Source organism: Haemaphysalis longicornis, unplaced genomic scaffold, assembly GCF_048455015.1.
Source record: "Haemaphysalis longicornis isolate Haplotype H1 unplaced genomic scaffold, Haemaphysalis longicornis Haplotype H1 scaffold_7, whole genome shotgun sequence".
NCBI classification, from domain to species: domain Eukaryota; kingdom Metazoa; phylum Arthropoda; class Arachnida; order Ixodida; family Ixodidae; genus Haemaphysalis; species Haemaphysalis longicornis.
In genome coordinates this window covers 47,062,107-47,206,285 of record NW_027526422.1, presented here as the reverse complement: position 1 = coordinate 47,206,285, position 144,179 = coordinate 47,062,107, and the positions used below count along the sequence as shown (strand labels likewise).

General features: G+C 47.5%; 4 protein-coding genes and 2 non-coding genes across 6 annotated transcripts; 4 read left to right on the top strand and 2 right to left on the bottom strand.

Annotated features, from left to right (window-relative positions):
* The first annotated feature begins 19,084 nt into the window (after positions 1-19,084).
* LOC144145506 (E3 ubiquitin-protein ligase LRSAM1-like) lies at positions 19,085-21,992 on the top strand. Its single transcript, XM_077677158.1, has one exon. The coding sequence runs from the start codon at positions 19,242-19,244 to the stop codon at positions 21,378-21,380; it is 2,139 nt and encodes a 712-aa protein (XP_077533284.1). The 5' UTR covers positions 19,085-19,241; the 3' UTR covers positions 21,381-21,992.
* A 3,316-nt stretch (positions 21,993-25,308) lies between these two features.
* Hsepi (D-glucuronyl C5-epimerase) lies at positions 25,309-104,526 on the bottom strand. Its single transcript, XM_077677157.1, has 5 exons — positions 104,293-104,526; positions 46,587-46,763; positions 44,033-44,357; positions 39,992-40,231; positions 25,309-36,687 (listed from the first exon to the last, which is right to left on the bottom strand). Exons 2-5 carry the CDS (start codon positions 46,746-46,748, stop codon positions 35,633-35,635), a joined length of 1,782 nt encoding a protein of 593 aa, XP_077533283.1. The 5' UTR covers positions 46,749-46,763; positions 104,293-104,526; the 3' UTR covers positions 25,309-35,632.
* Positions 104,527-104,655: 129 nt separating this feature from the next.
* Trnae-uuc (transfer RNA glutamic acid (anticodon UUC)) lies at positions 104,656-104,727 on the top strand. The gene has a single exon. It is a non-coding gene; the product is annotated as a tRNA-Glu (tRNA).
* A 4-nt stretch (positions 104,728-104,731) lies between these two features.
* On the top strand, positions 104,732-104,803 carry Trnaq-cug (transfer RNA glutamine (anticodon CUG)). The gene has a single exon. It is a non-coding gene; the product is annotated as a tRNA-Gln (tRNA).
* Positions 104,804-114,007: 9,204 nt separating this feature from the next.
* On the top strand, positions 114,008-132,151 carry LOC144145503 (UPF0488 protein CG14286). The gene is made up of 6 exons (XM_077677155.1): positions 114,008-114,242; positions 114,313-114,381; positions 114,446-114,536; positions 114,603-114,737; positions 118,943-119,107; positions 131,747-132,151. Exons 1-6 carry the CDS (start codon positions 114,213-114,215, stop codon positions 131,785-131,787), a joined length of 531 nt encoding a protein of 176 aa, XP_077533281.1. The 5' UTR covers positions 114,008-114,212; the 3' UTR covers positions 131,788-132,151.
* LOC144145502 (uncharacterized) lies at positions 122,603-133,970 on the bottom strand. The gene is made up of 3 exons (XM_077677154.1): positions 133,679-133,970; positions 128,834-129,050; positions 122,603-124,039 (listed from the first exon to the last, which is right to left on the bottom strand). The coding sequence occupies exons 1-3, from the start codon at positions 133,829-133,831 to the stop codon at positions 123,801-123,803; spliced, it is 609 nt and encodes a 202-aa protein (XP_077533280.1). The 5' UTR covers positions 133,832-133,970; the 3' UTR covers positions 122,603-123,800.
* Positions 133,971-144,179: the final 10,209 nt, after the last annotated feature.

Below are 144,179 nucleotides of genomic sequence, written 5' to 3'. Positions count from 1 at the left end.
AGTTTCAGGCCGGGGGCGCGCGAGCACCGCTAAGGCGGGAAATTTGAATTGCATGGGGTGGTAGCAGTAAGCAGATAACGGCAGTACAGCCCATTATGGCGAATCACTGTTCTGCACTTCCGACAGCTTTCACATTGAGTGGAACGGCTTTAATTTTGTTCAATATCGCCCTTTTAGATCTGCTTAAGCAGATTTCTGGAATCACTAACCTTCATTATGCTCTCTACGAGGATGATCTTACCTTCTGGATCCCCAAAGATCATCCGGCGCCCAACAATCCGCTTTACAACAAGGAGTGGACGCCGTCCTCAACTACATCGCACCACGCGGTCTCACCTGTCACCACTCAAAATCAGCCCTTCTCGTCCTTCATGCACGTACCTGTGGAAGATACCTAGACCCGGCACAGGACTCTCGGGTCATGATTCACCATCCCTCAAGTGAAGACACCACGAATCCTGGGAGTAAGCTTCCAAGCAGATGGATCTGGAACAGCACTCCTATCCCAACTACACTTCACTATATCACAACTCGCCCACCTCATCTGTCGTATATGCATACACAAACATGGTTTAAAGAACAAGGCACGTGTCAACTTGTGCAAGCATTACTGCTCAGCAGGCTTACGTATGGCACTCCCTATATCCAACTCGGCCCCAAGAACACTCCGAATTGGATGCGCTGTCATCCGTCGAGCCTACAAGATAGCCCTGGGACTACCGGCTTTCACTTCTACCAACAAGCTCCTTCAACTTGGTCTACATTATTCGCTCTCCGAACTCATAGACGCTCAAAGAACCAGCCAACTCTCTCGCCTTACGCTCACCCCTGCAGGCAGCACAAACCTCCAAAATTTAGGCCGTCCTATACCAGAACCCCATAAAGCACTACAGCTGATATCCCTCTTATACGGGCCACAATCAAAGTCACCCCAATCCCACGACATATGCATCCCGAGTACAACAAAGGACGTCGCAACGCTTGTGTTCGCTACCTTCATAAGAAGTACTCATCGGACAACGACACACGACACGGCGACATCGCTCACTCGCCTTCCCATACAACCCTAGCGGTCCCCGACACCAATGGCACCATCTACACTGCGGCCAGTTACCGCCACCTATCCCCATCTGCAGCGGAAGCTATGGCAGTAGCCCTAACAGTGCATACAGCAACGTCCGACTACCTCACGATTATCACCGACTTGCAGCAAGCCTGTCGAAGATACCTCCTTGGAAGAATTCCTGTACCTGCCCCCAAGCTTCTACAAGCTATAGTATCACCTCCTAACGTAACCATCGTCTGGACACCAGGTCGCACCTCCCTCCCCGGGAACAAAGCAACCCACGCTGCGGCCCGCGAACTCCACTACCGGCACTCCCGATGAGGCCGGGTGACTTGGACACCATGACAGACACGCTACACCCACTACCAGCAACCCACTGCGATATCTTAGCGCACTATCGCCCCCCCCCCCAAAACCCAAAAATACCATCCTGCACAGCCTACACTCACCAACGAAGAATCCACATTTGTCAAAAAACAAATAAATTCTTCAACGTCACCATCCTGTCTCATTTCTCCCCCAGCCGTTTGACCTACAACTGCCCTGACTGATGATGATGGTGATGATGGTTCGAGTTTAATGTCGCAAGACCAACAAGGGCAAAGAATGCCACAGACAAAGTTATTTCATGAAGAGAGATGTGCAATTAAATACTAAATGGTCTGAGTAAAAACAAAAGTGAAGCGAATGCATGAAGATGGCTGGTGTATAGGTCCAGCGTGATTATGCATGATATGAAAGAAGCTGTAAAAACTTGACATCTGATAAAAACTGAAAAACACGCTTGTTAGAAAACATTGGGTTGTCGGCCAAGAAGTGTGATGGGTGTAGCGGGATGTGTTGTCTTTACAGTTCAGGAAAATGTTTGCGTCGTGTGGTGTCGAGTGCCTTGCATTGAATGGAACTACGGATAGGGCCTCTCCGCACGTGCTGCACTGTGGTCTAGAAGATCCCTTGAGCAGATACGAGTGCGTTGCATGCGTGTGTCCTATCCGTAGCCTAGCCAAGGCGACTTCCGTGTGTCTGTTGTGCGAGTCAGCTGTGTACCGTCCCAAGTGTGGCATTATTGCATGTAGTTGTCTGTTTTTTCACTCCAGCGTGTTTGCCATTTTCTACGCAAGTATTGTATTATGTGTGGCTTGAGGTCTGTGTAGGGTACCGTTGTAATGCCTACAATGTTCCTGAGTGCAGCAGCAGCGGCCCTCTCGTCTGCCAACTCGTTCCGAGCGATCCCAGCGTGTCCTGGGACCCAGCAGATGAGCATCTCATGCTTTTGCGCATAGACAGACATAATGGTGTTGAACACAAGATTAACTATGTGGTTTCTGGGGGGGCTTGTGCGATGATAGTGCACGAACAACACTCAAGGAATCTCTATAGGTGATGGAATTGGGAATTTGATTTTCAAGAATGTGTTGTACAATGAGTAAAATTCCATATGCTTCTGCTGAAAAAACTTTTATGTGTAAGCTCATGGTTCTGGCTGCATTGAAATTCGGACCATGAGCAGCGCAGGACACCATAGTGGAGGTTTTAGAAGCGTCACTGTAAAATTCTGCACATGGTATTTAAACTGCAGAGACAAAGTACTGTAGTATTTCAGCTCGTGGTGCCCGATTTTTGTCAAGTTTCATAAAAGAAAGGTCACAGGATACAGGGCGAACTTTCCAAGGCGGTAAAATGTCTGAAAAGGTTGATCTGTACACATATAGAAACGAAGCGCTGAGATCCGAGGCTCGCTCTCTCACTCTAAGTGAAAAGGGCAGAGAAACGGCTGGGCGATTTACAAACAGCATAGATGCGGATGTATCGTTAAAGACAAGATAAAAAGGATGGTTATTCAGCCATGAAATTTTAAAAGCATAAAGCAAGTCCATGTACGTCCGTTGGTTTTCGAGGCACCACTTGTTACACTCGACATGCAGACTTTGGTCCGGGCTAGTGCGAAAAGCACCCGATGCAAGACGAAGCCCCAAGTGTAGCACTGGGTCAAGCATTCGCAATGCTGTTTTAGTCGCCGACCCATACACCACACTGACATAGTCCAAATGAGACCCAACCAAAGCAGTATATAATCGCAGCAGGAGTTCTTTGTCAGCCCCATAGAATTGGTGGGAGAGAACCTTAAGGATATTCATTGTTTTCAGACATTTATGCTTAAGTTTTTTTTATGAGGGGAATGAATGTGAGTTTGTGGTTAAACACAACACCTAAAAACTTGTGCTCCTTGTTCACAGGAATGGACACACCATTAAGACTAGTGTCTGGGTCCGACTGGACCTCCCGCTTCCTGGAGGACACAACGCAAGAGCTTTTTCGAGGGTTAAGTCTAAAACCATTCTTGTCTGTCCATCCGGCAAGTTTCTTGACGCCCAGCTAGACTTTAAGTTCACAGACAAACATACTATATGATTTAAAAGATATCTGCACGTCGTCTACATACATGCAATAAGAAATTGTAGGTGGCAATGCCTTCCCAAGAGAGTTCATCTTGACTATGAAAAGAGTGCAGCTCAACACGCCACCTTGCGGCACGCCATTTTCTTGCACGTGAACCTTTGAGAGTGCGGAAACAACTCTCACCCGAAACGTTCTCTCTGACAAGCAACTAACAAGGGTGTTTAACATGTTACCCGAAACACCGAATGACTTGAGGTCACTAAGGATCCCGTAACGCCAAGCGGTGTCGTAGGCCTTCTCGAGGTCGAAAAACACAGTTACACAATACTGTTTATGCACGAAGGCATCCTTGATGTACGAGTCAAGTGCGACGAGTTGATCTTTCGTTGATCGCCCCACCCTGAAGCCTGCCTGGCAGCTCTCGAGAAGACCGTTGTACTCAAGGAAGTACACGAGCCTGCGATTTATTATCTTCTCGAGAAGCTTGCACAGGCAGCTCGTCAGGGCTATAGGACGGTATCTTGAGGGGGACGACGGGTCTTTTCCCTCCTTCAAGAAAGCCACTACTATGGCCTCCCTCCGAGAGTGTGGAATGTGCCCCGAACGCCACATTTTATTATATAGATGTAGAAGTGTTTCAAGTGTGTCTGCGTGTAGGTGTTGTATCATTGTATATGTGATGTTATCTGGGCCTGGAGCTGAGGGTTTACACGTGCTTAGAGCAGCCCTCAGCTCATGCAGTGAAAACTCTGAGTTATAAGATGTTGACCTATTGTAATCTAGTAACGGCTTCTTTTGGGCCGATCATTTGTGTCTCATGAAAGTGTTTGTGTAGTGCCCTGAACTGGACACGTGTTGGAAGCGTTGTGCAAGTGTGTTGGCCTGGTCCTCGAGTGTGTCCCCTGTTGGGCTAACCAGGGGCAGGCTGTGTGTTTGTTGTCCTTTGAGCTTACGTATGTGTGTCCAGACTTTGTGTGTGTCTGTGTACGAGTTTATGGATGTCAAGAAGGAGTACCAACTCTCTCGTTTTGCCCCACGGCGCACACGTTTTCCAAACGCCTTGGCCCGTTTGAACAAGAGGAGGTTACTCGACGTGGGGTACCGACGAAGGATACCCCACGCCTTGTTCTGGGCCTCTCTCGCCAGCCTACAGTCCTCATTCCACCACGGCCTCCTCTGGTTGCGCAGGGCACCAGGGGCGTGGGGAATGGGCTTTTCGGCGGTGTCGAGGATGTGCGCCGCTGGGTAGCTTCTTTGACGTGTAGGTTTCCTATGGATGTGCGGTGTAGTTTGGATGTCTCTGTAAATGTGTTCCAGTTAGCTCTTCCTTCGTTGAACCTGTTTTGGGAAGATGGACTGCGTGGGCCTTTACCTATATATGTTAGTGAGGTGGGGAAGTGGTCACTATCATATGGGTCCGTGCCCACACCCCACTCAAGACATGGAAAGAGAAATGTCAAGATTTTAGTATGTATTGTGTCCTAGGTTATGGTATGTAGGCTGTTTCTTGTTGAAAAGGCATGCTCCCGAGGATGCTAAAAACTTCTCTATCAGGCGACCTCGGGCATCTGCACGAGAAGAGCCCCAAAGAGGATTGTGTGCATTAAGGTCGCCATTGAGGATGTATCGTTCGGGCAGCTGGTCAACCAGCGCCTCGAAATCGCAGCTCGAAAGTGCGAAATCAGGAGGAATGTATATGGAGCAGAGCGTTATCAACCTATTAAATGTTATTGTGCGGATTGCTACAGCCCCAATGAAAGTGTTCAAAGTGACAGGGTGGCATGCTAAGGATTTCCTGGCGATTATTGCCACACCGCCTGAAGAGTGTGTGCAGCCATCCCTGTCCTCTCTGAATACCATGTAACTATTCAAGAAATTTGTGTGCTTGGAATTCAAATGTGTTTCCTGAACACACATTACATTTGACTGATTAGCATGCAGTAGTTCGTATACATCAAGATTTTAAAGAAGGCCCATGCAGTTTCATTGGATTATGTTTTCTCTTCCCATGTTCGGAGCTACTGGAGTGTGGTGTTTATGTATCGCCTTTCGGGGCTTGAACTCTTGGAGGGGGCTTTTTCGGCCTCTCTACAGGTTTGGATGCGGGGACCCGTTCCTTCCGCTGCGACAAAAAGAGGAACGGTCCCACGTACATTTCATCCTCGGATGTCCTAGGGGGGCCCGATGGACCAGGCCCCTTGGACTTGGCATCCATTCGGGTGCCTTTCGTTTTCTGAGCCGCTACCGCCGAAGGTGTCGGGAGCACCACAGGTGGCACGGGCGGTGCGGCAGAGGTGGGAGCCAATGCGGGACCCCCGGTGTCCATCTCCTCCGCATGCTCCAGTAAAAGCAGGGAGGGTGAGGAAGCAGGGGCCGGAGGGGCATCGGTCTCGACGGTGGCTGTTGCCACCACAGCCGCTGCTGGCTCAGCGAGCTGTGCGGACGCGGGTTGGGCTGCCTGAGGCAACCCAGGGGGTAGCGGGGGCGGGACCAAGTCCGACTCTCGGTACTGGGTCCCCGCCGAAACCAGACGCCGCTCCGCCCCCCGGCGAGCTGCGTCGGCGTACCTCCCCAGGGGGAAAGAGGATTACCTCTGGGTAGGTGATGTTCTCGGTGATCTTAACATTGATTATCTGCTTCTCTTGCTTAAAATTTTCAGATTTTCGCGAGTACGCTGCATGGGGTCCCTGGCAGTTGGCACAGGTGAAGGTTTCGGATTCACAGTTTTCTGAAGGATGGTCATGCTGGCCGCACTTAGCACAGGTAAGTCAGCCACGGCAAGAGTTTGTGCCATGCCCGAACCGTTGGCACTTGAAGCAGCGCTGTGAGTTCGGGATGTACGGGCGGACAGAACAATGGACACAACCAGCATTTATGGATTCTGGAAGGGTGGATTGATCGAAGGTCAGGATAATGTGTTTAGTTGATATCTGGTTGTCATCGCGGCGTATGGATATGTGCTTTAAAGCCGTGACGTCCTGATCCCTTAAGCCTTCAAAAAGGTTGGCATCGGTTTCGGAAATCACACCTGCCTCAGAGATCACACCCTGAAAGCTGTTGAGGCTGCGGTGGTGTGTGACCCTGATCTCCAGATCTGTCATGCGGGTTTGTTTCAGGAGGATTGTGGATTGCTGCTGAGTTTTTACTTCAACTAGCACTTCACCAGTCCTGGGCTTTTTGGCGTCGTATTCAGTTCGTCGTTCGTTAGGTTTCCGTTTTCGTCGTTTCCGTTAGGTTGAGGTACGTAGCTACCGTTATATTTACAGTTTGGTTTCCATGGTAAGTACCACACTTTTCACTTACCGGAACTACGAAATGGGAAACTGCGTTGAGCCCAAGGCTGTTTCGCATACTACTCAGGGTTCCCCTACGGGAAGATGGTGTAATTTTATTAGATGCGACGGGGCTATGTCCCTCCCTTGTCGTTGTTGCGCCGTCAACACCCCCACTGCGCATGCTCGGCTTGCTGAACGCCCGGTGGTGTCTTACCCTTTAATGGCTCCTGGAGCGACTGTGTTACCGGTGTCTTCCTGAGCCGGCCCGAGGTGAGCCGAGCATGCGCAGTGGGGGTGTGGACGGCGCCACAACAAGGGAGGGACATAGCCCCGACCATGAGATGCTGGAGCGACAGTGTTGCCGGTGTCTTCCTGGGCCGGCACGAGACGAGCACGCTTCCCCTTAAAGGGCTCCTGGAGCGACAGTGTTGCCGGTGTCTTCCTGGGCCGGGGGATGGACGGACGACGGGCGACGGAGCCGAGAGCAAGAGATGCTTTGCATCTAAAACGAGGGTAGTTATCTGGTTTTGGGAGCGAGATCGAAGGCAAAAGAGGAAAAGAAGCTTCGGTATGGCCGATCACGTTTGGGGGGGGGGGGTAGAAAAGACCATATGGCATAGTATAAAAGCAGGGGACGGGGGTACTTTCTTCGCTCGGGTTACCCTGATACCGAGAGAGGTCCCGGAGCTCTCTGCCTGGTAAACAGACAGGAGGTCCTAACGGCCACCGCTCGTGGTTTCTCACCCTCCACCTATAAACAAATCGCCACGGTTGAATACAGCTTATGTTTGGGTGCTCGGGGTTCGCGTATCGCCAATACCGTCACCAAGATTACTCAAGGTGCCCCGTGCGGGGGACTGCCCTGACTGCCACACCCCAGCCACAACCCCCCCCCCCCCCCCCACCTCGTATACTTCTGCCCACACCACCCTTCCCCACTCTCCTCACCTACTCCCCAGCAGTGGGAATGCGCGCTGACCAGCTCGGACCTACAGGACCAGCAAAACCTGATCCAGCGGGTCACCCGAGCAGCGACGGCACGCGGCTACCTGAACTAAGGCGGCCGCCCATACGCTGTAAATCTGTAAAAAAAATGCACCGTCTTCCCGTAGGGGAACCCTGAGTAGTATGCGAAGCAGCCATGGGGTCGACTCAAGTTCCCATTAGTTTTCAGTTCGATCGCGGCGTTGCGGGAGGAGAATGAGGGGAGTGGAGCGCGCCCGCGCGTCATTTATACCGCGGAGCTACAGTGGCGCCCCCAGCGGAATATGCAGCAGCTACCGTCGCGTCTCTAACCCTAAGCTACTTCGCATTATCGCGCGCGGAGCCGCAGGTGTTGCCATTCATTGCGCAATCCTGGAGAGGAGAGGAGCTTCGGAGAGGAGAGGAGGAATACCGGAGAGGAGAGGAGTATCGGAGAGGAGAGGAGGAATGCCTCGCATACTACTCAGGGTTCTCCTAAGGGGAGATGACGACGGTGGTTGAAAGCGAAGCTATCTTGTGATGTCTTTCTCTCTCTCTCTCTTTCTCTCTCTCTCTCTCGTGATGGATTCTTTGGTTGGCCAATCTTTAGGGGCATCCTGCCACAATCATCACCAGCGGTGCCTGGCCAGGCATGCGCAGTGGGTGTGCGGACGACGGAAAACAACGACAAGGGAGGGACACAGCCCCGAGCATGAGATGCTTCGCATCTAATGCAATCCCTAGGGGCATCCTGCCACAATCATCAGCGGTGCCTGGCCAGGCATGCGCAGTGGGGGTGTGGTACTCAGGGTTCCCCTACGGGAATATGACGACGGTGATTGAACGCGAAGCTATCTCGTGATGGATTATTTGGTTGGCCAATCCCTAGGGGCGTCCTGCCACAATAATCATCAGCGGTGCCTGGCCAGGCATGCGCAGCGGGTTTTCGGACGGCGGAAAACAACAACGGAGGGAGGGGACACAGCCCCGAGCATGAGATGCTTCGCATCTAATAAACGTTTGTTCCTCTTTCTCCTCATGTTCTCCATCTTCTCTATTATTGCCGCCGTGCAAATGTTCGCATCTCCTCACAAGGCAGCTGTTACCAGTAAAACCGGCGCTTTACCAGGGCGATCCAATTCTTATTTGTGGATTTCGACACCGCTTAAAGAATGTTTGCGACAGTCCCTGTTATTTGTTATCAGCAATTTGCAGGAACTTATACCGATACTTATAGCAGCCGACTAAAGCAGCGGTCGAAAATGGGCTAAAGCGGTGAAAATTAGAGTTTTATATTAATGTATTAGCATTTAGCAGAGTCCTTCAATGCTTTTCTGGTCATGAAACTCCCGGCCAAGTTTCGTATGGGGAAAAATGCTACCGCGAGTGGCGCCACCGCAGATCGGAGGGCATCGGGCGGCCGCCGCCGCTGCTCTGTAGCCAGCTGTAGCCAGACCGACAGACAGGAACGCAATGGCAGCATGCCCGCTCGCACCAAATTTTTTCGCTACTCACATAATCATAAGTCCATTTGAGCTGCCGACGACAAGCAAAGCGAAAGCGCACTGCTGATTAGGCGGCGAGCGTCTGTTTTATCTTACTCCATGGTCCGTTCCCTGCCAAACGCGCTCTGACCACGCCCCCGGCTGCCCTCCGATCAACACCAGCGCCGCGGCGAGGCAGCGTACGAAGCTCTCCCATAGCGTGATGGCGAGGTTTTATGACCATAAAGGCATTGAAGGGCTCTGGTATTAGTATCAAATTATATGCCGTGCGCATAGAGGCCCTGCACATAATGGTACCCAGATGGTAAAGTTGCCAGATGAATTTAGGCCAGCATGTTTACAACTTGTGTTGAAATTATTGAGTAAAAACAATTTACAGCGTTCCATATACGCAAATGATTGCGTTATTTAACGTTATTGGGAATTAAAAAGCGCTCGCTTTAGTATAAACGAGTTATGTGTGAAGAAACAACAACAATAAATTAGCCCACCTTCACTGACTTAACGTCGCAAATGCTCATTACAAAAGAAAAGGTGCCCTCCCTAATCGCAAGAATAAACTTCATAAAACTCCTTAAAGTCAGCAGACCGATTTCCGTTTGCGCCAATTCATTTCCCCTGTTTCACTCATCGCATCTACTGAAACATTCGTTACTTTTTGAATTCGGAACACTGCCACGAGGCGGCGCCACGAGCACTTTTTGGTTTTCCCGGCGTATTTTTTTATGCTATCGCAGAAATCAAGCAGCCAGGTATTTTTATTTAATAAATCAATGCAAAAAAAACATCACTCATGTATTGATGTCTTGCCCCAAATGTGCTTAAGGTTTTCTTCATTTTGCTCAAAAATGTTGACAAGTATAAAACTTGTCACCAGACTGAGTTGTTCAGAAAAGCTTTGCCTGTACGGTAAAACCTCGTTGATACGTCTCTTTAAAAAAAAGAAAACGCGAGGGACTGTCCTGGAAAACGTACTATCCGGGAAGAAACGGACTATGGAGCATTTTTAGTGTTTACAATTGATAGCGTAGTAACCGGGAAATCGCATGGACCGTCGTATGAACCGTATGAACCGTTATGTATGAACCGTCATGCAACATTACGTATTATCCTAAAATAGTTTTATGCACTTTCGTTGATGATATGTATAACGAATCTTTTTTGCCTATGTTGATCTCTTCTTGCCGAGTGTCGCACTGCCGGCACTGCTGCCATTGTATACGGGGCTGGAGCTTTTGTCAAGCTGCATCCAGTTTTCAGCTTTAGCCCCCTCCTCCTAAAGGAAAATAAAGAATTGAATTGAGAGAGAGAGAGAGAGAGAGAGAGAGAGAGAGAGAGAGAGAGAGAGAGAGAGAGAGAGAGAGAGAGAGACAGGCAGGCAGGCAGGCAGGCAGACAGACAGACAGACAGACAGACAGACAGACAGACAGACAGACAGACAGATAGATAGATAGATAGATAGATAGATAGATAGATAGATAGATAGATAGATAGATAGATAGATAGATAGATAGATAGACAGACAGACAGACAGACAGACAGACAGACAGACAGACAGGGCAAAATTTTAGGGTTTAAGTAGCCCAAAAAGACCACCGTATCTGAAGGCCCTCGTGCAGGGGCGCTCGCGTTCGAGAAGCAGTGCTAAGCAAGGAGCAGCCGCTCCAAGCGAAGGCACCCAAAGCGACAGGCTGTCCAAACATCAGTGGCGAAGCGTCTGCGCGCCGCTCACGAAGCACTGGCGCAATGACGTTGCACTCAAGGCCCAACTTCACTGTGTCACGGCGTCACCGGCGTTATCGCTGGCAGTTCCCGAGGTGTATATGTCTCGGCGAAAGTTTGTTAGAGCCATTTTCGACCACAGTTTAAAAAAATACAGAGGGCTCTACTGCGATTCCAAAAACCTATGTATTGCTGACGTTGCTCTTTTCTGACATAAGATAGGGTAATTTACAAACGCTCTCAGGCCACACGAAGCACAACAGGGTGCATAAAGGGCAGACAGAAAAGTCTTGCTATTTTGCCAACCCGCCTGCCGCAGCTACTGCGGTTATTGTCATCTGACTACATAGTTAGCTTACCGGCAATCTTGGTTCCATGCTGATCCATCCTTCGAGCCAGCCGGCGGCACACAACTTCTGCAGGAAACTTCTTGTATCGCTATCATCATCAGCAGTCAACGCACAAGTCCCAGGAACACGTCCTCTAAGTTGCTCCTCACCTGCAGTCTCTTCCATCACTACTGTGGCTAACACAAAAGCAGATCTTACCCGCACTGCAGCACCCGACGCAGAAAATTTTTCATGTGCCCTACTTGCCTACTGACACCTGGTTTGGAAATGGTGAAGCGCAGGAAGGTTCATTTCACCGCAGCTCAGAGGGAAATTAGTACCAACGGAAACTTCCCAGCGCGCTCCAACGGATATCAGTCGTCGTTTGGTCCGCAGGGAACGTCCTGAACTACGTCTCTGTCACTGCTACACATATCCGCACAACTGGCACACCCACCGCGGAAGGTATGCCCAAATTTTACACGACGTTTTCGCCAAAGCAACTACGTAAAACGGCCCGAAATCCAGTCATGGGAACGAGGGTATTTGGAGCGTACCAGAGGTGCGGCAGCTAAAGCATCGTCTGCGAGCCGGCGCTCGCAGACGGTGCTTCACTCGTCTGTCCGGACAGACGTGACGCAGCGTTTCTTGCGCGGCCGGCGATGCAGTAGCACCGGCATCGGGCAGACGACGACGTGGTGACGTCATGGTATCGCCGGCTTTGTCGCAGGGAGCTCGCGAGCGCTTGCGTCTTAAAAAAAGCTAGCAAGTCACTACAATTCCCGATCACGGCAACGACCTTCTCGTAGGAAACGAAGAACAAATGAACGGCTCTTGGTCCGCGTTTGGGAGAACCCCGAATACAGTGATAATGGACGACGAAGCAAAACAGAAAGAACAGCATCGCGGTATGTCGATGAAAACCGTCGTACACGATGGTTACCGATATGGGCCCCGTGAGCCGGTATGGTACCGCCACTGATGTGGTGTGTTCAGCGACATCTTGCCACAACGAAGACATAAACTCTGCTCCGCCAGCTGCCGGCGTCCCGTAGCATCGCATCCGGCGCAGTACGAATATCAGCACGACAAAGAACGAGTGGTCGCTATTTTGCTGCAATGCGGTAAAAACAGCCAAACAGTACTTAATTGAAATGAAAAGGTTTCGCAAGGGCGACAGGAAAGCAATTCGTCACAACACCAGTTGTATACAAACACGGAAGAAAAAAACAGGGACACAGTAGACGAGGACAGTAGACCAGGACGAGGACTCCGATAAGCGCTTGTCCTCGTCTACTGTGTCCCTGTTTTTTTCTGCGCTTAAGATGAACGTTATGGAATATCAACTAGCCCGTACGCAAGGCCTCCTGGAAGCTATGATGCGTGTGTGAGAGAAGGCTCGATCGCTCCACTAATAAAAAAAAAAATCGTGTACTGTGGGTCCCCGGGGCCCCACAGTACACAGTACACGAAGGCCAGACCCACAGGCCTGGCCTTCGCGAGAGCATGAAATGACAGCGCAACGTCCCAACGTCGCCGGAAACGCTTTGAGCTTTTTGAGTTGGTCAGCTTGAAATCTCAGTCAAGGCACAACTGGCAAGTTAGTAAAGAGAAGACCGGCGACGCGACTTTCACGGTGCTTGTGGAAGCGAAATTCTCCCGTGGAAATTCCACTGTGTCTTGTTGGCGCCAGAAAGTGATCTGATGCGGCGAAACGGTCGTGTGTGTACATTGCGACACCCACGATATACGGCTTCAAGAGCCCCAACATTTAGGTTTGTAGACGCAGGTTTTTGAAAATGCAACTGCGCAGAAAAGCTCTACCTGAAACTGCTGAAACTCCGATGAGTGCTCGTTGGATGGGCTCAAAAAAAAAAAAAAAAAAACTGTCGCTTGATAATTTGTTTTAATGCGTTCAAGCTTTTGGACATAGATGCGCGCGAGAAAGCTTTAACGACAGTCTACACATTTATTTAACTCGTTGTTTGCCCTTGCATCGCTCTACATGTGTGGCCACGGGCACGGTCATGGTAGAGCGCACAACGGGAGCTATAGTTTTCTACAAATAGTTGATTGATTGATTGATTGATTGATTTAATGATTGATTGATTGATTGATTGATTGATTGATTGATTGATTGATTGATTGATTGATTGATTGATTGATTGATTGATTGATTGATTGATTGTAGGGTTTAATGCGCCGACGCAACGCAGGCGATGAGGCACGCCATAGCGGAAGGCTCCGTATTAATTTTGACCACCTGGGGATCTTTAACGTGCGGCGAAATCTCGTACGCACGGGCGTTTTTGCTTTTCGCCTCCATCAGAAAAGCGGCCTCCGCGGCCGCCACAAATAGTTCCCCTCGCATTTGTAGTGCTGATGAAAAAAGACCATTTGGTATCACGGAGATCTTTTCAAAGCTGGTAGAGTTGTACATGATGTTCGCAACTACATGCCAACGTAGTATCCTAGTTGTGCTCGTGCAGTTACCTGTGTCAGTAAAAACATTTTGCGCAACAAGCTCAACAAACTCCACTTGAACTCGTTTCCTTGGACCTCGTAAAAACGCAAACTAATACAAGTTGTGCAGAACCATATGTTTGAAATACTCGACAGTCACTTCAATAAAACTGTAGATGCGAGTCTACGAATTGTGGATGGTGTGTGTGCATCTGTTTATTGCTGGGTCGCTTAGTATACCGTAGACATTTATGTTTATTGTGTTTTCGTTTTAAAGCTTCCTTTATATTTTGTTGGCATGGCTATACGTATACGATTTATGCATGTGGGATGCTGCATGCATTTTCTGATGCATATACACAGACACCAGAAGGCTATTTGGGGAGCCACAAAAATAAACACTCGTTCCGTTTTGTTGGATACACGACATTTCTTCGCAGCGGTCGCACGTCAAGTAGCGTGCAGATGCGCAAATGCACCTATGGTTCTGTTATTTTTATTTCTTCTCGGGTACTATGTGCTTTGTGCACGCCAACGTATAGCAAGCAGCTAATCCGTGTACTGTCGTCGGCTTTTATTAAAGAAGTAGCGCTTTGTAGTAAAGTATTTTAGCATGTATTCCCGCAAACTCGTAAGCGGAAAAATCTTGCACCCTTCCGTCTGACGACGACGATGGTTGAACGCGAAGCTTTCGCGGGGTGGATTCTTTGGTTGGCCGATCCCACAATGCGAGCATGTGCTACTCTTGAGGTACGCACCACTTTTCTAGAATACCCACAGCAACTCTCGGCTGTGCCCTCCGTAGGCCTAACGTTTGGGCTTGGCTTGGGGTGTACGGCGCGAATCGGTCGGTACCTGCTGCTTGGCGTTCGCTTCGACCTTGTCGAAATGGAGCAATCGGATAGACGCCGGCTTCGTAAAGCGAGGCACCAGGTTCGATTGCGGCCACAGGAAGCGTTCTTTTAAGTGCGAATGCACTTCTTAAGCGAGCCTGAATCGTCCGCCGCCGTTGTCCGCATAGCAACAGCTGCGGGTGCGCGCGCTCCTCGTCTTCCTCCTCGTCTTCCCTAGCAACGGGGGGAGATGGGCGCGCGCTACTCTCCTCCTCCTCTCTCCGCTCAGTGACTGCGGGTGTTGGGTGCCTCCTCTCCACTTCGGGCGGGAGAGCTCTCGCTCGCGTAGCGGGCGCTCCGCATTCCGACGCGTGAGGGCGCTCGTGTAGCCCTCGCCGTAACGGCGGGCGCTACTCTCCTCCTCCTCTCTCCGCTCAGTGACTGCGGGTGTTGGGCGCCTCCTCTCCACTCCAAGATCACGATATCCACCGTAATCGCGCAATCAACAACCGTGCATTCGCACTTACACACTCTCCCCCTCGGGGAAGTGCGAGGGAATTTTTTTCTTTCACTTCACCCACAATCATTTATCATCATCGTCAGAGAAGGTTGGCTTTCCTGCAGGGCGTATTGGCGTACAGCGGCATCAGTGACGACACTAAAGCTTCGCTTTACTAAATCTGGGGCGGAATTCTGAGTTGTGTCGGTTTCAAAAAATGTCCATTTGACGTCCTTTTCAACCATGACGTGGTTGCACCTGCAAGGCCCCTGACCAATGCCATGCACAGAAAGAAACCAACCACAGAAAAAGCCTTCCATGTGCTGCGTCACACTCGGTTGTCTGCTTTCAGTCAATCGGGGCTCGCTAAAAATGGACTTTCAAACGTACGTGAAAAGGACAACTGAGAATCCGCCTCTGTACGCGTCTCCGAGGCCTCAAAAGCGTCGGAAGCCAGTGTTGCCAGGTGGCATGTAGGAATCGACATAGCCCGCGTAGCCCAAATAAAAATAGATTGTAGTCCAAAAGTAGCTGCTCCTGAAACCATGCTTACATAGCCCGAATGTAGCCCAAATGTAGCCATCATTCACATGTACTATCGTGATAAATTGAAATACGAACAACGGAGCGCGTGGCTTTTAGTACATGCCGCGCTTCCTGGCGACGGGCAGCGCATGCGCAGTGCGAACAAGCGTTCGCTCCGTGTTCGTGATTAATCTTGATGTGGAAAGACCATCGTATTTCCATTGTACGTAGGGCGCTCAGCACGAAATAAAAAATAAAGGTATATATATAGCTGCGTGCGCCGTTTTCACTGATCGCAGCAACAAAATTAGATAACGCTTGCGTGAGCGGGCGCCGAACGCGGTGGGAAGACAAACCAGTACAGTCGGGATCAAATAAGGTTATCGCGGGAGCACCGACCGACCGCGACGACAGCGCCGTAGCGTGATCTTTTCTGCATCACCCACAACTAGATTATGCTAGGTTTGCTTCTCCCATGGCTGTTCCAGGCAGCGCGCGCACTGCCGCCAAAAGCGGTAAAAGTCACGCTCGTTTCTTTTTTTCTTTATCCTTTTCTCTTGCCATCGACACACTTCACACTGATACGCAATCTTCTCAGGGTAACTATGGCGGCATGCCGGGGCATTGTTGTGTAAAAAAATTGCAATTTGCTTCCGCAATGCTGCAATGCCGAGGTATCTTCGGTGTTATCAGGTTGCCGAGAAACAATACGCGGATACGTCCCCCAAAAAGGAATGAAGAAAAAAACTGCGGCAGTCGGCCTTTGCAGAAGGGGGTGAGCGAATTCTATGCAACAGCCAAGGGGTGAGGGAAGGCAGCATAATCTCATCTTCGCGAATGAAAAAAAGTGACACGGAACGACGCTCTGGTCTTGCTTGCTCGGTGCTCCCGCGATAACCTTCAAATTGAGCCTGACTGTACGCTCACACGCCGAACGACGGTGTTTCCCAAGGAGGTTGTATAAAACTTACAACCTCCTTGGTGTTTCCATATCAACGTTGGACACAAACTCTCGCTACTTGTTCCCACTCCGCATACGCGGCACGGTCGCCAGGATGCGCAGCATGTACTGAAATGGAGTCGACAAACAAGCCACACGAACATTTCCATTATTTGGAAATAAAACACCGAAACGAAACCGTATGTGCCACCCGTTATCTTTGCTCGACCAGGTGGCAACACAAAATGTCTAAGTTGCGCAACGAAAGTAAATATTTCAGTTCTGTGAACATGTCAAATTGCGGAGGCACCAGTCAGAGAAATCGCGTTAGAAAATCATCGGCTAACCTAGAAGAGCAACGAACATTGAACGCCCAAGTCCTTTGTGCTGGTATATGTCTGTACCTTGGGCGGCGATTAGAGAACACAGGACCGCTCAGCTGATGTCTAACAAGTAGCATCTCAAGTAAAACCAAGAACCTTTCAAACCAACGATGTTCATTTTGTGCACCCTGGCTTTAGTCCAGCATCAACATCTTATTCAAGGGATGTACTTCCGTACATTCTTGCATATTCTGCCCATTTTCGCACGGCGCAGGGTGACGGCATATAAATTTCTGTCAGGCCGGCGTTGGCTAAAACCACCATCCGCAGTATCTGTGGCTAACAAAAGCCGATGTATTCTCAACGCAGACCATACTTAGATGCAGCAGCAGCAGCTGATTCTTAAACCACGTTTCTTTCCAGAAAAAAAAAATGATAAACCCGTAGCCCAAAAATAGCCTCAAGGCCAAATCAAGTACAGCTCAGCCAAAAAATATTAGGAGTCATTCCACCCTGTGAAAATAGATGGCCAGCGAAGCTTTCTAGCACAGGACGTGGAGGTGACGCAGCATTTAAGCGAAGGGTACGGGGAAATTGTACTCCTCCCGAGCGTTGACGGCGGTCATTCCAAAGAAAGATTTTTGCGTCTCGTACACGACACATGCATGCAACCGTAGTCATAAATTTTGCTGTGGCTGAACGCGGTTTCCCGAAAATACGCACAGAACCACACGACCTCAGATGAAGCAACTTACTCTAGCCTCGGCCCAGTATACCGTTAGCTTACGCAGACGTACCTGAAGTGCTACAGAGGAACTAGGAAATGGTATCCAGAACCGCACAAACAACTCGACAAAGAGCAGGGGAATTCAAACATGAAAACAAATCCACTTTATACCTCCTCAGCAAAATGCGCTCAAGTGGGAATGCACCATACCACCACTAACACCACACGTACAACACCTCGGCGTAACGCGGTGGAAGCAGATGCATGACCAGCGAGGACGAGCAGAAACAACGCGCTCTAGACGGAACAGCCGGCGGCAAAAGACAACGGCGCCCTGATACCCGTGCTACACGAGCGTTTGGAAGGACATTTCAGTCGAAGGACCTTCGAAATTTCAAATGCCATTCGAACTGGAAGGAGTTTCGCCGATCTACACGGCGATTCTCAAAGGCAGTTGAAAGTTTCCGCATTCGCCCGCCATGTTTTGGTGTCGCCACTGCTGCCATGTTTCGTTCTTTGCGAAAATGTAATTTTAGAGTTAAAATGGGCAAAAAAGCAATTATTAGAAACCAAATTGATAACTATCTACAAGCGTGAACAAAAAATGCACAAGGCAGCCAGCTCCTTTTTGTCTTTTTCCGCACCGCCGGTGTTGAGAGTACCAAGTCACCTCGTAATCGTAGAGCGAGTGGCAAAGAACGAAAACGAGTGGCAAAGAACGAAAACAAGCGAACAAGTGAAAAATTGTTAAGATCTTGCACTCCAAACACAAAGTTTTTCTCGTAAATAATTGGTTTTGTTATTACGGCTTGCAGAAACTGAGCCCGAGGGTACGACCGTTCGCGTTTCAAAGGCCTTTGATAAGGTGGCTAGAATGGGCCACCTTACCTTTGAGTCTCTCAAAGGTCAGTTGTCGTGCTCCTTTGACTCAAATGGCATTTGAACCAAAGGCCTTTGAAAAACGTCGTGTAGCAGCTCAAAGGTGTCATTTGAGTCAAAGGACATTCGACTCAAAGGCCTTCGAAACGCTCGTGTAGCACGGGTATAAGGGCTCCTCCACCAGCGACAGGACCACACAAGCTCGCAGCGAGGAACCAACGCACATGAAGACAATTCCATTCAGCAAAAAAAGATACTACGTGAGTTAGGCTGAGAAGGCCGCCATGAGGATACCGCCATTCTAGCCGCCCTGAGGCGTCGCTTTTTGATAGAATGCAAAACACCACCAAAAGAGATCCGAAAGGAGCATGGAGGAAAACTTTTCTCTCCTCCATGGAAAGGAGGATCTTGCGCTGAGTTTGATGCCCACGCTAGACACAACAAGCAAGATTCATAATCGCTCCAGGTTGAATCGCGCAGAGCACGCCGGAAAACTCTACTCGAAAAAGCCGCCTAAAAACGGCGTTTCGGAAATGGGTAGAGGCGGCTTCAAAAAAGACAGCACTGTGGCGCCATCCGGGAGCCGGGAAAAGAACATTCAGGACGGACATTGATTGAACGCAAGTTCAGATGGTGCTGCGCCCACGCGGTTGGGACAACAACGTCACGTTCAGTCGGCGGTGGGTATTTACCAGTATTGACGTCGTTGCGTAGATGAACTAGTTCGTGCCTGCGATGTTTGCGAAACTGAAATCCTTTGAGGGCCTTCCTCCTTAGTGTCACGTTTTTCGCATGTCTAACTTAGAGGAACCAGTAGATGTAGGAATGCCCCTGTTCAAGAAGTGTAAAGATGCCGATGAACATCGAACGAAGTTGCAACGAAAGTTGTACATCGCCCAGGAAAGTCCCGACAGCACTTTCGATTTGTCCGAGTGCGCACTGCGTGACGTGCCGTCCGGCGTTTTCTCCAAGTGCCGTGTGTTTCGCAAGACGACGTTGGTTTTGCGAGACAACAAACTGACCTCGCTACAGGGGGGAGGTCGACTGAAGGACCTCAGCGACATCACGGTGCTGGATTTGGAAAGTAACGAACTGGGGAAACTTCCCGACGAGTTCGGTTTCCTCCACAGCCTAGTCACCCTCAACCTGAAAGGCAACGCCCTGAAAAAATTACCCGGCAGCTTCGCGAACTTGGCGAGTCTGCAATCGTTAAACTTGAACGACAACAAGTTCAAGGACTTTCCAACGCCTGTCCTCAGGCTTCACAAGTTGCGTCACCTGGACATAGCGCGAAATGGAATCACTAGGCTACCCAACAACTTTTTTGAACTTCGCTCGCTTCGATCCTTTGCCGTTGACAGTTGGAGGTTGGTCTTTCCAGAGCCCGCGATGTGTGAACAGCCTGTTGAGGCTCTTATGCTCCACATGTGCAACCTTGCGGGGGTCGAATACGTTCCTCCCCAGGATGAACCTGACTCGCCTGACCGTCGAAAGAGCGTTTCTGGAAGCGCAGCTTCTATTGGCATTGACTTGGAAGATCAATACAAGCAGTTTGAAGAGCGAAAAGAACAGCGGCGGAAAGAGCTACTTCAAATGGAGGAGAAGTTGATGAACAGTGCTCTGAATGACTCAGCAGTGTCGGAGGCCCTAAACAAGCGGAAACAAGAACTGCTCCTTGAAATAGCGCGGGAACAAGACGTCTTGGAAGATGCCATCTCGCAAGTACAAAGCAAGAGGGACTTGGAGAAGCAAAAACTGGTATCGGTATTGCTGCATTTGGAACAGCACTCGGCTGAGCTTATTCATCAGATCTCAAATGACATTAGGTTGAAAAACTCGGAACTGCTGGCGCATACCTTAGAGCAAGAGCAGCTCGAAATGGAAGAGCTCTTCAACATGCAGCAGCAAGAAATGGACTCTGCCCGGCGTAAGGAAATCCTAAGTTCAATGGCCGAGATGCTTCAGCAAGAGGAAATGCAACGGTACTACACACAAGCAAAGGCCGATATGTTTAAAGATATCCAGCAAGGTGAAGCAGCGAGTGACGAATTTCTCAGGGGCGCTTTGTTCTCTAAGCACAAACAGCAGGATGAAATAATCAGCCGCATCATTGACGAAGAGCAGTTCCAAATGGAGGCCTTCAGAGCTCTGCAGATGCAGCACGATTACATGCACTGCCGCCTAATGCAGCAGATCCGGCTGATAGAAAAAGAGCTGAAGAAACTGACCGACGTTGAGCTGAAGAAGCGAGACTTCAAAGTGATGTCCGACTTCGAAGTCCTCTCGAATCATCGCACTGAACTGGCGTTCCTTCTAGCACAACTTCTGGATGACAAAGCTGCTCGAGAGAAGCAGTTGCAAGACCAATTGAAGCTCATGGAAGCTTGCAGGAGACAGGAAGTGAACGATTTCTGGCTTGTGCAGTACCAGAAACTCCTCGACAGGAAGCCGCAAGATATCTGCGGTATGGACGAACAGCTAGACCCCCGCATTCGCAGTGTCCTCCAGTCTGCGAATGCACTGCATTACGCGACTCTCATTGCGAGCAAAGCAATCGACTGGGAACAGTTTTCCCAGTTGGACTGGAAAGACTTCAAAACCTTGGGAGTCCATTCTGAGACGGTCATTCAAGCACTCTTGTCTGCGAGGCAGCAGTTGTTGGATGAGAAGCCCGCCGTACCGAAGCCTAGTGCACCTTCGCCGGTTCAGTCGTCGCCTGAAGACGAGACCGTTCACCACGACTCATCGGTGCCCGCAGTACCCAACTTACATTTGTGGTGCAGCTCTGAGTGCGTAATTTGCTTTGAGGTGACGACATTGCTCGTTTTCGTGCCCTGTGGTCACGTGTGTTGTTGTCAGCAGTGCAGCTTGGACGTTACCCTGTGCCCGCTGTGCAGATCGGACATTCAGAACAAGTTGTCGATCGTGTGAGAAACTTTACGCTGAGTCATTTCGAAGTGCTTGTATTTGAGCATGTGCCTCTTGCTTGACGACGCAAACTGCATGGTGATAACTTCAATGCTGCTTGCTATTACTCTGCTTAGACCAGCTGTAATCGCATTTTCTTATGATCTATCCGATGACTTGCATGGAAAATATAAATGCTATTTCCTGCGAGCTACTGTGTGTTTGCATAGCTAGCAAGACCGAATTGCTCACTGCTTAAGCATGCGCATTTATACTTTTGGCAGCGTCCTCGACAGTCTAGTCACCTTCCAGCTTCTCGCTGGTACAAGTGTGTTCTCAGTGAGGAACGCTTGTATAGTGCCCCTCAAATGAACAAATGGCCAATTTCACCTCCATATAGCTGCGCTAGGTGCCCTAGGCCCTTTGATGCTGTCATTTGCCCACTATGTCAGAAAAGCCATGGGAGCTTGCAGGTCCAAGTTGTCAGATACCATTCGGCGTATGAGTGAAAGCCGACGAGCAATATTTTGCAGTTACTGCTGCTTGTTACACTATTATAACGTAACGCAAACATGTGCACCGCAAGGCACAAATGACGTAGACAAGTTAGGAAAGGTTTGGAAACAACTTATGCTACACTATGGTCATGCCCATGTAGGATGTAAATGTGGAAAAACTTTTTTAATCTCATTGTTGCTGGCTGTGAATATCTTGTATGCAATGCTTCGCTAAGTCGTCCTTGTGCAGTTATGTTCATGCCGATTCGAGTTGTACACCTTGGGGTCCAGTTTCTTCTGAAAAAGTTTCAGATTAATCGCCTGATTGGGCAGAAAACCTCCCTCCCGCCGCAAAGGTGCTTGCAGCCGTTGTGCTGTTATAACATACTCAACTGAGCTACCTGAACAAGATTACGACGCGCGCTTCATTTTTTTATGGTTGAATGCGTGAAGCAGCAAGCGCGGAGTGGCAATAAGCATTTTTTTAAGCTACGCATGATCTTATACGACGATGCCCATTTGCTTCCTATTTTTATGCGACGGCCGTTTTCGAACAGAGTGTTTGTGCACGACTTTGCATACCCGTGAACAAGTTGTGATTTTTCTCTTTGCCAGCTGTTTACAGGCAACTGTACACTTGAGAAAATTGTGATGCTCCTGCTTGCAAGCTAATAAAATTTTTAACTACACTGCCATTAAAGTGTGAGAAATGCATGCGTTACTGTGTTTCACTGCGGCAAACAATATGGTGGATTTTCTGTTGTAACAGAGCATAAGCTCGCTCGTGTGCGATAAGCACACGACGGTAAGCATGGGTGGTGATAGCAGCAGCCCACGTTTTGACTATTTATTTTTATTGACTGACCTGCAGCAAAAGGCAGGCATTATTGTAAGGGGTTAAACTGCAATGTATAAGCAACAAGGAAACATGCAAAAGCAAGCTATACAATGGTAATACAGGTTGCATGCTAGTATTTGCAGGCAGGAAAAGAATAACGACATTGTCCGACCTACAGCAACAGTAAGGCATTAACATTTAAATATCACCGTTAAGAGCAATGAAAAGATAGGACAAAAGCATAATTTTGTTAGGGAGTAAGCTCTTCATTACAAGTTTTGAGAAAAATGAAGCATTAATATGACACTGATATGGTCAAAAGTTTTCTAAATTGTCTCTTCTGGCTGACATGTATTGAGGCTGTTTCAGACGAGTATTTTTATCAATTTCATTTAATTCAAACCAAGTTCGAAATAACCAGATTTCAGAAAACTTGATATTCCCGAGTTCAGCGAAAAGCACAGCTACGTTTTAAAGCCCTTCTTTTTTTGATACGCTTGATAAATAAAAGTGTCAGTTGCAGTAGAACTTTACCCGCAATTTTCTCAGTTTTGGTATGGCTTTTTATAGAAACAACTTCAATGCAGCCTAAGGTTTTCTTTCAGCAAACTTGATATTGTAGTAATTATGCAAAATGTTGGCTAACACTACCAGTTTTCTTTTCTTCTAAACTCTGGCATTTAATATGGCCAATCATATATCTTGACAAGAATTGTTCTAGCTATAGCTTGTTTGGCGACGTTTCAAAACAATGACACATTTCTAAAAAAAATGTATTTTTATAATCAGAAATTGTTGTGAAGCACATTAAGAAATGCCTAATCGCAGTGTTAAGAATTTTTTTCGTATCTTGCCATATTCTACTGTGCACAGAGGAACCATGCAAAATGTCACACCTGAGCTGCTACCCATGGCCTGGTTAGAAATGACATTCATTCTAGCTGTTGTAATTGGGCCTAAATAAGTAGGGTTTGTAGCAATTGTTTGTGCCTGATCCACGTCGCATTGCATTTGTCTTTCCTTTTCCTTCCACATAAATTTAAATCTCCTGCCATAGGCCCTGTTGCACCAAAATAATGAAAAAAAATATTGCATTGTACCTAGAATGAGAGAGAAGGCCCTTTATTAGGAGCGAAAGCCGAGATGCTTACCGGAATTTCGACACTGACATGCTACTCGGTGGGATACTGGGAAAAGGGGGGAAAGAAAAGGCCTGACAGATTACAGAGCGGAAACTGCGGAGCATTTGCTGCTGGAATGCTCTGCATATATGCACGCAATGTACAGTCTCATGCTGCAACTAGAGCGCCTCAGCCCAGGACCAGTGACCTTGAAAGTACTTCTTGGTCCATGGCCCTCTCCATCAGCTCAACACAAAGTACTGGCAGCATTGTTCGACTATCTGGACGAGATTGGCGTAATTGCAGTAACTCAGAGTTCAAAAAACAGACTTTTTAATCACAGTGCCGACACAAACTGAACGTCATTATTATTTTTCGGTCTTCTATTATTTCTTCTCTTCTTAGAATGAAGGTAAATCGGGCTCAATGATAACAAAGTAAAGTATTCCTTGTTGCTTCGTTATACCAACGTTTTCATTATAGTGAAGTTCGCTATGTCTGGGTTTAACCCGTTCTTATTTCGAGAACGTGCCCTCGGGCATAAAAACAAAGGCGAGTTTAACCATTCAGAGGCATAACTGTGCTCTGCACTCTTTTTACAAACCACAATTCAAGAGGCATTTTTGGAGAATAATGCGTCAAAGGGGTTTGTTCGGGCTGCATCCGTAAGGGTTGGAGCGGTGCAAATAGGACAGTTGTTGGCAAATGGAGTATGGTAGGGCAGTGGTAATTGTGGCCTGGTCCCAGCAGCGGAGGGGGCTACTCCAATCCGAAATCTAGACAAGTGGGTCTACACATGGCACGACAAAGATTGTCGTTTTCTCGAACAAGTTCCTCACCAGGGGAAATTGGATGCTGCAGGAGTGGACAATTTGTCTGATTGCAAGTGCCACCAGCCTCAATGTGAGCCTACGGTGTGCTCAGATGGATGCATAATGGTTGGGCAGGGCAGAGGTACGAGCCCGGTGGGAATGTTTTGTCTGAGGAGGGGGCAGGTCGCGAATGGTGCGAGTGACCCAGTGTAAATCTCGCAGCACTGTTGTAGAGTCAAATTTTTTGCGACTAAGTGCAACTACAAGACATTGATAGAGGGCTCACGCCTGTAGACTGTTTCAAATTACTCTAGGCTCTGCCGGTATGGGTAGCAGAGTGCAGAACTTGCACTGCAGTTTGCGCATCTGCCATTTCACTGCCATGGTGACAACACTATCATGGGCCCTGGTGTCTGCAAAGGCCTGCTGCGCAAGATGAGGCAAGTAAAGGAAGTTATTGACGATACCGCCGGGGAGGTCTGATTACAGGGCAAGCAAGTGAGGCGGTTGATTAACGATCCCTGCAATGACATGTTGAGTCTTCGCTTCTGCTTTCTCTTACCAGCATGTATGACAAAACTAGTATTCACAAGTTTCACAAACATAAATACTCACACTGCAAGCATGCAGCTTTGCAGATGTCGATACGTAGTAAAAAAAAAAAAGCAGGCCAAGGGAAGCACATCATTCCACAACCATTTATTTTCCCAAAGTATCAGTAGAACAAGTTTGTCCCAGGTAGGTGTAACAAGCATACCTCGATCCTCTAGAAACAACTTTCCAAGGAGTTGGACCAGTGTCAGCGGCAGGCGACGTTTTATAAATACGTGGCTGGTGTCAAAAGCAAGCACAACTGGGGAGCTAACAGCAGCTCGCTTCGCACTGCAGTAAACAAACGCGCACACTTTCAGCCGCAGATATATCCAGAAAACCAGTCCATCACAAAAGCACACCACAGCAATCGGAAGAAAAAAAATATAGAAAAAAAAAAAAAACACTCTCCAGCATGGGTGCATACAGGTGCGATTGTAGAGTGCTCTTAAGCCCCCCTGGTATAATTTCTTAGCTGCTTAAACTACTAAAGATAACTGCCTATTCCACTCACTTAGAAAGGTGCTGTAACCACATCACTATCTTCTTCATAATTTATTTATCAGAGTTCTTAATACAGACAGTCGATTACATTCCCCATTTATCTGAATATGCCACATGTGATCTGCACCTCTGGACCTATCTCAGGGAAAAAAGAAACAAAGGGGGGAGAGGGGGGGGGAGAAAAGCAACTGCGTGCGCTTTCTAAGCACATTGGACTTCACTCCTTTCTTATTATTTACACCTGGTATTCAAAGCAAGCAGCAACAGCTCTTTTGAGCCTGACCACGAAATATAGAACAAACAAAACAAAGTCCCCCAAAACAAAAATAAAAACAATCACATGTGCATTGCATTGAATATGTTGGGATACCTTACATAGCCTAACCCTGCAAAGATTCAGTGCCGGAAATGTGATCAAAACAGACAAACAGGACAAATAATAAGAGCATGAATAAGCAACGCATAGTGCCAACTTACACAGGTGGCCGCCTTTCCGAGATACACAACACTCAGAAGCAAAACCTATGGGGCCTGCACAGTCAGATTCAACCAGCATCAAGTTGGAAAAAGAAAAATATAGTTTCAGCTTAGCTTGACATGCTGTCCAGCACATACATATTGACCTTGGATGAAAAGAAAATACCTACCGGCTTAGCTAGACGCACAGTTTGGCTAGAAGATGTGTTGTAAGGATTTGGACACATGCTGGCACATGCTACGGAAAGCGCTGGTCTGGAAACTAGTCACACAAATTTTGTAGTGACATGCAGTTTTGAACCTTCTCTTCCTGTGTTTTTTTTTTCAAGAACAGGGGTACTACTGCTCCCAAACAACCCCCTCAATGCGTTTTTACACATCTGTGCCTGCTCATTTTACTAGACACTTGGTGTTAACTAAGCCACGAGCCATGCATGCTTGAATGAGGGAGTTGCACCAGTGAGCTCCCAACCAATACTGGACTCACCAATATTTGCAGTACTATTTCCACCAAAAAGCTGTTGCATCTGGTATCTTTTTCGTAGATGCAAAACCTCTCAGCCAAATAGCCAGAGGTGCACACCCAGTTGGGTGGGGGCGGAATTCTTTAGTGGTTCGGTTCAACTGCCGAAAATCAAATACCTCCAACAATGTTGCCGATGTTGTCAAAACTATACAATTCAATGCCACCAGGATTGGTGCCCAAGAATTCCGATATTTGCCACTACACTTATAGTTTTCGGGAGCACCGACAAGTGGGCAAGTTGGTATGGAGACGTAGTGACTAAAAGCACAAGAAAATGCAGGACAAAGAGAGGAACTACACGGGAGGAACTACACAAGGAGGAAGTTATAATTCATTCCAGAAGCTGCATGCAGCACTGTGGAGGCTACAATGTTGTCAACAGTCCGCCCACTGAGGATGCCTAACTCACCGTGAAGGGGGCCTTGAAAGGACATATCCGTCTTTCCTCTCGGCAGGTGGAACTGCAAGGTTCCGGCGCCTTTCGTCCCTTCCTTCACAGTGAGTTAGGCGCCCTCAGTGGGCGGACTGTTGACAACAATGTAGCCTCCGCAGTGCTGCATGCAGCTTCTGGAATGAACTACAGTTTACAACGTTTGATGCACTGCTGCATCTAACAGAGTAACAAAATTACAGCGCCTACACTGGAAATGAAAACAGCATCAAACCTCGATAACTGTAGGGCAGTTCACAAAATTTCAATCTGTTTAATGAAAACACCATTTCTGTGTGCTGCAGCTGGTTAGTCCCGTGTGTAACACATTTAAAACTCACGGGTTACCAGCAGCTGCCCTAAGTAGGGTATCTAAAATTACCCGCACCCAATACATTTGGTCTAGGCTGAACCTCCACGTTTTGCATTTCGCGGCAGTTCTACACTACTAGTGCCAGTTTGAATGTGTTCTCTGACTGAAAATCAACCACAGCGGAAATTTCCACCATGCCAGGTGAACTGGCTTCAAGTACACTTTACATTTTCGCGTAAGCGCTATCTACGATTGAATACGTTTCGTTTGCTCTAAAAGTGGCTCAAAAAACACCCGCAATACTGCCCGCATCTCTACGGTTAAAACTCGTACGGCCAGACCGACTGTGCACAAACATGTACTTTGAAATGGGTTGGTCTGCTGTGACGTGAGCCACAGTGATGAACGCTACACTTCAAAGGGAAAAGGAAAAGTACTTTTGCATTTGTAAAAACCGTGTTCTCGCACAAAATAAATATACTGCTATGTACACAAAACAAGGGTAAAACAGGTTACGCTGACAGCTTTGAGCCACAACCATGAAGTGAAAACAAGGCGACGAGATAGCAAATAGTATGTTACTCCACACGGCTTGAAAAGCTGATTGAAGACATATAAACACTGCACATGCATGGCAGCAAGAAAAAGTACATTCGCAATGCAAAAAGTGTTGGACACAGCCAAGGTTTTCAACCAAGAACCCACTCTAAATGTGACAGCATGGAGAAAAGTAATAATAGTTTCGCATTCCGACGGCAATCTTGCCGTATCAGTTCAAAGCAAGAACAATTGGGCTTGGCGTAGAACAAACACTGGTCAAAGACTTCATTCTAAAAATCATTTACAAGTATTGGACAACGTTTTCCAAAGTAAAACAGATAAGGCGATACAACCCTGAGTGCTCAGTTTATGAAATGTGCACTGCACAGTTAGTCACCCGAAGAAAGTCAACAGAGTTTGTGCGACACTAAAAGGGTAAAGAACTTTGACAACACAAGTGAAAATACTAACAGAAATTATTAAAAAACTGAGGGACTGAAACAAAAGGTCAGTGACAAAAAAAAAAACACACAATATGCAATGTTCTAATGTCACAGAAATAAAAATAAAAAGGTTGTTCAAGGGGTAAAGAAAAAGCAGTGAAACTGAGTACAAAGAGCGCGAAGTAACCGTGGCATTATGAGGGTAAAAAACCAAGGCAATCAAATTTGTGGAGATACCGGCCTCCCAAAGATTGTTAGGTCACTGTCCTTACATTTGCTCTTTCTATGGCACATGAAAACTGCGAATGTAAATTTATGATATATCTAGAAACAGCCGGACACACAACTCAAACACATTGGTTGCAGGAACACCGGAGAGCTTACTCTGCTTGTTTGGCGAATATACCTGAACAATACATGAAATGCTGAATTTTTACACTTAGGCCGTAGAGTTTTCAACAAATACAGAACATACTTGCTCTTAAATTATAATTAATGACAAAGAACGCCATAAAATGAAAAAGGTGTCAGTCCCACCAACTGAAAGACAAAAAAGAGAAAAAAAAAACTGGCTCTCTTGGCTCTACAGTGACATCCTGTCACTATGTAATGCGAAACAGAAGCGTTCTTGAAGTTACACTTTAACAAAAACAGAAGCATTTCTTGCCCAGTTTTTCTTTTTCGTTCACAGGAAATAAAGTTTATACGTAAAAGTCACGTGACAAAGATGTGTTGCTATGAAGCTCCCACAACTGCACAAGACAACATAATCACACCTAGAGATTGGGAACAGGTTGATGAAAGAATGGGCACAGTATTAAACAGGCCCGCACACTTTCGCACACACAAAAAATGTGACAATTACAAAACAACTCGATTATCTCCCAACCCTGCAAAGTCAAAAGAAAAGCCACGGACTGCTTAACAAAACAAAAATGGAACCAAAATCAGCAACAAAACAACAACAAAAAAGAACCTTGCTCAATAATGTCATAAATACAGGCAAAGGCAACAAGAACAGCACACTAAAGGTTAAAACAATACTGATGTGAAGTTAACGCTGGCATGATTGAGGATGACAAAAGCTAGGCTTTGCAAATGTTCATGTGTTTGTGTGCGTTAGCAACACAGCCTTAACACAAAAAAACACAAAGCAATTCATGACGAAACTTTTTTAAACACACACACAAAAAAAATTGGGCATAGCCGCACAAGTTAATTGTCAGGCTGCTGTCAAAATACAGCAAAACATAACTCAAATCAACGTGAATTCGAAGAGAATTTTTCTCTGGGCCTATTACGGACGAATTTTCAGTTGAATGGATACTACGATGCATGTTTTAGCCTTCAAAAACACTTCTTTAGACACAATCACTGCACTGGAGTATTATTTGTGCAGAACACCTGCACTGTCTTGTTTGTAGTAAATTTGTATCCTCCATATGTGAATGCATAAGGCGAATACCTCATTGATGTCGGGGCAGAGAAAACACGAGGAACTAAAAACAGAAAACCCTGCAAGCATACACTAGGAAGGCGATGGGATTCCCAAAGCTTACTATTTCCAATAAAATAAGAATTGTTCAAATCTATATCCATCGTGGATGCTTAACTTACATGTCCTTTAAAACATCAAAAGTTTCATTAAGGATTACTCCAGGCTATTACTGTGTTAATGGAGCAGACTTAAACCTGCAACATGCTGCTTCATTTTTTCTATGCACACACATAAGCAGCCCAAACGTTATCAGACTGGTCAGCTTTAATACATTATTCAGATAAAAAAAATAAAGTTGTGCGAGCTGTTAAAACAATTTCAGAAGTGCCAACATGCAAAACAAAAATGATGTTTTTTTTTTCTTTTCTTTTTTTCAAAATGACTATGCACGGAAACCGCAGTGCGACACATCTTGCGATGCAAATGTAAACAACAACTGGTGACACCAAAGCCAGCTTGTCTCCTCCATTCCTTGCATTACGCACATGTATACAATGCTTTCATTGCTAAAAAAAAGAAAGAAATAAGCCAGTCTGCAGATCTTTGCTTCTATCTGCAGATCTCGCTTCTAGCTTTACGTTCACGCAAGGGCTAGGGTTAAAACTTTCACGCCAAGGAGGCTAGCTGGAATGCAAAATGGCTGAGCTGACGAAGCGCCCTTCCTTCGACACGACCGCCTTGTTTACACCCGTGCCACAAAAAGTGGTGAAAAATGAGATGGACCACTACTGCTGCGCTACTTGCTTGCATTTCCTCGTTCTCTCAAACCCCACTCTCTCCAACGCCTCTTAGACAAGCGGAAAGCCTCAGCACTCTTGTCATTACGGTTGCATGAACAATGGACTTTTTTGATCCTTTTAAGACAGTGATCATGTTTCTAAAAAGTGCGGCTTCAGCGAGACGAAACCAGCGGACCAGTCACGTGATGAGGAAGCTGGTGTGCAAAATATAGGCTTTCCTTTCTTATCTCATTGGCGTTAAACAAGCTACGCTTCCAATCCCTGCGAGGTTGTCAAATGTCATGAAGACGCCATGACACGTGTCGTAAGCACTTTGATACAGCACGCAGCACACCGACACTACTGCAAGCACGGAGGTGTACAAAAGATGGCGACGACTTTGAGATACACACGCACGCACACATGCACACGTCAAAGTGGCTAGGGTGCGGCAGCGCGCACGCGCTAGGTTCTGCGACGATTACATCTCGTTGTGTGTGTGTGTGCATGCACACATATAACCCACCCACAGCTGTGTGGAAGACAGTGCTCTCTCCTTTTTTCTCGCCTCTCACTACAAAGTATAACATCCGTGAACCAAAGCCCCCAAGATAAGAAGTGTACAAACCTAAAAACGCAAGGTATGCTGCTATCTTTCACTGACAAGGGCACACTCGTTTTCAAGCACAGCACAATGCCTGCAATTTTCAATGGCTTAATAGTATGCAAACAGGTCTCAGCCAATGTATACCTTCAAGTTACTACCAAAGGAGCTCACTCCTTTTTAATGGAAATTCTTTTAAATACCAGACGCTTCAATTCACTTCTTTGTACTCCTTTACACGAGTACGCATCATTTCTTGCCTACAGAAATTTGTTACATTTGCACTAAAACGCTTTTACATTATCCAGGAATTTGTGGAAGAGTCCTACACGCTCGTGTTCAGTGTAGGTGAAATGAACGGTACTGTTCACGACTGCTGAACCAAAGCGCTCTGTCTGAATTGCAGGCTCCTTCCTGCACGAACGCAATGAATGCAGCGCAAGTTGTAAGCAATGATGAATAAATTAAACGCGGCAGTAGAACCAGCTCTGGCGAGGGATTCGTGCAAGACACCAAGGCCAAGTTACTGCCAGGAAGAATGAAGACAGGCACCAAGGATCATCAGCTTTGGCAACCTGGGTTTTTACAGCTAACTGCAACAGACTGACCTGCAAAAGATGCATGGGTCTGCATGTTATCACGCACTATCGAAGGAAGGGGGTCTTTAAACCATGGCACGCAGTCTTTGGTGCAAGTCTATGCGCCAAGTGCTGGTGGGATGGCAAGAGCTACCACTGCTGTTCGATTTTGCAACTTGTGCAATTTTAGAAACTTCCCACAAGCCAAGCCTGAGCGAACTTACAATTCAGAACGAAAACTTCCCCTAATGCTGTCAAAAAGTGTGCTTTTGATGACACTAAATTTTAGAAGCTATATCTAGCCTCTCAGTTACAAACCTCTATTTGAAATTAGTTCATGCTACAAAGGTGACTGAAAAAACAAAAATAGGGGGAAAAATACTATGGCTGCAACTTTAAGGAAAGGAGCATAATGTTCTAGGGACAAGTGTTCACCAGCCTTTAGCACACCTCAACAAGTGTAACAGATAGAGTGAGTGAAGCTACTGAAGACACCAGTTTTTTTTTTTTTTTTTAGCAACACAAGTACCAGGTTTGGCTTTTAAACTGAATTATCACTGACAAATGTATATATTTTTGCCGAGAAACTACTTTCCCAAAAAGCCAGCCTTGTCTGGAAACAACCACGCCTCATGCACTAGCCTTTGTCGCCAACTTTGAGCTCTGTGCCTTCAGAATCCAAACCCGATTTCCTACATACAAAAGTTTAGGCAGCCAATGTCCCATATATTTGGTGCCCATCACATAACCAACAATTCTTGCTGCTCCTGGCTTCACCCTATCCTGACAGTAAGCTTGGCCACTGAGTAATCCTACATCAAACTGTTGCAACAACAGCCAGTACTGTATTGAAAGACAATGGCATTTCATTGTGCCCACCACAAGTTCATCAAACTTCCCTCCGAGTGCCCAGTGGGGAAACATGTACATATATACAATAAAATCTGCGGGGTTGCCTAACCCAGTAGGAGACCACCCCACCATAAGCCTCAACAAGGGCATTCTAAAAGGGAACGGTCGACGTGCGCTCAAGGGTAACTGGTGCTAAGGCGATCCAACAAAGTAGCGTATAAAAATGCATGAGCATGAATTTATAGCTCAGCGTTCGGTTTGCAAAAGAAACCGGAGGTGGAAGCCTGAGAACTCAGCTATGTTTTCATGCTAGGAGCGCAGTGTTACCACCATTCTCCATCTTTTGGCTGAAACTCTAGACGCTGATGTGGCTGATGAACTAGGCCAGCTAACTTTCCCGGGCCTGCACGCACGCACGATGATGCTTTGCCACGCCTCTTCTGTAGATGGGGCATTAAAGTGGGCTAGGCGATAGTTGTTAAAAAGCTGGCAAATTAATTTTGCCAAGCTTCTTGTCAGTAGGCGTGTGTGTGTGTGTGTGTGTGCCTTTTTTTTCCTGAGCTGAGGTGTACTTCATTTCACACGATGTGACTAAACTGTTATAAGTGCATCCGAGAACAAAGAGTGGGCCCAACCATTAAAGACGCTGGATTCATAACAGCCACCCCAGTACTAGCACGCAAGCAAAAAAAGAACCCTACTCAACGAATAGTTCCTCAAACATGTACAGCCACGAGCGAAAGTTTATGGGCCACATAAGTGCCAATTCCAGGGCATCTCTCTTCACCGCTGCAGCCTGATACTTTCTTATGTGACTGTGCGTGTGGTCGTTTAAATCCTGAACTGTACTAAAAACAAGTACAATAGCTTCCAGGCTGCCACGTGTGCAGAGCCGGAACAAACTTTTCAAACTGATGCTTGTGTGCTCCATAAACTTTCCCTCACGACTGTACTTCTCGGCCTTGCTTGCACAGTTTGATAGTGTACTGGCTAAATTTGCTAATCAGGTCAAGCTCTTGCATATGCTGTCTACCAAATGAGCCTTTGGCCCCGTCGGTACATGAAAGGTGATCACAGCTGTGTGGTGCCATAGCTTTCTTGTAAGAAACCATCATCATTTTAATGTGTGCATGAGTGATGAGAAAGGTGCGCCAATATGCTTTCGATTTCTCATGTGGGAGCATGCTAGCATGATTAATGGGAGACAGAAAATGACCAAACTGCAACTTTAGCTCTTTCGTGACCACGTAATAGGCCATCATTCACGGGTGAATGATGATTTTCCAACCTCCCGCAAAAACTAAAAACGGCACTATTCGGATAACTGCCGCCATATTGCGTGTTTATTGGGAACCCCGTTTTCGGTTTCGTTGCCATTTGTTTACATTTCGCATGGGTAGATGGCATCACGAAAAAAATTTCAACCCAAGGTAGCAGCGAGTTGGGTGCAAATGGCGTCCTGTTTCACTGCGCGCTCTGCAAAGGCGGACAGACGTTTCAGAGACTTCGGCCACTGCTGCTTCTGATTTTTTTTTACCTCAGCAGCAGTGATGCTTCCAGCAATGATGTGGATTCTTCAGATTTTAGTTCTGACGAAAACTCTCCCACTCAACAGCCTCAGACTTTGACAGGTGCTGCCAGGAAAGGTTCGTTTTTACTTCGCACTGTATTTAAAAAAAAAAAAACGTGCCTAATATCTGACGACTGCGGTATTGCTTTCATGTGTAGGGTCTGGACAATGTGCGGCAGGGATATTTTGTCACCGTATCGCATTATCACCTTTAAGATAGCTTGGCACTCGTGTAAAATTAGTGCTGTGGAGCTACGCACGCTGCTTATCAAGAGCACTAAATATTTTTTTTCTTGGTTTTTACCACTGCAGTGATAAAGATATTGTGTGAGAACACACACAAGCAGGCTTGGATGCATATTTTAGAGAGACCGATTGACTTTCGAATGGCTTTGTGGAGTCAAACAGCCGTCAGGGCCGCTACGTTGGCAAGCCCGCAAAAATCCAAAACTTGGTGTACAGCATTGACATATATATTGAATAAGGAATATAGGAACATTTTGTATATCTTAGAATTCCTAAAGTAATTTTTAGGCAGAGTAAAATTGTCCATTTGTGTTTTGTGTATACTCATTTTGTGCACTTTTTTCTGTGCACTCAATAATTACCTTTCACAAAACTGCTCTTATGTCATTGAAAGAGAAATCTATAAGCGACAATTTCATGCATAGCAATGCTAAATGTGTCCAGTAGCTCAAGAGAAAAAAAAAAAGTTTTCTGGAAGCACTCAAAATCGGTCATTTTTCCGTGGTCACGAAAGAGTTAAGCACATGCTAGCATGTAGCTAGGCAGATCATGTATAAATATGCAGAAGACACAGTTAGTTTGTGGACGAAAATTGTAAAAATTTCCATGGCTCAATGTTTGTTACGATGCATGCGCATGCAATCTTGTGTTGGTGTGCTGTAAAATTCAATGCATAATGTGTTAACTGACATTTCCTGAAATCTACCATGTAAGCTAAAAAAAATTCAAGTCATGTTAGTCTGAATTTACAAGCGATTCAAATTTCCATTCATATTTACTAAAAATTCGCATGTATATGAATGTACCGAGTTTTATCCAATTTACACCAAAAAGTGCTCAGATGCCTCCAAGATGAATTTCCTGAAACTGTCGCAAACTTAAGCTCAGAGCAGCCTTTCTTTCTGCGAGTCCTTCCAGTCACTGGAGTACAATCCTTGCTACAATCGACTCTACTGGACAAGTAGCAATGCAGTACTCTTGTTTGCTATCATGTCTACCCTTGCACGCCCTTAGACTCTGGCTCGTCTAGCTTTTCATCTGGCAAACTGTGTGACAGGAAGTTGCTGTCCCATCTATTTCAACAGAGAGGGAACTTTGTGACCAACCATCCCACCATTCAGTTATGTGGTGCCCTGAAGCCCTTCATGTACTGTATCCACCGGTCGGCTGTAGTCTTAAAAATGGGGTCGTCCTCTATGGTGGCCAGGTAGAGCAACTGGTTGATGTGCGTCGTGTGATAGTCCCACCGGGCCAGGTTCGGCGCGATGCCCAGCGAGAAGTGTCGCAGGTCGTATGCCGTGCCCGACCCCATGTCGAACAGGGGCAGCATCCGCTTGAGCGACACCATCCCATCAAAGAACAACTTTGCGGCGTCCCTGCACAGCGCTGTCGCGGCCGTCCCTTCCCCGCACGTCGACTTGACGTCGTACAGTCCGAAGAGCGAGTAGATGAAGCCGTTCAGCACAAACGAGCTGGGCACCGTCGGGTACTCCTCGTACCACACAAACTTGCCCAGAAAGGTTGTCATGACGCCGCGGCTCTCTGCGCGGATCTTGAACGGCGCCGTGGCTCGCAGCGCTGCATCGAGGTACTTCTCCTGGCCGGTGGCCAGGTAGGCACGGGTGAGCACGGACATGGCCTGACCCTGAGCCATGGCCGAATACCAGCCGGGCTCGAGCTCCAGCATGCCGTTGGAGAGGCGGCGTGTCACTTGGATGGGCCAGCCGCCCGTGTCCTCGTCTTGGTGGCGCAGCAGCCACTCGGCCGCGTCGAAGAAGTGCGCCTCGTGCGCGCTCGTCGACAGTGTCAGGTTGTCCACGAGGCCGTAGCCGCGCAGAACGATGCTGTGGACGCGGAGGTTGCGGGGACGCGCGGCCGCCTTGCGCTGGCCGAAGCTGAGCCCCTTGACCAGGTCGACGGCCAGGTCACGCGTCAGGTGCATCCAGGACGAGCGGCGCGTGCCGATGCCGTAGTAGACGTCGTGGTCCTCGACGGCCAGGTGTGTGTCAGTCATGATGTAGTGGACGCCGTACAGGGACGGCTTGTCCGTGCTGCCGGCCGTGAGCACGACACTGAGGCTGCCGTTGAGGATGACTCGGAGGTCGACAGAGAGGGTGAGGTTGTAGCACTCGCGCTTGAGGGCAAAGGCCACTCCCTGATCTTGGGCCGTACCTGCGAAGGTTGAAGCAGGACACACGAGAGCTCTTTCACGCAGCAACAACTGTATGAACTATCATTCATCATCATCATCATCATCCACAGCAACACAACAGCCTACTAGGTCCAGTACAGAAAGGACGCCTCCCCCAATGACCTCCAACTGCTCTTGTACTGCGCTGCTCGAGTCCATTCTTTGCCCCTGAACGTCCTTATTTTCTCCCTCCATTGAGTTATTGGCCTTCATATGTCATCACTCGCAGCAGAATGCACTGGTCTTCAGCGATAGAGGTAGCTTACTTTTCATTATTTGGGAGTGATTGTCGAGTGCACCCCAGCCTATGCCTATTCTGAGCCGGATTTCTTTCGCCCGGTTGGGATCAGCACAGACAACCCAACCGAGGCAGTTATAATCCTCTACTTGTTCTAGCATTTCGTTATGCATGCTAAACAGGGCGCTCAACTATCACTGCTTCATGCAAAATAAGGGGGGTGGGGGGAAACTATGCTACAGGAACTACATTTCTCTGGCTGAAATATAAAACGCCTGTCCCGGTAAAAGCAAGTTTCAATTTACACCCTTGTTCGGTAGCTTGTGTTCATTGTTACTTAATTATAGAGTCTTACCATGGCTCTGTCTGCTCCCAAGCTCCAAGCTCAATCGTCAAACTTAAACCAAGAAATGGGCCAAAGTGCCGCTGGACAAATAGCACATGTGGCATAATGGTAACTTGCAGTTTCTTTGTGATGTCACACTACCAGCTACTCTAATCCAATGCCATTCAATAAATTCAATAAAAATTGACCACTCATCCTCCAACATGCAGAGAGTTTGACTGCTTGGACTACTCCACAACAGCAGACATGTACACCTCCATCGATGCCATGGATAATTAACAGTTGCAGCATTAATGCAAAGAATAGGAAGCCTGAAAATATCATATCGAACTCACCTTGGCGGCTATTTCGTAATGGAATGACACGCCTCATTCAAAAAGCAGCTTAAATTTTTTCTGTTAAACTATTGGCTGCCTGTTTTGGGGTTTTTGGTTTATGGTTACATAATTTAGATAATTGTATTTTGATTGACAATGTCTGCCATTAACTAGAAAATGTGATTTTTTTCTTTTGTCTCTATTTTTTTCTTTTGTCTCTTTTTTTTTCTTCTTTCTTTATTTACCTTGCTTTTCATTGCCTGTTGTGTCGTTTAGCTTATAATTGTTACTCGCCTTAATATATTGCATAATTGATTGCCATTCATTCGTTTTATGTTTTGCTTGTTTATTGATCTAATTTATTGTTTGTTATTCATTGAGGGCCCCATTACAGTTTTTAGCTTTGGGACCCCTGTTTGTATAATACTATCAAGGTGCTACTTTTCTGGAATCACTAATAAACTGAAACTGAAACTAGGTTCAGCAAAGCTCTTGTGAAATCGCTTTTACAGCGCCATACTTGTCTGGTAAAGTAAAACTACCGTAAAATCCCGAGCAAGCGCCCCTACCCGGACAAGCGCCCCCCCTCCATTCTTGAGTGATTTGAAATTTGCGCCAAATCCCGAGCAAGCGCCCCCTACCTTTTTTTAACCTTGTCCGGCGCTTCACCTATTTTCACAAAACCTCTTACCTAGTTGTTTAGTATTTTCTTTTCTTTTTTTGCCAAATATTTGCATGTTAATTTATAGAATGATGCAATTTTTTGGAAAAATAAACTGTTTGGGCTTACGTATGTCACGTGCAGTATCCCTTCCCCATGCGTAGCCAGCATACGGCCGAAGCCGAAGTTGGCCGAAACGTGAGCCAGCCGGATAGGTATTGGGGGAGGGGGGGGGCACGCTAGCTCGGGATAATACCCCGCCATTTTGAATTTCGGTTGACGACCGAGCAAGGGCCCCCCTCAAAAATTCCTCAAATTATCTGTTAACACAGGGGGGGCGCTTGCTCGGGATTTTACGGTATATATATTGTAAGCGCTGGTTAGTACCCCGCACCTCACCACTTGTAAGGCGCGCACCAGTAGTCTTGGGGAACGTCTTTATTAGGCGAGCCTTGTCCTACGTGACAGGGAGCGAGCCCCAGAGAACAACCAAGACGGCGTTGATGATGATAGACAACTGATGACGATGATGAAGCATGCTTGCATGTGGAAGACAGGCCTCCGGTGTACGAGTCCACTGGCGCATACCCTTCTGCTAGTACTTCGCACATACCGTTTGTGTACAACTACGGGGGGATTGTCCGGACGCACATTCCTCTGGTGTCGGGGCACTAACCAGCGCTTACAATATAAATTTCTACCAAAGTTCGAGTAATTTACTCAAAAATGTGCTACATCATGTTTAGTTTGCCGCATTTCTTTGGACAGCGGCCATGTCAACATGCTCCTAGAAGATTTAAAATAATCCAATCCAATCGAATTCCAACCACCAGAGGATAAGCTATGGCATGCATCCAGGGATTTGATATTGCTACTTACGAAACCAATTCTGGCATATTATGGCATATTATGGCATATTCATTTTAGGGGCATTCCTTTTTTGACGACGTCTTATCCCAAAAAGACACTGGATTCCTAGGTGGGATATCTTCCACCTTGTCCTGCAGTTTTTGAAAAACACAAACTTGCATGACTCTTGGTGATTTGTTGCAAACAGTTTAAATAAAAACTTGCAGCTCGGGAGGAAAAATTGTCGGCGCACCATGCAAGGCCAGGTTCACCAGTTCACAAACTACTCCCTCACTCGCCAGCAGCTTTTTCCCCCTCCTACTTGCCCCTTCTCCTTCATTCGAACCAGCTGCTCATATCAATTCAAAGCTCCAAATACTATACCCATTCTATGTAAACCACCCTGTGCAAATAATAATAAACCCAGTTAGTCGTCGGATGTCTACTACGCATATAGGTTGTATTCCCTGGTGAGGCACGCATGCAGGCAATTATGTGAGTGCGCCGTCACTGGTTACGTCGGGCTCTGCGGGATGGCGGTACTTTCCCGCGCTAAGCACATGATGTGTGTTGGACGTTCCAAACTCTGCCCCCCCCCCAAACGCATAGTACTGCCTCGACTCCAATGTGAGGGCGATTAATAACGTCTCTGTAGACACGACCATTGAGAATCGAGTTGAAATGGAGCAGACGCTGCACGCCGCTGCTTTTTCTTTCTGCGGCAAGCGGGCGCACTGGCACAAGCCGTGCCATGTCCATGGCGCTTCGGCCATGTCTGTGGCCATTTCCAGTGTTGCCAAGCAAAGAATTTAACAGCTAAACTTTTCAGTGAATACCAACTATAAAACCCCCCACAGAAAAACGCCAGCCATACCGCTTGTTCGAAACTCGAAGACGTGGCCCTCGGTCTCGTCGTCCCGGAGCCTCGAGTAGGACGCCTTGAGCCGAGACGAGGCCACCCAGGAGCCGTACTGGGCACGCACTCCGTTCTCAAGAACCGCTACAGACGGCGCTGGCTCGGACAGGTTTTTGCTGAAGTGGCTCAGCCCAAACTGGGCAATCTGCACGGGGTAGAAGTGGCCCTTGGGGTCCCACTGCGTTGAGATGGGCACACCTGCACAAGGGTTCAAGGGGTCAGTGCCGGGTGCCTAAGACCGAGCGAATAAAAAGGTATTTCCCGTACTAGCGATACACTTCGGAAGCAGATCGCACAACATGTGTTACAATAAACACTGGCCTAAATTGTTACTGCACAGTGTCCTTGCACTATTTCAAAATTACAGATGTTCCTCCTTAAGTAAGCATAATACATGAGTGATTCGAACCAGCAGGAAGGTATGTATGAGACACTCAAGCTGCACTGTCCCAAGCAATACAGGCTATCTGTTCTCCTAAAGGTTATCAACAATTTTTTCCTCTAATCCCAAATGTTTTAAAACTTATTTTATCCTATGTTCACCGCATCTATCAGCACCCTGGCCATCCTTCCTGTCCCATAGAGTTTCTCACTAGCTTACCTAGAGCGGAATCTGCTGTGTCTACGCGATTCTGCAAAAGCGCTCCATGTCTCTATGGGTGCCGCCATACCCGGTAGTTCGGCCGGACGTTCGGCATGGCATGGCCAGCAACAACTTTGTGGCTACACGAATGAAGCTTTTGTTGAAAGAATGCTGCCAAAAGTGCCGTGACTGATAAATTTCACTTTGTCTAAAACTGCTGTGTTAAGAGTGCTTAGTTTGAGAAATAATTCTGGGGGTTAGGAAGAAAAAAAAAAGCAGGAGTCCCGCATTTTGCTAACACTGCCAGATACAGTGGGCCGTCTGGTGTTTATTTATAAATTATTACCTACTCCAAACTACATGCTGTATTCTTCATTTTTTTTGTGATACTTAGCTTAAAATTATTTACATTGTCTTAAACTGTGTTTATGCTTCTTCTCAATACTGTATTATTATGATCTGCTTCGCTCTTGGCAGGCAAAGCAGATGCAACATAGAGATGTAAGAATGATGTAATCGTGTTGTATTTATTTGTTTTGTCCCAGCAGATACAAATAAACCTAGACGCGAAGCCTATAACCGCAAATAAGTCTTCAAGCATGCGCGCAAAACATTATGAAATTGCATTAATGCTTCAAATGGCAAATAAATACTGGCTTGCCTAGTCGCCATGTATACTGCCTCACTGCGGCTGTCAGTGCAGGTTTCAAGGGGTAACTACACACCACGAAGGCGACAAACGACGCAAAAATCGGAGCTCAATAAGTGCAGCAAATGGATAGTGTGGGCAATAGCGGAAAGCTGCATACACAGACCGCCAGTACCCTCACTCACTTTTTCCCGGCCAGAGGCAGCCCACAAGCGGGCGGCAGCGACGACACAGTGAACTGCAGCGACGAGCGACAATGACAGAGGACATTGGCAGCAGTATGTTAATTCTTTTCACTTGTCGCTGTTGCATACACTATCTGTTTGTTGTACCTATTGAGTTATGTTTTCCGTGTCGCTTGCGGCTTGGACTGCATCCATGGGCTGGGGGAAACACAGAGAATCTGGGGAACTGCGACGGTATAAAAAGGCGGACCTGTCTTTTGCATTTAGTTCTCCCACCCTCTCATCGTGAAAATAAATGTTTGTCTCGTTATTAGCCCTGTCTTCTCCATCAGTTCCACATTGGGCCTCATCTGCTCTCGCAAATTGACAATGCACTCCCTGCGGTTGAAAAGTAAAGTACGTAAAAGTGAAATAAAAATGCAAATGTCTCATCTTAGAATGCAGGGAATAAACAGTGATACCAAAGTAAAAATTCCGTTGATGCATGTGCTTTCGACATAGCTTCAGAAGAATTGACACTGAGCTCCTAATGTTCTGGTTATAAGAGAGTTTGAACAATTGCACCAACTTTTTTTGCTTCCTCACTAGGAATGCTTGAACAAATTTCTACTGTGCAATCATGGGTGCACTCCTGCTAGATGAACTCTGTCCAGTTCATCTGAGGCTCACTTTAGTTACACTAATTATTTCAAGACCTCACCTGATGCTACCTTCTGTTTGCTTATTAGTAATCCATTGCAAACTCAAAGATAGCCATTTCTTTTCTTTTTGTCATACTAACAAATTGATGCAGGTTGACTGCAATCTATTAGGTACTGTCAGGATTCTGAAAGAAGAGGGAGGAGAAGAGTGACTCGCAAGTCACCAAACTTGCAGCTTAAAGACGTGAAGACAACATACAACTTGGCATTCTTCAAAAAATTGGGTAGGTACATAGTTCCTAACTCACTAAAACTTCAGTTTGAGCAAAATGATTTTTAAATTACAGCGGATTTAGTATTTAGAAGGACATACTACAAACTACCCTCCTTCTAAATACTTTTGTCTTGCGAAACATTAAAAGGTTTCATGATGAACTTGGCAGAGCAGATAAAAACTGGGCAGACAGAACTAATATCCCCTCTTTATCAAACACCTAATGCTTCAGGAAAAGAACACTGACCAAGAATGGCCACGTATCTGCTCCTTTCGTTGCAAAGTCCGACGAAAGACGATAGTCGACTGGCAAGCCTGATATGTAAACGCCTCCCTTCTCTTTCCCGCTCACCTCTCATGCCATTCCTTTCCCTTTTCATTCCTCCCACGATAACACGGTAGAGATTTGCTCAAGTAAATTTAAATTTACCACGTTTTACTGCTCCAGGCCGGTGCCTCGATGCCAACGCTGCCGTACAGCGGAGATGCGCGCGATTCGAGGCACCCTACTACAACGTTTATAGAACCACGTTGTCTGGCTCCACACGCATTCCACGTTGTCTGGCTCCAACGTGGAACCTATCTAGTGGAACCTCTCGTTACTGTTGCCATTTGATTTCTTAAATTCTGCCAGGAGCTATAGTGGCACAGGCAACAGCAGGTGACGATTTTCTGCAGTTGATGTAGTATTTCATTTGATATTGCAAAAAAAAAAAAAAGAACAAGCATCCATGAATACTTTAATAAAGAAACACTGCAAATATCACTTATGAATTGATTTTCTGCCTTACATTTGCGTAATGCTTTGTTCTTGTTCAACAATGTTGCCAAGTATGAAGATTGCCACCGGACTTAGGCGTTTAGGTTTGGCTGTGGGTATAAAAGACTATTGCGTAGATACAGTTTCACTTTGGCCGGCTGGCTGAATCGATCACAGATGGACAGACAGACAGACAAACAGAGACACTGACAGACCAAAATTTCTGCGTTTAAGTAGCCCAAGAAAGACTATCGTCTTTAAAAGTAAACTGCCACAACGTCTCGTAATTTAAACTATATTAAACTATCCATTTCGGCATCTTTTGCAGCCAAATAAAAACCTCTACTTTTTCTCAGCATAACAATGTATATTTATCTATGCGGAGATCTAACCATTACCAAGATAAATCAGATTTTTCCCGTGTTTTGAGAAACACTGGAAGTAAGAGAACAGCCACAAGGCCAGTTACATAACCTTTGGTAACTAGTACTCATTGCTGACACACCTGAGTGTAGCAAAGGATGGATCAAATGGCAACACTGCATGTGAAGCTGATGACAAATGTATGTACAGCACACAGTCTTTCACAGACCTGACAGTTTGCTTGCATAGCCATTACAGAATTTGAGCAGTCCATGCGTCAGGTCCAAAATGTCACTCGGCAACTGCATGCAATTGAGGTATCTGTGTAGTTTGTAGCCCGCCAGCGGAGAGAGGGCGCGCCACCGGAAACGAGCGCGTGTGCCTTACGAGTGAACTTTGGATCTCAACTGCACCGCATGCAGACATCTCTTTCCTGCGCCTGACGGGCCAGCTGGCCAGCCACCAGTGTATACTATACCCGAAGAACATAACAGAATCTGGTGGCGGGCAGCATCAGCAGAAGCGCCGTCGGCTGAGCACCCACCTTCCATGCCGCTGATGCATTTCACCCTGTCCCGGACGGCCACGTTGTAGTTCTCGAACCAGAGGAAAGGGCCTGCGGTGTCGTAGGGCCCCGTGGGCGCCATCACCTTGGAGTAGCTGTGCTGCCAGTCGAGCACCTCCCGGCCGTCCCGGTAGCCAATCTTGCCGTACACCTCAAAGTACTTGTGCAGGAAGCTGAAGGGCACAAACACCTCGGGCCCTTCCCTCCGGCAGGGAACGGCGTAGTCGTCGTTGATCACACACTTGATCTCCTGCGCCAGGTGTGCCCTGCCCCGGGCAGCGAGGCCCAGGCCGCTGGCGTCGGACTGGAGGGGAGAGAGGGACCACAAGGTGTTCGCAGCGCATAAATTCTCTCCTACCAGGGGGCACCAAGTTGCAGAACCAAAATGCGGTAACGTCACCAAAAGTGCGTGTAGCTAAGTAAGATAACAAGAAAAATCGAAAGAAAAGGCACCAATAACCCAGCAACTTCAGTATCTCTGAAGCCACAGATGCTGACCTGAGATTGTCTTGCACTGATGAAAGCAACTGCAGGCTAAAGCGGACGTGAGCTCGCAGGATGAAAAAATTCCTCGCGATTTGAAGGCAACAGCCAGTACTTACGAAAGACTACAGTCAAACGCCTGCATAACAAAGCGTGCGGGACTGCGATAATTGTTCGTTATACACGTCACTTCGTTATGTGCATCGTCCACTTCGCGTTACCTATAAAGCACATAAGCGCGTTACCTATAAAGCACATAAGCATACTAAGAAACAATCACAACATTTTTTGTTTATTCGTTTACCGTAAAGGCCCTTAAGGGCATTACATAGGGGTGGAAGTAAAAAATAAAACGCATTGTAACATTAAATACAGCAACACTCATGGAAATGCAAATACAAACACGTTCATGTGGAAATTCATAGCTGCAAATAAGGGTACACAAAAAGGGGCACAACAGTTATCCAATTTAAAAAATGACAGGGTTAAAAAATTACACATGTTCAAAATGACAAAAACATTGAACATCGAAGAAATCCAACAGGTTCAAGGACACATTAAAAAATGATTTCTACGTTGAGGAATAACTGTAAATCTTTGATAAACGAGTCGTGGTTAACGAGGGTGACGATGTTACCTGGGAGCTGATTCCAGGACGAATAGCAAGTAAGAGCAATGAGAAGAAAAATAGGTTGGTACGTAGGAATACTGGCTAGACTTTGAATGCATGATCTGAATGGGAAAAACGGACCGGCGGGTTCTATGTGTGAGACAGCGAAAGAAGACTGGCTGTGGTAAAGCCTATGAAAAACCGATAAAAGACTATGAAGCCAGCGTTGTTGCAGAGGTGGTAAGTTCAGGGATTTTTTCGTTTCTGTTATTATACTTGATGTTCGTGAGTAGTTCCTGAGAACGAATCGAGAAGCTTTATTTTGGAGTGCTTCAAGTTTATTTACGAGATACGACTGATCGGGGTTCCAGATTAGTGCTGCATATTCTATCTTTGATTGAACAAGTGTTTGGTAGGCCAGAAGCTTTTAAACTATTTTAAGAAGCGTTTAAACATTTAAACTGAAAAAGGCAAAAAAAGGCAACAGTTGTCTTCTGCGCAGTAGTGGGACGTCCCGAATGTGTGACCACTGCTGACTTGAAGCTGTCAAGATTAACGGCTTGCTGCGACGCGACGTCAGGGAGTGATGAGATATGTATCTGCAGCGTGTCAAATGTCGCTACTGCTTCGTGCGTGGTCGTAACATTTGGCTCCTCTGCAAGCTCTTCATCACTTCTCGCCCGATCATTTGTGGCACCAATTTTCTCTATAATGCCCCCTGCCCCCGGTGTCGTCCATTGTCAGGTCAAAGCACACCATTACCTGGTCGGCCACCAAGATGTAATCCTTGGCTGTCACAACCGATGCTGCGGCGCAGCACACACTGAACATGTTTATCAACCCCTGCAACTCCATGGCCGGACTAGATGACTCACGGTCGTCGGCACACCTATCAGCAGTGCGTTAGCACGTGTGCAGCAGGCCGTATTCGCTATCAAACAACGTTTCAGTGATTAAGAACGCATTAATTTCTTTGTTACACAGGCAACTTCGCTGTAGTGGCGTTCACAATACATAGGTGATGATGATGATGAATCATTTGTCACAAACATAGGAAACATACGAAAGTGGCCAGGCCATACGGCATGTTTCGTTGCACAGGCTATTTCGTAGCAGAAGCGTTTGTTGCGGCGGCGCTTGACTGCACCCCGCTGCTACATCGTGTTTGCATATCTTTCTTCACTTTCATTTTTTTCAGAGTGGCTGTTATACACACAACAGCTTCCCCACAGTCAGAGCCTTCCTATGCATGCACCTGGTTCTATGCATGAGCCGTTGTTTTTACCAGTCACGGGCACGCACCAGGCTAATTCGGGTTCCGTTCTGACACGTTCCCAGGATAGCCCAGTGGTAACGCACCCGCCTCCCGCTCTGGAGACCCGGGCTCAAATCCCACACGAACCCAAATGTATGTCTCAAGACCTCTGCCTTAACACTTGCCTGCAGGGCGAGCGGCTCGGCCGAGATGAGGGGGCTGTGAGTGGAGCAGCGTGCCAGGTAGGAGAGCAGGGTCAGGGCGGCCCCCGACACTGTGAGCACGAGCAGCAGCTTCTTGGTCGGCCGCATCCGCACGCCGCTCCCCAGCACCATCGCGCTGGGCATTCACGGAGGAACACCCTGCAAGCACCGCCGAGGAGAAAGTCAGTTGGACGGCATTCAGCAGCTCTTCTGTCATATACGCAGCAGTGTATTGCGTGGGTGCATAATCATCGATTGCGCTCACGCTGCGCGAAACCTGGGGTCCCACCACTTATCGGAGAACATCACCAACAGCCTTTAACGTTGGATCCCGCACATGCATCACGAAAATTATGTAGAATTACGCAGGCAAAAAATTTTTTACTTCGAGCTGAAAACAAAATGTAAAACCTGACTGCAAGTCGAACTGAATATTTTCAAACATTAAATATCTCTACGCTGCTGTGTGCGCAGCTTCTGAACATGGTTAACTTGACACTCCTCTGAGTTTGTGCATTAGCCACATAAGAAAAGTGCCGCAAAAGTTACGCATTATAGATTAACACGAGACAGCAAAACAGTGGGACAATAATCAGGCACTGTCCTTGAGTTACACTATAGGGAGTACCTAAATCTAAATCCCGCACAGGAGTGTGCGGGATTTACGCCTTCGCGATCATTTTCTTTTACCACAAACTAGAACTTGATTTGGTGAACATGTCCGAGAATACCATGTCCCAATGGTCCTGAATCCTTTGCCAGATGACTTCTTTTCTATGAATAGTCGAAGGAAAATTAAACAGTCTGATAGAACTTCACTATCGCCATTAGCAGTGCTTTTTTCGTCTAAATTATTTTTTTATAACTTTTGACTGTTTGTGGGATATCTGCAAAGTTTTGCCTCATGAAAGTGACAATTATCTGTTGGTGTATGGTTTATGACGTGCTGCTCGCTGCCGGGAACTGCCCTTCACGCCCTTGTGGCTTTGGCAGACCTCCGTATGTATCCTGTTTTATGGAATCAATAAACACTAGTATTATTATTATTCAGTCCTTCCAGTCACTGAAAAGAAATGCTTGTTAGTGGCTAGTATGACTAGAAATATAAAATTCTAAAAAAAATATTGACCACCGAGACAAAGAAAACACACATTTTTCAGGTATCTTTTTGAAGAGGTTTACTCAGAATTTGAAAATAAACAACTTCTGGCCATCCAGAACAACCAGGTAGGTCGGTGCACATGCAATATTACGCATTCAATGCACCTGTGTTTAAAAGTGAAGCCGACTTTAAGGTCATCGTTGTGAGCTCGGTCTGCGCAAGATGGCTTTCCCACATTGAGTGTTTCACAGTGAAGCACGTCCACCTTCGGAGGGAGTATCATCACACAAAATGGCTCTAACTCTTGTCTTATGGAAAGTATTCCGAAACAATTACACGACAATTAGCCGCTAAGACTTATTTATTTGTTTATTTATTGTGGGGTTTAACGCGCCGACGCAACGCAGGCGATGAGGCGCGCCGTAGTGGAGGGCTCCGGCTTAATTTTGACCACCTGGGGATCTTTAACGTGCGCCGAAATCTCGTACACACGGGCGTTTTTGCTTTTCGCCTCCATCAGAAAAGCAAAAATGGCCCGCGTGTATGTTAAGACTACTCTAACATTACGCCGAGTGTTATTTACTTTTCAAAATTACATAGTTCACAGTGAAATTGTAAATATTGTGGAATTCTCGTCCGCTGCCAATGCACGAGCTTTTGCGGGAGGGAAACGGGCAGCCCCGTGTTTTTCCACTGGAATAAAGCCCTAGTTCGTCAAAGTTTCATTTAGGTAATTAAACAGGAAGTATGCTCAATCGCAAAGTACGAACAAACGTGTTTTGCTTCGTGCACCCCTTGGACTACGACCCCGTCAAAGTATCCCTCACGTAGGGGCTCGGCAGAGTCGGCACCACAGCTTTGCTGGTCATCCTTCTTCGCAGAGTGGAACTAAGGGCCCTGAATTTTCTCACAATCCCTGAAACATGTTTTCTGGGAGTACAGACAAAGCGGCGTGGAACTCCGCCTGCACTAGCCTGCACTGCGCGCAAATTGGAGGCAATTTGCTGGCGCACCGAGAGGCGCTGGTAAATCGAAGAAACCGGGGCTGTACTGACTGCACCAGTTCAGCCAGTGTGTACAGCAAACTGAAGAGACAGATAAACTGTGCATACCCTCAAGCATAAACTCAGCACCAATACAATGCTTTCAGGACACAAAAGAAGTCTACGGTAAAGTTCTCACTGCTCTTGTCATTTCTGTTATAAATGCATTATGCAAACACAATTTTAGTTTTTTTTTTGTTCATTGGCTGAACATTCCACCAATTTTGGGAAGCAGGGAGAAAAAGCCTTTCGTGACCTCCCATTTACAGCCATGAGCAGGTGTTTTGCTGCAAGGACACCTTTTTCTATTTTTTTTTAAGTTTCACGTGCAAGTAACATTTCACTTCGTCTAGCTCACCCTGTGGTTAACGCAGTGTAAGGGTGCACGTGTTAGGCTTTATCTGTATTGCTTCGGTGTTGTGCGCGAAAGCTGTACCCTGCTGCCCTCCGCCCCAAGAAAACGTGCTTTGCTGTTAATTTTGAAAAAAAAAAAAAAATTATAGATGGGTGTGCCTTGTGGCAAAACAAATTTTTGCTCATTTATTATACTAAATTTTAGAATATTCGAACGAAATCTGTTAGTAGATTGGCACACGCTAATCGCGAAGAAAACGATGTCTCTCTCTAATGTCCGCTAACCTCTACAATTGCATAGTTCATGACCCCAGTGCCTCCTGAATCTGGCCTCCTCATAGTTACGATCATCACTGTCACCATGCGTAGGATAACTCGCTCCCAGACACAGGCCTCTCCCAAAAATTCACAACAACCGCTATTCCCTGCCAGCCAAACCCAATCTTCACGCCTCAGCTCTTTGTCGTTGCACTGCAATTCAAATGCATACGCTAATTGAATTCCCTGCGCAACTCCATTTCTTTTTCTCGCTTCGAGCCAGAACGCCACCCACCCTAATCTTTCACCCGTGATCCACGCCTTTTGTTAAGAATGACGGCCGAAGTCCTTCTTTCTGTGGCTCCTCTGAGCTGACTCACTGGGTGGGCCTGTCTTCCTTTTCGGCCCACTTCTCGACGAAGGCCTCCCCATAGAGTCCCAACCGTTCCTATCCTACACTGCCCCGATTCACTTCTCGCCACCAAATTTCCTAATCACCTCCCTCCATTGAGTTTTCTGTCCACCCCTACTTTTGGACCCGCATCCCGGTTGTAGACAATGCGCTACCCGAGTGACCCATATTTGTTCTTTGTTGGTCCCAAGCATTACATGAGCGGCCCAATTCTACTGCACTATCTTTAAACTCCTGCCTTCTTAGGGTCATCCAAACTTTTCTCAACCCCAATCCTTAGGAAACATGCTCTAGCTTGAGCACAGCTCTGCTGTCCGATTCAAAAACAAAAAAGGTCTGTCTACAGCCCCCACGGGAATGATTCAAATGAAAGCAGTTGCATTTATAAAAATAACCACCAGCTCATTTTTTTAAAATTCCTACTGCCGGCCGTTCGAGTGCATGGCTAACAGCACTACCCTTGATTGATAGGTTAACGACACACAAAAAAGCTAAAAGAAAAAAAACGGAAAGGGAGCAGAGTGGGAGCCTCAAACTGTTGCCTCAAATGATCAGACGCAGAAAATTAAATAAACACCACACAACGATCAGTATTTTAAAATTCCAGGGGCCGATCCGCCAAAGGCGGATATGAACGGCTTCTAGAGATATAATATAGATTTCGTAGTTCGACAGAGCCGCTTTCTTTCACAACGAGAACTCACCCCCCTCCGCTACCCCCCGCCGCATCGCGATGAGAGAGCGACCGAATCAATTAATAACTTTCCGGACGACTCACAGGCACGTCCGATTTCATGTTTCGGCGAAAACGACTTTGGGAGAAGGGGGGAGCAGTTAATTAACGACGCCGCGGCCCCGAAGAATCAAACACTGCCACCGTAATTGCAGACCGCCGGATCAAAACGACTGTCGGGGCGGGAGAGGCCAAGCTAGCCGTCTCGGCGCAAACGAGCACCGCCTATGCGGACATCATCAGCCCTATACGAGGCCCAACCGAAGCAAGACAGTGAGGCACGGGAGAGCACGGGGGTTGGAGAGTGCGGTACAGCTGTTCAGAGCACGATACACGAGTGCGCACCTGCCGGATCGCCCCGCTCCCTCTGCCCGACTTTCTCCCTCCCCAGCGCAGGTACTGCCATATAAACGCGAGATCGATGCTAATGCGGGTATACGATCAAAAGGACAAAGACCGAGGGAGGACGACGAAGCGGCCAGTTCATTAACTTGCAAATATAGGGCCGGTTCGCACGACCACTTCGATTGTCCTCCTGCTGCCGCGGCGGCGATGGCTTCTTCGCTCGCTAGCGAAGGTCGGCTTCCGGCCGCCGGTGACGAAGTTCGCGTTCCAGCGTCGTCGGTCCGGAACGGGCGAGCCGACCACATCCGTGCCAAATGGACCGGCTTGAGCACGGAGACCGGGCGGACGCGCAGCTAGGGCAAAGCGATCGCGTTTATGAGGTTAAGTCCTACTGTGCCTTGCTGCCTTTACGGCTTTTCGAGCAAGAGACACTAAACGAAAGCTTGAGAAAATAAAGGATGGTTTAAAGAACGTCAAACGCGTTTAAAAATGCGTTAGCATCCCTGACGGATTCAGGGAATGGGGGGAAGGGGGGGGGGTAGATTGCGCCATAGCTTGCACATGACGTCACACAACCCTTAATTGTGACCCACTTCCAACTTTTTTAGTGCTCCGAAAGATATGAGCACCAGATAAGTGTGCAGCCTTTCGCCGTGCTTGTGGGTCACAAACATGGCAGCTACCCTGACGTCGGTGCAAGCCGTCTATACATTTCCCAAAATAGCGCTGCCAAACCTACAAGCATCCGCACCTACTCCTCATCTCCCGTGAGGTATAACTGTGAGATGTGGACTGCATCTGCAGGCTAAAAGCAAGAAGAAGCGGTATCTTCAAGCCGATGAGAAGAGCTGCGCATTCCATGGTAACCGTGCTTTCTCGAATTTCGCGCAACTCTCACTTTCCATAGGTACCGCGGTTCTCGCAATGTCACATAAAGGTTGTCGCCATCGAAAAATAAATAAACAAAGGAAATAAGAATTCAAGGTGGGTTGGGCTCAGCAAAAGGAATTTCATGCGTAAGAACTTGACCTTTATTTTCACTGTGAGGTGCTCAACGACATTATGACTAAACACTCGCGCACACGCACACACGAGTGGGTGTGTGTGTGTGTGTGCTAACAAAACTCATCGAGCTACCGACCAAAAATTCAGTTCCCTTGCACTCTTTGACGAAGGATTACCAGATAAGCCGGGCGCAGTCCAGGGAGCGCACGGAACAAAACGAGTTTGTTTGTAATGAGCAATTGAGCATACTTCCTAGCAATAAGGTAACGAATTGGGCGAGTTGGACTACGTTCATGATGGTCAGCGCAGACAAAAACAGGAAAAGAATTTCACGTCGCCCATACTCTTCTTGTCCTGTTTTTGCCTGCGTTGACCATCATGAACATACTTTTTCCAGCAAATTAGCTCAGCGAAACTTGGAAGGACTCCAGCTTCATTAAATTTAGCGGACGAACACGTGGCTGTCCGTTTCCCTCCCGTGTCGTGCCAAACCGCTCGATCGCGGAAGACAGCAGTCAGGTCGCATCGGGCCGCCGTGAGACGTCCACGTTGAAATCTCCCACCAGCACAACGCGTGCACGCCCCCCCCCCCCCCTCCCCCTCCCTCCACCCAACCCGCCGGCCATGCACGCACAACCCGGCAATCGGTGATGTGCCCGTGTTTAGACTTGATAGACAGCTGGGGAAAATGTGGCCCCGAAAAACGTTTTCAGGCTGAACAAGAATCATTGGCTCACGTCGCCGTTCCGAGCGGGCAAGTTGCTTTTCATCCGTGAGGGATTCGCAGCTACTCGATGCATTTAGCGGCTTTCCGGTGTTTTGGCGTCCACCCGCGCTTCTGCGCGCGCCGTTCTTCTGAGAGAAGGGCTGGTAACGGCGATAACGGCGCTAGCGCCGTTATCCGCCGATTGCGCAACTTGCGAAAGAGGCATCGGTGGTGGCGAGGGGTATAAAATTTGTGAAAGGGGAGTCGGCGGTGGCGAGGAGTAGAGAAGTGGCTCCATTTAGAGCGGCTTCGCCGGAATGAAAACCGGGCGGGTTACCCATACGCAGCTTCGCTGTGAACTGTTGCTGTAAAGTGGCCTACCACAGGAATTACGGCGAACAAAATTAAAGTTCAATTACGCCTTACAACCGCCGCTTATTAGACGCGACCTGATGAGGCAGTCAAAATAATTTCAGCGGTCATTCTTCGAATCATTTTTTTTCACGTGACCAGTAATGTTTCTGAGACGAGTGTGCCGCTATGAACATGAAAAACCATGAAGTAGCCTTAGAATATGTGCCGAGCAATTGAAAACATAACAATGACGCGAATAATAACAGTTAATGAATAAAAATGAGAACGCATGCTAACAACACTATCGACCCTTTACTGGAAATCAAATGACACACAAATACGAACCAAATATCTGTTCACTTCCGGTGGTGACGCGATCCTGCTGCCACGCTTTCTCGTTCTCTACATCCTTCGCAGCCGCTCAAAGCCAGAAATAGGCTTGTCGTTGCTATATCGATTAGCTCGGACCCCAATTGTTTACCGCAGTCATTGTTCGCCCTCGCAGACATCCAAAACCTCGGACGGCAACAGCGAGCGACGCGAACTCTCTCGTGACATCAGATTAAAAAGGACAGCCAAACAACCTGTTTCGTTTCTGCCCCTCTCCCGTTGCTTTGTTGCTGCTTTTCTCTTAGTAGCACAGCGCACCACGTAAAGGTCAGATCGACGGGAAAATCGGTGCGACGCTCCCCGTGACGTCAACGTCGGTCCGAAGAGGGGAAGCAGCGTTGGCTGTTGAGAGAGAGAGAGAGAGAGAGAGGACGGGAAAAGGGGGGAGGGTAGGTGGCTGTGTGGGGAAGTAAGAGAACAGGCGCCCGGGAAGTTGTGGTGGCAAGGAACGCAACAGCCGAGAAGGTCATTTCCCGGAGCTCGCGCGCGAGGCAGGAGAGGGCGGGAGAAGCGCTCCCGGAACAAGTGCTTCCCCAATCAGTCGCGCGAAGCAGTTTCGGGCAGCTCATTTCCGCTCCGTATTATTAAGCTTCCGCGAGAGACTACTCAAGTGACGCGAGGTAAACAAAAATGCACAGGGGGAGAGCTGCGCTGTTGCCAGCGCTGCTAAGTGACGGGCGGAACACAATCACGCGGAATGAGCGAGGCGAGCGCGCGCGCGCGCGACGAACTGGAGGCGTCCGAAGAGAGAAGGGGGATTAATTAAACGAGGCCGCGAAGCGCGTCACGCCAGAAACAAGCCCGTCTTGGAGAGTTTTGCGGAGGAGCACTTCTTCGCGTGACTCGTGAGCGCGTTGCAAGTATGCACGCAAGAGCAGCAGATGGGTAGTTAGGTGGCCGAAACTTGGAACGCGTCCCTGGGGGGTGTGCCCTGATGTGCCTGCTATTGAATTAGCCATGACTGGAGACTATATCGAGTGCCAAGGGAATATCGGTTGCCGGCATTCGCCGCAGCAAGCTGCTCATTCGGTATGCACAGGTGTAGCTCCGCCCTTCCATCAACGCCTCCTCGCAAAGTTCTTGCTTTGTCGTCCTTCCTTTGAACCCGTCTCAAGTTAATTTCAGGAAATCAACTTTTGGGGTTCGGTTCTTCAGCGGTCTTGATCCAATGCAGAAGACTGCACTGAACAGCTTCACCACACTCGGCTGTTCGTTCGCTCTTTTTGTTTGTTTGTCCTGTCTTTTACGAACGTACCACGGCAAATTACGGTCGAGTATAGGTGTGGATGTGGGCAGGGCATGTAATAATGCGAATGCAAGATAACCACAGGGTGGATCCCTAGCGAAGGCAAGCGTGGCAGGGGGCGGGAGAGTTAGACGGGCAGATGAGATCAAGAAATTTGCGGGGATGAATTGGTCGCGGTTAGCACAGGACCGGAATAATTGGAGATCTATGGGAGAGGCCTTTGCCCTGCAGCGGTCTTAGAAAGGCTGGTGATGATGACGATAGGCACACACCTAAACTTCACCTAGCTTTGAATGTGAGCTCTCATAATGAGCTCTGATATCGAACTGTGCACCGCCTCCGGTGACACTGAACTCTCTTTTAGGTCGCAGTATAAGTTCATAAGAGCAATTCACATACAAAAAAAAAAAAAGAAGAAGGTTGGCGACATTAATCGAAGTTCACCTTGCAGTAGAGCGAGATGTCCACCAAGGATACCGGCGCTCTTCGCTCCGCCCGCCGGACTCTTGAAGAAGTTTGCGGGGATGAATTGGTCGCAGTTAGCACAGGACCGGAATAATTGGAGATCTATGGGAGAGGCACGCCCTGCAGCGGTCTTAGAAAGGCTGGTGATGATGTAAGGAACTTTGCGCAGCCGACACGTCTTGTGGAGGAGACCGACGATGAAAGACCGCTAGATACATGGTTGAGTTTCGGTCCTAGTAGCACACGAAAGCAAAGAGCCTTACTCATTTCCCTATCCTTAAGCCTCACGCCCGAGCGTGTCGTCGCTGCAGTAAGCACCGCAACCGATTTATTGTCGCTGCACTAAGCACCGCAACCTATTTGTGTATCGCTACGTGTAAAATGGTATAGCACTGCAATTACTTACAATGTTTACAAGGTACTGAAACACCTGCAGTGTCAGTCGTGTATATACAAAGTTAGAGTGGCAACTTTATGAGGCATTTCCCGCACGAGAGGCCCGTACGGACTGGCTGGTGACGTTAAAAACAAACGCAACACGTCAACGCTGACGACTTTGCGGTTGCATATCCGTGTGGCTGCTATACGAAATCGCCGCTGCCTCCGGTCTGGCCATGCGCCGTCTCAATTGGAAGAAAAATACATGAAAGGCTGGAAGCCAGTTTTCTCAACTGAATACTGGGCTGAGGTTGTGCAGGTTTAGTCATACATAAACCATGTGCAGATTTCCCGCTCGTGACAGTCCTTTCAACAGTGATTACTGCGTAGTTATTTAGCAAAACGCAAAGTTTTTTTTTTTTTTTTCGCGCGGCGAATATTGGCGGTGAAAACTTGATTTGTGCACAGTTTCAAGTTTTGCACGTTGCGCGACTAAGTTCTAGAGCCATGGAAACTATCCCATACAAATGTATGGGGAGTAAGATTTGACAGCGAATTACACAAAAAAATATTCAGAATCCTGTAAAGTTATTTTAGAGTTTTCATCTCCACGTTGACTTCTGGCTTTATGCCAAATATCACTTTCCTGAAGTGGGTTTGCTAGGTTCCTGAGAGGTCGGAATTTTGAGAGAGAAAACTGGGTATGCAAACTTGCGCATGAATATTATCGCCAAAAGGCTGCGCGGAACCTGTGGCCGCATTATTGGGTTTAGTAGGTTGAAAAGTGACAATCTTATTCCCGATCCCTGCGGGAAGGCGTCCATCCGCACATAGTCAGCGTACAGACCGCCCGTGGTTTGCCTACCGTGGTTTGCCAAATACTCAGCAAGATATAGGTACATCATAAATATGGTTAGGAAAAATACGGAAATATCCATACATATCCTACAGGATATTTTTTTAGACTCGACGAATTACCGGAGAATTCTGGTTTCCCTAGTTGACAGACACCCTGGACCCTCTGCCGAATGGCACTGTAAGCGGCGTTGCTACGAATCGCCGTTAGTGGGGTATTCCCAGGGTCGTTACGTTATTTTCCCCGCTCATATGCAAGTTTCCATGTGAGGGGGCCCCTGCCACGTCGCCCCTGCGCCTGCTGTGGGCCATCGGAGGACCGCCAGCGTGATGTCTGGTGGCCAGAGAGTGGACAGCCGACGTAAGTTATATTGAAAAATGTTTATAAAAATAAAATAGAAATGAAATTCTTTTCAAAGTTGAAGACATCTAAATTTAATAAAAAGAATGGCTGTGGCTTAGCTCAGCTAACTTCGGATATGCAAAGCAAAAGCTGGGCTTCGTCTGTTTGAGTCTTGGTTTCGCTTGGTTAACCTTTTATGCAGCTATATTGCCGACCACGGCTCAACGCCGTTCGGTTCCGTGCAATGCTCACAGAAGGAGGCCCGCCTGGCTTTCATTCGCGGTGAACGTGGTGTTGTTCTTCGCCGGGCGCAAGAGGAGTCACGTAGCCCGAGACGACCCAACGGCGCATGCGTGGGAGGCGGCGGGGTTGGTCGGCTGCCGATCAGTTGAGCACCCGCAACCGCGCGCCGCTCAGCTGAGCAGAACGACTGAAAACGGGGCCTTGTGCGCAGCGCCGAAAGCGGGCCCGACGAATCACGCGATGCGCTTCAAGGGGTGTGTCTCAGGGGGTGTGTCTAAGGTCAAAAGGTGACATTGCGCATTCGCGGCGAAACCGCTGGACGAAAGTAGTAAAGCTATGTTTTAAAAACTAAGCCTTGCTTGCTGCGTGGCCGCGCGCACATCTCGAAAGAACGCATAATGTTCCTGCAGCCTCCAACGAATACTGCGGGAAATATCGTTGCGTCTACTCACTGACTTCCTTCGCGACATGCTCAATGGCGGGATGCACGTTATGGCAACAAAGGTGCCGCTCGGCCGGAGCGATTTCGGAATGATCTGTGCAGCAGGGTAGCAAAGTTGGTTGGTACACGGATTCAACTTGTCCCTATAGCCTTACACCACGAAGGATGTGCTCCTCGGAAGACCGCCATCTTGTTGTAAGGCTATACATTCCACGGACGCAACACACGCTTGTTGCATATACATCTGGCTCGCTCAATTATTCACTCTCTCGGGAGCCCGAAGAGCGTTGCAATGATCAATATCACAACGCGGTATGGTTGTCATGTCTTCCCAATGACGAATAGAATTGACAATCTCGCGCTAGGACGGAGAAAGCTTTACTCTTGACGCTAGAGTCGGCGACGTGCGCTAGTCGGACACACCCCGTTCTGAAACGCGCACGAAGCTGGACGTAAGCAAACACTCCTGTCGCGTTTGGAAATCGCCGCATGCACACTCGTCGAAATGGCAAGTTATGATCAATGAGCACGATTTTATTCTAGGGCGCAAGAAATCGTTTTAAAGAAAACTTTCCGGGGGCGCAGCCCTTGTTTGTTATTTTGGGGCGTGTCCTCGATTGAGCTAAGAAAAAATATACGTACACATTCGACAGCCCCGCTATTTTTACTAAAATACATCAAAAAGCGCTTCGGCGGGGCCTCAAAAGATGCTGCGAAATGCACAAAAGCAGGGGAAAATGCGAACACTTCAATAGACACAAAAGGCGGACGAAAGCAGGAGACGCCCAAAACGCCGCCGCGTTCGCCAAACAAAGTTTGCATAAAACATTCAGAGACGCGGAGGAGATGCTCGAAACCAAGGCTTCGCGCCGAGTTATGTCGTGACGTCACCGGTCACGCCGACCGAAGCCGCAGTAGGCGCCCATCGATATCGACCTCCTGCAGGTCGGGGATTTTCTCAAAGCCCTTCTCGCGAAGAAGAGAAACAAGCAACGAAAAGTAACGGGAAGACACTGCCTAGCTTCCCCTTCGAATACATCACGCCCCACTGCCCGGGCTCCGATGTCGCGTTGGAAACGAAGGCGGCGGAACCGGAGGAAGACACGCACACCCACACGTTTATATATATATATATATATATATATATATATATATATATATATATATATATATATATATAGTATAAGTAAAGAGTCGGATACACAGCAAGAACAATAACAAAGAAGGTTTACTTACGTAGCGGCAACGGGACTTGCCTTCATCAGGGTACAATTACATGCAAAATCATGTAATTGTACTCTGATGAAGGCAAGTCCCGTTGCCGCTACGTAAGTAAACCTCCTTTGTTATCGTCCTTGCTGTGTATCCGACTTTTTCCACCTACACTATTTCTGCGCGCTGTGTGAGTTATCTTTCTCTAGATTCATATATATATATATATATATATATATATATATATATATATATATATATATATATATATATATACATATATATATATATATAGCAAATCAAAATGTGGAATGAGGGGCTCGTTGAATTAAGAAGAATTTGGAAAGACAGAAAGTAGGAAAAATGCCCACCGGGTGGGCATTTTTTCTCTAATTTCTTTCTGTTTTTCCAAATTCTTCATCTGTTTCAATAACCTACCGCATTCTCCACTTTGCTATCCAAGGCATTCTTGACTTCTTGACTGCCAACCCTTATTTCTAAAAATACATTATATATATATATATATATATATATATATATATATATATATATATAAGGTTAGTAGAGACAGAGACAAACGAGAAAGACTTAGAAAATAAAAATAAGTTTACTGACGTTTCAGGGAGAGGACTCCCTTTCTTCACTCTGAAGAAAGGGAGTCCTCTCCCTGAAACGTCAGTAAACTTATTTTTATTTTCTAAGTCTTTCTCGTTTGTCTCTGTCTCTACTAACCTTATTTTTTTCGCGCTCTGTGTGAGTTTTTATCTTTTCAGTCTATATATATATATATATATATATATATATATATATATATATATATATATATATATATATATACAGTGAAAGAGAAGACTAAAGGGTAACGAACGAAAATGTATTAACGTTTCGGCTTCGGAGAAGCCTTCGTCAGAATGATTCTGACGAAGGCTTCTATATATATATATATATATATATATATATAATACAGCAAACCCTCTCTATAACTGCAGGGGCCGCTGGCTTCATTATAAGCGGTACTTTAATAAAGGCGGTTGGGACTTTTCCCTGTGCGTTGCAGGTGCCCTAAGGAAACCGAATAAAGCGGTTTCGTCAGAACGAAGGCTCACATAATGTACAAGAAACGTCCAAGGCAAACGACGGCGACGGAGGAGTCCGGCGGCAATGGTGTACATTGTTGCTGTCGCCACACTACCAATTTACGGTACCCTAATTAAATTACGTTTGTCCAGTCCCTCGCCAAAATCCCTGCGCGTGGTTACTCCTAAAAGGACTTGTAATACACAACTAAATCGACCTATATGGAGAACGCACACAAAACAATACGGGCAACCCACCCATTCTCACGTACCCTGTAATGCCAGCGTATGACAGCCTCTTGTTTCAGCTCGCGCAAAGAAGTCGACTATCTGAAGTCTGGGGCATTTCGACTGGCCCGTGCACGTTGCCAAAGGAAACGGCAGCTGTTTTGGGCCCACCCTTTCATTGCGCGATTTCAGATGCGCAACAACAACAACAAAGCAAAGGCATCGGCTGAGGCGCATCAGACTGGCTGCTGCAGCACCTGCAGCAGCCAGCCTCGTATAATTTAATTCACGAAGCACCGCTCCTGCCTGCCAGCATGACGGTGATGGAAGACGAGAACAGGTTGCCGCACGCGTGCGCCTTCACGGCAAGGAAATTCCCAGGCCTTTCGTCACAGCGGTTGTACTTGAGAAAGTCAATAACGCGGCGGGGAAATTTCGTCGATACAAACTCGCGTAGTATTTTCTTTCTGAGCTCGTAGTATTTTCTTTCTCAGCACCCCTCGATCGGCCACTTGCTAATGTCTGGCGCCGAGTAAGCACTGCCAGTATTGCAATAGTACGCCCGTTGTTGAGCAGCCCGTGTGCACGGGCTGCTCAAGGACTACACGTGTAGTCCTTACGCAATTTGCAGTAAGCTTGTCCCAGTTCAACCAGAACGCAAATTTTGCGCATGTGTTCGTATTACACTCGGGGTGACTTCCATCTGCCGTTCTTTTTTTAGACGCGAGCTAAGCTAATTTTTCAGTGTCGCAGAAATAAAGACCCAAGCAACGTAGCCCCTCAAACTTTTATAGCCCACTTGTAAAAAATTAGCAGTGGCTTAGCACGGCTACGCCAGGATATACGTAGCGTGAGCTAAGGTTCAGCTGGTTATTTTTAGCTTTCCTGGCCGGTTGTCCACGATTAGCTTGATTATCGTGCTTACTGCTGCTTCAATGACACACACACGGTATACGCATCATGTGACACATGTATATTTATCAAGAGGCTCCGGCGCCGCGTCACCAAGCGCCCCAGAGCTAAGCTGGTTCCACAGGAGCACGCCAGTGTTGCTGCGGCGCACGAGCCATCGGTTCCACACCCGGCCACCCCTCGCATGATCATCAAATGGACCGGGCCGCCACGTGAGGAACGGAAGTCGACGAAGAGGCTGGGCGCGTGGGGTGTGTGGGAGACGCCAGGCCTCTCAAGCTTGGACGTTCCCTGTCTTCCCTATAGGCGGCGTAAAAATCGACGCCCCACGTGACCAACCTACAGCGCTGTTTTCGACCATCAAGCCCACCAGACGACGCAGGCAAAATGTTACTTTTGGTATAGAATACAAAACATTCATTCCATGACTCAAAGAGCCCACAAAGTTCGCTTACAATGTGTTATTTAAAAATACTATTAACAAGTTCCGCATCAAACATCCGTTGAGCAAAAATGTACGCAACTTTTTACGAACAGCCGACTGGTGCACCACCTCGTTTCTGAATTCGCAACCACAAAGCCGCCAATTCAAATTGAAACGCTGCAACGGCCGACCGTTTCAATGTGCGCGGAGCACCGGTTTCGTGACTGTTATTGCTGTTATGGGCTTTTGCGTCCATCAGTTGTTGAGAGGACTGGCAAAACACGGGAATTGAGTGCTGTCGAGGCCAGAATATTCGATTCTTCCAATAGAAGGTGAGTGTTATGTACTCCGCTAGAAAGACGGTGCAAAGGAAACCGTTGTCGCCGTCAATACTTCATTTGTGCCCTTCGTTCGAAATCTTAGCGTAAGTGAACGAGTTGTTATGGCAAAAAAAAAAAAATGTTGTCACGAAAGCGACGTACAATGGCAGCGATCGAAATGAAATGATGTCCTGGCCTCTGTAAACTTGCGGATGTCAATAAACGATTTGTTCTCACTTGCTGCTCACTGTGGTCTGTGCCAGTCGAGGCCATCTGGTCACCTGGCGTAACATCACTTCACTAGCGCGGCGCAAGTAAACACGCGACCAGCGTGCCAGCCAAGAGCCAGCAGGAGCAGCCACGGCCGGACTCGACGCCCCTTTCGCGCGCGGGAGCAGGAGAGTCGAGTCCGGCCGTGGAGCAGCAAGCCGGCGGCCGCCGTGCGAGGGCAGCCATGTTATTAAGTTGCTCAAGCGGCCTGTGCAAAAAGCATCCGCCATGTTTACAAAGCCGTGTTTACAGCGCCATCAAGCGGGCGTACTGGGTAGTTCACGACGCCGCCACTGCGCTTTTTCTGGCACTACAGGCAAAGCTAGACCTTTGCTTCTCTAAAATCCTCCCTGTTCTGTGGAGACGCCGGGCAGCGAGCGACATCCTGTGCGCCGTGTGGCATCACTGCTCCTCGCACATGCGCAGCACGGCTCTCCATGAGCCACGCGAAACTGCTCAACCTCGACCAGTGTAGCTCACGCTACAAAAAACAAAGTGACACCCGTTTGCGCCTCGCGCTAGAAAGCTTCGTGCTTCAAAGACAGCAAAGCTGTATACCTCTACCCCCCCCCCCCCCCCACACACACACACACACACACACAACGGTTTCATTTCCGTTGGCAAAAACGCCAAGGCGCCAAGAATACACTTATGCACTGCATGCTTCGACCCTCCCCAGGTTTCACGTTAGAGCGGAGATGGCCCGGGATTTTTTCACAAGAAATCTTCTGGTACCACGCGTCGACCATTTTTTCAGCATGCACTTCAAACCACGACGAACAACTTTACCAAGGTTAAAAGAAAGTGGTACAACCCCCTAAAAGCTCGAAACTTGCTATTGTTTTGCGGGAACGTGCTTTGAAAAACGAACCCGACCTCAGCTTTTCACGTAATATTTCCTACTCTGGAATGGCAGTGCCTTGAAGACACACTGGGCAGCGACCATCACATTATCCGCATCACTACACATACCCCGCCTCACACTCAAACCTCGCCTCGGTCAAGCCACACTCACCGACTGGGAATCCTTTCGCAAAGATCCTGAACCCTTCCCAGACACTATCACCAATCTGGAAGAATGGACTTTACAATTAATCACTGCTGTCAAGAAGCCTTCCAAGACAATTCATCTGACGGTGGAGAATCCCTCGGTTGACTCCCATCGTCTCCATCTATGGGAGGCTAGCCGGGGCCTCGTTTGTCGATGGCGGAGGCAAAAATATAATCGATCCCTGAAACGTCGAATTGCTGTCTGACTCAACAAGCCGCTATCTACGCGCACACCCTTCACAAACAAAACTGGGCTACCTTCTGCGACCAGCTCCAAGGAACACTCAGCACTAAACGCACGTGGCATCTCCTCCGTAGTCTTCTTGGCTCGAAACCCGCCAAAGCTGCCACCCACAATCACGTCCGCCGTCTTCTTCACAACTATCCTCATTCGAATGATGAGCGACTAAAAGAGTTCAAGACCACCCTTTTTAGTACCGACAGCAATACCTCTCCTTTCTGCCACGCTGATTACACCGGTGCTCCGAATCCTGCCCTTGACTCTCCCTTTACGCTGCAAGAACTTGACCAAGCTCTCTCTTGTCTCACTAAAAACACCATGCCGGCCACGACCGTATAACTAACAAAACTGTCCGCAACTTGGGCAATGCCTCTCTAACCGCTTTACTAGATTTCTTCAACAACCACTGGACAAAGGGCACCCTCCCTCCGCAATGGCGGCACGCAGATATATCACTATCCAGCTCTCCACCTTCGCCCGATCTCCCTCACCTCCTGTCTCGGTAAACTCTTCGAACGCATGGTTCACACCCGCCTCACTACTCATCTTGAAATCAACGACCTATTCCCTCACACCATGTTTGGCTTCCGCTCACACCTCTCATGCAACTCAAGATGTCCTCCTACAGATCAAGAGCAAGTCATCGATCACCTCAACAAAATTAATCCCAGTGCTATCTTAGCCCCCGACGTAAAGAACGCTTTTGACGTCACACATCAGGCCATCTTAGAAGGACTTCGAGAAACTCAGTGCGGTGCGTGTACATACAACTGCGTGCGGGCCTTTCTTACCGACCGAACTGCCACCCTTGGCATTGGACCACTTCGATCTGACACATTTCGCACACCTCCCAAAGGAACCCCACAAGGATCAGTTATATCACCCCTCCTCTTCAACATCGCTCTCCTCAAGCTCCCACCTCTCCTTCAAACCATTCCTGGTCTCCACTATGCCCTATACGCTGACGATTTAACTCTTTGGACCACCACAGGATCTCCTGGCACACAACAAGATACCCCACAACAAGCCATCGACACCATTCTCACTTATCTCCGACCTCGAGGCCTCACGTGTGCCCCCAGCAAGTCAGCACTCCTCATCCCCCGCTCCCAAGCTCGTGGGCGATCTCCAGTTCCCACACCCGAACCTGCTCCAACAATCGGTTCCACACCCATTCCTAAAGTACACACCCTTCGTATACTCGGAGTCCAATCCCATCAAGATGGCTCTGGCCCTGCAGTTCTTCCCCAGCTTCAAGCCACTGTCGCCCAACTCACTCATCTCATCAAACGCATCACAAACCAACGTAAGGGTCGCAAAGAAGGCGATACAATGCGACTAATTCAAGCACTTTTTATTAATCGCATCACATATTCCACATCATACATCGCCCTCAAACCCAAAGAACGGGAGAAAGTCGACATACTAATTCGAAAAGCTTTCAAAATTGGACTTGGCCTCCCCGCTCAAACCTCTACCTGTCGTTTCTTCCAACTCCGAATCCACAACACCCTCGAAGAACTCCTCGAAGCTCAACGCAAGAGCCAAATCACCAGACTCCTCCTTACCACTACCGGCCGACACGTCCTCCAGGGCCTCGGATACCCTACCCCACCTGCTTCACCAGCCCTTCAGCGCATTCCATCTTCAATACGGTCCCGCATTACTGTATCCGAAATTCCTAACGATACGCACCCAGAATTCAACCAAGGTAGAAGACTCTCCCGGGTTAAGCATCTTCGATCACAACTTCACTTTCACCCCGATATTCGCTACACCGACGCCGCCCTCTACCCCTCACGCCAGGCTCATGCTCTGGCGGTTGTAAACTCAGAAGGCACACTTCTCACTTCCCTCCCAACTCTCTCGACATCAACCACCACTGCCCACGCTATCTCCCCTACCCAATACACCCTCCCCTGTCACTTCTGCCCCTCTCTTTAATACTACCTACCACATGGTGTGGGCCTGTCAAAACACCCCATCGCTTACCCCCAATCCCAAACCTTCCCCAGAGCAGTGGGAGGGCCTGCGGACCAGCTCCCGTCACGCTGACCAGATCTTTCTGGTCACCCGTGCCAGGGCTGCAGCCAAGGCCCAAGAGTACCTGGACTGAGGCGAACCCACCCCACCGAGTGACGGCTCAACCACCACCGTTTGCTCTCTCTCTCTCTCTCTCTCTCTCTGTAGTTGGAATTTTGCCACATTTCATGTGTTGAAATATACCGCAACCTTTAAAAAAAAATAAAAGGCAGCAACTTTTTGTGTATTTCTGAGTCAAAATACTGTTTTCAACGCGTATTTATATTTGCTCTCGCGAATATCAATCAGACATATATTTTCACATGAAAGAACACTGGGAGTACCAGTTGTGCATTACTGTCTTGCCGCAAATATGCCCGAATGTTTTATTTTTTGACGAACAATGTTGGCAGGTATGAAGTATGCTTCAGGATTGAGTGTTTCGGAAAGGTTTCGGCTACATGAACTTCTCGTTCAAGAATTCATTTAACTTTCGGCTGGAGGGCTGAATCGTGGGACTGACAGACAAAGCAAAATTTTCGGGTTTAAATAGCTCAACAAAGACCATCCTCTTTAAAAAAAATAGGCCGCGTATCTGCTCCTTTCGTTGCAAATGTCGACGCAAGACGAGAGTCGACTGGCGCCCCTGGCAAGTAAATGCATCCCTTCTCTTTCCCGCTCACCTCTCATACTGTTCCTCCCGTCTCGTTCCTTCCAAGTTAACGCGTTAGAGGTTTGCTCAAGTGAATTTAAATTTACCACGTTCCACTGCTCCAAGTCGGGTGCCTCGATGCCAGCGCCGCCGTACGGCGGAGACGCGCGAGAATCGAGGCACCCTACTACAACATTTATAGAACCACGTTTCCCTACTCCACGAGCGTTCCAAGCGGAACGCGGAACATATATCTAGTGGAACCTTTCATTGATGTTGCCGTTTGATTTTTTTCGAATTCCGCCAGGTAGTGCGGGCAACAGCAGGCGACGGTTTTCTGCCGTTGATGTAGTATTTTGTTTACTATCGCAAAAAACAATCACCTGTAAAGTTTTCAATAAAAGAACACTGCAAATATCACTCATGTATATTGATTTGCTGCCTTGTGTAATGTCTCGTTCTTGTGCAACACTGTTGACAATTATGAACATTAAAACCGGGCTTAGACGTTTAGATTTGGCTGTGAGTGTATAAGACTACTGCGCAGCATCTATTCACTTTGGCCGGCTGGCTGAATCCAGTGACAGACAGACAGACCAAAATTTTCCCGTTCAAGTAGCCCAAGAAAGACTACTGTCTCTAAAAGATAGAAGAAAGGCGCTTCTAAAATCGCCCCCAGATAACTTCGAGTAGGTTCTTTGCGCACGGTTTTCCAACATCCTCAGCGTAAGGTTAGCTTGCCTGAGATACGTCCTTCTATTTGACGTTGTGTTAGAAACATTTTCTGCGCTGGAATGGAAAGGTTGTTTTTTTTTTCTTTCTTCTTTTTTCGGGCTGCTGGCTCAAGACAATCGTTAACTGGCGCAAACTACCCGTGATGCAAAAGACGACATGCAGTACGCACTGGCTCCGAGTTTCTTACACCGCCAAACAATACCACGAACTCGCCTCGGAGGCCCCAAGTGAAAGCATAAACGTTGGTAATCAGCGCATACCGTCCACTACCTGTAAGAGCGCAGCGCCGTTCAAGGTCGCTGCGGCCGGAATCACGTGAGTCATTCTCACTAGCCACTGCCACATGCTGCTTCAGTGGCCCCCCGAAAATAAAGAAAACAGGAACGAAGGAAAAAAACACGCCCATTCCGGCCCCACGGGCTTTCCAGAGCACAGCACATCGGTACTCGGTGGCACGTTGAAGCTTCCGATTTTTCGTGTTTTCGTTTCCTGTCTGGGTGGAGGCGTGACATAGTAATTAGTGAGACTGCGAGGTTCTAAAAACCTTGGCGCCCCGTACGTCCGTACGTGCTCCCTTTGCTGCACATGTCTCCGAAAGAAAACAGCATCCGGCCGCCCCTGCACGCCATGCAACAACGGAATCTTTAACACCCTCTTTAACGCAATCTCCTCTCTCCACTCCCGCCCTCACCCTGCTCACCTGCCATCTCCCTCTTCCCATCGCCCAACTGGTCTGCTCAATCTGATTTAATTTTCCCGCGATTATGATGATGATGATGATGATTAGCGGCTTCCCCTTTGTAACGGGGTGGCGTTGCACAGCGACCTTAGCCGTAACGCCACTATACAATCACCTCATCAAAAAAAAAAAGATGAAAAAAAAATGTTTATGCAATTTTTGTGCTAGTCTGACTTCTTTGTACGCATGTCTTCCCAGATTGTTCTCTGCTCTTTTCCCACCAACATTCTAACCTTCTTTTACTAACCTCAACTGCTGTCTAATTCACTTTTCCGTTAGCCGTAAAGCCAAGGGCCTCCGGAAGCTGGATGGCTCCCTCACTGAGGACTGGACGAATACTTTTGCACTCCGTTACAACATGTCGCATGGTTTCTGGCTCCCTGCCGCAGCCTGCGCACAGTTCTTCCTGTACCGGCCCGCGGATAAGCGTTTTTGTGCGCAAGCAACCCGCCCGGGCTTCAAAAAGCAATGCACTCACTTCCTTCGGTATTATCGAAAAACTCTTCCCTCGCGATCTTCTGTTTCCAGATACTGTAGATATCTAAGGACTTTTTCGCGTCCATCCTCTTTTTCCAGGTCGTTGTCTCTGATTCTTTCACTTCATTTTTTATTGCCTTGGTCGTTTCCCCTGCACTTCCAGGTTTCGTATACTTTGTCCTGAGCCTTCCGGTTCTTTTCCGCCACTGTGTGTCCACGCCTTTCATGCGTTCGTGCGCCATCTTTTTGGAACATTTTGCTTCCGTTGATCCCAGTAAAGCTCCAGGAGACGTCCTTTTCTTTTTTTTGTCCCGTCTTTCGCATCAAATATGCCGAATGTTTTCTCTTTGCTGCACAATCTCGGCATCCACGACGCATATGTCACCAGATTTAGTAGTCTGGAAAGGTATTGCCTAACATGCTCCTTGACCAAGCGTTCTTTCAATTTTTCTCGAGTCGGTTGAATCAAGCGACAGACAGGCAGGCAGAGATATGAGCAGACCAAAATTTTTCTTGTTTAGGTAGCCGAAGAAAAATTACCATTTTTATAACTTGCGTGTCCCTCATATGCCACGGGCCTTGAAAAATGAAAGTATAGCATAACGTAGCAGTCAATTAATATTAGTTCATAGCATTTCAGCGTATTTTAATGAACTCGGTAACTAACCGCGATCAACGAGTTGAATGAATATTTTGCTCAATACATTAAACGTGACACGCCAAAATCAAGAGGAAGACGCATTAATTCATTTGTTGTTAACTAGACAAGAAGACATCATTGCAACTGTAGCTATTACAAGGATGTCCAAGTATCGCAACAGTTGGAGCAACCCCGAGTCAGTAAGTGCATCAAAATATAAATCTGGTTACGGGTACACTGGGAGAAAAAATCGGTAAGCAAACTGCTTGCACACCTTCTGATTAAGTACACAGCGAAAGAGGAATTAGAATAACACTTTAGACCTTTAGATACTGGTCATAGCGTCATTAAAGCAGAGAAATAAGTAGAATACTGTTTTGCCGCTCGCTTTTTTATATACTTTTTTTTTTACTGGCGGCGAGCGATGACCCCCGAAAAATATTTCTAAATACGTAACTAAATGTACCAACCAGCCCAAATTTCTACCTTGTTGAAGTACCCCAGGAACCCTCAACTGCATAGTTTAGGGGTGTCAAGCAAGCGGTAAGGAAATCGATGTGCAAATATGGGTACTATTAAAGGGACCCTGCAATACTTTCGATAAGCGCTTTCACTATTTCCTTCGCGTATGGAACCACTGCGAAACCTTATCGCCAGCACGGAGCGGCTCTGTGTGATTTGCTCGTCGCACCAGATGCGCCTTCCGTTTCTGCTTTGTTTTTGTGGCTTTTTTTTTTTTAAGTTGCCATCGAAAAGCGTTCATTGCTGCCACTGAAGGAAAACCGGCCAACAGCCGCTACATGGCCTTAGTGACGTAATTCGAGCCGTCGAAAAACTTCAAGGCCGGGAAAGAGAGAGGAATCTTTTGAGCGAGTTTACAAGTTATCTGATGAGCATAGAGCAGTAATTTATGGCTGAGATACTTTGCGACCCCCTAATCTAAGTACTGGGTGTGTTGTGTTACTAAGTTCTGCAAGCATTTAAGATTTTTAAAAAAGCTGAAAAAAGTTTTGCAGGGTCCCTTTAAAGTGGCTTGAGATTTAAGACGAACCCAAACTGCTTTGTTCGGCCACAGTAACAGCCGCTCTGCGAAACGCGGGCGCGATACATCCGTTCCGCCGGGTACCTACCATTGCTTTTTCTCTTCTCCACGCGCTCTCTCCCATTTCGGCAGCCGGCATGAGAATGAGATGCCTCAGCGAATAGCGCTCCCCGCCTCCGAGGCGGAATCGTCAGCAGTGCCTTGGGCATTCCTCTGGCGTGACGCGAGCTCGCTTCGCGCGGGAGCTTCACGGAGGCTGGGGATCGAATGGGAGTCCTGTGCCCACCGTTCCCCGCTTCGCGTGTTTACCGAGAATAGCGACGACGCGAAAGACGCGTCATACCGCCCGCGACTCGAGTCAATGGCCCGAAACCAACGAACGACAGCAAACCCGGAAAAAGACATTCAAACCACAGATACACCCAAACCGGGCGACTCTGGTGAGCAGCCGGGTTTGCTCTATAGGTAGAGGCAACAGGCATTATTTGCCTCTGCGTGGATACACGGAGAAAATCGAAGCAAGCAGCGCACGTTTCATTGATCCACGGATGACACGTCTCCGCGCTTAGCCGGCGTGTTTCGCTCCCGGTATGTACACACGACTATGAGAAACCCGCATTCAGCCAGCCTAGACAGGCGCCCAAGGCTTCATCTGATGTCGCGGTTGATACAGAAACACCCGAAGCTGAGCTGCTCCGAGACAACCGCTCGCAGCAGCGTTTGCACGCTGCCGCAAAAATCTCAACAGCCTTCAAGATTCCGAGGTCCCCGCTTGTTTGTTCGCTGGCCAACTCTTCGACGCCTCGCCTTCGCTGGATTTGTTTTGCGTCATTCTCCGCTCGCTCACGTCACGCCCTTTTGCCGGGGCTCTCCTCTCCATACAATTTTACGCGCGCGGTGTCCTCTATGTGCCCGTCATGCGTCACACAACGCAGCGCCGTTCACAGCATCATCTGCCGTGGAGAGCTCGCCCGCTTCCGAGTCACGCATCCGGTTCGCTGAAGCAGTCTTTACCACACATCTGTTCGTGTCGTAACGGAATGGGTCGAGAATTGTAGCGGCAGCTCGTAAGCGGTAATTCAAGCCAGGCGACAGCTGCTGGAGGATCATTGCATTAAACATTGCTATGCTTGTTGATTATTTATTGTAGGGTTTAACGCGCCGACGCTACACAGGCGATAAGGCGCGCCAGATTAATTATTACCACCTGGGAATCTTTAACGCGCGCCGAAATGTCAAACACACGGCCGTTTTCGCTTTTCGCCTCAATCAGAAAAGCGGCCGCCGCGGCAGGGAATCGAACCCGCGTTTTTGGGCTCAGCCACACTCAGCCACTGAGCCACCGCGGCGGGTCATTGCTAATGCGGCTAGCGTGGGAGGCCCGCCATTGCATTGAACTATGTATATGGATCGAAACTGTCTGTACCCAGCCGGGACCGCCCGCTGGAATCTGTTTAAGACAATTGCGTTGTCCTGTTCCGGCACAAATTCTTTCCAGCCACTTCTGAGCGCTGCGAATCCTAAAGAGAACCATAGCAACAGCAAAAACAGTTACGCCGACAAACACGCCAGTGAAATCGACAATAACCGCGTCGTACGGAGCGCAAACTTGGCGCCTTACTAGACAACTTGAAAGCTAACTTAGGTCAGCTCAGCGGGCCATGGAAAGGCGAATGATAGGAGTAACGTTAAGGGAAACAAAAAATTCCCCCGCATTTCCCCGAGGGGGAGAATGTGAAAGTGCGAATGCACGGTTGTCGGCCCGCTTGCGGCGCTTGCGCTCGGCCCCCGCAGCCCACCGCCTCGCCGCCTTCTCTTCCATCTCTTCCATCGGGTTTGTAGTATCACGCGTACACCACGCAGTTATCAAGCCGCTATAACGCCGCTGAGTCGCCAACGCACGCCGCTGACGACGTAGTTTGAATGCGTTAAAGATATAAGGCGCGTCACTAACACTGATATCACCGTCGCGTCCGTGGCTTGGTCGGTAGAGCGTCGCGCTGCGGCCGCAAAGTCCTCGGATCGAAACCTGGCGCCGGATGCTGTTTCTTTTTTTTAAATATAGAGGAGCGCTGCGGACGCCGCCGCCGCCGCCGCCGGCGGTGGATGGTTTGGGGTCGCTTATAAAGTGCATTCGCACTTAAAAGAGCTTCCGGGATCAGAGGACAGGATGTCATAGTTCAAATAGATAAAAAAAAACTGGTTGATTCTTCTGTTATAGGAATCAGTCAAACACGAAAGTGAAATGTGCAGCGAAATCTGCAGCTGAGCATGATTTGCGGGTCGGCGGCTGTATTGTGGGTGTGCTTGGCGAGCGACGTCCTGCTGAAGGGTCGCTTCGGCAAAGGTGTACTGGCGTCATTTCCGTGACGGATATGACGTCAGTGAAATCTTGGGGTATCACGGCATAAAACACTTTCGCGTTAAAATATAAAACCCGAAAACGAATAACCCTAAGTATGACGTACTCTATAGTACTAAAGGTTGCTTCACCGCAAGAAGACCCAGTGTGCACGGGTGCACCCTTTACAGGCCACTTGCTCCGTTGTACAGGCGTCACTTCCGTGACGGATATTACGTCAGTGAAATCTTGGGGTATCACGGCATAAAACACTTTCGCGTTAAAATATAAAACCCAAAAACGAACAACCCTAAGTATGACGTACTCTTTAGTACTAAAGGTTGCTTCCCCGCAAGAAGACCCTGTGTGCACGGGTGCACCCTTTACAGGCCGCTTGCTTCGTTGTACAGGCGTCATTTCCGTGACGGATATTACGTCAGTGAAATCTTGGGGTATCGCGGCATAAAACACTTTCGCGTTAAAATATAAAACCCGAAAACGAACAACCCCAAGTATGACGTACTCTTTAGTACTAAAGGTTGCTTCCCCGCAAGAAGACCCTGTGTGCACGGGTGCACCCTTTACAGGCCGCTTGCTTCGTTGTACAGGCGTCATTTCCGTGACGGATATTACGTCAGTGAAATCTTGGGGTATCGCGGCATAAAACACTTTCGCGTTAAAATATAAAACCCGAAAACGAACAACCCCAAGTATGACGTACTCTTTAGTACTAAAGGTTGCTTCCCCGCAAGAAGACCCTGTGTGCACGGGTGCACCCTTTACAGGCCGCTTGCTTCGTTGTACAGGCGTCATTTCCGTGACGGATATTACGTCAGTGAAATCTTGGGGTATCGCGGCATAAAACACTTCCGCGTTAAAATATAAAACCCGAAAACGAACAACCCCAAGTATGACGTACTCTTTAGTACTAAAGGTTGCTTCCCCGCAAGAAGACCCTGTGTGCACGGGTGCACCCTTTACAGGCCGCTTGCTTCGTTGTACAGGCGTCACTTCCGTGACGGATATGACGTCAGTGAAATCTTGGGGTATCGCGGCATAAAACACTTTCGCGTTAAAATATCAAAACCCGAAAACGAACAACCCCAAGTATGACGTACTCTTTAGTGCTAAAGGTTGCTTCCCCGCAAGGAGACCCTGTGTGCACGGGTGCACCCTTTACAGGCCGCTTGCTTCGTTGTACAGGCGTCATTTCCGTGACGGATATGACGTCAGTGAAATCTTGGGGTATCGCGGCATAAAACACTTTCGCGTTAAAATATAAAACCCGAAAACGAACAACCCCAAGTATGACGTACTCTTTAGTACTAAAGGTTGCTTCCCCGCAAGAAGACCCTGTGTGCACGGGTGCACCCTTTACAGGCCGCTTGCTTCGTTGTACAGGCGTCATTTCCGTGACGGATATGACGTCAGTGAAATCTTGGGGTATCGCGGCATAAAACACTTTCGCGTTAAAATATAAAACCCGAAAACCGAACAACCCCAAGTATGACGTACTCTTTAGTACTAAAGGTTGCTTCCCCGCAAGAAGACCCTGTGTGCAAGGGTGCACCCTTTACAGGCCGCTTGCTTCGTTGTACAGGCGTCACTTCCGGTACGGATATGACGTCAGCGAAATCTTCGTGCATCCGGGAATAAAACACTGTCGTGTTAAAAGAAATGGACTTGGGCTGGCCACGTAGTTAGGTCGATACCGAGAGACGGTTTTAGAAGGGGAAGGCCAATTACTGGATGGAGATACGAAATAAGGAATTTAGGGGGCAAAGAATGGACTAGAGCAGCGTAGTACAGGAGCGACTGGAGGTCGATGGGAGAGGTCTTCGCCCTGCAGTGGACCTAGCAGGCTGTTGATGATGATGATGATTATGACTGACGGATGTCGCAGAAGTATACAGAAGCAAGACGAGGCCGCAAAGCCCGACTGCCAATGTTCTGTAACTTCAAGATGATTGTATAGTGAAGGAAAAGAGCCACCAGTGGCTCATCTGGAGCAGGCACGCCTGGTACACCTGGAGCAGGCAACCACCGCGCCACGCAGAAACACCCGAGAGAGCTAGGCTATTGCCTTATACTTATTTTTATTCAACGAAGGTTTATTTCCCTGAATATTTTGGCATGACCACTTCTGTAGAGTTGTCATGGCTAATTTGACTGTACATACCGAGCTTCTAAGGAGCGGTCCCGTGCATCGAATAACCGCTTTTGGCCGTCCCATTCGCTTTGTTATAACGATGGTTTACTGTATCTTCATCTGCTTCGCAGGTTGTACATACAAATGTACACACTGAGCACGAGTACGCGGGTCCAATTCCCGGCAGCGGCGGCCGCTTTTCTGATGGAGGCGAAGAGCAAAAACGCCCGTGTGCACGAGATTTCGGTGTACCTTAAAGAACCCCAGGTGGTCAAAATTAATCCGCAGCCGTTCACTACGGCGCGCCTCATCGCTTGCGCTGCGTCGGCGCGTTAAACCCAACAATCAATCAAACAAATGTACCCGCGTATGACCTAACAATGCCGGCAAGATTATTGATAAAAGCCCAAAATACAAGATGCCCAAGAACTGACCCTTGCGCCACACCTGATCAGTGGTGTAGCCAGGGGGTGTTTTCTCGGCGGGTGTTTTGCGCCGGCGGTAATAAAAAAAAAGAGCTCCTGCGCCCCAACAAAATTTCAGTCAATTTTCGGTTTTATTAATAAAACCAACCCCTTTATTTTTGTTTTGAGATTATAGTATATATCGATTCGTTGCGTAAATAGCAAACGTAAAAAAAGTGCCAAAGGAAGGTGGAGGAAGGGATGCGGCACTCAGAAAATTTCGGGGGGTGTTCCGACACCGAATTTACACCCCTGGGTATGCACCCCTGCACCTGATAACACGCGCGTAACTGATGCAATTGTTCCGTCAAGCACCACGTATTGCTTTCGCCGAAAAGATACACATTTCAGTAGGTCACCATCGGTATACTTAGGGCAGACAGCTTCGTAACAACAGATTGTGTGACGCCGAATCAAACGGCGGTGAAGCACAGAAATAACGGAAGGGTCTGCGTGCTCTCTCTACAGAACGCGCCGGCGCCGACGGTCTTATAGCCGGCGCCAGCTCGCAGACGTTCCTAATTGTCCCGAACGACGGCTCTAATAGGAGAGATGGTTGCGAAAAAGTAGGCACTCCGGACGTCGGAAGAGATGGTGCGAGCGCGTGCGTCGTCGCGAGCCGGAGCTCGTTACGCATCGGATGTGGCTACGACGCGCAACCTCCGAGAACAATGCAGCCGCCTAGCCGCATGTTAAGCCGGTGTTCTCACGCTAAAAACTTCTCACTCGTCTCGTGTGGTCCTGCACTACTTTTGCCAAATGCCGAATATTCACGGCACCACAACTGCACTTTGATCGCCAACAAGTTGACACACAATTAATCCCCCAAATAGCACTTTATTCTCCAAAGAGCGGTCTGGCACGAGTTGTCTGAGCGGAGACCTCGCCGGTCCTACTCACGATGGACTATTCTGCCTCGCCCATGTTGTGATGGACTCATTTCAAGAGTGGAGCTGAAAAGAACTGAACCCTCATAAGCGTGAACAAGAAGTTACGCAGTGAAAGCCAAGAACTGTACTACTGCCCCCCTGCTTTTACTGCCATCTCCCCTTTCCCCTCCTCTGTTTAGACCAGCAGTCTCCCGTTTCAATAAAAGTTGTATACTACTACTCACGCGCGAAACAAAAAAACACCAAAAACGATCGGATAAAGGGGGTGAGAACGGTCGTGTGAGCGAGCTTCCTTGCGTGCATACAACGTAGGAGCTCCAGGGATTCATGGGCTCGTTCGGGACCCCGACACAGCTTAAACGTGTTTTTCGGCGTTCTCCACAGTGCTCGTTTACATCGCACGAAGAATTAATCGGCCGATAATTATAGGTAACATTTCGTGAGTGTGAAACGTTTTTCAAATTGTAAAAATGTTCCCGCGATCTTGCGTGTTGCCGTTCGAAACACCGTGGCTGTCGAGAAGGGGCAGCAGGCACAGACGGTTGAGCAAACTGTTGTCGCCGCCAAGCAGCTCCCAAGCGTCGTTTGGTCGGTTAAAGCAGGCGCCTTTTAGAATACGGACACCAAATTGGGGAATAATTGTGCTACAAAACTTTTAAGCGAAGCTTTTGTGGCTATGATCTGGGACTTTACGAGGTCTGCGTGCGCGCAGAAAAACGCCATGTGGGAAGGCCAGCTACCAGAGGTCAAGCATATCACCGAAGCAATCACATCTCGCCGTTTGTGTCGGGCGGGAGCTCTCCCCAAGGGCGTCCAGAAAGGGGGGCAAGGGGGGGCAACTGCCCCCCCTTGGAGATTCCGATATTTTTATGCACTACAAAAAAGCTGCACAGCTTGGTTGGCCCATAATTAAAATACCTTACCCTGAAGGGCGGAAGAGAGGAGAGAATGACGCCGGCCTTCTCTCCTGTGTCCCGCCCTTTAGCGTAAAGTTTTTTTAATTATGCACGTGTACCAACTAGCCCAACAATCCATGCTACTCAAATGATTACCACACTCAGGTCCTGCGTATCCGTATGGAGCGCCCTTCAGGACTGCAATCAACATTGCACTTTAGACAGTGGGGCTCTTCGATTTAGTCTCGGACTCGCCACAAACTCCCCGAGAAGCAGTCCGGCATTAGATTTTCCCATGTATACCTGTAAATCGAAGTCCTAGACTGTAAATCGAAGAGCCCCACTGACTGACATTGCCGGTCATGTGACGGCAGTGAAACAGACTGCCTGTGCTGGCTATTTAAGATAGCGAACAATTCTGAAATGCTTGACTTTTTTTTTTTTTTCTTAGCTCTAGAGTTATGCAGTCTTACCGCAAGAACATCAGTTTTCGGACAAATTTGCAGCTATATCTAGCTTAAAATCTTCACCGCTACACTTAGTAGGGAGAGTGTAGCAGCCTCCCGTGCCATGGAGGAGAACCTTTTCTTTCCTCCATGTCCCGTGCCATCCCATCACCTTGTACACCCTTTCCTTCGAAATTGCGAAATGTCGGTACCACCCAAGCCCCGAAACAAAACCTGTAAATCAGCCCCTCAAAACGCTTGTACGCCTGTAGTGCATTGACAGTCAGGGAGGCCAGTAGTATCTTTATTGTGTGAGCCATTTCAACAGACTTCATCTCACATGTCATCTCGCAATTTGCCCAGAAAAACTCGAGGCGTCTGCAGCTGCTATTCAAGGAACATTGACGGAGTGCAGTTGCATGTATGTGAACGCATTGTGCGGTGTGCTGGCGATCAGTTAGCGTGAGTCGAGAACCCTCACGCAGCGAGACTGACCACTCTTCTTTACAAAGTGACAGTAACGTTTTGAATTTTCTTTATTAACTTAATTTCTTTGTTTCGGTAATAAAATCCAATGTATATTCTCAAAGTCTGGTTCTAATTCGCTGTTTATAATTTTTGTATCCACAAATAGCGCCTTTTTTGTGCTATCCAACCGCACCGCCTCCCCCCCCCCCCCCGCTAATGGATGCCCCCCCTTGGAAAAAGTTCTGCGGACGCCCTTGCCTCTCCCCCAAAAAGGGAGAGTGAAGTAAACGAGTGAGGGTGGAAGAGCCAACACAAAAATTAGCCGCGTGTCCGCTCCTTTCGCTGCAAATGTCGACAAAAGACGATAGTCTTTTTCGACACTGGCCAAGTAAATGCCTCCCTTCGCTTTCCCGCTCACCTCTCATGCTGTTCCTCTTCCGTCGCGCTCCTCCCAAGGTATACACGGCATAGGTCGGCGTACTCACTCGTGAGTTCACTCATTTGTACTCATTTGTACTCAAACTCACGAGTGAGTACGATGATGAGTGATCACACACCCAGAAAAAAACAGTGAGTACGATGACGAGTGAGTATAGGGGTAAGTTCACTACTCGTGAGTACAGTACTCATGAGTACACTACTCATGAGTATGAGTACTCATGAGTACAGTATTCATGAGTATGAGTACTCATGAGTTTGAGTACTATCGAGTATGAGTACTCATGAGTACACAGTACTCATGAGTACACAGCACTCATGAGTACACAGTACTCATGAGTGCACAGCACTCATGAGTACAATACTCATGAATACTGTTTTTGAGAGTGCTTGCACTCTTGAGTATATGCACTCCTAAGTACAGTAGTGCAAACAGTAGCGCAAACAAGAAAACGGACGACAAAAGCTGCCACCCGAAGACACGCAGAAAAACGCAGTTTACGGCCACGGCTGCACCGACAACCCCCGAGCTCCCCTGAGCCCGACCCGGCCTGAGAACAAGAGGAGACACCAGACGCAACGCGAGTGCTTACGTTCCGTTTCGCTTTCTCTCGCTTTCTCCGTTCGCGCAGTAAATCGCCCAACGACAGTGCACCGCGTCAGACGTTTTCTTCCTCTGTCCTGATTTATATGTAACCTGTGTTTTTCTAACCAATTAAACAATTTAGTTTTTCTACTTAGCCTTTCATTCGAGCTACGACCTAGCTAACAGTGCAGGTAAGTTGATTATTCGTGAATAATACAAATTGAGTACTCATGAGTACAGATTGAGTACTCATGAGTGCAGAATGAGTAGTACTCATGAGTGAAGAATGAGTAGTACTCATGAGGGAAAAATGAGTAGTACTCATGAGTACAGAGTGAGTACTCATGAGTACAGAATCAGTACTCATGAGTACAGATTGAGTACGAATACTCGTGAGGACAGATGAGTTTGAGTACAAGTGAGTACGATTACAAATGAGTATTTGATGAGTGAGTACGAGTGATTTTGTGAACAGACGAATTTTTTGAGTCTGAGTTTGATTGAGTACAGCGTGAATGAAAAAATTGTGATTGAGTTTGAATGAGTCCTTTCTGTTTTGCCGACCTATGATACACGGTAAAGGTTTGCTCAAGACGATTTAAATTTACCGCGTTCCACTCCTCCAGGGTCGGGTGCCTCGATGCCAGCGCTGCCGTACGGCGGAGACGCGCGTTACTCCAGGCGCCCTACTTCAACGATAATAAAACCCCGTTTGAATACTCTATGAGCGTTCCAAGCAGAACGTGGATCCTATTAGTGGAACCTTTCGTAACTGTTTCCGCTTAACTTCTTAAAATGCCGCCAGAAGCTATAGTGGCGCGGGCGACCGCAGGCGATGGCGGAGTGAATTTTTTTTCTGCAGTGGATGTAGTATTTTATTTCGCAAAAATCAAGCATCTATGAATTTTTTTTTATAAAGGAACACTAAACATCGCTTGTGTATTAATTTTCTGTGTTATATTTGTGTAATGTCTTGTTCTTGTTCAACAATGTTGAGAAGTATGAACATATAAACCGGACTCAGACGTGTAGATTTAGCTGCGAGTATATAAGACTTGCGCAGACTTAGTTTTACTTGGGTCGGGTGGCTGAATCGAGTCACAGACAGACAGACAGACCGAAAATCCTGGGTTTAAGTAGCCCAAGAAAGACTATCGTATAAAAGTGCACGAGATGCTGTACACGTCATCACGAACGGTCTCCGGGTACTATAACTAGACAACACATTGTTAATGCTTACTCGCGGGCGCGCACATACACACACGAACTCGCGCTGTCTAGAAGCTCATGAAAAAGTAAAGGTGATGCCACGCACTTGCTCGCTGATCGATACATTTCGCAATATCCGGTATTTAAACACCCCGAAGCCCCCCCTCCCCTGAAAAAAAAAAAAAAAAAAATCCCAGTAGGTGCTCTTCACCACAGCGCTCCAATAAACGCAATGCGCAACGTACCTTCGGAGGTGCTGTTTTTCAGTCAAATTGAATGATGGACCACGTCACTAGCCGAATTTGCCCACTCGGTCATTTCTATTGATCATTCTGGAAGCTGCAATGTGGTAAAGCCGCCCAACGGGGTCTTCTTCTATAAACGGTGGATTTCACTGATGATGGGCGAATTTTCGTTATGCGTTGAACCGCTACAAGTGGGCGTATTTAATATTATTTAAAAGCGCACGCCATCGCACCATGCAGAACTTACGCGTGAGCAAAGCTTACGCCTCCTTTTTTTTTTTTTAGGGCAATGCACCAGTAGCTGCGGCGACAACCCCGTCGGGAGAATATTCGCACGTCCTCCAACGGTTCGATGGTTTTTTCGCGCAACAAGGACCCGAGCGTCCTCGTAATTCCCCATTCTTCTTCCAGCAGAACGCGGTCTCCCACCTTGCTTGCAAAATTGCCTCACACTGGGATCCCCTTAGGGATTACGAAAGAGCACGGCGAACTGTCGTTCAGCTCCTGTTGTCGGGGCGCAACCGTGCCATTGTCGGCTCACGAGACCCATGCCACAGTCAGTTAATACACTACCGTGGCGTGCCGCTGCGAAACAAGGCATAAAACTGGCACGCCTGCGAACATTTCTCGCAGGCTTTCTCCCGCGTCATCTGAAATCATTTGTCTTGCGTGCTTACGAAACGCACGCTGGGGCGCAAAAGGGATAGGGGGTATTTCTCGCGCCGCGGCCGCTGTCGAAAGCAGCATAGAGCCTTCGCACGCAGCCCTGCGGACGGAAACTGCGAGCTTTTCTCCCGACAACAGCGGGTCCATCTATAACAATTGGGCCAGATTTGCGAGAGTGGTAGCCAAGCCTGAGCGTTCCTCCCTTGCCGATCGAAACGCGACGGCGGGCCCACCGGGGGTTCAAGGCGGACGAAGACACGCTACACTTATCCGTCCGCGCACAGGGAACACAAAAAGAGCGCACGCAGCGCGCGAAAACGTCACGCTAAGTTCGGCCTCGGACCACCTCGACGACAAAGCTATACTGGGGTTTAAATGCGACAGCGTTTCCGGCGCGCCAGCTCCCACAACGTCGCGTGTGTCTACCCGCATCCTTTCCTGTCCGCATTACACTGCGCGTTTTGAGAGGGTTAGGAAAGCACAAAACGAAATCAAGCTATTAGTCCTCTCTCTCTCTCTCTCTCTCTCTCTCTCTCTCTCTCTCTCTCTCTCTCTCTCTCTCTCTCTCTCTCTCTCTCTCTCTCTCTCTCTCTCTCTATCTATCTATCTATCTATCTATCTATCTATCTATCTATCTATCTATCTATCTATCTCTCTCGCTCTCTCTTTCTCTCTCTCACACACACACACTACAACATTGCATTTGCAGAAAATATTGTAAATTTATGAATTTATTTATTTTATGTTGCAGTATATATTGCAACGGATAATAAATATTGCAGGGCGATATTCTCGACTTCGAGAAAGTACTGTCGGAAGCGCTCTGGCTGGTGACGATCAGCGGCAACGAGAGAGGAATTTTCTGCTGATGCCGATTCGGCTGACTCCAAGGAAACGGCAGTAGTGCCGAGTTTTTATACGTAAAACAAAAACCGTGCAGAGTAACACACAGCGAAGCAGGAGGAAGAGAAGAACACATCACGCACACACACACATCTATGTATATACGTAGCGTTAAATGCTTGTTTCCTGTCGAAAATAGGCACGAGAACTTGGACACAAACCGCGTCAGAAATCAATAAGTGGAAGAAGGATACAAGTAAGTTCGCGAAAATGGGCACCTAGCAGATGGTCGGTAAAAATCTTCCTAGAGGGCAGAATAGTGGATGGGGCAGACATGCAGGCAACTTCCCTTCCAGGGGCGGAATTCTGAGTTTTATCCATTTTAGTGTCACTAGATAAGGTTACAGACTAGGTTATCGGCACACTTTTCTCCTATTCTTCCGTGCCGCCGCCGTGATCATTGGTCAGTTCGCACCACGTGACATTTTTTTTACACTGCGACGGTTCGTGGGTACCGCCATTTTGTTGTTTATGCGTTTTCTGTCGGTGATCAGCTGTGGTAGTCTCAGCTTGTTCTCCCTGCTCTGCGGCTGCGCGCGACTGCCGTCGTTCCGGACGCGAATCAAACATAACGCGCTTTGCAGAATTTCGCTTATACACCGGGCCATTACCATAGAGGGATAAACACCGCTTGCGGCACCCAAAATAGAACCGCTTGTCAGGTATGCTGACATTCCAATTTATTACCGTCAAGGCCGAAGAAACTTCCCGACTCCGCACTCCCAATTAACAAGAGCAGAAGCAACCACCCTTCGAAGACTACAGACAAATACGTACCCCCACAGAACCCTACTCCAGGCGATTTACCCCACCCAATACCCGTCTACCTGCAATTTCTGTCCGACTCCCGGTACACTGTACCACCAGATTTGGAGTGCCAGAAGACCCCAGGCCTTGCCCCAATAACCTCCCCCTCCTACAAGCAGTGGGTGAACCGCCTGACGAGCCCGGACCTTGGGATCCAGCGCGAACTGGTGAAGAGGGCCTGGACCGCCAGCCGAGCTCAGGGCATCCCGGAATAGGGAAGCCCCCCACCGGGCGGGTGCCCTAACATCTGCACCAGCTTGACAAATAAAGATTTATTCATCATCATCATCATCATTCATCGGCTGCAGAAGTGTGTCCGAAGATGCCGTGTTGCTGCGTCTTCGGCACTGTTGTTTACAAATGAACTCGTCAGAGTTAGCGGTGAGGACGCCGAAGCGGCAATCTGGCAACACTGATAGACACCAAAATGGCCGCCGTCGCTAACTTGCGTGCCTCAGTGGCGGTACTCGGTATCTTATCTATATCCAGTTACACTAATCCGATTCATCTGCGTTCCAAGATGTCGACTAAGAGCGAGACCCGATTGGCTGAGGGCAGACGACCCGGATGTGACGCAGCACAAGCAAAGCGGGGTCGGTCGTTTCAGCGAAGTGACGAGAAGCATAGAGTTTAAGTATACCTGCGCCTGCGAATCCATGTCGGAGTGGGGCGGTTATGGCCTAATGGGAAAACCACAGGCGCTGGCTAGGCATGTCTATTGGATTCTTAAGCGTCTTTGTGGGTTTTCTTTCGTCACTACGCATTACTATGTCTACGAGGTAGCCGCTCCGGCCGAAATGGCCGAAACTCGTTTCGCTTCTCTCGCTTCGCTTGGGAACTCACAATTCGCTCCATTAGTTCATGCTAAGACATCTGTGCTTCACTGTAAGCAAGTGAGAGGACTAGAGTGCCGGCGAGCTACCATCAGTGCATACTTACACAAGTACAAACCCGCAATGTAAACACGTTAGTTTGCGGTAAGGAGAGCGCGCTTCCCGGAACTTTTTTGCAGTAGCAGTGCACTCGTTAACAGCGGCCGGACTCTAGACTGAGCGGGTAATTTGCCACCGCAAAAGTTGTATCAGACGGTCTGTACACCGGTTCACCGTGAATGCGATGTTTTTTATAGGTACGCGCATAAAACCTTTCCGAGCTTTTCAAACCATTTATATGTAAAATGTCTGCAAAATAAGAGCCTTTAATGAGTTTTTCCCACAATTTTACATTATTGTTCACTACCAGCTTGGTCTGTAGAATATGAGGCACAACAGTTCTGGCAGGCTTTCATAAAAAGAACACGCTTTATTTATTATTTTTTTAGCTATAAAACAACGTGTTTTATTTTATAATTACATAGACACATTATTCTTTGCGTTTTTGTGGCATTGTATGTTAATTTACAGCCACTAAAACGTTTCAATCCAAGTCAATGATGAAACTAAGGCGAGCGCAAGGTGTAATGGCGGGCCATGTCGACACCGACGGCCTTGATGTGAGCCGCATAGACGCTAGCGCCAGATTCCTCTCTAGTGTATATAGTAAAAAACTATATGACGAGAAGCTAGCCTTGCAACCGGAACAACGTCACATCTTGGAACGGAGGCGAAATAAACCCTCTTGAACACCACTCACAATTCCGCACCAGATGTGGGAACGATCCCCTGAAGTCCTCGTAGGTTGGCCTTCCCCACAACGCTCCAGAACAACCCATCCTTGCGACCAAGTGCCCATATTCGGCAAATGGCGAGCTTCAGCATTAGACTGCAGTAAAAAAAAAAAAAAAAATTAAAGCCGTTCCACTCAATGCGAAAGCTGTCGGAAGCAGTGATTCGTCATAATGGGCTGTATGCAATTAAAATTTACCACCTGATGCAATTGAAATTTACCGCCTTCGCAGTGCTCGCGCGCCCCCTGCCTGAAACTGCGCCAGTGGGAGTGCTGTTCTTTTTGTGCTTGCTTTTTCTCCCGCACGTGCCTGAGTTGCACTGCCACTTGTTTCGCTGACTATCGCAAAAACCAATCCAACAAGCGTTCCTAACTAAATGAACGCGGGCTCTGTCCGTTAATTACGTATAATTTGCCTCAAATGTACCTACAGTTTTCTTTGCGCAAGCGGTTCACGAGTTTCGAACGCTTAAGACTATATAAACCGCTTGGCTTTCGAAGCCTCCGGGTTACGCCGCGACGACACCCGCTACGACGGAACGCCGCGTGGCTGGCTGTATTTGGGTCCAGCGAGCGAGCTACGACATCGCGAGCCCCTGAAGTACTCTGCACTTAAAGCGCTAGACACATGTACGACGGGCGCACGCGATTCGCATGCGACTGATCGTTACGACTTATTGGTAGGATCCGCCAAAACCGGTCCTAACAATAAGTCGTAACGATCAGTTGCATGCGAATCGCGTGCGCCCGTCGTACATGTGTCTAGCGCTTAAAGGTTCAACCTGGCACCGGCAAAAATATAAATAAATAAATAAATAAATAAATAAATAAATAAATAAATAATAAAGCCGTTCCACTCAATGCGAAAGCTGTCGGAAGTGCAGAGCAGTGATTCGCCATAATGGGCTGCGGCGCCGTTATCACCCCACTGCTGCCACCCAATGCATTTTAAATTTCCCGCCTTCGCAGTGCTCGCGCGCCCCCTGCCTGAAACTGCGCCAGCGGGAGTTCTGCTCTTTTTGCGCTTGCTTTATTTTCGTATGCTAGAACTGTTTTGCGTCATTTCGAACGCGTAATCATTTTCTTGTGCGGAAGGAGCCTTTCTGTGGCATTTCGAATGCGCCATTTTTTTTCTTGCGCGGCTGGAGCCTTTCTGCGTCATTTTGAACACGCCATTTTTTTTTTATTTTTTTTTTTGCGCGGCTGGAGCCTTTCTGCGGCATTTCGAACGCGCAATTTTTTTTCTTGCGCGGCCGCTTTTTTCGCTTACTACCTTAAAGACCAACCCAACGAGCGTTCCTAACTAAATGAACGCGGGGGCTGCCGGTTATATACCCAAATTTTGCCTGAAATGTACCCGCAGTTTTCTTTGCGCTCTCAACAACGGGGAGATGTATTAAGCGCCAGCGGTTCACGAGGTTCAAACGGTTATGACTATTTAAACCGCGTGGTTTTTGAAGCCTCAGCGTGATTCCCTGACGGCGGAACGTGAGGCTGTACTTGGGTCCCTAATCTCGCTGCGCGGCCTGATTCCGGCAGTCGCATCGACCGTTAGCGAGCTACGACAAGGCGAGCCCATAAAGTTCTCTGCACTTTAAAAAAATCACTTTGATGTTTACTTTCGAAGGAGTTGGTGAACGTCTACATGCAAAACAAACATGCAAATGTCCGCTCCTCACAGGCGATATATCCCGCGGTACGCTACAGAAGTGGGGCCATAATGATCACGGCCCAGCGTCGTGGCGTACGTACGTGCGGACATGCTTTTCCTGGCGCCACCCAAGCATCCTATTGCTCACGCAAAAAAATTTAGCAATGGCTTAGCTCTGCTAAGCTAGGATATACGTAGCGTGAGCTAAGGTTCAGCTGGTTATTCTTAGCTTTCCTGGTTGTCTATGATTAGCTTGATTATCGTGCTTACTGCTGCTTCAATGACACACACACGCAGTATACGCATTATGTGACACGTGTATATTTATCAAGCGGCTCCGGCGCAGCGTCACCAATCACCCCAGAGCTAACTAAGTTGGTTCCACAAGCGCACGCCGGTGTTGCTGCGACGCACGAGCCATCGGTTCCACACCCGGCCACCCCTCGCACGATCATCAAGTGGACCGGGCCGCCACGTGCGGAACGGAAGTCGGCGAAGACGCTGAGCGCGTGGGGTGTGTGAGAGACGCCGGGCAGCGAGAAACGTTCTGTGCACCGTGTGACGTCACTGCTCCTCGTGCATGCGCAGCACGGCTCTCAAGGAGCCACGCGAAACTGCTCAACCTCGGCCAGTGTAACTCACACTACAAAAAATCAAACCGACAATAAGAAGCTCGGGGGAGCGTACAAAAAGTGCAGGCAGGCCAAAGATTCCAGAAAAGAACATTTTCGGGAATAGTCTCAGCAAACAGCGATATAGCGCCCTACTTCTGTAAGAATTGTCTATTATGCCTTGACCGTCCGACGGCTGCGGTCGCGTTCGGTCACGTTCCTGCGAAAGGAGCGAGTGGAGGGTGGGTCAACAGCTGTCTACCGGCATTCCGTTTCTTCTTCATGACCTCGCTAAACTGGTCAGCCGTCACGTTTCCTTGGCTCCATTTTTCTCCGTGTTTCACTGCAACAACTCGCGTGTCCGGCAGTGACGGACTGTCGTTTTCCCAAGTCTGCCCATCCTCCCGTAGCGTAGCTGCTGGCTGGTCAACCTACAGGTAATAAATAAGGCAGAGTGATTGTCCAATTTCTTTCGAGCAGTCGAGCGAACCACTGTGTAAGGTGCGTGTAGTTCCGTAATTAAGCCACGACCATGGCTCCTCATCGAAGCTACAGTGTTGGGCCTGCCTGGGCAAGCACTGACACCAGGAGGGTGCAGTGAGGCCCATAAAACCCCTGCGAATTTTGAAAAGTATCCCGAGAGGTGGACTTGGTAAAGAATTTAACCTTGTATACTATAGGTCATCAATGGATACCGTAAACATTTATTTCTAAGGCCAAAAGCTTAAATCTGTATGTTTGAAGCACGCTCGTTGTGAGGTGCAGGAAGTCGTGAGGTACAAAAAAAAAAAATTCCCGGACCATCTCCACTAACGTGAAACCTGGGGAGGGGCGAAGCATGCGGTGCATAAGTGTATTCTTGGCGCCTTGGCGTTTTTGCCAACGGAGATGAAACCGTTGGTGGTACAGGTATATAGCTTTGCTGTCTTTGAAGCACGAAGCTCTCTAGCGCGAGGCGTAAACGACTGTCCCGGTGTGTCTTGAGTACGCGCTACGTTCTAGTGCGAGGCATAAACGAGTATCCCGGTGTTTTGTACCTCGACTACATGAGACGATGCTTACGACGACGACAGGAGACGCCGATAGCCCCAGCCATTAAGGAGCTTCGTCCCTTAAATACTCCTGCTCGGGAGACCTGGGTTCAAATCCCGAACGAACTCAAATGTATTCTTATTTATTCATTTTCTCTTTACAAGGGCGGCCAATCGGTACCCCTCCTGTTGACGATGACGGCGATCCCTAATAAGTAAATAGAACAAGCGCTTGTAACGCAGACTCGGTCTAATCAGCCCTCCCTGCGATTCCGTACCGGAGTACAAAATGTTTGTTCCGTTCAACGGCACTACTTTTGCACTAATACTAATAATTGCACTAATAAAATGCCACACTCCCGGGCAGTTGTGCCATTCGGGGTAAATTCCGTTGATGCGATTTCCGTTTACCGAAATCGCACCGTGCTAGTTTAACTAAGTGCACGCACGGGTAGCGCCGTTTGCACGAGAGCGAACGAACTCGAGTAAGATGGGGCCCTCCTCAATCAAATACATTTTCCTCAAAGCAGGTCCACTCGCAGAAACTCGTTGTGCGTCTCTGCTTAATTAGAGGAAGACTCGATGCGATTGCGTGTTACGTAAGCCTTCATACCGTGCATGTTTCAGCGAAAAGGGGCGATTAAGCTGCACCCCACGTTATCAGCGTCAACACCGCGCGTACGGAGGACATGAAATGCCACAAGGACAGTGTCATCGTACCACCGCGTTAAAATTTGTCAGACTCGCACACAGGAACCCGGGCCATGGCAACGGCGCAGCGCGGCGTACTCGTAACAGGAAACTCGCTTCGTTAAAAGCGATATACTTCACTAAAAGCGGGTGATCCGATCTTCATTCAATGCACCGGGGACCGTACGACACTTCGAATAAAGCAATATTTCGAATAAAGCGATTTCGTTATTGAGGATTGAGCGTTATTGAGGGTTAGAAAATTCGGAAGCAAAGAATGGACTCGGGCAGGGCAGGAGCGGTTGGAGGCCAACGGGAGAGGCTTTCGTCCTGCAGTGGACTTAAACAGGATGATGATTATGATGATTATGATGTACAGTATATCATATAACCGGCACTGCTTATCAGCCAAAGCCCGTAATTGCCAGATACATTCCGCTGCGTTCTCCACCGATTCGCGCAATGGCTCGCATCCTCCATTCTTACCCGCGTTCTCGGCGGCTTTTGTTTTCTTTCCGCGCGTGACGTGATATGCGGAGGGAAATGCAAGCCGGCAGGAGGTCCCACGGTTTCGTTCGCACGCCTGCCTCCTGAGACAGGAGGAGCGCGAGACGAGTACCAGAAACTGTGCACCAACTGCATGGCGGCTTAAAAATATGGCCGCCACTCATCTTACAACGTATACAAACGCGCAGAGGTGCTTCATCATGCCTGCACAAGCTAAGAAAAAAAAAAAGGCGAGTTTTTTTAAAGACGATAGCCTTTTTTGGGCTACTTGAACGCGAAAATTTTGGCCTGTCATTGTCTGTCTGTCTCTGTCTGTCCGTCCGTCTGTGTCTGTCTGTCTGCCTGTGTCTGTCTGTCCGTGTCCGTCCGTCCGTCCGTCCGTCTGTCTGTCTGTCCGTCCGTCTGTCTGTGTCGGTCTGTCTGTGTCCGTCCGTCCATCCATCTGTCTGTCTGTCTGTCTGTCTGTCTGTCTGTCTGTCTGTCCCTCGATTCAGCCACCCGGACAAAGTGAAACTTATGTTGCAAAATAGGTTTATATACCCACAACCAAGTCCGGTGGCAATGTTCATACTTGCCAGCATCGTTGGGCCAGAACATAATATTACCAAGGAATTCATCGTACTAGCGAACACTAAGACAGGGACGCAGCTATTACGCTTATTTGGGGCAGGAAATCAATGCCTAAGTGATATTCGCACTATTTTCTTTGTTAAAAATACACGGATGATTGACTTAATGAAGAATGCGTCCAGAAAAATACAAAAGCGGTCGCCCGCGGTTTCCCTAGCGGCATTTAAAAAAAATCAAACGGCAACATTAACGAAAGGTTCCACTAGACAGTTTTCACGTTCCGCTTGGAACGCACGTGGAGTAAGTATAGGGTGCCTCGATTCATGCGCGTCTCCTCCGTACGGCAGCGCTGGCCTAGAGGCATACTGCGGGGAGCAGTGGAACGCGGTAAATTTGAATTGACTTGAGCAAACCGCTAGCGTGTTTATCTGGGAGGAAGGAGACGGGAGAGGAATAGCATGAGAGGTGAGCGGGAAAGAGAAAGGAGGCCTTTACTTAGCATGGGCGCCAGACGACTATCGTCTTTCGTCGACATTTACAACGAAGTGAGCACGGTTCTTTCGTGGCGTGCGGGACAAGAAACTCCCAACGCGGCTGGGGATGGGGAGGGCGCTTTTCACTCACAGAGCACAGTGTAGATGGCGCGGAGATATGGCGCTAATACCCAGCGTTCTCCGCACGCAGGTGACTGCCTCGCACTGGCGGGTGCGTCGGCGGGACGGCTTTGTCGTCTGCTTTAGCGACAGTTGTTTTGGGCCTGTTTTGGCGCTGCTTCGCGTCCATTTCGCACAGCTTAACTTTTTCGACAGCACCTGCTGGGTAACCCGCACCCGACGGAATTAAGTGGTCGTACGGCAAACATACATTAAGTATTGGTTTGCAGGGCGGGAAAACAAACTGTAGAGACCGCATAGAGGCATATTTGGCTGCAGAGAAACGGTACCTTTTGCGCACTGCTTGCCACGAATGGGACTCCGTTTTCTAAATTAGTGAATACCAATTCGGTTGTGTTTTAAGAGGTATTACAAAATGCGAGAGGAGCAACTGGATCTGATACATAGCGATTATAAAAGTTCCCTCAGCTTTCTCGCAATTCTCAAACTTACAAAACTAACTAGTTTAGTATAAATGGCAATCACTAAGCTCACACGCCGAATTGTCGCGCGCTTGTGTCGCGCGGTGGTGTGGCCCCGAGCTAGCACATCAGGATGGCTAGGTTCCGCTGTCTCACCTTTCGAAAGACGCTACTCTCCATTTTCTTTCCGCCGACGCACGGCCGGGCTACAGTGGCGGCGTCCGCCGCTCTAGCCCGGCCGTGCCCGACGCTGCTGCGTTGGGGACGCCGCCCTCGCGAATTCCAGGTAACGACTGGCAGAATCTCTGGTTTGTAGAGCCACGTGCGTGATCTCAAGTGACGTCGCATGGGCAATTGTTGTGGGTGTCGTTTAAAGCACTGCTTTCCAACCCCCTTCAAGGCGTGGATTGGAGCCATTTTTTTCTATTTCATCCCTCCATCGTGTTTTTGGCATTCCCCTTCTTCTAGACCCATCGGTTCGTCTCACTACATGGCCAGCCCAAGTCCAGTTCTTTTTTCTTTACTCGAACTATGACATCTACTCCAGTTTGTTCTCTGATCCGGGTCGCTCGTTTCCTGTCCCTGAGTGTTACTCCTACCATTCTTCTTTCCACGGCCCATTGAGCCGACCTAAGTTTGCTTTCTAGTTGTTCAGTAAGGCGCCAAGTTTCAGCTCCGTAAGTCATCACCGGCAGTATGCACTGGTTGTAGATTTTTATTTTGAGTGACAAGAGGCAGCTTACTTTTCATTATCTAGAAGTGTTTGACGAGTGCTCCCCAACCTATACCTATTGTGCCCCGGATTTCTTTCTCGTGGCTGTGCTTCGGGGAAAAAGCTGCGGCCTATGTTGAATGCATAGAAGGGGTTGTCTATACAATTCCACTTCGTTGCGAAAAAGTTTACGTTGGGAAGATCGGAAAATGTTTAAATGATAGGTTAAGGGAAAATGCAAACAAAGTTGACGCACTCGAAAGAAACGTAAGCGATGGGTTTATAGCCCAGCAGTGCTCCACGTGCGGATGTGCGCCTTTCTTCGACAAAACCGTTGTAAAAAAAATGTTCTGACCTTATCGCACGAGAGATCATAGAAGCTGAACTGATAACAGGTTGGGACTGGCATGTGTCAGCACACCATCTGTAGCTCTGTCAAAGAAGGAATTAAACTTTTGAAGCATGGGCTGCTGATAAACAATCAGTATAGTGTGGCTACTGCGCACATGTATGAGTGTGTGCTTCTTTCAATAAACTGTTGGTCCCAGCGCTCGTGTGTGTCTAGTTCCTCCCCATTCTGGACGTGTGCAAGCGGCGCTGTAGTCCCCTAATCCGCTGACGGGTCATGACACGACGAAGTCGCGAGGCGTGAACCTATAAACCATTTCATCCGTTAATCTTTAATACGATCAGATCACGTTCTGGGCTGTGTTGCGCATGCGCAGTTACATCTTCCTGTCGACTGCGCCAATTGTAGCGCCGCTAGCACAGCCCACTAATAAAATGGGAGCTCCCAGGACGAGGAAAATAAAAAGGTTTATACAGCTTCGCCGTAAAAGCAGGCTTATGATAGGCTCCTTTGGTAAAGCACTGCAACTTCACACCTCGAAGCAATACTTCCTAGACTTGGTAGTGGTGCTCGAAGCCGGCGTGTGAATTGCGTAGACTCTTGCCAACATTCCACAGCGCGTGTCGTGCACATAAGAAGCCCGTGGGAAGAATGCGTGCCTCGACTAAACAGGCTCTAACGAGGCAAGATTCCAACCGCCCTAACCTTCCCAACGACGCTGCCATGCGGGTCAGCGACCTCTGTCCGAGCTACTGAACGCAATCGCATGAAAGACGAGGTGAAAGAAAAAAAAAATGCATGATTGCATAGCGTCTTCAGCTGCCGAAGGTTTTCGTTCCCGGCTAAGAGCTTTGCGGACGGTCTGAAAAAGCGCAAAAACGATTGTCTGCAGTGGAACATCAGACTCCTTTTTCCTTCTCTCCCCACAGAGGCTCTATATTAGAGTTTTAGCAGAGCGTTACCGTGTTTACGTTACCGTTTACCGTGTTTGCGCGCGAGTCGACTGCGCGTTGCGGGAGAGTAACCATGAACGGTAACTTACCGGCACAGGGTTTACCGTTGCCAGCTAGCTTCCTGCAGACGAAGTGTACCGTCGAATATTAGGCAGTTTTAGCATATCGTTACCGCGTTTGCGTTACGGGTTACCGCGTTACCGGAAGCCGCTGACGACGTTGAAGCCTGTGCCGATAAGTTACCATTCGCGGTAACTCTCGCGCTGCGTATTCGACTCCCGCAAACACGGTAAACGGTAACGCAAACACAGTAGGCAGTAGGCAGTTTTAGCATATCGGTACCATGTTTGCGTTACCGTTTACCGTGTGAGTGCACAGCGCGAGAGTTGGCGCGAACGGTAACTTACCGGCACAGGCTTCACCGTCGCCAGCGGCTTCCGGTAACCCGATAAACGGTAACGTAAACACCGTAACGATATGCTAAAACTGCCTAGTTTAAGCATATCGTTACCGTGTTTGCGTTACCGTTTACCGTGTTACCGGAAGCCTGAGTTTCAGTTTACCGCTGAAAACGGTAGGGCACGTTTTAGCGCACCGTTTGCGGTTTGCGTATTCCGGCCGCCGAGGCGCAGGTAGCGACATCTGATGAATTAGTCTCAAAGTAAATCACTCATAATTTCTTGCTCATATCTATTTGCATTCATTTAAAGTAACTTGAATATTTCACTTTTGAGGTAAAGCATTCACACTAACTGTAGTTGTTTTGAGAATAGTGTAGCCATCACCTGTAGAGCTTTAAAAAGAAAACGAGTTGGTGGCGCCATCTACTGAGGAGAGTTAGAATCAAGGTGAAATAGAATTTGCCCCCGCGCTAATTATTTAGGCAGGAAATGAGTAAAATATTTCGTAGCAATTACTCAATAACTAACACTACCTTGCCTAGCACAAGTTTGGAGGCCTAAAAGCACTTTGCGAGCTCAGAAACCTATCTGAACTATTTGAGGCGGGCAAGGCTTAGAACCAGTAGGGACGGCCATTTTGCTCACCAATCTGAGAAAAATGGTCGATTGTCGCTTTCCTAAGCATTATTTAGCAAGAAACACGTAATAAACATCATCAAGTAATAGGCAGTTTTAGCATATCGTTACCGTGTTTCCGTTACCGTTTACCGTGTTACCGGAAGCGCTGGCGACGGTGAAGCCTGTGCCGGTAAGTTACCGTTCGCGGTAACTCTCGCGCTGCGAAGTCTACTCCCGCAAATACGGTAAACGGTAACGTAAACACGGTAACGATATGCTAAAACTGCCTAATATTACTTTATTCGGCCGTACCAAGCATAAAGCGCCGACCGCACTGCATTTACTGCAATCAATACTCGAAGGTAAACTTCGTCTGCTCAGGAAGCTCGCTGGCGACGGTAAAGCCTGTGCCGGTAAGTTACCGTTCACGGTAACTCTCGCGCATGCGCAGTCGACTCCCGCAAACCCGGTAAACGGTAACGCAAACGCGGTAACGATATGCTAAAACTCTCTATTAATGCTATGCTAAAACTCTCTATTGACTACAGCAAATGCAGCGCGCTCGGCGCTTTGTGCTTGGTACAGCCGATACAAGTAATCCTACTTGATGCTGTTTATTACGTGTTTTTTTTTTTGTTAAATAATGCTCAGGAAAGCGACAAACGTCCACTTTTCTCAGATGCTCGAGCAAAATGGCCGTCCCTACTCGTGCTAAGACTTGCCCACCTCAAACAGTTCCGATAAGTTTATTGAGTAATTATTACGACATAGTTTAATCATTTCTTGCCTACATATTTAGAGCGGGGGCAAATTATATTTTACCTTGATTCTAACTTTACTCAGTAGATGGCGCCACCAACATGTTTTCTTTTAAAACCTCTACAGGTGATGGCTACAGTATTCTAAAAATAACTAAAGTTAGTGTGAATGCTTCACCCGAAAAGTGAAATATTCAAGTTACTTTAAACGAATGCAAATGGATATGAGCAACAAAATTATGCATGATTTGCTTTGAGACTAACTCATCAGATGTCGCTACCTGCGCCACGGTGGCCGGAATACGCAAACCGCAAACGGAGCGCTAAAACGTGTTTTGCGGTTTTCAGCGGTAAACGGAAACTCCGGATTCCGGTAACACGGCGCAAACACGGTAACAAGAGTTTTAGCATAGCGTGCTCCGTCCGCTAACGCTACGGCGACGGGTAGCGGGGCGCGACTGGGGAGAGTAAATTCGTCACGGTGGGGTGGATTAGTTCCGCGCGGCCTGCCTTCGCCATGCCCGCTCTTTCCCTCCGCTGAGGGGCAACCTCCTTGCACTCCCCGCGCGCGCATGCGCAGTCCGGTCCCGCTACCCGCTAACCTTAGCGTAGGGTACGGGAGCCGCTATGCTAAAACTCTCTAATCTAAAACTGCCTATTAGGCAGTTTTAGCATATCGTTACCGTGTTTGTAGCGAGTTTTAGTATAGCGTTTTAGCTGTAGCGTTAAAGTTTTGCGGGCCGCAATCGCGAACGGATAGCGCCTCGTTATGCTACGGTTAGCGTGCCCGCTAACGCTATGGGCGCGCTAAAGTGGTGCTTTCCGCTCAGTTTTAGCATATCGTTACCGCGTTTACGTTACCGTTTACCGTGTTTGCGGGAGTCGACTGCGCAGCGCGAGAGTTACCGCGAACGGTAACTTACCGGCACAGGCTTCACCGTCGCCAGCGGCTTCCGGTAACACAGTAAACGGTAACGCAAACACGGTAACGATATGCTAAAACTGCCTATTAAAACTCTCTTGTGTTACCGTTTACCGTGTTACCGGAGGCCGCTAGCGATGGTGAAGCCTGTGCCGGGAAGTTACCGTTCGCGGTAACTCTTGCACTGCGCAGTTGACTCCCGCAAACACGGTAAAAGGTAACGTAAACACGGTAACAATATGCTAAAACTCTCTATTATCTATTTCCGAAGCAACACATATCTACGGCACTCCCGATAACCACGTCACTCGTTACAAGGAAGAAAAAGCCACCACTAAACTTTTGCACTACGAGAAGTCTGAGGACGACCGCACAGCGGTGGTTTGAAATTATTGCTTGCTTAATCAAACGTGTGGATTAATTTTGCCCGTACTGGTTGAAATTAATCTAATTAACAGTTTTATTAAGCCTTGGTCGATCCTCCTCGTCCCCTCAACTTACAGTTCTGACAGGGAACGGATTCTTAGCATGTTTCTTAAATCAAGAATTACAGGCGCACACCCGCGTTTTGCTGCATCGGCTGCGAAGCAACGCGAAATCGGAGACCCGCTGCATAATTAATCGTCTTTAGCCGATGACTCGCACTCATTATATACCTTCACTTCCCGGAGCATGCGTCCCGAAGGCGTACGTGTTTCTCAATCGCCGATCAATTTCTGGAATTATAAATATGCGCGGCGCGATGGTTAAAAACGAGGCAAATTTCGCAGCGCTCAATCGCCAGCCGTCTTGGATGTCCTGGCGCGTGGCAGAGGTCATCGCTCTTTCGTTCGAGGCGGTACTTAGTGCAACGTTTAGGTAGCGTCACCCACTTTACATTCGAGAGGCGCGGCGGAGAAGGTCATTCGAACAGGCTAGGAGCGTCGTCGCCGACGTGTCTGGACAAAGCAGCCTTGATGCCTGCCCCCATTCGATCAGGTGAACGTATACCACGGTCGCTCAAAACCACCCGCAAGTTCACATTATCCCGCCAGCTAGGATGCTGCCGAGAAATTTCCGCACTTTCGCACAACTGCTAAAGTCGCCCTGCGTTGTTCTCCATATACCGGCAGGTCGTCAAATGATGCAGCTGGATAACATACGAGTCCGCGGCCGTTAGGTGTCATCAAATTTAGTGTCATTGAAGGGTCGCTAAACAACCTTTTGAGTTAACTTAAAGATCACACGACTCGTAGCTCATTCAGCTTTTATTGGACGGCTAGCGATGCCGTGTTGGCAAGGAAAAGCTGGCTTTTCTCCCTTCCCGTGACGCTAAGAGCACTTCTCAAAGCGCCCGCAGCGAGCCGCCGTTTTCTTGAAAGCTTATTCTGATGGGCTCTCACTTGCCTCATGAAGGTTAAAAAAAGCCCATGAGAAAGGGTCGTTTCGACGCTATCTTGGCACTCACCACGGGCAACCAACCACCAAGCCCCGTTCAGCCATGCATTCCAGCTAGAGGTACCGCCGCAGGAGGCGTACAAAATACGGCCGGAGCTGATCGTCAATAAAATTGACGGCCGACCCGGCAGCGTTGCCGATTGCGCTAATAAATAATCTCTGACTTTTGATGAAGATAGCCTTCCCGGGCCGCGTAAACGCGACCCGCCTGGCCAAAGGTTAAAGGAACTTTTGAACGAGACGTCAGGCAAAACAATTCCAAACTGCTAAATTTGGTGGCACACTTCATACTTGCCATCACTGCTCAGCAAAAAGGAAATATAAGGCGTATTTGAGGCAAAACATAACTGGTACTAGCACTCTTGTTTTAACCAAAAATATACCTGTGCGTAGTGCTAGCGATACCAACCCCCCCCCCCCAAAAAAAAAAAAAAAAAACGCCAAAACAACACTTTAACGAAAAAATACAAAAAGGGCTCTCGTTCAATCCTGAAGCTCCTGGCTCGAGTGACAAGCGAAACAGTAACAAAAGGGCCCAACGGACATAAATACATAACTGGTACTAGCACTCTTGTTCTAATCAAAAATATACCTGGGCGTAGTGCTATCAATAGCAACCCCCCCCCCCACACACACACACAAAAAAAAAAAAAAACGCGCCAAAACAACACTTTAACCACGAAATACAAAAAGGGCTCTCGTTCAATCCTGAAGCTCCTGGCTCGAGTGCCAAGCCAAACAGTAACAAAAGGTCCCAACGGACATAAATACATAACTGGTGCTAGCACTCTTGTTTTAATCAAAAATATACCTGGGCGTAATATACATAGGCGTCAACTACGTGGGGGCAACGGGGCGCGAGCCCCCACCGAGCTTCCCCGGTGGGGGCGTCGCCCCCACCGGGGAAGTTCGTGTGGAAGTCTCTCCGTCCGGCCGGCCGGGGCCATTCTATTGATAGTTGGTGAAACCTGTAATGACCTCGCAGCTAGTGTAACTATACCGACCAGTACGCACCCGCTCTTTGCACTCTCTAAAGCGGCAACTACCCCTGACAACTGACATTTCGCCGGCGTTACAAGAGAAACATCGACGTCTCTCAGGCCCCTTCGACGCAGTCGCACAGGAAAACGCGTCTTTCAATACTCCCATACAAATTATCGGCCTTTCTGCTGGCAAGACCGCAAAGGTGCGGCTCTCCGCCCGTTGTGCGCTTAATTAAATTCGCGACATCTTGGTTTTCCCAGAAAAACAATGAAAGCGTGAACGTCTTCCACACAACCCTGGCTGGGTGCATAAGCGGTCCCAGAGACTGTTTTTTTTTTCTCTCTCTCTCTTTTTTTTTGGGGGGGGGGTGCGAATTTCGATACCGAAGAAACAGTAAACAAAGACAGTAAAGAAGAAATAAGAGGGCACTCGTCGTTATTATTCGATGCTCCGCAGCATGCAGGTGTAGCAGTCCTCTTTTCCGAAATCAGTTAGGGGCGAAGAGGCTTTATTGCACCTCTGAGGATCTTTGACTTGTTCCCAAGCCTGCGCTCCGCGCATAAACGTGACGTCAAAGGTCGCACCCCCACTACAAATGTGTCGATGGCCTAAAACCGTTCGTCGTGACGCACGCGGAACGTCCCGAAATGCCGCATGCAAACGAACACACACCCGTGATGCGTCGGAAGCTGCCGGTGCACTGTTCTCGGAATGCGTCCTGAGCCGTGCGCGCACGCACACACACGGTTCGTAGAAACGGTGAGGAAGCTGGAAAGGAGGCGGCCGGTGGGGAAGCGTGCGGCCTTCAATCCAGTGGGACACAGGGAAGCCGCAGTATCCCAACGCTCCAGCCTCCACGCAGTGTAGGCATCGGCAAAGGCGGAAAATGGGGCCGGCCGGCTGTTCTGCGGACGCCCCAGCCGTCGGCAACTAGTAAAGGAAGCGACTTCTTCGAAACAAGTGCACGTGGTTCGGCGGCCACGGCAGCAGCCGTGGCCGCTTCTGCGGAGGAGGCGATAACCATGCCGGCGTGTGCGCGTATGCGGTGTAACCTTACGCGAGGGCCGCTAACCTCGCAACTACGAGGTTAGCGGCCCTCGTCTTAGAACTAAATTCATTTGAATTCAACAATGAGTACTTTCGGCAAGTTAGTGGAACCGCCATTGGAACCAAGATGGCACCAAGCTACGCCAACCTGTTTATGGGGAAGTTAGAGGCCACATTCCTGTCTGAACCCACTTAAAACCCCTCCTGTACAAAAGGTACATTGACGATATCTTTTTTATTTGGACCTACAACGAGGATGAGCTCCTCCACTTAATCGACTCTTACAATTCTGCACACCTGAACATCAATTTTACTCACACCTACTCTCAAGAGAGCATAAACTTCCTGGATGTGACCGTGAAAATTGAAGACGGTGAACTCACGACAAAGCTGTATCGGAAGCCAACGGATCGCCAGCAATATCTGCATTACCAAAGCGACCACCCACGTCACTGTAAAAATAGCATTCCTTATAGCCAGGCCCACCGTTTAAAACGAATCTGCTCAAAATCGGAAGATTTCACTACCAACGCCAAAAATTTAAAAGCCATGCTGGAGGGGCAGGGGTACCCAGCGCGTGTAACTGATGACGCCATAAAAAAGGCCGAAGCACTCAACCGCGTGGACCTAATTGCGAACCGTCCCCCACAACGCGACTTACAACGAACAGACCTATGCTTAACGTACAGCACCAACTTCCCTAACGTAAAAAAACATCTTGAAGCGGCACTACAACATTCTCGAACAAAGTGAATGCCTCAAACGGGCGTTTCCGTCCGTTCCAGGCGTCGTCTACCGACGATCCCGGAACCTCAAAGACACACTCGTGAACGCAAGGACAAATTCATTGTCCGCGCATAATGAATGCCGGCCATGCCTGAAACCGCGGTGCCTTGTCTGCAAGACAATGCAACAGACAAGCACTGCTCAAAGCTCCAACTCAGAGTACTCTTTAAAAATTCGCGGGAACATGACGTGTGACACTTCCAATGTGATTTATTTGATTGAATGCAATGTGTGTCGAATGCAATATATAGAGCAAACAGGGACCTCTTTCAGGCTCCGGTTCAATAATCACAAAGCGCACGCCAAAACGCGCCCAACCCAGCCCCTCTCCAGACACCTCAGCCTTCCAGATCATTCTTTCGATAAACTAAGCGTCACGCTCTTAGAGACGGGGTTCAGGTCAAACCGGGAACGAAAACAACGTGAATCATACCTCATATACCGATTCAATACAATCAAAAAAGGTATAAATGAGGACCCAGGCACTCTTGCAGCGATTAAAATATTGTCATCTACCTAACCGTATCAGTGGCGCTGTGTATGTAGCCGGAACCGGATTCTCGAAATCACATGCACGTGAGCGTTTGTTCAGTGGATTTTTCCCACATTGCTGATGTCTTTCCGTTTTTGTTTTCATTTTTCTTCCTTCTCTCCTTTTCCGCTCTTCGTGTTCACTCCTATCCTTTTCTTGTTTTTTTTAATTCTCTCTTTTATAATATTGTGTTCTAACTTTGGAAACCTTTTCTAAATCTCCATCACAATCTTACAATTAAGTAATGTTGCTTAGTGCCGGTGCTGTTTCAGCAATAACTTCTGTTTACCTTCTCCCCAAAACACGTGTTCAAAAATTGGTTGGGAGATTTGAACGTTCACTTGGATATGGCGCATAACACGGAAAATAAGCAATACAATTCTCTCGAGCGCACATCTTTGCCGCTGTTATCACTATTCGCCCCCGCGGACTGGTTACATTTTTGACGGCTTGCAAATCTATTTTTCCCTCCCTTGCACCTACAGTCGTCTTCTAAGCCGGGCTACCGAACCACGGCCGCTGGATGAGTGCGCCTTTCATCCAGCGGCCGTGACCAAACCATCGGGGTTTATTTTCTCCGTTTTTTTCACCTCCATCCCGTTGAGCAGCTTGCGTTCTGGTTTGGCTGGTCCCCCCCCCCCGCATCCCCCACTCAGCGGAGGGGAGACACCGACGACGCACGGGTTGTCGCTGAGCTGCAAAGTGGCAAACTCGGCCTAGCGCCCCGTTCTCGGAAGGCGTCCGTCCGGCGAGGGAACGGTGGAATGGTGGCAGACCGTTTCCTTCTGCACGACCACAAAACGTCCTTTAATTGTCTCAGCTCCGGGAAAGGGCCTATAAACGGGCTGTAAAATGCCTTGTTCGCACTTTCCGAACATATGGCGGGACACTCGCTTTCAATCAACGGAAACGCGATCCCTCCGAGCGTCTGGGCGTTTGCATGGTGACGGCTAGCGCTGGAAGATATATTGCCTTCTCTCCTTTGTTCTACAACCCCACTTTCGGGCGCTGTTGATCTTTTCGCGTTTCCGCCACCACTCGAATTCCTGTTCAGTGTTCTTTCGCCTCCCTTCCTTCCTTTTTTTTTTCTTTGGCGTCTCTCTCCATTCTTCATTTTTTGTTAATTTTTTGTTCATTCTTCTAATAAGGAAGATTCCCGCTTCGTGTTTGTGTTATTCACGTATGTTTGGGTGTGGTATCGTTTTCCATTCGTAAACCCGCTTTCCACTCTCGACATATATGCTCTCTTCCGAAGCGACCGAAGCCATCATACCCGTAGAAGACTTGTCTCGAAGTCGAAACGTCGAAATAAACCCTCCGCTGTTGCTGTTACCGAGGTTTCTTACTTTGTGTTCACCACGCCTTCGGCCCCATCACCAGCATGCCAGTTATATATATATATATATATTTCGATTACATGTCGAATGCCTTACCAATTCCGAATTGGTAAGGCATTCGAAATGTAATCGAAAGGCGTGGGTTCGGTCCCCACTCTGGGCGTGTGTTTTTCTTTCTTTCTTTCTTCTGTATATTTAAAGAAAATGTTTACTTCATTAACCGTAGTGAAAAAGAAAAGAGCCTAACCACACCCCTATGCCTCCTTTGGCGTTGTAGACTGCTGACCTATCTTTCTGTATTTCCTCAACGAGCCCCTCATTTCCTTACTATATATATATATATATATATATATATATATATATATATATATATATATATATATATATACAAAGTAAGAAACCTCGGTAACAGCAACAGCGGAGGGTTTATTTCGACGTTTCGAAGACTTGTCTCGAAGTCGAAACGTCGAAATAAACCCTCCGCTGTTGCTGTTACCGAGGTTTCTTACTTTGTGTTCACCACGCCTTCGGCCCCATCGCCAGCATGCCAGATATATATATATATATATATATAATATATATATATACATGTGTATTTGCCCCCACCGGGAAATTGAAAACTCCACGCCTATGAGCGATAGCAACCCCCACCCCCCAATCCCACCCCACAAAAAAAAAAAAAAAACACGCCAAAACAACACTTTAAACACAATATACAAAAAGGGCTCCCGTTCAAGCCTGAAGCTCCTGGCTCGAGTGCCAAGTCAAACAGTAACAAAAGGTCCCAGCGGACATAAATACATCACTGGCACTATAATCCTTGTTTTAATCAAAAATATACCTGGGAGTAATATTAGCGATAGGCCCCCAAAGAAAGAAACGCGCCAAAACTTTAACCACAAAATACAAAAACGGCTCTCGTTCAAGCCTGAAGCTCCTGGCTCGAGCGCCAAGCCAAACAGTCACAAAAGGTACCAACGGATGGCGCGCCAGCAGTGCGAACGCGGGAAAAGACTGTTTCTGCCCCTTTCCCACTGCCTTTTGTTCTTACCACGCACCATCACCACCACTGAAAAGAATTCAGCAAACTTCTATTGTGCTATTAATCATAGGAGGACCGAGCCAGGAGGGCGGGAGACGGGAGAGGCACTTACGTGCATGGTTACGCGGCAGGGGCTGCAAAGAATACCGTGTGACGGCACTTGCAGCAAAGCGAGCAGATACGTGGCCATTTACGTTTTTAAGATTTTTATTCTGCTTTCATAAGCCACCGCTGCTATGTGTCTGCAATTACGGCGCTTTGTTATACCGATGAGCACCAACTTGTCCCATTTCAATGTCTTTTAAGTATATGAATGAAATGTACAAATAAAGAAATCCACCACATATGTATGCATATCTGTATTTACGGCGCTGTATTATACCGATATGCACCCACTTGTTTTTACACTTCAATGTCGTTTAAAGGGTAACGTAAATGAAATATAACCCCCACCCCCCTGTAATTTCAACGAATTTCTAAACAGAAGGAGCACCAGACTAAAGAGTACCTAGAGCATTAGGCCCCTACAACCTCAAAAACGCCCCCCCCCCCCCCCCCACCTCGCATTTTCCGGTGTATACTTAGCGGCTTTCTCCCGAAATAATCAGCTGTGCATCTTATTTGAGGAATCGTTAAATGTTTCGCAGTGAACGTCGCGATAGAGAGCAGGAAATGCGGCCATCTTTTCGCCTTATCTCTACATGCCACAAGGACGTGCGCTACCACACTCGTGGTGGGGAAAGCTGTGAAGCAGGAAGTCACGTGGAGCATTGTTCGCAGCCGGAATTCTGAAATAATAATAAAAAAGAATTTCCGCGCCGAATGTCTTTTTCAGGCTTTCAATTCACGTCTATGCTGCCGGTTCGAAACGTGTGACATCCGGAGGACGACTCTGATCAAGTCAAACCACGGCTGGTCAAGTCCTACAGATGCCAGAACATTTTTACGAACGCGTAAAAGCAATGATAATGATGTGCTCCGTAAATTTGGCAATCGACGGGATTTTTTTTTTTTTCAAGTCGTGACAAAGCTTCTGGCTCCGCTAAATAAGCTCAGATGCTGAACTTCAAAGAGAGCCTCGGACAACGCCTGTGCTGAAGGGCTACCGGCTGCCGTGGTATGGGGGGAGGCGTTTCTGAGATCTCCCACTCCCTGCCCTCCCTTTCCTAGTTTTGGACAAAATAAAGTTGTTCATCATCATCACCATCATCATGCGTCAAAGCTTTTCCACGCAAATCGGAACCACTTCAAAATAGTTTTCACTCGTCAATGTTTCGGAACCACAACACACGTATTCGGAAATACCTGCGGAGTTCTATCGTGTCCACCATAATGAATGAATGAATTTATTGTCAAGAAAAAGGAAAGGAAAGACCACCAGCAGGCGTAAATTGTCACACCTAGAGGTGGACACCGGAACGCCTCCACCATAATCAAATGCGGGATTTTCGACAAAATATTTCTAAAAAGGCCGGCTGATTTTTGCGCGAGTAGTCAAAACCACCAAACACGGCATAATTCGTTCTTGTACGAGTAAAATAACGCGAGCTAAAGTACAGTGCTAAAGCTCCCAGAATTCCACGTATCTGAAATGAAAAGTGCGTAACAACCTCAATAGTCGCCCTCCAAATTAATCATTAAAGAATATAAACTTGGCACTTTGAATCAAAACGTAGTATGTTTTGACCTTAGAAAATGGGTGCAATTATTCTACAGGAAACACATGTGACCCACCATCAACGCGAAAACAAACAAACAAAAAAAGCTGTGCGCCGCACAGATGGTACGCACTACAACGTGGACGCGTCTCAACAGTTCGTTGTGGCGGACTTCACAACGCCGTTCACTCGTTGCGTCAATGATCAGCGAGGTTTCACAACAGTCGTTCTACCAAATGATGGTGATTGCTTCCAACCGCGCCGGGTTTTTTTTTTTTTTTTTTTTGTTCCGTTGTCGCCCTTTTGTTATAGCGTCCAGGCGACAACACGTTGACAGCGCAGCACGGCCCATCTTTTCTACGCGCTCACGTACTTACGCACTCACCGATGGACCCATTACTCAACGAAGGCCTGCACGCAGCAGGTAGGTAAGTACACATTACAGCGACACGTTACGAGGCTAGAAAATTTCCCAGGCCCACGTGTAAACGACCCCGTACGTAACTTTGATAACGGAGACTGTTACTAAACGCATTTCCAGTTTTGCATGTTTGCGGGCAAAAGGAAACCACGCGCAATGCAAGTACAGGTAGAACAATGCATGCGTGATAAGAGCATGCTTTATGAAGAGTTTGTTCTCCGAAGCGTTTCTTTTTATACGCATAGCAACCATCCGTCAGCTGTTACAAATAAAGGCGCTAAGTTCGCGGATGCTCAAGGTAACTGAAATATCGGCTGCAACCAAGTGAAGTACGTTGAATAACAACGAAAAAGAGAGGAGAGTATTCAGGTATACACCGTGCTTCGTTTCGTTGCGTGCGTGTCTAAAAGCGGCTGTTACTTGATCTGTGTTGTCCGCACGGCGCGAATACAAAATTCGCGATCGCAGCCTAACCGGTACCGACTCCAAGCAGCTGTCGGCACCACTGCTGACAACAATCACGATTAAGGAAAGAGTCTACGTCTCAATGACACATGCGGAGTTCGCTATCCTTCGCGGCGGCTACCTGGAACAAAACACGAAGAGCGCAACTGCTGTCGTAGTAGTGATGCAGCGAGCCGCAGTCTGAGGCAGCTCGCCTGCCTGTGCCGACTCCTATTGGGTGCATTAATAAAGGCGGAGGACTTACACTTATGACATGTCGTCGTTCACATGTTCGGCGGCTATCAAGTCCACAGCAGCGCACACACCGCACAAAACAACGCGCACCTCCGCACAGCCATCACGGAACAAGGGCAGTGAAGTTTTGGAGTTTGGGGTTTTGCACGTCCTGCCATCTGCTCGCAAAAGCGCGCACTAGCCGGTCGCAGCGACTAAGCCTTTCTGCAGTTTCACGCATGGCGTTGTACGGTTTGTGCGCCAAACGAAGGAGTCACAAATCTTGGATAAGTGAAGTGCGAAGTTTCAACCATTTGCAGAAAACATGAAATCAAAACGATGCCAATGTGTATCGTACCTTTATTAACTGCAAAGTTCACCTACGAGAACGTCTTCCGATGTGGTCTAGTGGCTAGGATACCTGGCTTTCACCCAGGAGGCTCGGGTTCGATTCCCGGCATCGGAGAATTGGTCCCATGGTGTAATGGTTAGCACTCTGGACTCTGAATCCAGCGATCCGAGTTCAAATCTCGGTGGGACCTAGATTTTTTTTCCTGCTAAAAATGAAATTGATTTTTGGGCACGGGAACTTGCGTGGCATCGCGCTAACCAGTTTTTCTCTGCGGCAACAATTTTAATACGGTTATTCTCCCGCCCATACACATTTACGCATAAAGCATCTGAATAGCCTTGTTACAAATAATCAAGTTTGTACACTTTCCCTCTCTGCACTCACATTAGGCGTGGTTTACATTTTGCCAAATATCAAACACTATGATGAAGTAAACGTGAAGCATTGTTTTTTTTTTTTTGCTTTTAATTTCTGCAATCCTGTAGTGTTGATTACTTCAATGCAGTTGATTTGGACTGATGCAAACAACATACGTATTATTTGCGCACGCAACATGGTCGATTACCAAACATATATACTTGCACTCTTCCACAGTCCTGCTATGTATATGATCACCTCAGGAATCATGAGGTAACTGTTTTCACTTTGATATGATATCTTCAATATATTCTGCAGCGAGGGGTAACCATTTATTTCTGTCCTTAGGACCGAATGCCAAACACAATTTTCACTTGTCTTCATGCGTCAGAGCTTGAAAATAAATTTTTTGCTCTCGACAAGGCCTTTTATGAATATCGGCTTTTATTTTGATTGGGTAGAGGAGTCCCTTGCTTTTGCTTTGATTACCATAAATTTGCTTCTGACTCGAATTCACTGAACTTTATGAGCAATGCATGCGGTGATAACGGTCACAATAAATGGCTCTGTTTTGTTACTCATTCTTCAAACGTTCCGACTGCCGTACATCTCTGCCACTAACACTTTGAAACCTGTAAAGTTTGTTGTTGTCGATTCTTTTATTTATTCCCTGTGTTCAACATGAATGCAAGATACTTCCTGCAGCATAAAATTTCAGAGGGACACTAAACTGAGCTAACGGTTGGTTCATGTTCTTGCTTGAAGGGAAACAGCACGAGATGTTTTTTACCAGATTCGAATAGGTGGACCAAGCCCTCATAAATTAAGTGTAGGGTATGGCATTGTTTCGCACAATAACTTTTCGTCTTTAATTGCAAGGTTCTAATTTTGTTTTGTTGACAGTGGTGCAGTTGTCTGGAGCACAGATTTTTTTTTTCATTCTGCTTTCTTTTGTAACCCCTTTTTCAAACTATAGAGTGGCATTTGGAAGTGTGAACGAGACTTTTTCCTGAACCCAGTAACTTTGATGACAGCTGTGAATGCTGATGAATTAAATTCGCCCTTTACAAGATTTTGGCTCATTTATTTCCAGTTAAGAAGCCAGTAATGATAGGAAGGCTTTCGTTCCATCCCAGTAGCCTTCTGTTTTTCAATGCATTTCTAATTTGTTTGTTTTTTTGTGCAGCATATTTTCCAGCAAATTTTTTTTCTTAATCACTAAACCATTTGCTAATTTTACATAAATGAAGACAATTCTGGAGCTCCAAAAAGTCCCAAGAAGAAGGAAGTATATAATACGCAGGTACTGCGCTTGGCGTGCGACGTGCTGTTCAAGCTAAAACAGCACGAAAAAGTTGTGCCAAGCTCACTGTTTTTATCACTTCTGCAAGAGTTCCGTCCCACGGCAACAGCACAGCTGCTTCAAAGCTAGACGTTTCTCCAACTTCCTTTTTTCCAAACAGTACCATATCATTTCGTACTGCCCTCTTGGTTAGCTCTCATACATGTGAAGGTTGAAAAAAGTGTAGCCTCAGAGCTAGAGCACTGACCGTCACAGACGTGAAAACGCAACGAAGCTCCGTCTTCAACAACTAACACTCGCTGACCATTTTACACCCCCTGCAGGACTCAGTCGATTCATTTAAATTTTTATCAACAAATTATTCACCAATGCCTTACATAGGCCGAAACTATTTGCTAGTTGTACAACCCCACAATGACACCCAAATGTTCCTAGTGCCATCTGTTCCCCCCCAGCAGTCTTCCAGAACGTTACTGGGCACGCCCTAAATTCACGTTATATAGAACCATATAACCTGACCCTATTTCGAATCCCCACACCCCTACCAACCCCAACTCCCTTCTCACATGTGCAACGTAACGCTACAGTCCACTGAGCTCTTAATTCAACCCCTCACCACTTCAACTGAACCCACCCTGCCCACTCTTTTCTCCTCTTTGCTACATGTGGCCCCGAAACTTCCTATTTGTGAATAAAAGTACGTCTTACAACAAGAGCAACCCGTACATGTGTCAAGTGCAAGTGTGGTAATGTTGTTATAATTGTTATGTTATAGTGCGAACAAACTACGTTCACAGCACTTAACAATTTATTTTCGGGGGGAGGAGGGGCAGGGGTGATCTAAACTAAAACAAGACTTCACTAACTCAATGCTTCTATTTGGGCCAACCCACCTGGGCCTCTTATTTAGGTACAGCCACCATTTTCTCCAATTAGTCAGTCTTCACTTGCACATGTATATCAGCAAGTTTCTTTTTAACACCCCTTTCAACAAAATGCAGATATGCAGATATTCTTGTACTGGGATATCGCCCTTTCATGCCTATATTCTTCTCTAGATCATAAATGTCGTCCATATGTTTCATTATATCGAAGGGGGGTTCCATGCTTCAGCATGAATTTATCGCGGGATGCTTCAGAGCTACATGCAAGCGCCAAAATGGAGTATGTTACGATACGATTAGGCGAAGAGTGCTGGCATGAGCAATAACAACCCAGTATATGTATAGAGTCTTCCATTTTCACGTAACGCTTGCTAAGGCCACCCAAGTGAAACACATTAATTAATATCGGGTCAAACATGATTTTTCCTCAAAGATCTGGTGTTAAAAAAAGTGCCGACGGTAACAATACTGACAGCCTGAAACAAAACTATTCTGGCAGAGTTAAAATGCAGCGAAGACGTAAAGATTACAAGTAATTCCTAACAAACAACAAATATGTTAGTCATAAAAAATCATTTCTGGATTGAGAAATATTCTTCCAACTATGGTGGCAGCCTATAGAAGCTAGCTTGGAGTGGGTTTCAGCTATGCATGACTGAAAATAATAGCAAGAATGTAACTGGAGACATCTGAGGGAAAAGAGGGAGTTACTTTCACACCAGCCTACATTAAGGGCGCACCAATACTATTCATAATGGTAAACTGAAGGAGCATTCAGTTGTAATGCAACAAAGATATGTTTCGAATGCAGAAGTTGAGCGAGTTCTACAGCCTCACTGCTGTGTTGCAAAGAATTTATTTTGCTCAGACGAATTATTCAAAGCTGTTCGCACCTGAAAAGCTGCTGCTTCGTATTATTGTCTTACTCATTAAAATAAAACGCAAATTCTTGAAAGCCATTCTTGAAACTTCTCTCCAGCCTACAACTTCTAGAACCAACACCCTACACTTTGGCCAAAGTTTCACAACGATAAAACCCAGAAACTTCGGGCCCTATATATAATGAGATATGCAACTGCGTGCAGAAGAGAAAGCGTCTTGCGGGGTTATTTTTGCTGCAGGCTTTCTAAAAAAGTGCTAGTGAGCGGCAACACACGATGGCATCGCTAAAGCCACCACATTCTTAGAATGCCCAGTGCACGCATGACAAAACTTTGTACGGAACATTGCCAGCATAGTGCTCAGAAGAACTAAAACACATAAAAGCTTCCTTGTATGCAAGAGCGGAATACGCTATGTCGATGCTTCATGATGCATTTTTTTACATGGATAGGGCAGCGTTCAGGCCCCCCTTTTTTTTACAATGCACTGCTTCACTATATAGCTACTATCTGGTTTATCATGTTTAGCCCTTACTTCAGTGAGTTGGGTGGTACTGTAGGTTAATTGGCTTTGCTTAGCTGCTGCATTTTAAAAACACGTCTTCCACTTGCTATATTCAGGTTAACAAACACGGATGCGAGGCTTGTTGCATGATGTGATTGACCTTCATGACAGCGACAATTCATACTCTTTCAAATCGTTCTTGAAAGAGGAAAGGAGCAACCGTGTAAGTGAAAGTCATTTTTTAAACCAGCGAGACAAAAAGAAATAAAAACATAGTTTTAAGATGGGCTGTTCCAAGCACCTCGTGCTGAAGTAGCTTGCCAAAATTCTAGTCCTGCTTTTGTCTGCGCACTTTGACTGCATGAACGTACTCCAAGTCGCCCAATTCACTACGTTATTGCAAAATGACACCGTCCTATTTAGCAAAGTAACTGTCCCACAATAAACAGTATTTTGAAAACTTGGTCCTTGGCATTACTCCTTCAGATGGTCTGCATCTTGCAGCACTTTGTTTGCATTATTGAGTGAGAATACTACCGGGCTGTTACACGTTTTATTTCGAACGCACCAGTGGACTTCACCACCAAGCGCAATAATGTGCACAGCTTTCTTGTGAGAGATTTCAGGCTTTCCCTCTGTTCGTTGTCAATGCAAAACAGGTCCATGTCATCATCAGTCTCAAGTTGCCACCAGTGCTGCATTGATAGTTTAGCTTCATTCAGCTGCGAGAGCACTACAGGGAAATTTTTCGATTTGTTTCTGTCTTTGTGCTGCTCAGCTTTCACAATACTGTGATGCGGAGTCATCATGATCAGTTATTTTTGGACTGTTACTTGCTTTTACCTGTCTTTCGCACCTTGTTGCAAATTTCGCCATTTGTTTGCAGCTGTTTTGTAGTTCAAAACAGCTAAGAGAAGGGAGGGCATGGCAATGCTGCATCAGTGAAGGTTTACCATGCTGCGCAGCATTTGAACCTCATTACTGTTAATATAAACACAATCCCGGTGGGTGCAGCGGTAGTGGTCACATACAGCCGAGTGATTTTTATCGGAGACCCCTACTCCTTCGCACAGTAAACAGTGACGCTTTAGGAAGGCATGGAGAGCCGCTGTGGCGGCCTGGTAATCAGCGCAAAAAAGACAAAGACGGAGGAAAGATGACACGGGTGGCGCTCTTTATTATGTACCAAGACGGCCAATTTGCCACAGTAAAGGTAAATGCTTTTTCCCCACCGACTGACCCCCCCTGTTCCTCTGCTTGTTCTGGGAAGATTTGCTGTTCGACAAACCGCCTAAGCACATCGTTTTAGATTTTCGTTCGCATTTCACCTATGTGCCGTACTACCATATGCACTTTACGCTAGTATATTCGTACGAAAATCTACGTGACTAACTAACAAGTACTGGACTGGAAAAACATTTTGCGTTAGAGGGTACCAACAGGTAACACTGTCACCTTTCGGTTATCTGCCTCGGACGAGGGCTCTGCTCGCCATAGCGCGTTGAGCGCAGCACCAGTGATCAAAGAGCCCCACTACCAGCGACACTATAGGATTTACACAGCCATCGATGCCACCGCACACTGGTACATCATACAAGAATCAATTCATCCACTCCAGCACTGAGAAGTGAGCTGCATGACAGCCGGCAGTTCGGCGCATGGCTTTGCTGCCTTGTAAGATTGGACTGGTATCAAAATAGCCTCTGCTACTTGTCCATCATCATGTCATTGACGGTGTCCACAGGCAGCTTCCTCCAAATAGCCTGAAGGCTCCCTAAAGCTTTTTGATTTGGGATGCCGGCCCTACACGGGCAAGAAAGGGCGATGGGCTAATCAGAGCCCCGAGGGAGTTCTGCTTGCCGCATGCCCCTACGTCTTCACTTCTTCAGTTTCCTATAAAAGAACTGTGATAGTAACATGGTCTGCAATGGAAAATATCTTGTTAAGGCTGCACCATGTTTGGCAAAACTCGATCTTTTTCAGCATCTGCTGCTCTCTCCACAGGTGCAGCCACAACTCCCGGCGGACACGTTCCACCAGGGCATCCTGGGCTGGAACATTGCCTCTGTGGGCCGCAGTACACTGGCCCTTCCAGACCTGTAAGGGGACTTCCAACAAGGCAGGGCACAAATCGCACAGCCTCTCTGGCAAAGTGTCCAAATAGCGTATGGTGGGGAAGGGGATGCCCGGAATACTGAAGAGGTTGGCCAACCCGGCAAGCAGGGCACTAGGGAAGCGACAAATGTGGAAAGTGTGCACAACGTCTTCGACGCTGTTGCACAGAGGGCACACCCGGTGGCCAAGTTCATTGTGCTGGAACACCTGGACATGAAAGGGAAGGGCTCCTCGCATGAACCAGTACATGAACGAGGTGCGCCGGCTGTCTAGGAAGGGGGCTGTTATTACTGACTAAGAAGGCTTGACAGAGAAGAGTCTGTACTGGCGAAGGGGGGGGGGGCAAGGCTGGTGGTGAGGGCCTCCACCAGGTCCTTCAGGGGATTGCCGGCAAGTCAAACTCTGGCTGCGTGCGAACACAGCCTTCAGAGTCCTTGCGGCATCCCCATAGAATAGCAGTGGTGACCCCGCCCTAGCTGCGCTATTCTGCAAAGTGCTCTGAGAGAACAGCCTGAGTCTGGTGCCGGGGAAAGACAAGCTAAACAACTTTATGGAGACGTCGCAGTCAATGGCTATCTGTGTTTAACGAATGTGGAGTGCTGTGGCCATTAGGGGAAGATCTGGGATTCCTAAACCTCCTTTGCCTCTTGGGAGCAGCAGGACATCGTGCTTAATCTGCTCCCCTCGCCTTTCCCATTCAGGAAGCGGAAGATGGCAGAATCAAGCCGCTTCTTTAGACCGGTGGGGAAAGACTTGATGGTGGCCACGATGTCAGCGCCGAGAATAGAAGCGACCAGGCGATGGTCGCCTGTGCAGTTAGTGGGCACGAGTTTGCCATACTCGCCCACTCTGCGGTCCAGCACAGCCAGTTTGACACTGCGGCGCCCTGTCGATTAAAACAGAAATTCTCGACCCTGACATGAGGGATGACCTGGAGCACCGCTACCTCTCCTGATGGAGCTTTCCCCTCTGGGCGGAGGACCTTGGCCTAGGAGCGATTGAGGCACGCCCCACTGGCTTGGCAGAACACCTCCATGACAGTCAAAACCCTCTTGAGAGAGGGCTCGTTTGGGAGTGCCACGAATAGGTCATCTGCGCAGGCAAACAGCAGGAGGTCGCTCGCGGCCCCTCCAGGTAGCGGGAGACATCCAATCTGAGGATCTCTGGCCAGTCGCTGCAGCAGAGGCTTAATCGCAAGGACGTACAGAGCAGGGGACAGGGGACAGCCCTGCTGGACGCCATTCCATGCTCGATCCTGAATTCCTCTGACGCTTGCCCATTCACCACAATGGCTGAGACTGACACAGAGCGCGCAACATATTGACAAAACCGGTGTCCAGACCTTCCCACTCAAGTGTCTCAAACAGAAAGTCAAAGACCCTCTTCTGGTCGAAGGAGCAGACCAGGCCAGGAAGGCGTCGCTGCTCTGCCCTGGTGAGAAAATTGTGCAGGGAGAGAGTGTGTTATTGCGCAGAACGGCTTGGGACACAACTTTTCTGGTAGCAACCAACAACTTTATCCAGTGCTGGTGTTAGGCAGCTGGCTAGGCACTTCGCCACAAGGTTGTAGCCTGTGTTCAGGAGGGTGATGGGCTGCCCCACGTGAAGGTACGTGGGCCTCGACTCGTCCTTGCATAGCAGGACAATCAGGCCCTTGGAAAGCGAGCGAGGGAGCCCACCCCTGCCCATCACACAGTTCATCATGGCGGCGAATGGCACGACGAGCAGACCTGAGAACGGCCGTCGAGGCCCGGGCTGCGGCCGGTATTGGCACTTTCAGTGCGGCCGGCAGCTCGCCTGGCTGGATGGGCGCACCCCCCCTTCCCCCCCCCGAGATGCTGGTTGGCTCCTCTGGGGGGTCGAGGATACAGAGGCTAGGAGAGACATCCTCCCATTTGTACACGTCTACACGGAAATCTCTAGTTACACTCAGGACGTGCTCGGGATGCTCACCGGTGTCCCCAGAGGTTCGATCGAGCTCCGAAGACAGCGACATGTGCTTTTTTTTCTAGCGAAGGGCTTCCGCAGCAGTAGCCGGGAACACCAGGGGACGGAATTCCAGTGGGGATGATTTGGCGCTGGGTCAATGCGAGGTCACTGAATTATAGCCGAAACTTATTCGAGTGATGCAGGCTGCGTGGTGTTTTCGCTCAGCGCCAATCGCGTAAAACCCGTGGCTTTTAAAACAATTTCTTTTAATTCTTATGTAAACTCTGTGAAACTTGCCAGTCTTGCTGCTTTTTCGCCACTGGTTTCAAATATGCCATTGTTTTTTGAGTAAATCAATTAGTTGCCAAGATAATTAGAGATAATTAGCCATTTTCGGAGGAACAGTGGAGAAAACAGTGTTGGTCATAAAACTGTAATCCTTGTGTTTTCCATTACTATGAACCCTGGTGAGTGCAATAAGAAAATCTGTTTTTTGATGCATCGCTTAGAACTAATTTTACGGCTCATTAAACTTTGGTGTTCGAAGTGGGCATTCGAAATGGCTCCTTGCCACTGGTGCCACCAAGGTTTAATGAGCTGTAAAATTAGTTCCAAGGGGTGCATCAAAAAACAGATTGCACTCACCAGGGTTCATAGTATTGGAAAACACAAGGATTACAGTTTTATGACCAACACTGTTTTCTCCATTGTTCCTCCGAAAATGGCTAATTATCTCTAATTATCTTGGCAACTAATTGACTTACTAAAAAAACAATGGCATATTTGAAATCAGTGGCGAAAAAGCAGCAAGACTGGCAATTTTCACAGAGTTTACATAAGAATTAAAGGAAGCTGTTTTAAGAGCAGTGTCCGGCACCCAGTAGAATCGTAGAATTCCGCCCCAGCTCTCACTCTGCCATCGCTCGGCATGGGCCGCTGCCCTCAGGCCATCCCTCCTCTGCTTCAGCAACTCTCGCTAGCGCTTGCGCAGCGTAGACCGTTACCCCTGGACCGCGCGACAAGGGCTTGGAGAAGATAGCGTCTGAGACGGCCGGGATCTCACGAAACTCCTCTCTCCTCTTTGCCTTGACTACCTGGGGACCTGGGCAGGTGGGCAGGTGGCGCACAATCAAGCACAAATACAGCACAAAGGAAGGTGCCAGCGCCGGTGGACACGTGCGGCTGGTACCAGTAGGTGGGACCGGTGGGACCATGACAAGACCAACTCACCAACCGAACTACAGATTACATTTCCCCTAGGGGGGCTTGTGCACGACGGTGATACCAGCACTGAACAGATGACGCGACCGGATTAACTTCTACAGTAAAATAAAAGGTTCAGCCAACACACGTTTGTGCAGAGGGGAACTGCGTTTGTGCCATTAGCGCGGGCTGAGTGGAATGAACCTGTTGCCTGCTGTTGCTGCACTACTCCAATCCAATCCAAAATCCAACGCCTCGTCGACTGCTGTTCGCATGTTTGCGCTCGTGCACGATCGCAGTACGGTGCGACAAGGTTCCGTTAGTTTGAGTTATCGGTAATCACGGATGGTTTTCAAAACGTAGCCAATTCCTGCTAATTTCGTACGTAGTTTTTATGTGTGTATCGACCACTACCCCGCAAAGATGCATCGGCGTAAGAAACTACCCGTCCAGGTACAGCCATACGCCGCTACTGAAACTTTTCAAAATGCGCTGAAGAAATATGAATGTGTTTTATCTACAGAAGCTGCCAACGACGCAGAATACAACGCCTGCGGGTTTGTCGAATCCTGAAGACAGTGGTGCTGAAGAGGTTTGTTTCGTTGGGACCAGCTCAAATGCAGCGGCTAACCAGCGTCTTTGTGCGCGCAATGCAGGATGCCCAGGAGAAGTTTGAACGTGAACTGCGGTGGTGCATCGAGCAGCTGGATATCTCCCTAACCCAGACTGACGCAAAGAAGAAAATTTGTAAGTTACCGCGGTAGTGCTGTTTCTGTGAACGCAGTGATGTATTTCCTCATTTCTCTTTTGCAGACTCGGAACACATGCGGGCTCTTCAAACGCTCAAGAACGAGAAGGCGCCTATAGCGAAAAAACGACAGGTTATGAGCATGACACTTGGCAACTACAGAGAGAAAATGAAGCAGCAAGAGGCCAAGTTTGCTGCAGGTAAAAAAAAAAAATTACCGTAAAAAGTTTTTTTCTTTTGCGGTGCTTCCCTGAGATAGAGCCCATTATTTTTTTAACTTGATGGAGGATTGACCCGCGATTGTGTAAAATAAAACAGCCCCTAGCTTTGCAGATAGCTTAAACACGACGATATTTTGTAAATTATCGGTCAACACTAACAAGCTTGTGTTGAGTACGAAACGAATAGTACTTTATGCTACTGCAACACATTTAATTAAAAGCGACTAGCAAGCTACTAGGCAAAAAAGTATTGGCGTAAGATTAGTCAGTGCAAAGCTGTTGCATCCTAGCCACAATGCTCACCCACCATTCTCAAGAGTGGTATTTTTTAAGGCAGAAGCCACTGTCCACTGAGTGAGTCCACTGTCCACTGAGTCCAACAGTCCACTGAGCAAAAAATTTGGTGTCCACCGTCTATAACAAAAATGGCTCCTTTGGAAATGTTTCATAGCTCAAGGCATTCCGCACTGCGAACTTAAACTCGGCAATTGTGACAGGTGGTTGTCCACGCTGGTACACTGCAGATGAAGAGGGCGCAGAGAGAGAGAGAGACATGAAGCTTTATTGAGTACCAACAGCGGTTCCGCCCACCCGCCTACAGGTCGTCACCATTGAATGATAAACTCTACTCTAGTGCATTTTTGATGTACTATCGTCATACATTGAAATACGAACTACGGAGCGCGTGGCTTTCAGTACATGAAGGAGGGGAATAGCGCAAATTTGACAGACACGAGAAGGAGACGACACGCACAGCGCTGTGCGTGTCGTCTCCTTCTTCTCGTGTCTGTCAAATTCGCGCTGTTCCCCTCCTTCAAGTCATGAACCAACATGCCCAAGCCTCAGTCTTTGCAAGTTTCAGTACATGCCACACATCCTGGCAACAGGCCGCGTATGCGCAGTATGAACAAGTTACAAAAGTTTGTCGCCAACCTTGGTATGGAAACATCATCGTTGGGCGTGTGAGCATTTTGGTTTGTCTTCCTGCCGCGTTCATCTCCCGCTCATGCCATCTAACTTCGTCGCTGCGCTGAGTGAAAACGGCACACGCTGCTGAATTTCTTTATTTTGTGCTGACCGCCCAACGCACCATGGAAAGGTCATGAACTCTCGTAACTTATTCACACTGTGCATACGTGGCCCGTCGCTGAGATGCGTGGCATGTACTGAAAGCCACGCGCTCCGTCGGTTCGCATTTCAATGTATCACGGGAGTACAGCACTAGAGCTAGCTGTTTCTTGAAAGACGAGGTGAAAGTCAGCGGGGATATGACAGCTGCATTGGTGTCTGGAAGGATGCAGCTAAATGAGCAAATAGGCAAGTGGTGCAATCCACCATAGTCCTCAGCTTGCCCATTACACAGCGACAGGACCGAGCAGCGATACAACACGTAAAAGGCAGATCGAAGCCCTTCGACACCGTTAATGTGGATCGCAAAGCAAAGCGTTCCAAGATCACAAAGCATTTTGACAACATGAGAAGGATGCAAGGCATCTCAGGCGCTCAACTAGACATTTATGCTCCCGCATTCCCAACTGATAAGTGATTGATTGATTGACTATGAGGTTTAACGCACCGATGGTGCACAGGCAATGAGAGGTGCCATAGTGGAGGGCTCCGGATTAATTTTGATCCCCTGGAGATCTTTAACATGCACCGAAATCTCAAACAGGCGGGCGCTTTCACTTTTCGTCTCCATCAGAAAAGCGGCTGCTGTGGCCAGAACTTGAACCCACGTCCTTGGGCTCAGCAGCACAACGCCTTAGCCACTGAGCCACCCTCATGATTCACCAATAAGAAGTGCTTAGCTGTCCTCGAACTCTTTTTTTTACTACGTCTGAACTTCATTTTTGTCTGTATTTAAAGCTCAGTAGAAGCACACGAATCGAAGATGACCAGACATCGCTATTTATGCAGCACACGTTGTGCTTTTGCAGTGGTAGTCCCTGTGTCCCGTGCGTTTCCTTAGTTACAGTATTTAGTCCTGCTTTGGAACACTGAACTGCTTGAAAGGGAACCAGAAATTTCATGCTCAAAACTCACTGCGCGTGATCGGTGTGCAGTGCTACGAACACCCCTAAAGGAATTGGCAGACAATTGTTTGAACCAGTGATGCGAAAATACGGCGGAGGTGTGCTGACGCTGCGTTCACATTGGGGTAATGACGTCACACCACTGGCACATTCACTACTTGCCCCTTTATCCCTTATATGAGGCGACATCCTTGCATGAACGCATGGTGATTTCAAGCACTAACTTCAACGGTGGTTTCTCCCGATATATCTGTTCACTCAGAGTCGAGAATGACGGCACATGACTTTGAAGTTCAAACGAGTGTAAAGACAATGCCGTACACGTGAAATGTGCCCAGATTACCTTATGTGAATGCTGTCCTCAATACACGCATCTTGAAACAGTTTCAGGTCATTACAAAACCACGAGCGGCCACATTTAGCAGACAAATATGAAAACGGATTGTCCAAGAACTGCTTTTGAAAGGCTCTGGCTTGTTTTTTGAAAACCTGGGAACACTCGGTTGTCTTGATTGGCAGCAAGGGCCTGCTGCTTGTTCTAGCTAGCGTCATAAATTATTGCCACCATTTCCTTCAAGATTCATTCCGTGCAGCAATCACATGTGAGAGCGACTGCTGAAGTCACTCTCACAGTAGTGAACTGCAACTGCCTAGCGCGCTGTCTTTCATTAAAGGGGCCATGAAGACAAAACACAACCTTGGTCAATTTTAAAGAACTAGCTTTTGGTAACTCACTCAGCTCTATTCTCTAGTCGCGAAATACTTTCTTTTACCAAAAAAGCGCAAGAAACATTGGAAAGGTTGTAAATCTCGCACTGCACAAGAGCAGTGGAAGCCAGCACTAAATACACAGTAATCAGTGTGTTAGCTGCACATTAGCATTAACGTGATACGATCAAACGGAACTAGAGGCCCCCCCCTACAATCACTCAGTCATGTTTCCTGGCGGTGGCATTGGTCGACAGCTTCCAGTCGAACAAACAAGGTTCTGTGAAGTCATATCGCCCTCACTAGAAGGTGTCTTGGAAGTCGCCAGTTTTATCCGTTTTCTTTGATATCTCGATTATTTGTTTGACGTTTGCAACGGAATGGGTATTATTGTTACCAGGACAGAGCAGTCTTTTTAATGAACCAAGCGTGTATTTTGTCTTCGTGGCCCCTTTGAGGTGGCCACCTTTCTCCACAGTTGCATTAGACCAACACTCTTGTAAATCCTGTATGGGCACGTATTAGTTCAAGTTGTAAAAGGAAGATCCCTGAGCCCTGTTCCACTTCACTCGTTTCATTTGCCTGGTTGATTGTAGAGATCCCAGTAATATTTTTCTGCCATGGTGGAAATCTGTCGTGAGCAATTTCTTCTTTCTGTATGCAGCACGTCTAGCTTTAGTTTGACTCCCCCGAAAGCTTTTTTTTTGCTCCTGCGCAAATATGGCAGTGTCACAACTTAAGTGCCAAGCTTGTGCCATTCCCCTTCTTCTCCGTTGTCTTCCATTTGTGTTTGTCTTTATTACGGAAACTAGTTTACCAACTGCAATGCAAGGTGCTTGTAGTACCAAGGTTACCAGCCAGCATTCGATATGAATAGCAGTTGGCAGAAAGATTTTGCTTATAATCGTTAGTTTTCCTGTGTTCTGCTTCTGACGTTCGTGCATTAGATGCAAAAAGTAGCCTACTTATTTCTTTTTTTGAGCTGCAGAAGATCGACGCCAACTCAAACTAACCATACTTAGAAGCTATGCTCTTGAAGTCATTTCTAGGATTGTACTTGTGAGAGTAACTGCTCTTTCTCAGACCAACAGACAACTTCACCTTGAAGTTCGTAGGGCTGCCTGAATGATAGCAATTAACCTTTGATGGATGGTGTGGTGTTTTATGTGGGTAAAAAAGTGGATGCTGTTCCCTTGTGCATGCATGATAGCTGCATAGAGCAGCCAGTACTAAGAAAAACATAATAGGCCAACAGTAGAGTTCATATGCTCAACAAAAAAACAGGAGAAAGTTGACATTTTCTCTGCAACCTGCATTGAGTGCATTGCAGGTCTCAGCACTTTTAGCTATGTAGCATCTTATCTGAAATACCTCGCACTGATGTTTGACCTAGCTGCCTCTTGTACGCGATGAAAATAGCCAGTTCTTAATCTGCGATTCCAGACTATGCCCAGAGGACCAGGCTGCAGCCTCAGTGTTCAGCAGAGCCCAAGTCAGTCTTCCTGAAGAAAACAGCCACGTCGCACACGGACAGTGCAGCCAAAGTGTCGACACCTGTTGCCGAGTTCAAGTTCAACTTTGCCATTGACACCGAAGATGCGTCAGAAGGTGCCTCGTTTCTGTTACAATCATAGTGACCGGTATTATTATAATAAATGCTGCCTCTGTAACTTACGAAAAACTGTCGTTTCTCATTGGCGATGCAAGCTGACAGCGAGAAATGTTGGCCGACTTTTCACAAGGAAGTCGGTTAGTGTACAGGGGCAGCATAAGAAAGAGAGCACATTTCAGTTCTCCGTACAGCAATGCATTCTCTGAAAGAAAAAGGGGGAGGGTCACAGTCACTTCTTGGTTATGAGGCACTTGTAGTGAAGGGCTCCGAATTAAATGACCACCTGGGGATCTTTAATGTGCACCGAAATTGTGACACACTGGCATTTTCATTTTTTGACTCCATCTGAAAAGCAGTCACCGCAGCCAGGTTCGAAGATGCGTCCTTGAGCTCAGCAGTACAACACCTTAGCCACCGAGCCACCGCAGTGGGTCAATGCATTTGCTGCATCCTGTAAACATAACTCATTAGCATGGCATCTACGAAGCCAACGATCCGCAAAGTGGATAAACAAGACAGGACATGACGCGCGGGAATACAACACTTAAATCTGGCGTCATTTTTCAGAAGTTTTGGCTTTCCCACACGACAGAAGTCCATGACTATCCTTTCACACATTTGGGCTTTAACGGAGTTAAGCCCCCATTAAAACTGCGAGCGTCAAGTGCCCAGGTCAACAGTGGTGGGAAACAAAGCCACCAGGGTGCTCGTACAAGTGCTGGGAGCGTTACTTTTTGCTTTGCAGCTTTTGCATGGGCAGTACGTATGTGATAATCATAAAAGGCTAGCAACGCCTACACGTGCTCTGCACCGGCCTCTCAACCACATGTGGTTTAAGGCTATCTCGTTAACTAAACAAGCATTCACATCTCTTGTTTATAAAGTTTTTCGTATTGTAGATAAGGCCCCTTTCATGTGACGTCGAACAAATTGGGCAGCTTTTAGAATGCAGTGCAACGGGAAAAAAGGCAGCTAAGGGCAGCCAGTTTGGGTCAATGTCAGTGAAGGCATTCGCAGCATCGGCTGCTTTCAACAACTTGCATGCAGTGCGACGGGGAACTCTACACTCGACCTTAGAGATTTTGAATGCTAAACTCAAATCACTGTCATCTCTTAAACCCACATGCCCCTTCTGCGAAGCATGCAATCTGGCACAGCGTTCATGCCTAAACACAAATTTAAGTTTGAGGCATCCAGATTGAGAAAATGGAGTGAAAATTAGAGGCAGGCTATCAGCCCCAGACTGCTGCCACCACAAAGGATCTGCACCCAAGGAGTTTGAAGCACACAATTCATGCCGTTCCTTTTTATGGTGCACAGAATAGATTAGCGCCACTAACGAGCTAATGCCAATGGCAAGAGTTTGTTCTCTGGAGCGTTTTTACAACTAGAATAGCACAAAGCAAATCAAGCTGAACTGATATTTAACAAGCTATGCACGAAGTCACGAAACTTGTCAACAGGCGCCATACTTAGCTTTCAGTGGCATGTGCAAAATCATTGGTCTTATCAATTTATGCCCTAATGTCTTATAATAGACTTGTAAGGCTACAGCATATACAGTATACACTCGTTACAGCAGATCCGGCAACAGCGGACTACTTCCTGTTATAACAGACCATTTCTGTTGGTTTGTTTGGTCCCCATGCATTTAAAATGGAGTCCAGCTAGAGCAGACTATCGGCTACAACAGACAATTTTAGGCGAAAATTGTTTCGGCTGATTGTTTATAGCGGACTTCCGTGGGGCCGGCACCTGATATGCTTTTCCTTTGTTTTGCTTGGCAATGAAACTTATGCATGGCAACATTGTTGGCAGCTGGGTCGTTGGCACAGCCAAGCCAAGCCTGTGGCCTTGTTTAGTTTTTTGCAACCAGCGGCATGAGTGGCAGGGTAGATGATCCCACTCAAATTAAACGTGACTAACACGGTCGAACATGACGAAAAACAGGCCAACATCGCCAGAAGTACAGGCCTGTCTAAGCAGAAGGTCCAATCGACTATCGCGAACAAGGCTGCTGCCAATAAATGCGACTCCCACGAGATTAACAACAGCGCTATTGAATACGCAAAGTGGTGCACTCAGAGTAGAGTCTGCCATCGTTAGTTTTTTTATGCATAAAGAACTTCGGTTCGGTGAAAAAGGTAAGAAATGCCTCAAGTTCCCATCGATTGTGTGCAATCTGCCGGTGGCCGTGCGCAGTCTAACTGGTCTAACTTTTGATTTCACAGCTGTCCATCAGATTATTTCGTATCAGCTGTTTCAAGGACCAGACTAAAATCATAGAAAAGGTGGAGGCAGCGATCAGATTTGTGTGACGAATGGTTTAGGGTAAACCTGCTTCGTCACGAAGGAATAATTCCGACAGCCACGACTGATTTTTATAGCTGGTTAATAATTGCTCCTGCTTCGTCACGAAGGAATATTCTGACAGCCACGACTGATTTTTATAGCTGGTTAATAATTGCTCCTAGTTATATTTTGCTTTATTTGCTCCGCTTATCATGCATCTTTACGGACTTGATCGCATGCACTAGGCTTTTTCCAAGTGCCGGTGCCAAGCTTTGAAAATGGTTTTTAGACGATTATTTGCCCTCACGCGAACACTGTGCAGAGGTGCTGCAGGTGTGTAGAAAGAACATGGCATCTGTAGTATGTATACGTAATACCAGTCAAAGTGCCCACTTTTGCGCTCATGAACCTTCTTCCCCCCGGTCGGATACTGCATACTTCGGCTACAGTGGTCATTTTTTTCCAGATTGAGAGGGTCCGTTGTAACAGGCGTAGACTGTATATAGTTATACTCACACATGCATGTATGAATAACGTTTAGGGAGTAAAACACGACCTTAAAGCAGTACTGTTACAAATAACATTTGTGTGGAGTAATTCCTCATGTTTTTTTAGAATTTAGAAATTTTGAATTTTGAAATGGGATCTCTTATCACTCTCTCTCTCTCTCGTAATCAGAAGCTGGGAGAAATGCTCCACTCATTCTCACAATTTGTGGCCTGAAAGTTGTCGCATCCATTAGTGAAGGTTTTTTGGAAGCGCACATGCCATTTGACAAAGTTAACCAATCTGCTTTCCAAATTCCCAATGTTGCAAGCCAGGGTACAGAAAACAGCTGGTGGTGCCAAGACAGTTGGCTACTGCGTATTATTTGTAATTCCATGCTCATCCGAAGCACCACTGCTGTTTGTAAACTTAGCACAGCAGTCAGTCCATATTGGTCAACTTGTTGCTCAACTCTTGTGTCATCCTGCCATCAAGCAAGCTTACTGATACAAGTTTCAACTGAACAGTTGGTCTAGCCGTTACAATTATGCAAATACATGTCACATGAAAGCATCTGACCATGCCCAAACAGGCTCAGTGACAAGTTACAGCCGTAAACAGGTATGCCACGATTTGCCAAGAGTTGTTCAAGTACACCACTACTCGAGTACAAACAAATGTCATCAGACGCTGCTAGCACTGACTACAGCGAGTGAATGTGCGCAACATGCTTTATTTGGTGTGCTGTTAGGCAAGATTTGTACATTCAGTGCGTAGAATGTGGCAGGAGTTAAAGCACTAGATTTTTTACAAAAAAACGACAAAGGCAGTCGTACAGAGGGAGAGACTCAATCAGGGACACCACACTGTCAGCAAAGCGACTCATCCATTCGTCCATCTGCAACTCGAGACTAAAAAAAGCGCACCAAGCCACTCTCAAACCACCCAGACAGCATAGCGTAATCAGTTTGTCAGACACCAGGACAAGACGCTGCGGGAAGCGAGAGGAGTAACAATACCCGCACACACAATTTACAAACAAAGAAAGGACACTGACAAGATCCCTCTCCCCGTCGGCTCACGGCGCTTTGCAAATCCGCGCACTTTGCCTGGAAGATGGAACCCGCCGTCACATCGAGATGAGATCACTGTAGCTGATATTGTCGTCTGGCTGCTTCAACTCGCGAGAGAGAGAAGCTGCTTGGCTTTAAAAAAGAAAGAAAAAAAAAACACAAACGAACAAATACAGGTCTACCACGGCATCTATAGACATCGAAGTGTATCCCCCTCTACAATGACACAGTACAAAGATATTTCATCAGCATTTCGAGTACAGCTCATGGTCTGTTTCAATCCAGTAGGCATAAAATGCAATTCCAAGGGCTGTACAAGATAAGAAAGAAAGGCAACTCAGCATTTCTGTGTGTCTTACGTAATTCCTTTTCAATCAGTGAATATTTGAAATAATTAGTTCTGAACTGAACACACTCGAAGCACCATTCTTGCGTTCTCATTCATGCCTGCGACTTTCTTCTGGACGGTTTACAAGTTCCAATTTCGCACAAAGCGCGTGTGCACCAGCAGGTGTAATTTGAAGGAAGACTTCAGCCGCAAGGGCCGCCCTTGAAAGTTTCTCAGTAGTTTTGTCCTTACTGCGCCACACAGTTAGCACTAAACTTCGGTCTGGAAGAGTGACCCATAGACTCCAGAATTACTGAAGCGTGCTCTATCAGTTTGGCATGCATGTTTCTCGTGGATACCCTGTAGCAGAGAGAGAAAGACAGATATTAAAAAGTAAAAAAAAAAAATCGAAATGCACAACAGTTGACATCTAAAAGTGCACTTGATTATGTGCGCGAAACCGTAACAATGTAGCATTTGCCGACAAAAAGATCACAGCGGATGGCCAGATCAAGCGCTCGCTGGCACGACACCATTTTCCTTGTCATCTGAGCAGTTTCGGGCCTTGGGAGAGTAGAAATTGGCCTTGCCAGCTCTCTGCAAGGTGTTTTCTTGGAGAGATCTCAGCAGGGTATTTGGCCGGCTTGTGCTCTTCAGTGCGGGCCGCTCACCCATCGGAGGCGTCGTAATTGCCTGAGACTGCTTCTTCGTGCCGCCGGTGTTCTCCTGAGATCTCTTCAGCCTCCTTTCTGCAGGGAAAAGGAAACAGCGAGGAAGGCATCAACTAGAGCCACTAAATCAGCTACGCTTAAGAGTAGCGACACTGACGAACGGCGGCAGCCATTTTGGTGACTGACGCCAGGGCGGCCAGCTTTATGCACCCTATTGCGGCTGACGTTGACGGATGGAACTGGTCCTCCGGGCGCCGCTTGGAAACCATGGCAGCTGTGTTTACTTTTCGAAGATTTAGAGACGGCGCGCCGGAGCGATGGGGTCAGGCTCGGTTACGCTAGCGTAGCTCATTTAGTGGCTTTAGGTTATGCTAGAGCCACTAACACTACGCTAGTAGTGTAAGTGGCTCTAGTTACGCTAGTATAAGTTACACTAGTGGCTTTAGGTTACGCTAGAGCCACTTATAGCCACTTAAAAGCTACGCTTTTAAGTGGCTATAAGTTACGCTCGGCCACTGTCGTTCTTTCCCAGTGGGAAGCGATGAAGGCGTTCTCCACCTTCCCGCCAGTTGAAACAGCCCAGTACAGGGCGGCACGGCATCGCTACTCTGTCTGGGGGCTTAAAAACTGACTCCCAACGTGTCATACAGCCGCACTGCGCTCCGAAAATCACGACTTATCGAAGAGCGCGCAAGCGGCAACACAGAGGCACAAAAATGTCAGCACCCATGGGTCTTCCGAGGTAAACAAATGTCACGTGGTGCGGTTTTACCAATGGCCGCTGTCAGCGGCATAGAACAATGACAGAAAAGAGGGCCGATACTCTGAAACCTCATCTAGTGGCTGTAGCGTCAACCATGCGCCTGCTCAAGTCGAGATAGCCTTTGTTGGAACAACCAGAGCAACATTTGGGTGTGATTGATTAGAGTGAGAACCTCTGGAGAAAGTGAAACAAATAGTGATCAACTCCGCATGGTAGAGCAACTGCACCGCATGTTTAGACTGAGGACATAAATGTATGTACATAACTCACTCAATTTTAACATGTGGCAGATTATTTTGTCTAAATTCTGTACAACAAATGCACACTCAGTTTGATCTAGGAATCGGGTGGCAAGTGTTGAGATTTCAGAAGAGTTTCAAGTTTTAAATGGGCAAATCCAAGAGCCTGCGCCTTCTGCACAAATGCCGGCACAAGAACACTAACACTTGTTTTTTGTTCCCCCAAGAATCCCCTCCAATCAATGCGAATTAGCTTCGAAGAAGCTCCTAAACATTTCTAATCGGAAAAAAAAAAAAAAATAATAATAAAACCTGCAGACTGCCTACCAAAGCTTTATGTGTGCATTTTCCACACTTGCACGCGACCCGCAATCAAACAGAACGTGTTACGACACTGATGCTTTCATTTCACAATTGAAGTGCAAACTTTGAAGCGTAAGGATCTCACGCAAAGTAGGAATTGGATGTTTGTCATTATTTTATTTATTTTGCAGTTTGGTTGGCAATATAAACAAAATCATCCCTTTTTGGCACATATTATCTCACTGGAATCGTTTCACAGTGATTTCAGGTCCATTTCTGCTTCAGAAATTTTCCTAGGCATTGGCATTGAACAGCGACTGGCAGTTAATAATGACGCTTGAGTGTCTTAAATGTAATTGAAAAAATTATTCAATGTTTCAGCTTGCTGAACTGGACACCCACTTATGCACAGAGGATGTGACACCACCGGTATGATTGATTATGGGGTTTAACGGGCTGAAACTGCGCAGGTTATGAGGCGCGCGTAGTGGAGGGCTCCGGATTAATTTTGACCACCTGGGGAAATCTCGAAATCTCAAAATTGTGCGCCGAAATCTCGAGCACACAAATGTTTTTGCTTTACGCCTACATCAGAAAAGCGGCCGCCATGGCCGAGAATCAAACCCGCGTCTTTGGGCTCAGTGCCTTAGCCACTGAGCCACTGTGGCAAATGAGGATTTGACCAAGTTGCTATTTGTAGCGGAGAGCCTGAGAAAAATTGCACTCCACATCAAGATTCCAGACCCCAGGAAACAAAAATAACTTGCTGTATCTGGCGGAACTGCTCGTTCACAAGAGTGCACCCACCAAAGGGAAAAAAAAATTCAACTTCGTCCGGTGCAGCACTCAGCACATTCTCTGCAATTTATTTTTAGTTTTCAGCATCCCTGCATGTCACCACAGACAGTAGCAAGCAGAGCAGAAAGTGTGGACATGCTTGACTCTCCAGTTTTGGAATTTCGTTCAGGTGCCAAGAATGTGATGCAGAAGGCGAATGTCAACGACTGCATGTTAAAGTATGTTGCACGCACTTTCGACTGACACCTCGACTTGTTTCCCACCATTGTGACCAGTCTTTACCAGACCCCAAATTTGCCACCTTTGCATACAGTCTGGATTCCTGTTTGAATCGGAGGGTACTTTGTGGCATTTGTCGCTAAATAATGGATAGCCCAGTCTTTGTTTATAACATCCACGCAGGGATAAGAGCACCAGGGACTCGATAATTCAAAGATGCTTAATTGGAATTTTCAGGTAAATAGAAGTGGTGTGCTGGTCTCGACAATTTTACACGCAATCCAATGGAAGAGGTTTCTCGATAATTCAAAGCGAAAACCCATTATACTGGTTAACTGGAAGTTATCTAGAAAAAAAGAAGCATCGAGATGACCTTCATTCCTCAGTAAAATTCAAAATTTTCAAGCGCGATAGCAGCGCCATGTTCTGTGCTGATGTCGGTGTAAGCGCAACTGGGAATCACACAGTTGATAAAGCGACAGGCCAGTTGAGACTGGAGTCAGCGTACGCAGCTCTCTCCCTTGAGGTCCTCAACCTCCTTTGTTGCACTCAGGGCAGTGTGAGCGGACTGTGTGTGTGGTGGACGTTTCAATTTTAATATAAAGTCTCAACTATCATATCAACCCAAGCTGTACGCTCTACTTGACTACAAAAGTCAAGATGCTTAACGATATCAAGAAGAAAGAGGTGTTGCAGACTAATAATTATTACGGTTCCTTTCTTGTCATTTTCGTTTAATCGGAAATTCGGTTCATTCGAAGCGTTCTGCGGTCCTGCTGGACTTCACAGGGGAGTTGACTGTAGTAGTGTTCACAGTAACTGAGTAGTAGTGTTATTTCTGCAAGGTTACGAATGTTCCTAACATGCTCACGCAGGCGCCAGGTAATTCCAGTGAGATAGACATACGAAGACGCCCCGCAATGTGCGCTACATACGCCAGTTGCCGTGCTTGCAATCAGAGGTGTTGCTATTTCCTTAGTCTTTGCCACTAGTCATGTGATTACACTACTCTGAACGCTGCTATCATTCAGCAACCATGCTACACCACGATTGGTTCTTAAAGGAAGGTGCCATCAGAACATAATAAAACCCAAAAGTTCTAAAAAAACCAGCGCTGATTAATTTAAAGATTTTGCCACATGGGGGCTTTTGGGGTAAACCATGCAAAATGATCACACTTGAGCGACGTCATTCCCTCTAAGGGAAGACACTGGTCTTAGATTGTTGTGACTCACACTCCTGTGTCCAAATTACAGCTTGCACTACACTCCAGAAACAGCTTTCACATAACGTTTGCATGCTTGGATTGAACTACATGTAGGGCTGTGTGGCTAAGTGTGAAGACAATGGAAGCACCGAGCTAGAAATTTCTGGCAATTCCTTGAGGATGGAGTTGCAAAGCTCCGTTCAGGTTTACATCTTGCCAGGGGCAAGATTGGAACAGTGCTGTGCTCCTAGCTGAAAGCTACGAAAATTAGTGTCAACACTGGCATGCAATTTTTTTTATTCTCCAACACACTTGGCACCTTCACTTAGATGCGCACACATACACAAAAATAAATATCAACCCTCGCATCATATATATTGTAAGTCTTGTACATCTGCAGCCCTGTTTATACTGTAGCCTAAACAGTAATCGGTTAGTAATCTTCCGAAGTTGTGCATGTGCAGAAACTTTACAGCTCTAATCGAGCCTAGCGCCATGACAAAAATGAGAAAAGCAAACGTGGAAAAATCAAGTTGCATCATCTCAAGCTTGAGAGGGAAGTGAGACAGTTTTAAGCCTCCAAGCAAAAAAAAAAAAAAAAAAGGAATGAAAGAATTATGCTAGCATTTGTTATACTTAGAGACGCTTCATTAGCTTCCATGTGTTGTTTCTGTCACTGTTCTCAGCTGCCCACCAGTACTCACTAAATTATTATGTCCATAGCATAGGCTGTGCCAACAGTCGCCCAATGAACTTGTCTATTCTTGTTATACTCAGACACAATTTTTTTTTTTTTTTTTTGAGCAAACTTGGCGTGAATATTCACAAAATGAAATGGCTGAAATAGTAACGGCTATACTCTGGCGCAACTTAAGAACGACAACGGAAATTTCCCCTGCGCCTCATCACTGCAGCTGGCTGTTACTCCACGTGGAACAAAAAGTGCCTTACTGCGGGTACTTCGAACGTGACACGAGCCGTTGCGCTTAGTCTGCTTTTAAATTCTTGCAGCAAGCGCAAAAAGGCCAGGTGTGAAAAACAAGAGGATGTTACGCATTAGGCAGAATCGTTTCAAAACGCCCGTTGACATTCAGGCCCATTGCTTCGGCGGAGTGATACACTACATGAGCTATTGCTATTCTTAACTTGTACCCGAGTATAGCAGCACTTATTCCCTCACACTATCTGGCACAAACAGCGCTAAGTTTAGGCTAGCTTTGCAGCCAAGTACCTGCAGCACAGAGCTTTATGCGCTCCAGGAAACACGCGCTTGGAAGTAGACCAGTCACAGCAGCAGCTGTCTGGCTTACACCGTACTAGTTACGGCGGCTGTTTGCACTCACCCCTCAGAGTTGTGGTGCCTTGTGGTGACACACTTTCGGGCACAGGCATTTTCTCGCGGACCAGGAACGTTGGGGACTCTGGCTCTGCACGTCTCTTGAAAATCGTGCCCAGTGGTATGGGGGTCCGCTGGAACGCATTGGTGGGGGACCTTGGATCGAGCTGCGCGTCAGCGTCACCCACTTCTGTCAACGAATCAGATGGGGACGACGCCTCCATCTGTGCACAGGGGACAGGCAGAAGAGGAGTGACACACAAGTTACAGAGCACGAGGCACCCTAGTCTGCAGTACCTTTTCTTTTGGTACTGAAGTGGCTAAATAGGTCAGGGTGTGTGGTGCGACACTGAATACGTGACCCCTGCACCATTTGCAGCGTGCACCTAGAAAAGAGATCCAGGGGCACAACTGTGCTTTTACAAGACTGTGCACAAACAAGCAGCATCGCATTAAATTGTGATCTGCGTGACTGCAGCCAGTTGCACTAACAAATATAAGCCTCTGTCTTGCCTATGGCGAGCGAAATTGCCATGAAGCACGATACAGCAACCAAGACGTCTTATGCTTCCCTTTTTTTTTTTTGCACATCGACTGCATTTTAGCGGGCATCTGGGTTTTGTATATTCTAGAATACAGAGGGTACAGCTGCAACTCTGATGTAATAGGAATACAGTGGAGTCCACTTATAATGATACCGTTTATAACAATATGTTGGATATAACGATGAACAGCTATGGCACCGTCAATTTTTGCATTCTTTCTATGGTAAAACAAACTGCTTATTACAATGCTCCAGTGCCACGATATCGGATATAATGATAGAATTCGGTGATATTGTGCACCAAAAGTGCAACAGCGATGACTAACGACGTGGTTGCGCAGCCTACTCAGGTAGTGTCTTCGTAGGCGGCCCAATGCGTGACACAGTCCCTCGGGGACTTTGTTTCCGCCAAGGACATTTACCTCAGCTAGGTGAAGCACCTGTACATTCTATTGGAAAAGATTTGCGCTAGCTTCACACGCGGCAAACAAAGGTGACTGACTGTGGCTTCTTTTCCGCAAATAAGTAATAGTACAACCTTGCTGGCATGCGAATAAAATGTTTTGAGCTCTGTTCCGTCTTTTTATTTTGCAACCCACTTACAACAATTATCTGTTATAACGATGGGATTTGTTTGGCACTTGGATATTAGACAAATGAATATTTTGTATATCTGTCCAAAAAAAGGAATGTGCTAACGCTTTTGTTTTGATCACTGTGAAGTATTCACCACTGTTAGGCGGTAGACTGTGGTTGGCACAATTTATATCCTGTGGAGGCCTTCATTAGAACTTAGAAAACAATAAAAAAGACAGCGGCTATGTCGTATGCACTTTTAACACTGCAGCCATTCATGGGCTCCTTGTGCAAACTCGTGCTTGTATCAGTACATGAGTGAAAACACCACTATTCACTCACGTGAGCGGCTAGATCCTCATCTAATTGCTTAACCTGCTTTTCATTAATGTGAGGAAGATCTCATAACACAAGTGTCTCAACATTCGCCAGCACCGATAAAATAAATTCCGAGATGTTAAAGAGGCTCATGAAGGCAAAATACAACCTCGCTAAATTTGAAAGAGCCAGCTTTTCGCAGCTCCATATAAGCCACGAAAGGTGTTCTTTAACTGAAAAAATGCAAGAAACATTGAAAACTTTCAAATTTTGCGCTACAGTGATGTGTTTAGGGTAGGAGTGACATAATATGGGCCAGCACTGAAACAGTTAACGGTGCATTAACCACACGTTTGCATTCTAGTAATACGACCGAATGAATCTACAGGCCCTGCTAAAACAGCTGCCATGTTTTTTGGCGGTGGCTTAGGCGGGCAGCCGCCAATTGCACAACCAAGATTCTGCGATGTCATAAAGGAATTGACAGAAAGTGGCTAGGGAGTCACCACTGCTGCATCTGTTTCCCCTAATATCTCCACTATTTTTTGATTCATTGATTGTAAGGTTTATTGCGCCGACGCAACGCCAGTGATGAGGCATGCTGTACTGGAGGGCTCCGGATTAATTTTGACCACCCGGGGATCTCCAACGTGCACCGAAATCTCGTATGCAGGGGCATTATTGCTTTTCGCCTCCATAAGAAAAGCGGCCGAGAATCGAACCCGCGTCCTCATGCTCAGCAGCACAACGCCTTAGCCACTGCGGCGGGTTCCATTATTATTATTTAAGGTTGCAACACAACTGGTATCGCTGTCGGGACAGAGCTGTCTTTTAAGTGAACCAAACTTGTGTTTTGCCCACGGCCCATTAAAGAACACCACCACTGCCTTAAGCACGTTCGCTGTTGATCAGTTCGCAGGTAAAATATTATGGATACACAAAGCTGGCAATATTCACTGCACAATTATCGACCTTTATTTTTAACATGCAAATGGTACAAGGGACTCGGGCACATCATTTTGCCTTATGTACTGTCACGGACAGCCTAAGCTGAAACAACAGAGACAGCCAAGGAATACTTTATTTAGGAATTAAGCAAGAAAAACAATAATACACTCACAAACAATACCTTGAAGGTATGGGAGGGCATTTGTATTGTTCTTTCCCCCCCATTTACTAAATAAAGTATTGTTCGGCCATTGTTTTGTCATTTCAGCTTAGACTGTCCATTGCTGTACAACCACCTCAAGAATACTTTTTTTTCTTCAACCAGGAGGAGATTTCATTGCGACACACAGCTACTCAGCTTCACGATTGACTTGCACTTTAGCATGAGCTGAGACGTTCAAACTGGCCATCTTTCTTGGCTGCTCGATATTTCGACAGGTGCCCTTTGGCTGTGAGATTTCCAAATTATTTGCTCTTTGACACAAATTTCCAATGTAACCCTGGCTTCATGACTTCCTTTTCTTTCACCAACAGACACCAGCAAGAACCCCACGACGACGCCTCTCCCAGCTTGAGACTGATAAACAAGCGGAGGACTCCAGGTCCTACTGGGTTCGAACAGCATGTGTGTGGTGCGTGCAACAAGATGCGTATTGATCCTCCGCCAAGCGAAAATGCACACTACGCAGGAGCATCGACCGCCCAGTAGACGCAGGTGGTCATCCTACCGGCCAGCTCTGATACCGCCATGTAACCATAGCTGGAGTGGTTGAAGCATCATCCCTGCCGTTTGTTACCAGTATGTTACCTCATAAAAAGTGAAAGATAAGCCATTATCAGCATGGCGGACTCTGCAAACATCATTGTCATGAAAAGGCTGTTGACTGAAGCAGCCGAAATCATGGGCCTGGCAATAAAACAATCATCTTTGTCACATCATCAAGGTACTTTGCTCAATGCTCAAGACTCACATTCTGCCATGGCTTCCTGGTGGTGTAGATTTCTCTTCACCCCCAATGCTGCTGCTACGAAAGCCACATGTAGCTGCAGCCGGTACTGTCAAGCCATATTTTCCAATTTCGAGCAAAAATTTGATAAAACTGCATGCTACCGGACGGGGAGGGGTAAGTACACTGAAAATGTAGTCATGCGGTATTGTATGAACAAGGTTTCACTGCATCTGAATCCGAAACGTTCAGTTACTGGTGCTTGAAGGGATACTGAACTGAGTTTTAAACATTGTCTACTTATCCTACTAGATTAATGTTTAAATTGCAAAGGCAACACTCAGAACTTTCTCGCCAGATTTACAGGTATTTTTAAACGAGCAAGGAGTTTGCCTGTGTTTCAAGAGTCCTCAATAAATACCTCGGCTCACGGACAGCTGTCACATGTTGCTGGTTTTTACTACCTTTGATGAACATGATTTAGAATCTTCTTAATGGTATGTTGCTTACAAAATTGCTCCATGCGCCCCTTACGAAAGCTTGTTGCAGGACGAGGTAATTCATGGCTTGGGTAAGAACACTGCAGTGATAACAGACCTACATACAGCAACAAATGCGGGCACCTGTATTTGTCATTCCATCTCACTTCAGCCCATCTGTTAGCCCTGCACCCTTTTCATTCAAACCTCCTAAGAATTCCACGAAATCAAACAGTAATAACAATAAACGGTGGACTACCATCCTATTGGTGAAATTATTACACATTCACGACATACATGGAAATAATTATAACAGCTCTCAGGACTAGCAAATGTTTGTGAGAATATGACCCATAATTTGCAGCTACACACAGTCTAGAGAAACTGTAATAAATTTCCCCTTTCCCCAATTTGTCGCCGCTAAAAAAAAAGGAAGAAACAGAAGTAGACTGCTACCACAGGTGTGGATTTCTAACAGTATGCATTCTCTTCCGAATACGTTTGTTCTTAATACAACTGTTAACCAGAGCGCTTTTCGTAGACAAGACCGACTGCAAACTTAACAAACCGAAATCCGTATGTAAGGCATCCGCCTAGCTTGGTTTATCCGGACATGATGCAGAAAGCAAACGAACGAACGAAACTTTTAAGGGCGTGTAACATACATGACTAACAAGTACACGCGCGCCGCAGAACACGGCTTGTTCTGAAGTTCAAAAAATAATTGCATACGTGCGGTGACGAAATACGCCCAAGCTCGAAGAAATAACGACGCAAGCATACATCCCCAGTGGCAATTAAGCGCAGTCAAGCGCGGTGTCCCATTGCGAGAAATGGCGGGAGAACTATGCGTGTTGAGGCGGGCAAGCACAGGCAAGGGCGAAGACGGCGAATAAGAAATTATCACCGCCATTACGACAAATGGAAAAGTGGCGGTTCCGCACAACGGTCGGCGTAGGCGCGCCAAGCATTCGCAGTGAGGGCACCCAGTGTCCCGGCGAGGCTTGCGCACGAGGAAACGGAGCGCATGACGAGCTCACCTGTATGGGCGTCCGGGTAATCTCGGCCGTAGGCGACCGAGGGTCCAGCTCCGACAAGGTTAGCACCCTGGCGTGCCTGCGCACGGGCAGTGGTGTGCATTGAGCCGGCAACGCGCTGTTTTCGCTCAACGATTTGCCCAGGTACTGCCCCATGCCGGCATGTGTTTTCTATCTTCAACCCGGAAGAAAAAAAACGCTCGGCGAAAACCCGTTTAAAATCAAATACGAACTTGAATCAACCGCCAGCAGCTGGCACAACGCCTAAAATGCAAGCTGAGCGGCTGAGAGGGTGACGGCGCGGCCGCGCCACTAGCGGAATTATCCGGAAGCGGTGAATTCGCAAAAACTCCGTTTCGAGCGCAACGGATCTTGGTCACGACCGAAAGGAAAGCCGAAAAAGCTTAGATTATGCTGATGTTTAAGAAATAATGGATCAAGCGCGCACCTAATTAGAAAATTTCAGGAGCGACAGGTTAGGAGGTCCTTCAAATTTTCTTCGAAAGCTCTTTTCGATTTGCCTACGGTGACAGGGGATTTTTGAGCCAAGTGTGAGCCCCATACGTTGTACGGATAATATGTAAACAATTTTTGAAGATAGCCTTTCTCAGCCGATGAGCGCGACGCCGCAGCGAGCCTATCGCTGCTGACGCAACGGCGAGCCGCCCCCTGATTTGCCCAATCGCCGGCGAGGCCGGCCGCCGGCAACGTCACTGCCATTGGCTTCCGGCTGCTCTTCCTCCTTCCTGCGCGATCCCGAGGCAAAGGCGGGTCCGCAGCGATTGACGCGTGCCTAGGCGCAGGAATGTAGTTAGCGCAGAACGGAAGTCGAGCGTCGCGATGTCGCATGGCTATTCCCAGTGTTTCCAGCTGCTTTGAAAGAAGCAAATAGGGAGGAGGAATCTATCGGCAGGGGGGGGGGGGGGGGGATGTGCATTTAATTGCTTCTGGCGCAGCTAATACTGAATGTAGATCAATAATTCCAACGGTATTGCATCGCTACGTTGGTGCTACGCGACAATACAGGCCTTTTGTAACTTTTACAAAAGGCTTTTCTGGGTCCCTTTAAGACACCTTTGCAGTGCGCAAAACTATGATAGGATACAAACGATTCGACGCATTTTCTTGGAATGCGCGAGTGCGTGCTTGCGTGCGTGCATGCCAAGAAAATCTGTCGAATCGTTTCGGATATATTTATCCGCATTTGTGTATGCCTTTTTGGTATACTTCTCCACAAAGCTCTTCGTTATCAATCAATCTGCTGAAGTGTAAAAAATCTTAGTACTGCGCCGTTGGCGTATAATAAATCAAGATTTTGTTTTCTGATATCATTATTTCTTCCCTGCACATCTCTAACGATGCTGTTGAGGACATTTTCTCCGCGAAGCTGTATATAGCTGATTACTCGGATTTATTTATGTGCGTAGCGGCAAAGAGAACTTTCTCTGTATCTTGCAATCTAATGAAGACATCTTGCAAATAACTGCGGGGCAGTTCTTCTCATGCTTATGGTGGTTCACTGCGGATCTGTAAACAATGGGAAATTCCGGTCTGCTGTCAATACAGAGACTTCCATGGAAGGAGTATAATTATATCAATTTCTACAACTTCAGTTTTATCGGGACTATACCGAAACGAATTATGTGACGTTAGAAAGCTCAGGCGACTACTTAACTGGGGGAAGTGTGACCTGAGTACGTAACGTGGATAACTATCATTCGCAGTTTTAGTAAGCCGTAATCCATGTCGTGAGTTCACGCGTTACCAGGGGAGCGCTTTTTCTCCCCTTTCTTTCAAAGATTTAAAAATTAATATTTCCACATGAAGAAATGACGGGCTACTACCTCTATGTCCTCCCCTTGCCTTATGGTTCTTGAAGTCTGGCTGTGTGTGTGTGTGTATATATATATATATATATATATATATATATATATATATATATATATATATATATATATATATATATAAGACAGAAATAAGAATTGGCAGTCAAGAAAACCTCGGAAAGCAAACGGGAGGATGTAGTTGGTCAAGATTAAGAATTTGGAAAATAAGAAAGTGGACAAAAATTTTTTTTCTGGAAAATAAGAAAATAAGAAAGTGGACAAAAAATTTTTTTTCTCCACTTTCTTATTTTCCAAATTCTTAATCTTGACCAACTACATCCTCCCGTTTGCTTTCCGAGGTTTTCTTGACTGCCAATTCTTATTTCTGTCTTATTTTCAACGAACCCCTAATTTCCTATTCTGATTCGCTACATGCATAGCGAGGGCCTCTGTTCTGGCAGTCTTGGTGCCATAGGGAGCTTCAGAGGGTTCAACGCTGGTCGACCACTCTCGACATGTCGTAGACGCTCGAGTCACGGCCTGGGGGTTAAAAAGAAGGTCCCCTTCACCCCGAGTAGTCCGAGTGGCGCTGGCCACCCCCAAGCGCAGGAAACAAAAACGCCTGAACATAAATACCCCAGAAAGTGGAGGCTAAAGTAGCCCCGCCGGTAGCGTAGTGGTTATCGCACCAGACCGGTGTTCTGGAGGTCGTGGGTTCGGATCCCACCTGGCGGGCATTTTTTCTCCACTTTCTTACTTTCCAAATTCTTAATCTTGACCAACTACATCCTCCCGTTTGCTTTCCGAGGTTTTCTTGACTGCCAATTCTTATTTCTGTCTTATTTTCAACGAGCCCCTCATTTCCTATTCTGATTCGCTATATATATATATATATATATATATATATATATATATATATATATATATATATATATATATATATATATATATATATATAAGAGAAGAAAAACTTCGAACAAGGTAAAAGCACGATTGTGGCCTACGTTTCAGCAAAGAGAACTTGCTTTCCTCAGGCCCTGAGGAAAGCAAGTTCTCTTTGCTGAAACGTAGGCCACAATCGTGCTTTTACCTTGTTCGAAGTTTTTCTTCTCTTGTGTTCTCTACCATCTTCAAAGTTCTACTATATATATATATATATATGTGTGTGTAGGCGGCCGATGAGGTGGTGCGGCCGAGCCCACGTTTATTGTGGTTGAGTTGGCTGTGCCATGGTCGGAACGAGGCGCATAGAACGAGGGGGCCCTTCCGAGACCGGGTGCTGAGTGCTGCGTGTCCTTCGTGCCCCGTTGGCCCATCTACCGATGATGATGGTGGCGCTACAGGGCTCCCCCCCTAGCGTGAAGCGCGGTAAAGTGACGATTGTAAATGACAATGCGCGAAAATACACTATGCACTATGTACATGTATGTACAATTTGTCCGTAGTCAAGGAGAATCCGTGGGCAGTCAGTGCCATGGTCAAGTGGCAGGGGTTGACTAAACGGCACGGTCCTGGTCGTCGGCGAGGTAGCGTCCGGGATGTGGGGAACCTCTGGTGGACGAGGCTGGGAGTGCAGCCGCGGACGCATTGCGGGATGCGAAGCGGCTGCTGCAATTGATGGTTACGCGAACGGCAGGCGTAACTGGAAGGACAGCGACAAGGTGAAGCGTCGTGCAGCAGAATGACGAGCGGAGTGCGGGCTTGACTGTGCTGTCGTGTGAGCCAGTGTTGTACACGTTCCTCCAAAATAGGAACGAAAGCTCGTTCCTCGTTCCTTGCCAATTTTGAAACGAGTTCCCGTTACAAGTTCCTTTATTGCGAAAGGAACGCGTTCCAGTTCCACTTCGAAAATTGGAACGTGTCGTTACATTAACGTTACAATTAGGTTTTTAAATTAAAATATAGTGTAGGATAATCCTGGGTCGAAATTAAGTGAGGCATTTAAAACTCACATCGAACTACGTATATTATACGAATATTAACACCACCGGCAGCGGATTATCTGGAGATAAAGATAATCAAAAGAAACGCGCCTAGGCGAATTTTTTCAGGGAGCACCGGACAAACTCCAGACGGCTCGAGGACATTTCGGTGTCGGATATTTCGGTGCGGAAATTTGGGTGTACGGACATATCGGTGTACGGACATATCGGTGTACGGGCGTTTCGATGCACGCACATTTCGGTGTACGGACGTTTCGGCGACCAAATTATCCGGTGCTTGCCTGTTGCGACAGCCGTTATATTTTTATTTCCGCTTAACGTGGGTCATGGACAACAATCTGGAGCCGTCAATTTATTTTTTTGATTGATGTCATGTTCTATCTTTGCCAGGTATTTTTAGAAATTCTACATGTATATATATTTTTAATACCTCTTCCTGGGGACACCTGTTATGCAGCCGATTGAAGTCTTTAGCACATGTTTTTTTTTCATTTATGACAGGTTGTTAATTTATATTTGCTCTTTTTTAGCTAAGACAATTACCCGTGTTTACGATCGCCTCTTTTGTATTTTTTTAAATTACACACCCTCAAATTACATAAATTACATGCACACTCTCAATATCCAAAAAGTAACAAACATTAGCTAGCCCCCCAGAATGAAGAAAACCTTATGAAGAGTATTAAAAGGGCTGGGCTGCCTTGCTAAAATGAATTCGCGAACACTGGCCTATTGGCGGTGAGATCTTTGAGTGGCGCCCCCTGGCTCTGACGTCGGCTTAGGGATTCGCGCCGCTGTCGTCTGCTACACTCCGCTTGTCAGGGGCAACAGTGCCTGGGCTAGAAATCGCCCCCTTCGTTGCTGTAGTGCGTTAAAAAGCGTATTCTAGCGACTCAGTTATTTTGCCAACTTCTGACGCATCTGAATAATTTGAAGCTGTATCCCCCACAAGTTTGCAACACACGAAGAGATAGAGAACAACTTTCTTCAGAGTATCGGTCAGAAGATCGTGTGTAACTCGTCCTTTCTTGCTTATTCGCGAGGATCAGCGATCAGAGCTTCTCGATAAGTATTCAAAATGCGTAGGCTTCCCTGCACTATTTTTGAGATGCTCCTATGAAGACTCAACAGTCTACTACGTACCAAGCAGCGGCCTCTACACGCTCATCGCACAGCAGGAAATAAAGCGGCTTTCTTGTGTTTCTTTCGTTGTTGTCTTGTATCGGATTAATGTTTCTTGCTTTTTTTTTCTGTCCAACGCATTAATTTTTCTGCTCCGTCACCAACTTCTTATTAGGAGGTTTCGGGATGTTTGGGAGCCTCACAAAGGTCGTGTAGATATTTCCTTCATTTTGTGTGGCATACATTCCCTTCTTCACAAATTGGCTTTCATGACGGCTGCGTGCAAGAAGGTGCATATCCGCAGCGTGCTTTGTTTATTCACATGCAAATAAAATGAGACGGTTTGTGCTACGCCACCGCGATCGCGCCCTAAACAACGTGGTCCACAGTACTCGAAGGCGGCTTTTGTGCTCCGAATTTCTATCGTAATTATATCGTTATCATAACGAACTGACTCTCAACTCGAACAATGATGACATGATTACGGTGTTGAAGGCATGATATACTCGCTGACTAACGTAATAAATAGTATACCTGCATATATTATAAGACTCGAAACCGAAGAAGAATTCCGAGTAGCTCTTTATTGCTTTTCAACCCTTCCAGGCGCGAAGAACAAATCCTATTCTACTCAGGATGGCATTCTATGATTTGAAGAAAATTACTTTTACTCTCTTGTCCTGGACTGAGGACCCGGCCCACTAACCAGATCGATTTAATTGTTAAACAAAGTTTTCCCCTCCTCCCCTTACTCCTCCTCCTCTTCTTGAGTGCAGTTTTCCTATAACGCATATCCGAATATCTGGAAGATATGGCTGTGCAAAATGTTCCGAAATATCCCTCCAGGTCTTAACAAACATATATCTGTTACTATAAATTTAACGAAGACGTGACTCGTTTTGCTCAATAAACCTCCATACTGGTTAGATGCCTGGTATAGAATCAGCACGCGCGTATATACACACTGGAACTCAACCTACAGTTTTTGCAGTCTGTAGTGCATGTCGGCAAACTTTCATGCCTTGACACCGTAAAGTGATGTGACAAAACGCGTCCGAGCGTTCGGCAAGGTTGCAAAAACTGTTTTACCTTACATATGATTACCGGGAATCGTGATGCCTTCTGCCAAAGCCGACAGCCCTGAAGGCCTAGAATTTGTTTTGGTCTTGTATTCTCTCTGTTATCGGTTACTAGCAGCTGGCTCGAAACATTGCTTAATACAGAAGCTGACGCCTAGCTCCGACTCTTCGCGCTCCGCACAGGACCGGCTTCGCAAGGAATGGGGTGGCGCCGGCAATGTTTCTCCCGTAGCGGTATCCAAAACTATACTTTAATTGACACCATGAGCTAGTGTATGCGATTTTAAGCCTATTATTATGATAAAAACACACACGCCAATTCTGGTGCGGACAAGCATCAGACGTTGACCGAGCGCAAAGCAACAGCAGGGAGAGCAATCCTGAGTGAAGCAGACGACAAATGCGAGAATCCCTAAGCTGACGTCACGGAGGCGCGCTTCGCAGCGCCGCCTGTGTTCGCGCTCACCGCCAATACGCCTCGAGCCACGGCCGGGCTGGAGGAGCGGCGGGCGCGCAGTTTCATACGGCCTGCGCTTCGGGTATAGTTCCCACCTTTCACCGCCGCTAGTTCGTGGCGCTTCGGACCAACCCTCGCCAGTTGCAAGTGCGCCTCTCATCCAGCGGCCGTGCTACAGTGTACTAGAAGGGGCAGTGCAGCGGCCGCCGCTCCCCGCCCGACTCCTGCAACGTCGCCAGTAGCGGCGGCGCTGCGGTCAACCAATCTTCCTAGCGGGCGGGCCATGGGGCGGGCGAAGCGTTCGCGGTGCACGGCGGAGCGTGCCCGTGCGAAGCCTTCGCGCGCTCCAAAATTACCGTTTTCAACCGTTTTATTTATATTCTCTGGTTACAACGACGAAAAAATTATATACCTCTACCGGAGAGCCACACCGCTCGCTGAAACATTCACGGCGCCGAGTGCGCCAAGATCCGCCGTAATAAACGCCGTACAATTGGAAGCAAATAATAGCCCCGCAATTCTAATTCTTTCATCAAATGAAACACTTACAACGCAAGCTACCCACATTTTGTTGCATATTTTTAAGGCCAGCCTGGAGAATCCAAACATTGCGTGGATAAAAGCACAGAAGAATTAATGGTAAGACCTGCAGGAAATCGTCAATTATGCACATGAGGGCGTGGGGCATGTATTCACAGAATAAGGAAGTTAGTCTTGCATGAATCCACAAAATCATTTTATTCTCAAGAGCTTGGCAGAAAAAAGTATTCAACACAAACACTGAAGCAGAAAGTATGCTATGAAACAAATAGCAAAGTGACTACTCCATTCAAAAATCATGTTGTTTGCAATTTTACACCACAATAATCACGAAAGTTGTGTATAGTACTGATATGTTAACAATGCATAGTAAAAAAATGTTCACATACATATTACAATTACAGAAAATAGATACGAAACATGTTCACTTCCAGTCCCGCCGCGGTGGCTCAGTGGCTAAGGCGTTGCGCTGCTGAGCACGAGGTCGCGGGTTCTATTCCCATCCGCGGCGGCCGCTTTTCTGATGGAGGCAAAAACGCCCGTGCGTACGAGATTTTGGCGCACGTTAAAGATCCTCAGGTGGTCTAAATTAATCCGGAGCCCTCCACTACGGCGCGCCTCATCGCCTGCGTTGCGTCGGCGCGTTAAACCCCACAATCAACCAATCAATATTCACTTCCACTAGTTAACAGTTTAAAGCTTCAGTAGCTGCACCTGTACACAAGTGCGGTGCGTCGGCTTGATTAATACATATTCTACATCCCGCATCGTAACCACTGCCGCTTCTGCTGTAAGTTTCCGTAGTACAAACGTTCTCGAGTGGGTAACAAAAAAACGTCGCTGTTTACAGTAAGAAATACTGCCTCTTCTACAGTCCCATCCCTTGTGCCGGCGTCCAGTGAGAGCAAGACGTAAAACACGCTCCCTGGGCACCTTGCATCTTATGAAAAATCCCGTACTGGTTGGGCAATGCCGCTCCACTCAATGACGCACCTGTCACAGCGGCTCCGCCGGCTTGTCGCCGGCTTGTCAACATATGCTCGTCTGGAGAACTCAGTAGTGCCTTTTTTTCACGGCAGGACATCCTCTTCGTGTTTCCTCTTTTTGTCGTTTCTTTTTGAAGGCAAGCGTAGCAACGTTCGGTAGAATCGTTGGAACAGCGCCCGGTGCGAGGGTCGGGCTCCCGCGCTCAAGACGCGCCTCTGTGCCGTTAATATGATGAACAGTCCTTGACAATGAACATACAATAGTCCTTTACAATGAACATACTCCTTCTCAAAGTGTAACTCACAAATAGCACAATCCGGCGTGAGCCTCCTGTCGCTTCTGCGCAGGTTGCGTTCCCATACGCTTCTTCTCCCCGAGTCAGCGGGTGCTTTAAACGACAATTTCTGCGCTTGCTTGATTCGGGAGTACCCTGTGTTGCATCTAGGTGCGAAGCACTGATTCAGGCGTTGCTTCTGCGCCATTTGTGAGCCGTAGTAGCTCACATTCATGGAGCTCCATGCTCACATTCACAAGCAAGGCTGCGAAACGCCGGTTCGGAAGATTGGGCGAAACGGAAGATTGGACGACAGCAGCGCCGCCGCTCCGTTCGCCACCAGCGGTGCCGGCGTACGTATGCGCCGCCGCCTCCGCCCGCTACACTGCCCCTTTTAGTACACTGTAGCCGTGCCAGTTGACCCACAGCACGGGCGGGGTAGAGGAGCGGTGCGCGCGGATTTGCCACTGCCCTAGCCCTGCCGTGGCTACCTGCCAGTGTTAATTTACATGGGCGTTCTTAAAATAGTTGATTCCTTACCCCCTTCTGAATTTTCGGTCTATTAGGGTCAAACAACCTAACATTATCATTCGGAAGCGCCGAATCAAACATTTGAAAGAAACATTTCAACGCGGGGCGCATGATGAAAAAAAACAGCGTGGGGAGGTAAAAACGAAATTTCAAACTGCCACCAAACAGCCTATTTCAAGCCAAACAATACAAAAGCAACTCATTGTGGGGGAGCAAAATTTACGCACTTAAACAAGGGCTACGTTTCTGGCACACCAAAATCACCAAATAAAAACACCCAGCTTTACGGCAGGGAACCGCGTTTTCTTTACTCCTAGGTCTGCAAGCAATGCTACACACTCCACACCAACCCTAATATTATCCCGCACATTGCCGCAGCTGTGCTATCCACGTCCGAAGCCACTATAGTTGAAAAAAGTTTGCAGCCCCAAGTTTAATAAAAAAAATTAAAACATCCCCCTCGCGAGGGGCACGATCAAATGCACAGCATTTCCGAGGGGGTGCGCCGGCAAGTCGTATGGATTACGTATTGGTTGTTGGTTTTCTTGTTGGTGCTAGTTATTGTAATTAATGTCGTGTCGTAATTGCAAGGTCACGTGACATGATTTGTTCCATGTCACGGACTATTACACGCTGCACGTCATCAAATTTGCGGTGGGCTACAGCGGGGCGTCCCGGCAGCACGAGACGCGACCAGCGCTGCTGGTCTCTCGATCATAGTCTCGATCGCGGGACCTGTGTCGCCATCTTGCGGAGGCGCGTGACAACTTATGGCGGGTCTCTCGATCATAGTCTCGATCGCGGAACCTGTGTCGCCATCTTGCGGAGGCGCGTGACAACTTATGGCGCTTTCGAAACAAACCATAAATGAGTGAAGGATATAAGGCGCTATCGGTGCATCGAAATCCGTGTTGGTTGCGTGGCTCAATCGGTAGTGCGCCCGGCACTTGCCGTTCCGCCCGCGGCGTCATGGGTTCGAATCCGGGCGCCGGAAACTGTTGTTTCTTTTATAGTGTAGTGGCCTGGCTGCGGACTAGGCCGAACGCCGCGTGACATTGTGAGTTACTAAAATGCTATGCATTTAAAATATGCGAGGTCTTCATATCTTATCAGCGACTGTATTATATACGCAACGACAGCAAGTTCACGGCGCCGGTATGATACGACGGCGAATGATGTCTTGGTTTGCACACGCACAGGGCACGACCAGTGACGCGAATGATTTCCCGTCGAGGGAGATAGGGTTATCGCTTAGCTAAACGTGATTCTGCTATTCACGCTCCGGTCGGGCTGAGCGGCCCGCCGGCAGCGAAGCGCACTGTCAAAAACACACAGCTGCGCTCGGCCAGAAGCGATGCGTCGACTAACAGAAAGGCGGGTTGGAAGGGCAGAGGGTTGGTTCGAAGCGCCCCCACTGTAAAGAATCTGCTGTATTGGTTCCTTCTTGGGTGCGCAGGCCGTATGAAAGTGCGCGCTCGCCGCTGCTCCAGTCCGGCCGTGCTCGAGCGCGGCCTGTAGGGGCGCCACTGAAATCCCCCTAGCGGCCCGTTTCGAAAGCAGGCGCGGGAGTCCCCGGCTCGGTCCCCCCTGTCGCCGTTGCTTTTGGGGCTCGTTCAAGACAGCGATTTACCGTTTGTCCGCGTTACAAATACCGAATAATGCGGAGCAGGCACTCTGTTTGCAAGCGTGGTGTGTTCACGAGAGGATAAACGTTTATGACGCGATCTTAGTGAGATCTATATAAG

What these genes read in the sequence shown, in the direction of transcription:
- LOC144145506 (XM_077677158.1), top strand. Translation starts at nt 19,242, where the DNA reads ATGTCTAACTTAGAGGAACCAGTAGATGTAGGAATGCCCCTGTTCAAG.
- Hsepi (XM_077677157.1), bottom strand. Translation starts at nt 46,748, where the DNA reads ATGCCCAGCGCGATGGTGCTGGGGAGCGGCGTGCGGATGCGGCCGACC. An exon ending in ATGCATCAGCGGCATGGAAG is followed by an intron (nt 40,232 to 44,032) that starts GTGGGTGCTCAG and finishes ACCCTTGTGCAG; the next exon opens with GTGTGCCCATCTCAACGCAG. An exon ending in CTTCGAGTTTCGAACAAGCG is followed by an intron (nt 36,688 to 39,991) that starts GTATGGCTGGCG and finishes CAACCTTCGCAG; the next exon opens with GTACGGCCCAAGATCAGGGA.
- LOC144145503 (XM_077677155.1), top strand. Translation starts at nt 114,213, where the DNA reads ATGCATCGGCGTAAGAAACTACCCGTCCAG. An exon ending in GTAAGAAACTACCCGTCCAG is followed by an intron (nt 114,243 to 114,312) that starts GTACAGCCATAC and finishes TTTTATCTACAG; the next exon opens with AAGCTGCCAACGACGCAGAA. An exon ending in AGAGGCCAAGTTTGCTGCAG is followed by an intron (nt 114,738 to 118,942) that starts GTAAAAAAAAAA and finishes CTGCGATTCCAG; the next exon opens with ACTATGCCCAGAGGACCAGG.
- LOC144145502 (XM_077677154.1), bottom strand. Translation starts at nt 133,831, where the DNA reads ATGGGGCAGTACCTGGGCAAATCGTTGAGCGAAAACAGCGCGTTGCCG. An exon ending in TTACCCGGACGCCCATACAG is followed by an intron (nt 129,051 to 133,678) that starts GTGAGCTCGTCA and finishes CCCTGTGCACAG; the next exon opens with ATGGAGGCGTCGTCCCCATC. An exon ending in AGGCACCACAACTCTGAGGG is followed by an intron (nt 124,040 to 128,833) that starts GTGAGTGCAAAC and finishes TTTTCCCTGCAG; the next exon opens with AAAGGAGGCTGAAGAGATCT.